This window comes from Cryptomeria japonica, chromosome 3 (assembly GCF_030272615.1).
Source record: "Cryptomeria japonica chromosome 3, Sugi_1.0, whole genome shotgun sequence".
NCBI classification, from domain to species: domain Eukaryota; kingdom Viridiplantae; phylum Streptophyta; class Pinopsida; order Cupressales; family Cupressaceae; genus Cryptomeria; species Cryptomeria japonica.
Genome location: NC_081407.1, coordinates 915,734,790 through 915,878,968, shown reverse-complemented (window position 1 = coordinate 915,878,968; position 144,179 = coordinate 915,734,790). Strand labels below are relative to the sequence as shown.

The 144,179-nt window shown below is 37.8% G+C and overlaps 1 protein-coding gene across 1 annotated transcript; it reads right to left on the bottom strand.

Moving 5' to 3' along the window:
- Window positions 1-25,582: 25,582 nt before the first annotated feature.
- Window positions 25,583-124,005, bottom strand: LOC131074208 (uncharacterized). Its single transcript, XM_059217011.1, has 5 exons — window positions 123,588-124,005; window positions 122,939-123,070; window positions 122,799-122,836; window positions 122,648-122,714; window positions 25,583-26,367 (listed from the first exon to the last, which is right to left on the bottom strand). Exons 1-5 carry the CDS (start codon window positions 123,780-123,782, stop codon window positions 25,855-25,857), a joined length of 945 nt encoding a protein of 314 aa, XP_059072994.1. The 5' UTR covers window positions 123,783-124,005; the 3' UTR covers window positions 25,583-25,854.
- Window positions 124,006-144,179: the final 20,174 nt, after the last annotated feature.

Genomic DNA, 144,179 nt, shown 5'->3' with positions numbered 1-144,179 from the left:
TGATTTTCCTTGTGAAAAAGTTGGAATTCGACGGTGTCCTGGGTTTGACATGCATGATTTCCCTAGTTCACAGCTGGCATGGTGAATAGATAGAAGCGAGCATTTAGGAAGATTGTTTTTAAATGAACAGACATCACCAAGTGAAGTGATTTTGATTATAAATACAATAAGGTGGTAGTTCAGTTGGTAGAAGAGAAAATAAGCCTCTTTTCTTTCTAAAGAGCGGTTTTTCATCACTAAAGAAGATAATGTTTGAGCAGTAACGTGCATGGAGTTGATGTGTGTTTGTTGATACCGGCGGATGGATGTTCTTTCTCTTGTGTGAGTTTGCTTATTGTTAGAGGGGTTGTGAAAGTTCGAAGGATTGTCAGAGGGGGCGTGAAAGCCATTTCTTATCAGAAAAATCCACTCATGATACATTCTCTGCTTCTACTCTGCCACTAGTTGGCAAGGGGTTTGAGGAAGGATCCCATAGGGGAATGAAAGAAGGACTTGTTTGAGTGGGGAGCGGCAGCCAGTCATCTCTGCGACAACATAGAAGTTGCAACCCCTCAACATATTATGTTTCCCTATAAGCTTCTCCTTCCACTTTCTCTGATCCTAGGCATAAAGGTTGGAGATCTTCCTCTAGTTTGGGGGTGATTTTACTTCTTTCCAGGATCTAGATTCCCTTCCAAGAAGGGAAATGTTGTGTAGGATAGAATGAAGCATCTCACAATCTGATTGAAGACATCGGGATGATAATGACACAGCTCAAGAACTTTTGTTTCTATCAATGTTCAATTACAAATTGTGATTTTATTTTATCATAGGTGTCAGCGTATGGGTAGTTTTAAGGAATATTTTGTAACAGAATTGTGTATGGCTTTCTTGGCTTGTTCATTCTAGATGACATGTGTCTCTTGGCCTCAAGCTTTTTGCTCCCTTATTTTCTTAAAAGAGAAATCAAGGCCAATAGAAAGGGTTCCAAAATCTCTGAATATGGTCTCTTGTGTAGGTCCAGTTTGCAGGATTAGGTTCCATTTTTGAGAAGTCATGAGTAAATAGAAGAGAATTGTAATGTCATTTTGCAAAGCAAAATAGAAGATAGTCATCAATTTCAAATTTCAAATGGGTTCTTTTGTAAATGAAATGTATTCAGTTATTTGATAGAAAATAACTTTTGAAGTTAATACAGATATAATTTCAAAATCCTTACTCTCTTGTGTATGATTTTATCTTCTTTTGAGTTAATGGAATCAAGGGTTTCATTTGCTTGTTGCATTGATATGATGTATGTAATTTTTCATTCCATACTTTAATCCAAGGGGTTAATTAAAATGCTTGAATGAGATTACAGAGGGATAAAGCTTGTACTAGGATTTGATAAGTAGTTCGAGTAAGAAATTGCAAATGAAATGCTACTGTAAGGCGGTATTGTTTAAGATTTAATCAGCTATTAGATAAATTTATGTCAAGTTTCAGTGATATTTCAAAAACTCGAAGCCCAATGGAGTAAGGCACTGGTATATGCTAGAAGATGTCATTAGGTTATCGATTTCTTATCTGTTTCACTTGTGGTTTGTCATAAATCATTAAAATCAAGACATATTTCCAAGTTTTTATGTATGTTCGAGGTGTCCTACTATCTCATGCTCCAGATAAGGTCAAGGATCACTGAAGAATTCACCATTCTTGAGCATTCTCCCTATTGTTGAGCCCTTATATGAGATTATCTGGAATGAGCTATACCATGTGGATGTCAAGGTGGTTTAGGTGAGAAAAAAAATCAAAGTTTTGACAAAATATAGTTGCTAAAACCTGGCTTATTATTAAACCACTCCAAGATGGGTGTAAAGAGAAAGCAAGAAAATAATAAATGATTTCTATAGGGTGTATTGACTTATACCTGTCAATCCATGAGAAGAATCGTCCCCTTGCCTTTATGTAGACTGTGCAGGATTCTAGTCAAAGGGGTTCAGGTTCCTGCATATGTAATTCATTTATCTTGTGTTAGCTTACATCTTATATGAAGGTCAATCAAATAGTTCACTACCTTGCATAAACAAGGCAGAGAACTGTTTGAAAAAATGTCTCAAAGAAATGTGTTCTCATGGTGATGGAATGCCATGACAATCCATAGTAATTTGACTGTCATGGCATTCCATCACCATCATTGCATTCCATCACCATCATAGCAACTAATTGAGTCTATATTGGGTTTGTTTGTTTCAACACCTGACCCTTGCTTCGTAGCAATCTTATAGGCCCGTATATACCTTTACCTAGCACCATCTATAGCTACTATATTACTAGAGGACTCAGACAATGTGTAGAGAAGGGTTCAAACTCTATACTGCTAGAAGGTGATGCATATATACTTATCGACGCAATTAAGAATGGTGCCACACCAAATTGGAAAATACAGAGGATTCTGAGGGACATTATGGATGCTCTAAATAAAGTTCTCGACTACGAGGTCAGACATGTTTTCAGGGAGGCGAACATGGTTGCAGATTACATGGCAAACATGGAAAAAAAATTTAAGGACAAAGGATGATCAGGTTTTCGAGGAAATCCCGAGTGAGGATTTGGAACAGATTCTAGTGGATGACTATGAAGCCTCGTGGAGGCAGAAAAAAGAAGGCATTGGATAGGTACGACTAAGGGAGGGTATAGATCTGGATTCCAAGCCAGAAATTTGGATCCAGAGTGACTGAGGTGATCATGATAGACGAAAATAAGGCTCTGATTACTGTGAATGAAGGGACTTTGGGAGAAGGTGGCAAGAGATTAGGACACTTCAAATCCAAAGATGGATTTTGTTTTCACGGGATATCAAATTTCTTTCTCTTTTAGACAAAGCCTGATGTTCGATAAGGATAAGAAATCATAAGGCTGAGGTTAAATAGGAAGGCAGATCGAGCAATGAATGTAGGTGGATAAGTGAGGGAAAATGGTCCATCACTTTAAGTTGATCTACCTATGTGCAAAGGAGACATTTCAGCAGCAATGCAGGAGACGTTTTTACTATGATGAGCTCACTTGGGATGCGATGTGGCGTTTGGCCAGGGCTATTTTGGGCGGGGACAGGCATTGGTGTGATGGTTTCATCTATGAGGCAATTTTGTGCCCAATAGTTGACAAATCATTGATTCCAAGGAAGCATGCATACAAATGATCCCAACATTCAAAGAACATCCTTCAAAGCCTTCATAAAGCATACAAACCCTTGCAATACCGAGAACAAGTCCCTAAAAAACCTTAGAAGATCATTAAAAAGGGAAACAAATAATTATGATTATGTGTGAAATGCACATAAGATGAAGTTAAGTGATTGCTCACCTGTAAACTAATTTCCTCCGCCTGCGAATCTCCTCTCCTGTGCGCGAATGAACTCTTCATTCACCACCGTCTGCGAATCTGATCCTCTCCTGTTTGGTGGGAATGAAGTTTTTCGAAGTCTTTTGATTTGTAGAGTAATTTGAAATTCAAATTGACCTATGGGATATTATAATTATATGTAAAAATTAAAATTGATCACCTAAGTGCCGACCCCAAGTGACTTGGTCGTGCAGGATAATATTTACAAAGAAAGTGCCTCTTGTCCCTTATCCCATTGGGTGTTTCAATATGATTTTCAACCTTGCGGGATAAGGAAATGATAGTTTCCAAAGAGTGCATCTTATTTCGCGATACATTTGCATCAATGCTCTGGTAGCGCGGGATAAGAAGAATGAAAGAATTGCAAAGGATTCCTTATCCTGTGATAACTGCAAGGTGAGAAAAGTAGCAACACGGGATAAGGAGTGGCTAAAAGAAACAACCAGTAGAGGCCTATCCCGTAATGATCCAAGAGCACTATGAGAGGCTCACGGGATAAGGGTTGTCTTAGGCACAAAGGGGAAATCTTATCCCGCAAGGTCTCCAAGTTACCATAATAGCATTACAGGGAAATGCGGGACAAGTCAACAAAGAAGGATGCTATACTTTTCTTATCCCGCGTGTTCCCACGCGGATAAGGAAAAAGTCGCGGGATAAGAAAATAACTAAGAAAAGGGCAAAAGGGCTTATCCCATGAGGAGCAAAGATCCACAACAAAGGTGAATGAAAGATCAATGGGTAAGACTCAAAGGTGCACCACGGGATAAGAGTGTTAAAGGAAAGAAGAGGAAGTCTTATCTCGCATGTTCTCGTGGGGATAAAAGGAGTACTGCGGGATAAGACAAAGCTAGTTCAAAGGCTTATCCCGTAGATGGTAGGAACATAAAGGAAAAGGGCTTGCAGGTGAAAAGCTAGGAGCAACGCAGGATAAGGCTTCCAAGGTAAAACACATAAAAGCTTATCCCACAAGGATAGAAGAAGGGGTAAATGACATCGTAGGATAAATAAAACAAAGGAAATCTACAATAGAGGATTATCCCGTGGAGGTAGCTAAGATGGCCGAAGGAGCTTCAAAGAATATGAATTTCTAAAGTGACAAAGGGGACTTAAGTATTGCTAAAAAACCTCGGGCCTTAAGTCCTTTATTTCCTAGGAAGGCCCCGCACATGACCACTTAACCTATGAAGTTTTCCACGTGTTCTAAATGATCACTTAAGTGCTGACCCCAAGTAACTCAATCGCGTGGGATAAGATTTCAAAAGGAAGTGCCCCCTGTTCCTTATCCCGCAAGTGGTTTCAATGTGAATTTCAACCCCTCGAGATAAGAAGAAAGAAAGAATTATAAAAGAGTCCTTATCTCGCGACAACTACAAAGCGAGCAAGGAGCAATGCGGGATAAGGAGAGGTTGAAAATAACAAGCGGTAAAAGCTTATCCCGCAATGAACCAGGAACATTGTGAAATGGTCGTGGGATAAGGGCTGAGTTAAATATAAAGGGAGTCTTATCCCGCATGATTTTCATGCCACTAGAATAGCATTACAAGGCAATGTGGGATAAGTCATCAATGAAGGATGCAATTCTTTTATTATCCCAAGTGTCCCTGTGGGGATAAGAAAAGAGTTTTGGGATAACAAAATACTTAAGAAAAAAGGTAAAAGGGCTTATCTTGTGAGGCAAAAAAGATCCAGAACAACGGTGAAACTCAAAGGTGCGTTGTGGGATAAGAATTGTGAAGGGGAAATAAGAGAAAGCCTTATCTCGTGTGTCCCTGCGGGGATAAGAAAGATGCTCTGGGATAAGAAAAGGCTAGTTCAAAAGCTTATCCCACTGATGATAAAAACACAAAGAAAGGGGATTGCAGGCGAAAGGCGAAAGGAAGGGTTAATATCAATGTGGGATAATATCTCCAAAGAAAGAAAATAGATTCTTATCTCGCGAAGATAGAAGGAATGGCTAGTGACACCATGGGATAAGTAAAACAAAGGAAAATTACAACAGAAGCTTATCCCATAGAGGAAGTTAAGATGGCCGAGGAGGCTCCATGGAGTATGAAATTCTAATTTGGCATGAGCAACTTTTAGAGAATGCCATGTCATTATTCAAGGAAGGCCAACGAGCAATCTTGATCGTCAACTGCTAGATCGACGAATGAAATTCAAAATTGGCACCAAAGATTGCTTCTGTCCAACACGAATGAATTAATGGCGTCGCAATAAATTAAAAATTTAGTGGCATTCTTTCTTACCTTGCATCTAGAGAGATTTCAGAGCAGCATAGAGCGAGAAAAAAGGCGAATTTCAGCATTCTTCCCATCATTTTCAGTTGAAGAGCAAACCAATAAGTGTTTTTTCCTCGCTTGTGCGCATTATCAAACTGTTACAATCATATCTTGAGTTGCATGTGTGTGTGCCCTAGAAGTCAGTAGATTTTACTCTTGCATTTTCTTTCCAAGTTTTTATTCAGTCCAAATTATTATGATGGCATCCCTTGTTGAGCAATCTACTACCATTGCTACCAAGAAAGCCCGCATAACTAAGGCAAGTTCCTCAATTCACATCACTGAGGCTACACCTCTAGATATGGTTCCCCCCGTGCAAGAAATTGAAGTTGCCCCTTATGTGCAACCAAGCCCTAGAACCACCCTGCAAGTATCAGAGGAGGTCGAAGCTAGGTCCCCTTTGAAAGAGAAGGCCATGAAGAGAAAAATAAAAACCGTCTGAAAGACCATCACTATCTTTTCTGATAGTGAATCTTCAAATGAGCCCTCTCCCACTCCTAAAACAAGGAAGCCCACTCCAAAGAAGAGGAGGAGCACCTATAAGGCTTTAGCCGAAGCCACCTATGCTGAAATCCCATCCCCTGCACATGATGCTCCTGCTCCATTTAATCCATCTGCTGAGGAAGCCCCAATTCCTCAAAAGCCAATCCAACAAGGAGAAAACCCTCGAGAGACAGCCAAAGAGGCTACTCAAACAAAAGAAAAGACCCCCAAACCTGCAAAGCACTCTAGGAAGCCATCCAAAGGGGAGTCATCAGCTCAGGTGGAGTAGCCACCAGTGCAACCTACTGCTCCTCTTGCTCCTGCGATGACCCCTAAAGAGTTGCAACAAAAGGTTGAACAGAGATTGGAAGAAATCGCACAGAGGGCAACCAGACAGATTAGGAGCCTATCCCAAGACCTGCTGGAATTATATGAGGGATCCACAATGTAGGATCATTTGAGGACTATCTTCAATGACAAAGAGATGGGGTGTAGGGATGCCTTCACCAAGGAAAGGGGCCAAGACATTTTCATTCATTCTATGGCAACAGAGACAAGGCCATCCCACTGTGCAACCCCTGGACACTGAACCTTGGCAAATTGGTGGTGCCCAATGTTTTTGTAGAGCCTATGCTCATAAGGGAGCTAGCAAAGGCATATGATGTTCCAAGACTAGCGGTTAGGACTACTGAAGGATATGTCCTACTAGACATCTCTCCTAGGGCTATCATTCAATGTTTTGATTTAGATAAGTCTGCCCTCACAATTATAAACAAGGATAATTTGAAGAGGGACTATGAGAACAAAAAGGATAGGTATAGGAAGGATCTTGCTCCTCATTTCATGAGGAAACTTTACAAAGATTCATGGAATTATATCCTGCCATCTAAAAGGGAGCCCTTCAAGCTTGACTGTTTTGAGCCCTATTTTGTTAAAACCAATTATGCACTAGGGCAGGTCCTTAGAGTTGATTGTGGGCTCACCAAATAGCCCATTGATTTTATGATGATGGCCATCAACATTCAACACCCCTCAATAAATGAATTATTGGTATTCTTGCACTATTCTCTCGTGTGCCACTTAATTCTTTATCAAAACAGAGCATATTGGGGTCCAGAGTTGAGAATAAAGACAAATGATCCCTACACTAGTCTCCCTTGGCCGGTGCAAAGATGGACCCAGGTTTGGGACAAATGATCTAAGTTTGGTGATTATTGTGTATTCTTTGACCATTTTGTGATGAACATTTTAACAAGACTTGGGGTAGTAGTGTCAAGGCTTCCTAAAGAGATAATCAAAATATTGAGAATAAGGAGTTGCAGGGCTGATGGACATGTCTACCCTAAGGGTGCATACACCCACAATTTTGGGGATTTCTTCTTTTATGGCAATTGTCCAATAATAAGAATTTATTGATGTGATCGGGGACCCCATGTATTGCCTATTGTTGTCTCTCCAAGGTTAGAATTCCTTGAATTCATCTGGCAAATTATGTGGATGGAGAGGGAGCAAATTAAATCTGATAGAAAGGGAAAATTTCTCCCTAGGAAAATAGTTTTCAATGAATTCAGTGTAGGTTGTAAGACCTTGGAGAAGGTACATGATTTTTTGGTGAAGAATTACATGCTGAGGGTTTCCCTAGCCAGGCATTTGACCCCGAAGGCTATATAAATGAGATTAGAGTAAACAAATTGAAAGAAAAGGGGTATTTTCATTCTTTTGTAGAAAGAGAAGATCTAATTAGGAATGCTCTTCCACGTAAGGCAAAGCAAAGGAGGAAGAAGTGGGACCTCATGAATAAATTTGAAAGGGAAAGGAAACAAGAGGATCCCAATTTTGTAGGTTCCTTCCAGCACTTCAGGGATGATTTTGCTAGAATGTCTTTCATAAGAAAGGCAAATGATATAATAAAGGAGGAGTTGCAGAGAAGAGAAGCCAAGGAAAAGGGAGTGGAATACAAAGGAAAACCAATTGATCCAGCTCCCAAGCCTCAGACTGAGGAAGCACCTACAGAGTCCTCCAAAGGGGGTGTACAAAAGGATGAGGGGGTAACAACACAGAAGGTTAGGAAGATTGAAAGAGGAAAGGCTAAAATATCTGACTTTGCAGATATCCAGGAGGATTTTGATACTTCGGTGTCACCACCTTCTCCTCCAAGGGAAACATTCCAAGATGATGCAAATGTCAAAGTTTTCAATGATCTAGACAGGGCTCTCATCCCAAGCACAATCCCTATATAAGAAGCAGATGATGAGAGGATTATTGCTTCAAAGAACTTTATGGTGGATGATAATTTTGCTAATACCCCTGAGTTTAGATCGTTTTGGCTAAGGGGGAAATTGAAGAACATGTCTGATGAAGAAATCAGCAATTTTGACAGGAACAATTTTGATTGCACTCCTCAAGAGGCCAGAGATATGGTATTGAAAAGCGGAGTGCTCCTTGTCCTAGGGTGGAATTTTGAAAGAATTTTCTTGTTAGATTAGATCATGTGGCAGAAGGACCCCAATTTTGCTAGAGAGTTTGGAGATCGTGGCTCCGATGTAAATATAAGTTCAAAAGCTTTTGCTTTATGGTCAAAGGCCCCTAGCACTAAAAAGCCAATGGTTTTGCAAGGGGTGAAACACAAAATAGGGGATGTTATTGTAAGGACCTTACAGGACACTACTGCTTCAAAGGTTGTAACAATTTCCAAGCATGCAGTCCAATTTGCTCGGCTAGCAATAGAGGATTTAGAGAAAAAGCATATAAAGCTAAAGGATATGCATGTTGTTTTGAATACCAAGTACAATGAATTATTTGTTGAGAACATTGCATTGAAAGAGCAAATAAAGAAGATGGCAGATGACTCTTCTAGAGGAATTAGACCTGAGGAGCTTGAGAAGATAAAGAAAGAAATGCAAATGGTCAAAGATGAAGTTGTAAGCAATTATTTTAAAATTAGGAAAGATTCAATTTTGAGAATTTCAAATAAAATCATTGATAAATTGGATGAAGTCCACACTTCATATTCTTTGACATCCAATCTCTTGAGTTAGCTTGATGAATTCATTGCATTATTTCAACCAATCAGAGCTACGTGGCTGCCAAAGGGTCAAACCTTGAAGGAGGTTATGTTAGCAGTGAAAAATGTGGCTTAGCCAACTCAGATTGTAGGGGTAACTTGGAAAAATTAAAATTTATTGAATAAAGAGTTACCCAACATAGAGGAGGAAAGGAAAGCATTGATGGGAATGATTGATTCTTTCCAGAGACTCAAAAAGTGGCATGTCCCTACAATTTTGACACATGACGGGCAGTTTAAGAGCTTAAAAGAATGGAAACAGGGTTTCCAGGAAGTGATAAATGTTGTCTTGACATCCTTGGAAGGTGATCCAAACCAAGGAGATACATTTCTTAATATTGTTGATAAAATTATGGAAGTAGAGTAAATGTATCATAGCTTTGCCCTGGGAGTAGCAGTTGTGTCTGCCCACAAAACAAAGGAAGCTATGAATAAATTGCATAGCCTGAAGGGTTTTTCTTGGCCAGTTGATGAGATTGAGGCGCTACATAAAAAAGTATTGCTCCTTGGAAGAAGAGCATCTTGAAGAGGAGGACTAGTCATAGTCTTTCCATTTTTGCTACTCCTAAAAGTTTTGTGCAGGATGTTCATTTTGGGAAAATGATTAGAACACTCAGCTGACAAGGAGCAGGCTCCAAGACACCCGCCATTGCATGCCAGATTGCATTTTTTGATCCTGACAAAAGCATATATGAAGTACAGATGTGAGAACATCTTTTGCAAACCCACAGCTCGAGCTTCCAGGATGATGCCTTTTCAGCTGCCATCATTCAATGCAAGTTGCACACAGAGGTCAAGGTCTTAGGCTTTAGGTCTTTTTTGTAATGCAGTTAGATTTTGACATGTGTCTTCTTCGGCCTAAGGCTTGTTTTTCTCCCTTGTGTAATAAAAGAGAATTCACGACCAAGAAGAAGGATTCCAGACTCTTGATTTGTATGCATTAGAGAAACCTTAACATAGCAACAAAGAGTCTTCTAGCAGTTTTGGTGACTCACTGTAATATTTTCATGAATGTATCAATTTTATATTGAAAATTAATAAAGAGAACATTCATTTCTGGCCTGAGAACATCTTTTGCAGACCCATAGCTCGAGCTTCCAGGATGATGCCTTTTCAAACACCATCATTCAATGCAGGTTGCACACAGAGGTCAAGGTCTTAGGCTTTAGGTCTTTTTTGTAATGCAATTAGATTTTGACATGTGTCTTCTTCGGCCTGAGGTTTGTTTTGCTCCCTTGTGTTATAAAAGGGAATTCAAGGCCAAGAAGAAGCATTCCAGACTCTTGATTTGTATGCATTAGAGAAACCTTAATATAACAGCAAAGAGTCTTCTTGCAGTTTTGGTGACTCACTGTAATATTTTCATGATTGTATCAATTTTATATTGAAAAACAATAAAAATAACATTCATTTCTAGCTCATATCTTTTGTGCTATATTGTATGAATCGTTGTGTTAATGACATGCAATTTGTCTTCTCCAAGGGAGAATGTGTATTTTTGGATGGGTTTCATTTCAAGCTAAATGAACTAAATAGTATCAGGTGCATCATACATCATAATAGGAATCATTATGTTATTGCATAACAAACCATTAAAATCATTCATCCATTAAATTTTCCATAAATATCTCAGCAGGGAACTGTTGATGTGTCTTTTGTACACGACCAAACACATAATAAAATACCTAAAGGTACCTTATCCTCTCTTGAACAAAGTTTCCTGACTGCTGAAGATCTCACTGAAGGATCAGTCGGAGTAACTCCAAGGTTTTGATATGTAGGTTCTCTATGTGTGGATAAGTTCTTGTGGTATGATGTGATTTTGCTGGAATCACAAGGGGACTTACATTTGACTGCTTAAGCATCTGATCTACTGGAACTCAAGTCCTATCTACTGGTTGGAAGATAAAGAAATGGAAAAAGGTACAGAGTTTAGAGAGTCTACTCTAAGACCTAGAATGCAATAATATGGATGAATGACTAGGTGGAGTCCTATTGGGCTGGGTCTCACCATCAAGCTGAACAATTCCACACCAACTTAGTGTGATCTTCTAAGGGATGCTTCAAATATATTCAAATCAGATACCATCAGATACTAATCATCATTCAAGTTAATGCATGAACAATAGACATGTAACGACTTGAGATTTAAGCTCATTCTATGCCAGTTGACCACGCAAGGTGCACTTACAGTCAGCAAGAGGCTAGTGGTTTGGACTAGGGGGATTCCATGCGAGTGCATTCAATAACTTATTTCATTTAATATAATCATTTATCATCTACAATGAAGATTCAACAAGAGACCATGCATATTGCAAAGAAACGACACATTTCACCATATCTTCAATGAAAAGGGGGTTCGTTTACAATCAAGGCAACAATTTCTTGCCTTCTCTTCCTAATCTACTCTAATTGCTATTCTATTTTCTATTCTACTATTTATTCTCTATTAATCAATCTCTGACTATTATCTATTAACCAACTATTAACCTTTACAAATGAGGAGCTAGGGCTTTATATAGAGAACCCTTTGCAAATTGACGGCTCTGATTGACATAGAATCAATGGCTAGGATTACAAGATAGAAACCCTAATTAGGGTTTGTTACAACAAACTTCCTTAGCCAATTAGAAAATTACATTTCAGGAGTGAGGACCAATAAGAAGAAGGGGTAGGTACATCAAAGTTTGTGTCGCCTTCGGTAAATTAGGAACATTGAATTTGGTCATGCTAAGGTGGACCAATCCGACCAGAGGAATGATGACTGGGATGCCACCTTGTCTAACACTTGTGACTTGGTTGATCCTCTTCTATCTTTTGACATGATGAATGATGTACTTCCTTTGTTTGACCAAGCTTCCTTATTGTCAAGTCTTTCTTCTCCAGTAGCACACCTCCGCCTGGAAGTGCTGGCAAAGCCCTTTCTTTGTCATCTTGTGAAAGAATGAAGTGTTGAGGCTAACTTGAACTCCTTGAACACTCCTAGTCTTCCAATGCTTCAAAGCACCTTGAGTCTTCCCTTTTGCCTATGGAACATCCTTGATGACGATGGACTGGAAGAGGTCGTCCTTGCCCTGGTCTGGTCTTCTTCTATCTGCAAAATAAACCAAAAGATGATTAAGGATACATAATAAATTCATTTAACATAGCATTTTCTACCTTAAATCATCAATAAGAGTTATCAAAATGAAGTTCTCTTGAAATCCTTCCCAGGGACAGGCCCCATAAAATTTCGCCCTAGACCCTGGCCAAGGACAGGACCTATTTGGGATTTTCGCCCTGGACCCTCTGGAAGGGCCAGGAACGAAATTCTTGTTTAAGCTCAAATTTCATCATTTTATTGGTTCAAAGTGCCTCCAAGACAAGCATATGCTATCTTTCTCTTGTCCAAAGCCTATGAATCCATGCCTTGACCTTCATCATGAGAAAGTTAGGTAAATTTGAGAATTTCGCCCTGGACCCTTAGGAAGGGTCAGGAGCGAATTTCTTCCCTTAGCTCAAAATACTCACTTCTTTCACTCACAATCCCCTCTAAGGAATTCTTGTGGCAATCTTTAAGCCCAATCTACCTTGATCACGGTCTTGGCCTAGCACAAATTTGGAAGAAAAAGGAGATTTTTGTGAATTTCGCCCTGGACCCTCTGGAAGGGTCAGGAGCGAATTTCTAGTTTTAGGCTTGATCTTACACTTCCTTTACCTCAATTCATCTTGCAAGGTAAGAATACCTCACTCCAACTTCAACCATGCCACAAGAACCAATGTTTTGGCTTCACCCAAGGAGAATGGATTTGAAGAATTTCGCTCTGGACCCTTTGGAAGGGTCAAGAGCGAAATTCATGTTTTGCTTGTTCTCCCTCACTCAACTCCACTCCTCTCACTTTGTTCTAACTTTCTTCTCACCTTTGGACCTGTCTCTCAACTTGCTTGACAACATTTACTTGGCCTCAAAAATGGCTAAAAGGATAATTTCACTAAAAATAATGGCCAGGGACAGGACCTATAAGGGATTTCGCCCTGGACCCTCTGGAAGGGTCAGGGGCAAAATCCTTGTCCAAGCTTAGAATCTTCATTTTTGGAGGCAACAATCCATTCAAGGGAAATCCCAGGGGCATCCCCCAACTTCTCCCACCTTGGTCTAGGCTTAGCTTGGCATAAAAATGAAAGGAAAAGGGTGTTTTAAGGAATTTCGCTCTTGACCCTTTGGAAGGGTCAGGAGCGAATTTCTTATTTTGAGCTTATTCCTTCATTCCTCTCACTTCAATTAATCTTCGAAGGAGCGAATTTCTTATTTTGAGCTTATTCCTTCATTCCTCTCACTTCAATTAATCTTCAAAGGCAAGTTCGCACCACCTCACACCCATCTAAGCCATAACAACCAAAGACTTGACTTGCTTTGAAGGGAAAATAGGTGATTTTAAGAATTTCGCTTTGGACCCTTCGGAAGGGTCAGGAGCGAAATTCATGTTTTTACTCAATTCCTTAAAGTTTTAAGATCACCAACAAGTCAAATTCATGCCTAAAGACATCTCCCATCTTAATTTACCCTAGCCCATACTTGACTTAGCATAAAATTGAGAGAAAAGAGTGGTTTTGTGAAATTTCGGCCTGGACCCTCTCGAAGGGTCAGTAGCGAAATTTGAACTCGAGGCTTGACTCTTCATCTTTTCAACTCCAATCTTCTTTTCAAGGTAAAAATACACCACTCTTTTCCCAAGGAACAAGGTTTGGGGCCTAAACATGGAAGCAAAAGAGGTTTATCAAGAATTTCGCTCTGGACCCTTTGGAAGGGTCGGGAGCGAAATTCTTGTTCTAGGCAAAATCTTCATCTTTCAATGCGTCCAACTACCTCTCAAGGCAAGAACATACCAATCTACCCTCCAACATGCATTGGACACTAAGAACTTGGCCAAACAAGGAAGAAAATGAGGTCCATGGAGATTTTCGCTCTGGACCCTTAGGAAGGGTCAGGAGCGAAAATCATGTTCTAGGCTTGATTCTTCATTTCTCCAACTCCAAACCACCTCAAAAGGCAAAAACATGTTATCTTACTTACATCCACGCCATAAAGACCAAGGACTTGACCTCCTCTAAGGGGAAAAAAGGTGTTCGCAATAATTTCGCTCTGGGCCCTCTAGAAGGGTCAGGAGCGAAATTCTTGATCTTGGACAAAGTCTTCACATTTTGATGCTTCCATTCACTTCCTAAGGCAAGAAAATGTCAAAACCTTCTCAATATTCCTTAGAAACTAAAATCTTGGTCTAGTCAAGGAATAAGTGGGTGTCTTCTAAGAATTTCACTCTAGACCCTTTGGAAGGGTCAGGAGCGAAATTCAAGTTTTGGGTTGATTTCACACCTCTTTCCTCTTCAACTCACTCAAACTTGATTTAACCAATTTCTTCTCACCACAATCAAGTCCACTTACCACCAAAATAGCTTGAAAACTTCTCCCTTCAATGCCTTAGGCAAAATAGGGGATCAAATGAGGATTTTGCTCTGGACCAAGGCCAAGGACAGGACCTATAGGGAATTTCACTCTGGACCCTTTGGAAGGGTCAGGAGCGAAATTCTCATTCTAGGTTGACTTTCACCATTTCATCACATCAAACCTCCTTTCAAAGGCTAGAACACCCCAAGGTCACTCCAGCCATGCCTTAGAAGTCCAAAACTTGGCCATATCAAGGAAGATAATGAAGGCTATGTGAATTTCACTCTAGACCCTTTGGAAGGGTCAAGAGAAAAATTCCTACTTGGGCTCATTTCTCACCTTTTTCCTCCCTTTCTTGGCTTGAATATGACTTCTTAGGCCTCCTCCTACCATCATCAAGTAAAATTGCTCTCAAAGTGGCATTTATTTCAAGGTCTAAGTGAGAAAATAAGGTCATTCAAGAATTTCGCTCTAGACCCTTTGAAAGGGTCAGGAGCGAAATTCATATTTAGGCTCAAATATTGATTTATCTCTCACATTTCTTCATCCAAACAAGTGTTTTGCCCTCAATAATGCTTGGGAATGAGTTAGTTCTAAGTTTGGGTCAAAGTAGAATGTCTTATGGAGAATTTCGCTCTGGACCCTTTGGAAGGGTTAGGAGCAAAATTGAAATTCGCTTTGGACCCTTTGGGAGGGTCAAGAGCAAAATTTGACATTTTGATCTCTCCATCAGGATTCATATATGGACTATAACATTTAAGTATAAGTGATATACTTTAAGTTATATTTCATAGATACTGTCAGGATGTTTGAGAGTGGTTTCGGACCTCCAGGAGTTATAATGCAAAATCTAGTTTTTGGAGGATTCTTCAATTTTCCAGACTTAGATGACATTCCAGACAGCCAAATTTCAGGGCATTTTAAGATCGGGATGACATTCCAGACTTCATCACTCACCAACTTGACCTAACTCAGACCTTCAAAGAGGATATTCACTCACCAAGCAAGACACAATTATCAACAAGAGAAAAACAAGACCCTAAGGAAGACTTTCAAAGAAACCCTAACCCGGAGCATCCACTAACTCACCTTTAGCTAAAAGAGAGCCTGCTATCTTAGTGATCCCTTTGGCAACACTCAGCATGCAAAGGCTAATAGACAAAACCCTAAAAGACCTAGAAAAACAAACCCCATAAAGCAAAAATTAGGGGTCCCCTTTTGCAATGGGGTGATGTGTGAATACGTCACAACAAGAACACAACATGATGCAAATATTTGTAATGTAAAAGTATAAATGACTTGACATCTAAAGATAATCACAAAGAAAAAGTCCTCCCACATAATTACAAATAAGTCCTCTCATATAATCACAACATTTAGATTTCACCAAAAAATATCAAGAAATCAATATCAAATAGATAATATACTAATCGCAACATCATACATTTAAATCATGTCATTGATCTTCTTCTTCATCCAACTCTTTGTCTATATCTTTCGATCCAGAATCGACATTGTAAGGATTATTGGTCATCATCATCATCATCTTCTTCTTCTTCTTCATGAACATTAATTCCTACATCATCGTGATCTCGTTCCTCTTCTTTGACATCTTCGTTGGGCACATCATCAACTAACTGTTGGTCCTGATCATCATGTACATCATCTTCTAGTTCTTATGTATCTTCTTCTTCCATGACATTATACTTTACTGGCCTTATTCTAGGATCATGTCTAACAACAAATGACCAACCCGGTTTATGTGGAACCTCTGAGTAAAATACCTACTCACATTGGCTTGGAAGAACATAGGGCTCATTTCCAGCTCGCTTAAACGACCTTGTATTGACCATTGTAAATCCATTATCATGTTCAATAACAGTTTTGTTAGGATCATTTTCATTCAATCATAACCTGTACCATTGGACGATGAAAAGAACTAATTTGAAGGACCCAAAGTCACACTCAAGTATATCATCCAAAATCCCATAGTATCGATTTTCTGAGACTTAAGGACGTATGTCGCTTCTAGATGAAACATTAGTCACCTGAAATACTGCAGTTATCCCAGAATCACAAGTTTTCTTCGTATCATCCAACTTTTTGATGCGAAATTTATGACCATTGCACCGCATAGCCTTGTGGTGTTTCACGTACAATATGTCAAACATGTAAAAATTATTGCATCGCTAGTTGATAAAGATATTTATTCTTGGTCTAATGTATGCAAAAACAACATATATATATATATATACATCATTACAATTGAAAACAAATTAAATAATATGTGTGATTAATATATTTATACGTACATGTTTATCTCTTAGACCATATGCCAAATCAATTTCCCTTGGTGTAACATTGGAATCTCGATTACGATGAGCTTCTTTAACCAATGAAGCCACACATTCCCATGATAATGCGTGACCAGATTGTTGACATCGTTCAATCCATACCGTCGTTCAATCAAGATTGTTTGCAACATACAAATGTAGTACATCCCAATCTCGAGCAACTGTAGAAAAAATAACTAGAAATTTACAACTGATGTATATTGAAGATTAAGAATTAATTAAATACAATATATATAAAAACCAAATGTAAAATGTAATGTCCATGAACATACAATAATTATCTCTCACTTTCCTCAATCTACCTTTCCCCATCAGGTACTCCCCTTCGAATTTCTTAATGGAGTTGGGATCCCAAATGCGATGTACATGGATCTTTGTAGCAAACTTAGGAAGATATTCAATAATGTACACCATAGTCTGGTATGCCATATATCCCTCCACCATAGAACCCTCAAGATGTGCTCTTTGTCGAACCAAAGCCTTCAAAAATTTCTAGTGTCTCTTAACCATCCACATTGACCTTGTGTGTACAGGTCCACACAATTCAATCTCCTCAACTTGGTGTATGAGGTAGTGTTCTTGTGCATTAAAAAATATTGAAGGTAGACACTTTTGCATTTCACACATTAGACGAGGAATTTTCATCTTCCAATATTTTATATCTTTTTTATGGATTTCTTTAGATGACAACCATCTACAAGTGATTCGAGATGCAAATATATTAACGAGAATTAACAAAATAATATACAATATATTACATAACAAGTAAAACAAATGGCAAATATAATACATATACAACAAATTGAACAAATAACACTACTTACCTCATGTATTTTCCAAAATCATATATAACTTGCTTGGCATTACTGTCGAAGTGGTCTGGGAGAGATAGAGGTAGAACATACTGCAACAATTATAAAATGATCCTTTCATTGTTTTTCCAAAACTAGTACTAAACATAATACAATGAAAAGTACATGCAGTATACAAATATATAGAAAATATACAAAAAAATGAATTGCCTTAATGAACGTATGTCAATCATGTGTTTTCATCCCTGGCCCAAATTCACTTTTCTTTGTTATGAAATTGTTTATGTTCGCAACAAATCCTGTGGGAAAACGAATTTTTCGTATGACCTCTTTTATAGCATTGTTTTGTTGCTCCATTAATAACCAAGGAAGGGCACTTATATTAGTTCGGTCTCCATCACTATTTAATTGAATGACATTTTTCATTGCATGATTGGATTCTTGAATGTCACTACAAATTTTGACAATTTTTTCTCTGTCGCATATTTTCCATAACGTCTATGTTATATTCTTTCGAATATGCATAGTATCAAACAAATGCACAATTTGTAGCTGCTCGTAGTAGGGTAGCCTACTAAATTGTCTGGGATAACTTTTTAGTCCCTTTGGAAGGTGGTAATTAATGCCTTGACGACCTTCATGAAGCATATAAGTTTAAAAAGTTAACAACGACAATCATCGTCAATTACAACATGCGTAAACAAAACACAATATAAAAATATAAATTCCAAACATATCGTATATGATAGATAAACAATTAGATTGAATGACATTACGTTGATGATTAATTCTATTATATTCCAACTTCCACAGGCGAGGTGTCATTCTTCGTGGTTTTGATGTGGTCTCTGCTTTCCCATTGAAAAGATGTTTTTCAGTAGTTCGATACTTATGATTTTTGTGGAGGAAGTGCCTATACTCATGAAACACCTGCTTTCCTAAACTTGTTGAGTGACGAGAATTCATTTTTGAACCACAAACTGGACATGCAAATTTTCCCTTTGTTTGAAGACCTGCAAGATCGTATATAATTGGATTAAATATGTTAATTTTTATAATTATATATATTGAATTGATTTTTTTTTTAAATCTATGATTTATACTTTAAAAAATTAAACATTATTAAAGTGCGCAAGTTGAACATTATAACATACCACAAAAATGTGTTAGCCCTGGGGCATCATGAATTGTCCATACAAGCATTGCATGGAATTGAAATTGTCTTTGTCCTATTGGTCAAGAGACGTCATACATAGTGACACCATTCCATAACTCCAACAACTCGTCGATAAGAGGCTCAATATATATATTCATATCTTTAACTTGGTACTTACCTAGTTGAATGAACAAAAACATTACATGATTATTATAACCATTTTACTACAATATATATAATTTAATGTACATGACTATAAAATGAAAAAAATACCTGGAACAATCATTGCCAACATTATGTGCTCCCTCTTTATTGGCATCCATGGAGGAATGTTATTGTTGATAACAAAAACAGGCCACACTAAGTAAATAGATCTCAGCTCTCCAAATGGATTGACATCATCCACTACCAATGAAAGCCTAAGATTACGAGGTTCTTTAAAGTGTGGCCATTTTCCCTTTATGTTTGTAAATGCAAAACCATTCGCAGGCATTAGAAAAATGTCATCTCGACTTCTATTGTGTGCATGGTAATCCATAAATTGAGCCAAGCTTTCGCACCTAAATAATCATTGCAAACGTGGAATAATGAGAATAAAACAAAGAACCTTGCGAGGCACCTTTTTTGTTAGTTGATCTATTCGATATCTACTGATATGACATTCAGGGCATTCTGTTGCAAATTCATGTTGTTTATGATATATAATATGATCATTGGGACATGCATCTATTGCTTGATACTCCATTCCAATATCTTTCATAATGGTAGATAATTCTCGATATGAGCGAGGTAGAATATTTGATGGTGGTAACAAAAAATCACCTATCAATCTAGAACAAAAACTAGTAATTTGTTAATATAAATAATATTAATGGTACATATTTCACCTTTTATTTACTAGTGATGAAATAACAACAAAAATAGATGAAAAAATATGACATATATGACATACCTTAACATACATGAGATTGTTATGTTGGATAAACCATTCATAACCTTCAAGTTCACCAACAACAATACAGCAGAGAGAAGAGTTGTTTGGGAGCCTTCGTAAAGGGGCTTGTATGCCTTCTCAAGTACAGGTAAATCATGAACAACATCAAAGTCATCTTGATCATCATGATCAGTTGTGCCTATACTAAATATGTCATGGATCAATGTATTTGTACCATCATCTTCAACTGTTTTTTCTAGCGCATGATCATCTTCTTCCATAGGATCATTATCTTCAACTTCGATATCTACACCTCCATGTTCCTCCACTTGGAAAACCACATTCTTCGGGCCGTGGTAGTCCATATCATGTGCCCTAGGGCGCCCCACCTATATAAAAATGATCAACATAAATAAAATATGATCATGATCTCATTAACAAATGATTTTTTATGTATATAAATTGTTAAAACAATATAAAAATTTACAAATGCAATCAATATAAACACATATAATGAACAACTTACCAATGGACGACAATCATGCCCCCCTTCAATGTGATCATGTTGCCTACAATGTTTCTCAGTTGTTGTGATTAAAAGTCTTCTAGTCTTTAAGCCCTTACAATTTTTGTCGGGACAATAACATTTCCCATCACCTTTTCTTTTCAAGCTAGACCACAACCTAGCAATTGTCTCCTTATTTTGTTCTTCGCTGATATAATCTAACATGATTTTTCTTCACAAGCTATGGAAAATTTGGTCTATAACCTTCACAAACCAAGCAAAACGATGTCGCAAGTACGGAAAACATTGTTCGCGCACTTTTTTTTCACTTTTTCACTTTTCTATTAGTCATCGGAATTCCGAGGAAAGTCGGGCAAGATTCCGATGACAACTGGGTTCGTCAAAATTCCGACGAACGTCGAGCAATATTTATAAAATAAAAAATAAAAAATTGACACAAATTGCTTTGTAAGATCCGACAAAACGAAAGAAATCTCATAGTTCATCGAAAAATGCAACCAAATGAGTTAGTGTATCAGAGCTTCCTTATATATCTATAATAGATCAGCACTAATCCAATATTTAGCTTCTTTGTAAAATTCATTGGGCAGACCATCCGAACCAGGGGGCTTATCATTGTTAAGGGTAGTGATAGCTTTATGTATTTCCTCGACTGAAATAGTTTTTTGAGCAAATCAACCTCTTCTATTGAAATCTTCTTAGGAATGAGGGATCTGTATTTGTCTCTGGCAGAGAGACTAGAGGGGGAGAAATCCTCTGAGGAGAATAACTTTTGATAATATTGCAAGAAGGCAACCTTGATATCCTCATTGTCTGCCAAATCCTTTCCTTCATCCCAGACTTTGTCAATTATTTCCTTGAACTCCTTATGTCTCAACAACAACCAGTTGAGCCTAGCCCTTACTTTGGCCCCCTGTATTTTCTTGTGTTGTATGCTTCTCAATGACATGTCTCTGGTTTGAGATAAGGAGAGACAATTCCATATTATCAAAGATTATTTTGGACCTATGTCTCTTGAACTAACAAGTTATCAACAAGTTCTCTGTCAATCCTTCTACCATCTTTAGTTATCCTTTTTCCAATAGTTTGACACAAAATTTTCCAACCATTAACATTCTGGTTTCATTTATCAATGGCTGAGGGGGTATGAGAATCTCATTTATTGATTTGCCAAATCATATGAATGGCATTCTTAACATCTTGATCATTTAGAAGATTGTTGTTAAGCATAAAGTTCTCATCCCTCTTAGGCAAAGGGGCAGTATTGAAGTTCATAGAAATTTGGACTAAGATCGAATGATGATTTCAAAGAGTGAAAGGGCACACTTTAACAGTGGTACCATTCTCATCTTGTTTGAAAGAAAAAAGGTCCTTATTAGCATAAAACCTATCTAGTCTACAGTAAATTATCCTCATCCGTTGCTGAAAGTTACACCAAGTATACCATATAGCCTTATACTCCTTCATACCCTCAAGGGAGTCAAATAGTTTGAGTCTATCTTTCATTCTATCCCAATGGAGCTTCTCCCCACTTTTCCATTCCAGGTTCAACCCTACAAGTTTGTCTTTTGGATGCTCAATCATGTTAAAGTCTCCCCCTATAAGCCAGGGAATATTTGAGAGGTTAGCCAGCCATTTCCATAACTCAATTTTTTCTCTGTAGTCATTGGAGGCGTAAAGGGAACATACTCCAATCCTAGTGTTACAAATATTCAAAATTATCCACACCACTATGTTATGTGGGGAAGATCCACAATCTACAATCTTGGATCCCCATTTTCCTCCAATCAAAATGACAACACCCCCTTTACGTCTATCGTGATTGGTAGAGAAATGAATTGCATCTTTCCATATGTATCGGAGATTGACTTCCAAAGTGAATTTAGTAGCTTTTACTTCTTGTAGAAGCAAAATATCAATATTTTTATGTTGGTTAAGAAACCGCTTGCCCACATGTTTCTTGTGTGAAGATGCAAGTCCCCTAATGTTCCAAGATATGCAGTTCAGATTCATGAGAAACATTAATTGATGATATCTTTGGCAGCTTTAAAGTTGTCGAAGCACTTAGGGAGTTCCTTCTTAGTGTCTTTCTTCTTAGGCAGGGGGGATTGTTTTCCCTTAGGCCTTCCCCTCTTTCTTTTAACCTTGGTAAAAAGACCATTCCCAACAAGAATCAAGATTTCGTATTCTTCATTTTTGGAATCCTTAATCTAATCTTGGTGTGTATAATGCTCCTCTTTAGTGATCAAATCACTGGATAGGGACCTAGAATCCAAGTCTGACTCAAAAGATTGGGCTCCAGTGTTTTCCTCATAGAGGGTCATCCTGGATTTGTCATAGGGAATAATGGCTAAGTCATGGGCTTTGTTAGAAACTGTGTTCCTAATAAGGGAATCCGCAGTAATAACATCAAAAAAATATGCATCACTGTCAATATTATTGTTTTGATTATCACTTAAAGGAGAAGTGCTACCATCAATCTGGGGGGAAGCGGTAGCCTGAATACCACCATGGAGGGGGGGAGTCCCATTGCCCTCGCCATCTTGAAGCATCTCAGATTGAGGTTTGACAAGAATGTCGAATTTATTTGTTAATTCTAGGGGGGCTGAGCCCCCCATGGGAGCATCCAAGCTAGCAACTTTGCCCAAATTCATATTGGATCGTCTTCTATCCTCGATACCCCTAGCAATAGACTTGATAAAGGAGTTACTATTTTCTTTAACTGAACTAGTCACAGATGGCAAGACATGAGAATTGTCATCCATTGGAACAAAGGAATGAACAAACTGAGGGTGCACCTCAGAATAATGGGATATCTCCATCATGGGATCCTTAGAACCCTTGGGTTTCTATATGGTGAGCTATTGGGTGTTCTTTCTCCCGACCTTGTGACTTTTCGGGTGCACAAACTGGTTAGAATTGTCCTCTTTGGGATCTCTAATTTGAGAGAGTGACCCTGCAATGGTTGAGTGAGGGAGAGGGTCCACATTAAACTTTCCAAACTTAGTGGCTTCATCAAGAACGGGAGACTGACATGTGGAGCGTTAACTACTTTCTTCACTGCATCTTTAAGGACATTAAGCATGTCCATCATAGGGCCTTGATTACCCTCTGTGAGATTAGGGAGGGACTGAAGGGGGGTGGGAGATACACCAAAAAGTTGAACCGGATTTCCAGCATTTCCCTTGGAGTCGGTTGGGGGTTTATGCTTAGCGAGAATAGGGCAATTCCTTCAAATGTGCCCCTCTCTTCTACAAAGAAATCAAGCATTAATTCCGCCAAGAACTTCAATAAGGCAGACTATGGGGTCTTCATCAACATTAATTTCAACAAATATTGGAAGGTCTTTGCTAGGGTCGATCAAAATTAGGACCCTAGCATCCATGTGAGGGACCAAGGAATGAGTGTTATCCCCTTTGAGCACTCTCCCAATAGAGGCTAAGATTTGAGGAATAAAACTCCACAACAAAGGTGGAAGGTTTTTAATTACAATCCACCTAGGGAAAGAGGGGGCCAAAATTTTATCATTCACAACCTTGGGTGACCATTTGAGGGCCCTAAACGTACATTTCCCAATGGACCAAAAATGCTTCTCGACAGCAGTTGTTTGTGACTTAGCATCATTAAAGAAAATGATAAACAGACCTCTCTAAATCATTCTACAAATTGAAAAATGCAACCCTAAATTTTTTACCCAAATATTTATAAGCCATTCATCCATATATTTACAAGTCGAGCAGTTAGCAATGTCCACGACCACAAGAAAAATAGCAACATCTTTTAATCTATATTTTTCATTATTCAGGGCATCAAACATTTCCAATTGGGGCGATAGAAAGACTAAACAAAGCAAGGTTGTTCTTCTTACCTCCTCCCTCGTTGCCATTACCTTCAAATAGTGAAGAAACCCTAGCTTCAAATTTTGCAGAGTCAAAAACAAAGAACGAAGAATTAACAAGGGCAACCTTAAACGTTTTAACACCAGCCAAGGAGTCGGCGTCTAAAAACACCGACACGATCGACCAAACTAATTGCACCACCGTCCGGATCCCCATCCATCTCAACACATTAAACACTCAAGGAATGCCAATGCACAAACACAAAAAAGCATTAAACGCAAAGAAGAGACCGAGAAAGCAGAGGCGGCTTACTTGTGTGGAGCAAGTCGTACACCCTCCTCCACGTTTTGGTTCGAGCAACCCCTCCACGAAGACCCAAACCCTAAGGATGCACCTGTGGTTGCAGAGCACTCCCCCTTTCAACTAATTATTGGAAACCCTTGATGGTGGAAGATATTGAGAATATAATTTGGTGATGTTATGATTGAACTATGGGGTTATGTTATTTGATGTACTATTTTGATTATTTACTTTCAATTCTTACTAAATCATTACATTTTATAGTTTACATTAATTATTTACATCTATTTTAATAACATTACATCTTAGAAATGATCTCAACTCAAGTATCTCCTCTATTAATTAAGCTCCAAATAATTAGTTAACTCTAGAAGAAAAGTAACATTACACTCCAATTCTAAAAAGGTTGATGTTTTGAAAGACCTAAGAATGCTCCTCCAAAATTTAAGTCTCTTCATTCAAAACAAAGATGAAGTGGACCAAGAAAACTCCTCCCTCTTTCTCTAGCATCAATTTTGCTCTTCAGAATCTCAATAGTGAGTCTATGGAAGATACTTTGAGGCTAGGGGATATCTTGGATATCCTAAAGGACATCAAAGTGAATACTAATGAGATTGAAATCATCTAAGAGTGCCTGCATTTCCTGCTCATCAACACTCGTACCATCTGATGTCACCTTCACCATTGGTTCTGCCTCCCAGGCAAAATATTGGTCCTTACAGTCTATGTGGACTTCGAGGAAAATGATAGATCCTTGCCCTCTGCTCTTTCCAGTCATGCCATTATCTTGTTGGTGGGTCTTTTGGTCATAATAATCAGGACCTATCTATCATGTAATCTTGTTCTTATGTTTTAAATATATTTTTTAATTTATCAGAAAAAACACTGCACAACATAAACTGATAGCTCAATGCATTGCTCGTCTTACTTGTAAAACTTGAAACCCAGCATGGCTGCCACTGCCTCATTTCCAAGATTGCTCAAAGCATTCTAATAATATATCTTTAAGAAGAGTTGTAAGATGCTAAAATGTCTGATATAATTACAGGTGGCCACAATAAAGGTAATTTTAGTGAAATTTGTTAACAGTAATTATTCTGGGTTGATAATTCATCCAGATCCCAAAAATACATGAAGACCAGAAGCAAAACCAAATTTGGGAGTAGCCTAAACAAAATTGCTCTTGAAGCAATGACTATTGCAGACATTTATAACTTCCATGAAGCAGTTTAGTACTGCAACTTTATGCCAGTAGATGAAACCACACCGTACACAATAAAGTATATTCTGTAATTTGCATGACTTTGAGGCAATAAGAATTACAATTGTTGCATTATTGAATGGAGTCCCAAAGTTACAATCACCCCAAATAGTGCTCCTCCCAAAACTTCAGCTTTAGTGTGGCCAATAGATTCCTTCAATGGAGTGTTCCTCCAAGGTGCTACTTGCTCCCATTCTCTAGGATCAGATTCATTATGTTCCACATTGTCAACTTGCTCAAAGGAAGAGACTGTGCGTTCTGTCTCACAAACTTGAAAACCTTCAGTGCTAGAACTAAATTTAGGAGAGCCTGCACTTGGTATACTTTTTTCTCTCATAATGTCTTGGACCAATCTGATGCTTTCGGCCCTCGCTACGCTATTAAGAGATGCAGATACAGAAGGTTCCAGTGCTTGTACTGAGTTAAGCTCCCTTTTCACTGAATCTAATACTTGGTCCCCATCATTTACTGAAGAAATTTGATTGTTGCGGTTGCAAGCATAATTGGCTGTGTCAGATATTATCATCATATTGATCACTTCAGCATGCTTTCCAACTGCCCTTCTAACCCCCTACGCATTGCAGAGAAAAACAGTTTTCAGAAACTTTAGATGCATAAACACCATTTAAGATGACAATAAAACAATTGCATATCATCCACTTATGTATCTTTCTACAACATTATTCAGATAATTTATCATCAGAACTGTGCTGTAGAAAGATAGATGTCTTCAAAATATACCACAATGATCAACTTTTATTCTTGTAAAAAGGATTAAAATATAACAATTGAACAGGATAAAAATATAATAATTAAACTATCTTCTAATTGTAAATTTCATCCTAATTTTGAAAGAGTTGCATTCTCATTTCAAATCATCCATCATTCATCACACAAGTAAATTCTTACTAACTTTTGCTTCGATGGAGACATTTCCTCAATTTTTGACAATAAACATAACGGGTGCAAAGCAAAATATTTCAAACAACGATAAAGTTCTATAACTATTTCTATTATTCTTGCACTACCACCTTTGTAAAAAGCGGACTTGAGATTATATGATCTGGATGCCAGATTCTAGTAATAAGGGAGAGAAATGAGAGAGTAGATGATTCAATAACAATGCTTCATCCATGTCAGCTCTTCAAATGGATGCGGGTTCTGCTGTCACTCTCTGGAGCTAAAATCCCAATGTGTTTTTTATTAATAATATTTTGTTGTTAATTGCTTCTTGTATTAATATTGTTCTGCAGTTCAATTGTGACACTGGACTGTCAAAAATAGAGAACACTTGAGCAACATTTAAGCTGGGTAAACTTGTCAAGATTGCATCTAGCAATTGCACATTTAAGTAGAAAGCTTAAAAGAGGTCATACTTGGCCCAATTCATTTTCCTGAAACAATCTTTGCAATTGCAGACAATAGTTCACATTACTAAAATAGAGAGCAAACATAAAGGTTCTTTTAGCATCTTATAACTGTCAAATAAAAATTAAAAAACTGTTCCTGCCCACAAATCCTGAATCATATCCCAACAATTCAAACCTATCTGTATTTCTAGAAACATATTTTCAAGTAAATGAACCTTCTTCTAGTATCATTTAAGCTATATTAACTATTACCCTATGGCAAAAAAATGTGTGGCTTTGAAGTAGGTTCTTTACCAGGTTTAAAGATACTTTTGTTCTGGATCCTGTCTTGTAGTTTTTTGTCTATAACATGTTATTTGCAAGGTATAATCCTTTTACAGTGAAGAAATACCTCAAACCACAGACAAAAGCATTGAACATTGGCTATAAAAGTCTGCAATGTGCATATAGGCTCTTAATAGCTGGAATATTCACAAATTTATGCATTCATGTAGCTTTGGTTAAAGAGAATTCAATCCTCCATAGTCACTATCTGTGAAGACTCTTTTGTAATCGGTGAGTAGCAAAAGAACTTATAATTTTTTAAAGCTTCATAAAGTTCCATCTCAATTTATTAAAGGAGATTTGTGTAGGGAACTATCAGGTGCTCATATGAAGGGGAAACACAACTTACAATAAAATGCATAAATAAACTATTAATGCCTTACTTTTCCTTGAATACTTTTTTTCTGATATGAAGGGGAAATGCACCTTGCAATAAAATGCACAAATAAACAATTAATGCCCTACTTTTTTCCTTAAATATTTTTTCCTGATATAAAAGGGAAATGCACCTTCCACTATAATGCACAAATAAACAACCAATACCTTCCCCTTTTCCTTGAATATTTTTTTCAGACATAAGCCTATTCTTCATTGTACAATGCTCATGCATTCAATTTGAAATTCATCTCCACCATTTCAATTCGGCCTCAGCATTATCCATACCATAATTTGTTTCCACCAATGTATTGCATAACTTGTTTTATCATCATAGGGTCACCTCCTTAATGTTAAGCATTCTATGGCAAGTTTTTATCAGCATTTCTCTGAGTTTCAGGGACTCGGATGCAGTTTTGGGGATGACAAATTTTTCCCGGGTTTTTCAGATTCGTGGAGGGATGGTTGGGGATGTGTTGTGACGTATTCACACATCGCCCCATTGCAAATGGGGACCCCTACCTTTCGCTTTCTGGGGTTAGTTTTCTTGGTCTTGTAGGTTCTTGTCTATTAGCCTTTGCATTTTGAGAGTTGTCAGAGAGATCATTAAGATAACAGGCTCTGCTTGAGTTAAGGTGGGTCAGTAGGTGGTCCAGGTTAGGGTGTTTTGAAAGCCTTCCCCAGATCAAGTTTTGTTTTTGTTGCTAGGTTATGTCATGTTAGAGTTTGAGGAGGTCAGTGAAGCCTTGTGAGTGAATATCATCTTTGAGGGTCTGAGATTGGTCAAATTGACGAATGATGGAGTCCTAGACATTGATTGATGAGAAGCTAACCTATTTATCCTTTGGGAACGCCTTGGACAAGTCTGGACTTGGAGATTTGATGAAATGGTCAAACTTTGAGCCTCAAGGATGAATTTTGCTCCTGACCCTTCCAAAGGGTCCAGAGCGAAATTCTAGGATAGGTCTTGTCCTTCCAAGGGTACTTGAGCGAAATGGCTAGGATGTCTTTGTAATTCAATTCTTTTGAGCCAGAAACCCCTCAACGTGCTTTGTTAGAGGTATGACCAATGTGATTGAGGGAAAACTTTGAATGTTTGAGTAATGTCCAAGGCAAATTCACCAAATTCGCTCCTAACCCTTCCAAAGGGTCCAGAGCGAATTTCTCTTTCTTGGTCCTAATTGGCATAAGAAACCTTGTCCTTATGGCGTAGTGAAGAGAAAATTGTTGTGTTAGACAAAGTCAAGTGATAGAAGGTAAGGAATTTGAGCATAAATATGAATTTTGCTCTTGACCCTTCCAAAGGGTCCAGAGCGAAATTTCCCAACAACCTGAGATTTCACCTAAAGTCATTGAATGGTTGGGTTGATTTGCATGGCTATGGAAAGAAATGCATCAAGGGTTGATTCTAGGGCGAAGTCAAGTTAAATTCAAGATGAATTGAGCCTAGAGATGAAATTTCGCTCCTAACCCTTCCAAAGGGTCTAGAGCGAATTTCTCAATAGGGCATTCTACCTTGCCCAAAACTAAGAACTAATTCATTCCTAGGCATTATTGAAGGCAAAGCACTTGTTTCGATAAGGAAATGTTGGAGATAAAGTCAAGATGTGAGCCTAAGCTTGAATTTCGCTCCTGACCCTTCCAAAGGGTCCAGAGCGAAATTTTTGAGAGACCTTATTTCCTCACTAAAATCTTGAAGTAAGCACCACCTTGAGAGCAAGTCAACTTGATGATGATAGGAGAAGGTTTGAGAAGTTAGATCCAAGGCAAAGAAAGGAGAAAGGGGGAGTGAAATGAGCTCAAAGACAAATTTCGCTCCTGACCCTTCCAAAGGGTCCAGAGCGAAATTCCCATAACCTCTATTTTGCTCCTTGTTATGACCAAGTTTTTTGACTTCTAAGGCATGGTTGGGAAGATTTTGATGTGTACTTGCCTTTGAAAGGTAGTTTGAGGCAATGAAGTGGTGAGAATCAACCCAAAACTTGAATTTCGCTCCTGACCCTTCCAAAGGGTCCAGAGCGAAATCCTCAAATTGACTCTCCTTTTTGCCTAATGCATTAAAAAGACCTTGTTTTGAGTTAGATGGATGGCAAATTGACTTGATGGAGGTGAGAAGAGATTGGATAGATCAAGTTTAAAGGTGAGTTGAGGAGAGAAGAAGTGTGGAATCAACCCAAATCATGAATTTCGCTCCTGACCCTTCCAAAGGGTCTAGAGCGAAATTTCCCATAAGCACTATTTTCTTCCTTGTTTAGACCAAAATCTTTGTTCCTTGGACATAGTTGGGGGTGGAGTGATATGTTCTTGCCTTGTGAAGTAATTGAAAGTGAAGGAGATGAAGGATTTTGGACCAAAAGTATGAATTTCACTCCTGACCCTTCCAAAGGGTCCAGAGCGAAATTCCTCAAAACACCTATTTTCTCTTGGTTTGAGGTCAAAACCTTAGTTCCTTTGGCGTGGTTGAGGGTAGAATAGTGCATTTTTGCCTTGCAAGGTGGGTTGGAGTAAAAGAAATGATGGGATCAAGCCTAAAACTTGAATTTCGCTCCAGACCCTTCCAAAGGGTCCAGAGCGAAATTCCCAAAAACCACCTTTTTCTCCCATTTTTGTGTCAGACCTAACATTGATCAGGGTTGATTGATCTTAAAAGTACCCCTAGGCATCCATTTGACTAAGTTGTGATCTCAAAATATGAGTTTGTCCAAGAATGTGAATTTCGCTCCTGACCCTTCCAAAGGGTCCAGAGCGAATTTCTCCATGAGACACTATACCTTGCTCCAACCTACAAACTAGCTCATTCCCAAGCAATTTCGAAGGCCAAAGACTTGTTTTAAATGACTTAAAGGATGAAAAATAGAGCTAAGTGAGGGAAAACAAGCAAATCATGAATTTCGCTCTGGACCCTTTATGAATTTCGCTCCTGACCCTTCCAAAGGGTCCAGAGCGAAATTCTCAAAACCATCTAATTTTCTCATGTTTGAGATTGAGATATGGATTCCTAAGGTATTGGTGGAGAGAAGACTAATATATTTTTTCCTTAAGATGCAATTTGGAGCAAGGAAGTGGTGGATTGAGTCTTAATCATGAAAATCACTCCTGACCCTTCCAAAGGGTCCAAAGCGAAATCCTTTGAAATCCCTATTTTTCACCTTGTTTGAGTTGGGTAAGGGGCTAGTTGTGAGATCATGATGGGAGGAGGTTTGAAGGTTAAGTCCAAGATTGTGAAATGTTGAAAATGAGATCTAATTGAGCAAAATAGCAAAAAATCGCTCCTAACCCTTCCAAAGGATCCTGAGCGAAATTCCTATAGGGCTTGTCCCTAGAGAGGATCTTGAGCGAATTCCATTTTGATGCCTTCTTGTTAATGATTTAAGGTAAGAAATGCTATGTTGGGATAAATATATTATGTATGCTTAATCATCTTTTGGTTTGTTTTGCAGATGGAGGAGGATCAAGCCAAGACAAGGATGACCTATTCCAATCCCATCATCATCAAGGACACTCCGAAAGCATTGGGAGATTTCAAGTGTTCAAGGAGTTCCAAGCCATCCTTGAGGACCTCGTTCTACCACATTAAGAGATCACATAATGTCAGAGGAAAGATCTTACAAACACTTCAAGACAAAGAGAGCTACTAAAGAAGGTGACTTGACCATGACTTCCTATCACCATAATGCAAAATCAAGAAGGCGGCTTCATCAAACACATGGAAGTCAAGGGGGTGCATCATCCATCAAGTCCACCAAGGACAGAAGAAGAACAACCAAGCATAAACGCAGGCAAGGTGGCATCCCAGTCACTATTCCTCCAGTCAGATAGGTCCACCTCAACATGTCCAGATTCAATGCACCTGACTCAGCAGTGATGGCACAAACTTCGAGGCACCTACCCCCGTTTCCTATTGGTTCTCGTGCATTGAATGTAATTTTCTCATTGGCTAAAAGGTTTTGTTGTAACAAACCCTAATTAGGGTTTTCATCTTGAAATCCTAGCCATTGATTGTAAATAAATCAGAGTCGTTGAATTGTAAAGAGCTCTCTATATAAAGCTCTAGCTCTTCATTTGTAAAGGTTAATAGTGAGTTGATAGTTAATAGTCGGTAGAACAGCTAAGAATTAGTAGCTAGAATAGCGAATAGAATAGCTATTAGAATAGATTAGGAAGAGAAGGCAAGGAATTGTTGCCTTGATTGTAAATGAACTCCATTTTTTATTGAAGTTATGGTGAAGTGTGTTGTTTCTTTGCAATATGCATGGTCTCTTGTTGAATCTTCATTCTTAGATGGTAAATAATTAGATTGAATGAAAGAAGTTACTAAATGCACTCATATGGAATCCGCCTAGTCCAAACCACTAGCCTCTTGCTGATTGTAAGTGCACCCTGCGTGGTCAATAGGCATAGAATGAGCTTAACTTCAAGTCGTTACGCATCTATTGTTCATGCATTAACTTGAATGATGATCAGTGTTTGACAGTGATGATTTGAACATCTTCAGAACTACCCTAGAAGATCGCACCGAGCTGGTGTCAAATTGTTTAGTTTGATGGTAAGACCTAGCCTAGTAGGACTCAACCTAGTCGTTCATCCATCTTCTCGCATTCTAGGTCTTCGAGTAGACTTTCTGAGCCCTGTATCTTTTGATATTTCTTTATCTTCCAGCCAGTAGATAGGATTCACGTTCCAGCAAATCAGACGCTGAGGTAGTCGAATGTAAGTCCCCTTGTGATTCCAGCATAATCACATCATACCACAAGAGCTTATCCACACGTCAAGACCTGACATTTCGTAACCTTGGAGTTGTCTCATTTGATCGCGAAGCATAGGATATGAGAAAGTTTATTCAAGAGAGGATAAGATACCTTGGTATTTTATTCTGTGTTCGCATGTGCATGAAAAACACATCAACAAGGTGGCTGTTAAAAATTTAAATAGAAAATAATATTTGAACTAAAAGAAGCTAATAATTAGATTCCATTGTCAAACATTGAATGATATTGTCATTTGTCGCACTAGATCAAATGATCAATGATTAATATGCATAAAATCAGAATTGTAAATGCAAAGTGCTTAAGTAAATACACATTGAGAATCAACTGACACAATGATCAATCCGATGTACCAATATGATTCATGAAGCTCCAAACACAAAGTAAACCTAAAAATTGAAACTAAATGATAAATAAAAGTTTATATATGTATTGAGTAGCAAGCTCAATAATCAGAATTAATGCTAGATGGTAATGTCATATACGAATACTCATTACTAAAATCTCTCGACTCATCTAGTTGTTGCAACAAGACTCCAACCAATCTTAGCTACACATTGTTGTGATGTTTTCACACATCGCTCCATTGCAAATGGGGACCCCCTTCTTTTTAGGCCCTCCTGGTTTTTTGGCTTGCGTTTTTGTGGTCTTTTCGCAGCAGTCTTGTCAATCTCTCTGCTTTGTAAGTGTTTGGGGGTCATATTGATTAAATCTGCTTTTTGTTTGAGCGAATTCGGTTAAGTCTAGGACTCGTTTTGTGAATTTTGGGGTTTTTGCCTTCTGTCCTAGATTTTAGGGGTTTCTATTAGGGTTTTGGAAAAACTGAACATACAACTGGAATCAAGACCTTTCAAGGAACCTCCCAGTAAAATTTGAGCCAAAACGGAGCAACTTTCTATTTTTAGAAAGTTCCTATTTTTTAGGGATTTTCTAAGTCCCGGATTGGTCTAATTTTGCCAGAAATCAAACTTACTATTTTTAGTAAGTTCTATTTTTAGTAAGTGCTTTTCTGACCTATTTTGCCCAAACCTTGACATTTTGAAACACTTACTATTTGGGAAAATCTATTTTTAGCAAGATCTTCATAGGAAAACATTGAAAGCTAAATATCTCCGAAGACGCTGAAGACTGAACGTTCCTGAAGACCATTTCTAAATCCGAAAAAGTCAGAAGGCAGACAAGTTGGATAAAAAATGGTTAAGTTTGGAACTCCTATTCCAGAAGAGGAAAGCATGCAAAATCATCCAAGTCCAGAAATTCACATCAATCCACCAATGTCATCCTGATCTGAAAATGGCCTGAAATTTGACTAAGTCTGGAAATTTGGAAGATCTTCCAAAATCCAGAATTTGCATTATGATTCCTATGGACCTAAAACCACTCTCAAACATCCTGACAATATATATGAAATATAACTTGAAGTATAAGAAAGGAAAAAGACATATTGAAGATGCCACTTAGACTTAAATGTTATATTTCATATATATATATATCCTGACGAAGAGCCTGAAATGATGGAAAAATCCATGAATCCATGAACATGGTGAAAATGCGCCCAAGGCTAGGCTGGGGCGCTAATTTCAAAAATGCATTCACAAGTGGAAAATTCCACCTCTCCATGGACACCTCCAAAATGTGCCCAGGTCAGGGCTAGGGCGCTGAATTGAGGAATGAACTCACAAGTGGAAAAATCCGCCTCTCCATGGACATGTTGAAAATGCGCCCAAGTCAGGGCTAGGGCGCTGAATTGAGAAATGCATTCACAAGTGGAAAATTCCACCTCTCCATGGACACCTCCAAAATGCGCCCAAGTCAGGGCTGGGGTGCTGAATTGAGAAATGCATTCACAAGTGGAAAATTCCACCTCTCCATGGACATGTTGAAAATGCACCCAAGCCTGGGTTGGGGCGCTGAATTGAGAAAGCCATTCACAGAAGGAAAATTCATGAATCCTTGGCGTGGTAAAAAATTTCACTCAAGCAAAAAATTTGAAATTTTGCCTAAGGCACAGAATCCAAGAAGTCAAGGAGGAATAAAAAGCATAATTCCCCTCGGGCAAATTTTCGATTATCCTATTTTTAGACACCAAATCCTGACCAAATGTGGAAAATTTTATAGATTCAGAATCAGGGTGAAATTCTTCATCCAATGAACCTGGCTCCTAAATTTTAGGAGGAGGATGTTGAAAAGGAGACATGGACAATTCACCAAACAATGAATTCCTTCCTCAGGAGGAATTTCCGCCCCGACCTTGTGGAGGGTGCCAGAATGAACAATGCACAAAGAGATGAATTCCTTTATCCAGGAAGAATTGCACCCAAGAAGAAGAAATTCCTGGAAAAGGTGAAAATTTGGCTAAGTGTTGGAAATTCCTTCCTTCGAGACAAAATTCCAAGCAAGGAAGAAATCACACCCAAGGATGAATTGAACATAAAATTTCTAAGGCAAGGAAGGAATCAGGGATGAACTGACAAGAAATTTCCCCCCCAAGGAAAAAAATTTGAAAAAATCCTTTCTCGGGCATCAAATCACATCCAAATTTCAAAAGTTTTACAGATTTGGATTCGTAGGAGAATTTTCTCTCTCCTGGACTGTGGAACCCTAATTTGGAAATTTTCCTAAAAAATAGGAAATGTGCAGAATTGATGAAAAACCTTCTTCAAGCAAGGAAAGTTGAGGAGACTTCAAAAAAATGCTTCCTGAATCGAATTTTCCCCCTCCAACAATTCCAGATGTGCAAGAGCGGATATACGACGGCAGAGTCCATTTGCATGGCGAGGATCTATTGAACGCATGGCAGTATGGTGGCACATTCATTGCCGGAATATTTGACCAAATGGCAACCTGGTCATTGCATGTTGAATTTATGGTAGATTCCTTTTGCATGCAGCCGCCGCATGTGGAAATGATGGGGCATTTATGACATAATGGGGTGATTTTTGCATGGATGAATATTCAACGCATGTTGGGCGAATTTGAAGGAGGTGGTGCATTTAATGCGCAGTGGATGCTATTTTGGGTACTTTTGAATTAATTGTATATGGGCATGATGGGTTATTAATTGGAGATTCCCACCTTGTTGCATCATGTGTGGAGAATCTTTTGGGCAAACCCTAATTAGGGTTTTGCATGTAGCCAGGGCTTGAAGCCTATATAAGGGGTGAACCCCCTCATTTGTAAGGGGGGGGAGCTTTGTATGAAATTGTTGCGATAAGCTTTGAGATAATAACAATGAAACATTGTTCTTTGATGGTGTGCACTTAAGTTATTTTTTTAAAGCTTGCATGGTTTCACCTTCCTCACTTAGATTAGAATTAGTTTAGTGCTTTGATTCCAATGGAGAATGTAATGGTGTTTGATGAATTTCCATGGTTCATACTTTTTGCATCTTGCTGATTGTAAGTTGCAGTGTAAAGTTAGCCTAAACCCCCCAAATTTGTGCTAAGTTCAATTGTGAATAGTCGTTTGGATTGCGCCGTGTTGGGTATTTAGATGCACTTTTCTCAATATGAAAATCCTCCAACATCCTCAGAAGATTGCACTGGTTCCTGCGGAGTTGTAGTTTATCTTGGCGAAGCAGAGCTTGGTTTATTTGAAATTTGTCCACCAGAACACTATTCATTGTTATCACTGCCCTTAGGAGTAGATTTAGATCCTTCTGAACCCTTTCCCTTTTCTTTCAGTTCATTTTAGTCCGTTCGAAGCAATAGCATCACAGAATTGCCATATCTGATGATTGAGTTCCAGCCACAACAAAGAGGTGAAGGAATGATGCAAACGTAAGGCCCCTTGGATTACCCGCAATCACATCAGCCAACTGAGTCACGTCCACGCATTGAAGGAACCTTGGAGTCGATTGTTTGAACTTCTTGCAATCTTAGCATGCAATCGTACTTTGATCAAGAGAGAGTGAAGTGACCGTTAGGCAACTTTATTCTGTGTTAGATGCGGTCATAAAAAACACGTCAACACACATCCTAGTCGCCATCAACTTGTGCTGATTCTTCATGCTCAACATTCCACTAGACTACTAAACTCAACTTGTACTCAATTGTTATGTGATCAATAAGATGCTAGACACTGCATACAACAACAAACTTATTCACTCTCCTGGAGATACACCTGTTTCTCTTAACAAAACAGATAAAGCTATACGTACGACAACTTCTCTCAGCAACAAAGGAAGTAGAGACTTCTGAAAGAAAGTAAATGGAAAGTGTACGTAGCCATGATGGAGGCCATATGCTTGCTCATAGTTTATGAGTTTGGCTTGTGCCAAAGTCAGCCTGTCTATCTTTGTTAGAGTTGCGTAGCCATCATGTTTAACAAATTTAATCATTTGATATCTAATTGATGCAGCATCTTCTATGCTGTACATTTTTTGAGAGACTTTATGAAGCCCTTTTCAATGTGTCATCAATGAGAAGAACTCAAATAGGCCTTTCCACAAACCACTTGGTATTCATGCATATATGGCCATATGTAACTAAGTATCGAGTTTCTACCACCCTTGTTGAATATTGGACCAAATGTGCTCATGGTAAAACTGCAAGGTGGATCTCTCTAATGAATTACAGCCTTCATCTAGCCAAGCATGTTATACATGCACTAATATATCTCTTCAAATTTCTCCCATACTTGATGACTATGAAAATTGCAGATATGATGGATGTCATAAATCTCACATCTGACCAAATGGAATCACTCACTACCACATTCTTCACTACCCCACTTTATCTACTCCTCAGCCATGATCATTAATTGCGGGGTTCCTACAGATCAAGAATACTCTCTGATCAAATTAAGAAAAACACAAATTTGGTATCTATCAGTTAATGGATTCCTTCCAAGAAAATAACCAAAATAGTGCCAAGTTTTTGATGAACACTTGCATCTCACTTACATCCACCATAACCTTTTCAACCCACTCATTTTTTCCAATATCCTTGATTGCATTTTCATGGCATGCACATAGCATGGGGCCCAACAGATGTTCCTATAGGTGGCCTCAATTATTATTTTTATTACACCGCTGTCATGAGCTCCATTGGACACCTGATCGCCCTATGGACAGTAGGACCCCCACCATCTGTTACGATCAATGTCTTACCTCTCTCACTTCCATTGCCAATTTCCTCCAATCTATAATACTCATCATCAAATTGTCACTTAGGTAACTCATCTTGGCACTGAAAAGCAAAAATCAATATAAACAAAAAAGATGGCACACATTTTAGCCCATTGAAAGTGCAAACAAAGGAGCAGTAGTTTGTAAGCTCACTCCAAGTGAAAAACAAAACAACAAAATTAACTATAGAAAAAAAAATTATAGTGCTTAACAAATTAAACCAATGCAGTCATCGACAATGAGTAAAACAAAAACAATTATATAGGCATTCAACATATTGAACCAAGTGACAATTTCCGATGTCTTTAATAAATCAGATTAGTTCAATCATGAATTGCAATGTGAATGTGTCGACGTGTGAACAATCTTGAGTCAACAAACAAATATTTAAATTACAAAAGAAAATTAAGAAAATTAAAAACCAAATAGCTTTGAGCCCCCCTTTTAATTTCCTTTTCTCTTTTCTGTTATCATTTCAAAATGAAATGGGTTTAAGGTTTAGGGTTCTATTGGGGTCAAGGCTTTGAGCCCCCCTTTTAGTATAAGAATATAATTATTTTGATTCTTTTGCTATTTTCAAACTTATTTTTGTTTTGTTTAGTTTATGATGTACAAGGATCCCCTTGCCGTCCTGTTGTCACCATTTCACACATCGCCCCATTGCAAATGGGTACCCTTGCTTTTTTGCTTTTTAGGGTTTGTTTTTTTGGTCTTTTAGGGTTTTGTTAGCTAGCCTTTGCTTTTTGAGTGTCGTCAGGGAGATCAATAGGATAGCAAGTCCTGCTGGAGTGAAGTCCTGATCCTGAAAATTTGGCTAAGTCTGGAATGTCCTGATCCTGAATTTGGCTAAGTCTGAAAGTCCTGATCCTGAAATTTGGCTAAGTCTGGAATGTCCTGATCCTGAATTTGACTAAGTCTGGAAACTGAAAAACCTCAAAAAACTAGATTTTGCAATATAACTCCTGGAGGTCTGAAACCACTCTCAAACATCCTGAAAGTATATATGGAATATAACTTAAAGTATAAGAAAGAAGAAAGATAGAAGGAAATGTCACTTAAATGTTATATTCGATGAAAATTATCCTGATAGAGAGTTCGAAAAGTCAAATTTCGCTCCTGTCCTTCACTGAGGGTCCAGAGCGAATTTCGCTCCTGTCCCTCTCCAAGGGTCCAAGGCGAATCGCTCATGTCCCTCACCAAGGGTCCAGAGCGAAAAAGCTTAATGGAGTCATTCCTGACCTCGTTTGGACAAATTGAGACATCAAAGGCATGATGGAGGACAAAATGAACGTGATAGAGCATCCAGACTTGATTAAGGACGATGAAATGATGGAGTATTTGTCTAGATAGGTAAATTCGCTCCTATCCCTCACCAAGGGACCAGAGCGATTTTATTCATATACACATTTTTAGACCTTGTTTGGACTCGAACTTTTATTCATGGCGTGTAAAGAGGTGATATTTTCCTCAGCGAAGGAAATTTGAAGTGAAAAGTAAAAAGATTTGGCCCTGAGAGCAAAAATCGCTCCTATCCCTCACTGAAGGACCGGAGCTTGAATTCCAATTTCGCATTATCCTTGCAAGATTTAAGTGGTTTCGCGATTTGAGGAGGTCAAGGGAAGTATGTTTTGCCCGTTGAATATAACTTAAGTACGCCACAATGAAGAAAATCGGCCTAAGTAACAAGTTCGCCCCTGTCCCTCTCCAAGGGACCAAGGTGACTGGCTAGGGCGCTCCTGTCCCTCTCCAAGGGACCAGAGCGATTTTCCCTCAAGACAAGATTCGAGCAAAGTTAAAGCGAGTTTCATGTCAAAGATGAGTGAAGGGGAGCATAATGAATCCATTGAAGACAAATTTGAAAGTTGGCAAAGCGCAAATGAGCTTATAAGTGCAAATTCGCTCCTGTCCTTCAGTCAAGGACCAGGGCGAAATATAGAATATCAAGTCTTTTCCTTCAAGATTGGTTGGATCCAAGCCAAGATGCATGATGGAGATGATGTTGGAACGCTTCGAAGAAGAGCAAAGATGTAAGGACCGCTAGAACTTGATGAAATTGCCCAAGGCGCTCCTGTCCCTCTCCCAGGGACCAGAGCGAAATATGCAAGTGTGTCCAATTTTGAGGTGTCACTTCCATTTCAAACATTCAAGAAGGAGTAAGAGGCACTATTTTACATTTTGAAAGCAATTGAAAGTTGATATGATCAAGGATTAGCACAAGGAACAAAGGTTCGCTCCTGTCCTTCACTGGAGGACCAGGGCGATATTCATCAAAACAGTCATTTCCTTCAAAAACCATATCAAGGCGAAGTCATGCAAGGTCCGAAATGTCATTAGAAAGGTGATGAGCAAGGAGTTAATGTTAAAAGTTGACAATTTTGAGCTAAAATACAAAGTTCGCTCCTATCCCTCACCAAGGGACCAGGGCGAAAATCACTCAAGTATCAAATTCGCCTTGCAAAGGACAAGTTAAGTATGCGTAGAATGAATGGATGAAGTTATTTCTTGCCTTGTGACGTAAGTTGGCAATTAAAATGATCAAGGATCAAGGAGAAAAGCAAAGTTCGCTCCTGTCCCTCACCAAGGGACTAGGGCGAAAATGGTCTAAGAGACATTCATTCAAAAGATTGAATAAGATCAAGATCAAGGTTCCCAATTAAAATGCCAGTTTGGACGTAAGGGAAGTAATTTTGAACGTAAAAAGCGAGAAATTCAAGAACAAAATGCTAAAGCGCTCCTGTCCCTCTGCCAGGGACCAGAGCGATGAGGTTAATATTCATTATTCTTCCCATGTCTAGGCGCCAACATCATTTTCAAATTGCATTAAATGCTAAATTTCGATGAGCCTTGATATTTTTAATTAAAATTGGCATTTAATGGGTGCGCACAAGGCATTTAATTAATTAATTTAGCCTTTTAAAAAATCGAAATTATTAATTACAAAGGCATTTAAATTAATTAATTATTAAATTAAATAAAAAGAAAGAGCGCTTGGGGTATTATTTAATGTTTTTATAAAGTCGGCCTCTTCTTTTATTAATTTTTATTTATCTTTTGGCCTATTTTTCCAAGTCGGCCCATGGAAATAAAATGGTGAGCGCTCTATATATTTGAGGCATGTTTTTCATTATTCAAATCATTCACTCATCATTTCAAGTGCGATTTGGAAGAGCAATTTGAGGAGCGAATTTCTACCAGGAGTGGAGACTAAGAAGGGCGAAATTCATCTTGAAGGCTATTGGAGAGGCGTATTTCTTGCTAGATTGGAGGATAAATTCCAGATGTTTTGAAGGTATTTGAAGGCGAATTTCCAGATCTTGAAGAAGCTAGTGGAAGATGGAGTTCTTTTCCAAGCTAAAGGGGGCGCATTTTGCTAAAGGGAGTCTTGATGTACATTTTGCCTAGCGAATTCTCCTATTTTTGCATCATTTTTTAGAATTAATTCCCAAGTGGAGGTATGGCGTAATCACCTTGGCACCATTTTTGAAGATTTAAATTTTGCTTTGAAAATCCTAAATTAGGAAATGATAACTCAAGATTTATCATGAAGTTTCCTAATTAAAATCTTGAATCTTCCTTTTAAAGTTTAATTTTTTCAAAGATATATTATTAATTGTGAAATGTTGTGTAGGTACCAAGATGGCGACTCCCAAACTCGAAGGATCTACAAGTCGGAAGGCTCTCATCAAGGAAAATCAAGCCAGAACAAGGACGATCAAGCAAGGACAAGGACGACCTTCTTCGATCCAGCCTAGCATCGACAAGGACAGCCTTCTTTGGACTAAGGTCATCAAGGGCGACCTCTTCCAATCCAGCATTCCAAGGCGAGGTACAACAATCGTCCTGCACATCAAGGACACAAGAAGTTAGAACAAGGGTTCGTTGAGGAAGCAAATAGTTCCAGATGAATTAATTAAAGCTAGCTTCTCAACAACATTAAGTTGAATATCTACCAAGTTACAAGTATCAGACAAGGAGGCATCCCAGTCATCACTCCTCCAGTCAGTGTGGTCCACCTCAACATGTCCAGATTCAATGTACCTAACTCATGGAAGGAGGCACAAACTCCGATGTACCTACCCCAGCTATCCATTGGTGGAATTTTCTAGAGAGGACATGTGTCCAAGCAATACAATTTTATCATTGGTCAAGCATTAAATGTTATGTAATGGTTGTAACAAACCCTAATTAGGGTTTTCATTGTAAAATCTTGACCATTGATCTCGAATTGATCTAAGCCATCGAATTGTATTGAGGGCACTATATAAGCCCTGGCTTTTCATTTTGTAAAATAGTTAGAATATAGTTGGAAGCAATTAGAAGACAGATAGAGAGTAGTTAGAAGGTGATTAGAATAGCAATTAGAGTAGAGTAGAGAGAGAAGGCAAAGATTGTTGCCAAGATGTTGTTGTAAAAGACTTGTAACTTCATTGAAGAAATGGTGAAATTTATGGGTCGATTCGACAATTTGCATGGTCTTTATACTTCTCATATTTGATTTCATGTTATTAGATGAGTGGAAGAAATATGCTTGATTGATGGTAAAATTCGTACATCCATGCTACTAGCAGTTTGTTGATTGCAGACTTGCCTTGCGTAGTCAACTGGAATCATTCAGCTTAAGCTTAACTTCAATTGTCGCTTCTTCATTGATATGCATCAACCGGATGGTGTCTATGCCTGCAGTGATGATTTGAACATCATAAAGCTTTCCTTCGAAGATCGCACTAACCTTGTGGAGATGGTCCTGCGATGTCAAAACAAGAGTTAGTTAGAATTCCATCAAAGATCATTCATTGCTCTTACATTCTTAGTATTAGGATTAGATCCTTTCCTCGCCCTCGTCTTTTTTCCTTTTTTTTCAAATCTAAGCTAGTGAAGAGCCTGTGTTCCAGCAATATTCAAAGCAAATCAGAAGTCCAGGCATCAAATGTAAGTCCCCTTGTGATTCCAGCAAATCACATCATACCACAAAGAGCTTATCCACACGTAGAGACATACAAGAACCTTGGAGTCATCCTGATTGATCCTTTTTCGCGATATCTTCAGCAATCAGAGGCTTTACTCAAGAGAGGATAGGGTACCTTTAGGTATTTTATTCTGTGTTTGATAGTGTACAAAATACAATTCAACACATCCCCATATGTTTCACTAAAGAGAGAGCGTTCCTATGAAGTCCCTTTTTTGGGTAAGGGGATGGAGGGGTGTTTTGTCCTTATCCCTCCTATCCCTAGAATATCACCTAGAAGATTGGGAACACATCTCTAGGGAACAATAGATTTTGTTCTAGTGAATGTATTATGATGCTACTTGTATTCATGCTTATTTGTATTTATTGCAAGTGGTATCCAAGCATGTTCTTGGCATTCAAAAGGAAAGAAACAAGAATCATTTTGCAATTTAGGAGGTTTTATTGTGAAGCACAAGTCTTGCAATTTGGCAATTTCTTCCTAAAATTTGGAGGTTTGGTTGTTAGCGTAGGCTTTTTATTTTCTTTCGTTGGATATTTATGTATTTTCCTACACATTTAATTTAGCTTGATTAGTTGTAGTGAGTGGGTAATTATAAAAGTAAATAGCATATTCTATAAGTGTAAATCCCACCTATTTTTCAGTAGGAGTTACTTTTCCCATTGGTCAGTGTTAACTCCTCTTTTTCCTATATATATATATATATATATATATATATATCCACTCCTCTAAGTTGCTATTCATTCATGTTATCAAGAGCTTTCTCAATGTTACCTTGTTGCTTGAGCATTTGTATATCTCTTTGTGGAAATTAACTTTATTTTACTATTTTGATTTCAATATCATTTGTTAGAATAGTTTCATTTTTTCTATTTCATGCACTAGGCTCTGAGCAGCTTTAATTTATTTCTTAATACAGCATGGTATTATAGCTATTGTGCTTTGAAAAAAAGGTAGTTTCTTGCTTTTGAAGAATTGGGTGGCCTACTTTAATGCAGATTTTCTTAAGACCTGATATGTTTTTTTTCTTGCATCTTTGAATGGTTTGATAGGAAATTCTAACATCTTTGGGTTTCTATTATTGATTTTCTATATTCTAAGTATTTGCATCTTTTTGATATTCCAAGTAGTGTTTTTGGCTGTTATATTGTGTTCGGTAGGCTCAAGAAAATCAAGTTTAGCTGTTATTTCTGTAATATTCCCTGCAGTAGCTAGACTGGAAATGCAAGGAATATTTGCTAACAATGACTGTCCAACTGCGTGTTATGCGGTTTATAAGATTGCCTCACAAAAGAGATCATAACCAATCCATTGAACTGGTAAGAGAGAACCTTCCACCATCCATCACCTCTTCTTTGAAATTATATAAAAGGTTATAGTAGTGAAAGAACACATTCATTACCAACAAGAGGTACTCTCTATTCTTAAGGACAACAAGGCAATGACACAAAACAAAATGAAGCAACAAGCTGTTAGTGTAGAACTTCAATGTAGACAGAGTTACCAAAGTCTGATGAGGAGAGAAAAATCATTTCAGAACTTGAGAAAATTCTTCAAAATACACTAAGAGGCTTTCAATGAGGGCAATTACAGAGTCTTTGATCAAGTGGAAAATTCTAACCAATGAAGATGCATCATGGGAAGATGAAGCATTCTTGCATAAGCATCCAAGGGTTGTTAACATTTAGGACAATATTAGTTTCAAGAGGGGTGTGTTATCCCATTAACCACGTGAATGGGGATATGTGTAGCTGACTTGTGACTAGCATAACCCTAAATTAAGTTATATGATCATTTATAGTCTCATAAAAATGGGTAGTTTGGAATAGGTGTCATCCATGGCATGAATATGGTATATATAGGAGATGGTGGCTAGTTTTGTCATCATCATATTGTGTATTATGTTATTACTGAAGACTATTGAAGGTAGCCCCTTGAAGTGACTTAATTTCGGATGTTGCCTCGTCAAAGTGACTTATTTTTATAGGTTATTTGCAGCATATTTCCTATTATATTCTTCTCTTATGCAAGTTATTTCATTATATGTATGTGTTATGTGTTTACTTTCATGCATGTGTCATAGCCATCAATAATAATGATTGTGATCTTTTTCTATACCCTTTCTCCTTGTCCTGTTTATTATTTTCTAGCCATCATCGAGTTTTATTCCTTTCATTTGAATGTTGCAAGGAACTTCCTAATCTAAAGACAAAATCATTTCTATTGTCAATAATTGGTTATCTCTTATGCTGATAAGTTAAATCAGTTAGATTAAGGTTAACAAAGCTATTCAAAACTTCACACCAAAATCATGTGTATCATTTACAAACTGCATACTTTTGTATGAAGTACAATTATGTTTAGAAAAAACCCATTATTAGAGACATGTAATTTCTGGAACCTACATGCAATAGAAGATTGTCTTAGTTACAATATGGATTCGAAGTTAGGATCAAGAGAAACTTCAAATCTAATGTGGTCTTGAACAGATGAAAAAGAAAACCAGCTAGAAGGTCTGCAGTATATGCAGTCTAAATTAACAGGAGAAACAAGTGGTTTCAAGTCTGAAATGAAAGAAGAAATGGTTAGTGTTGACGTGTTTTTTATGGCAACGTCGAACACAAAATAAAGTTGCCTAACAGTCACTTCACTCTCTCTTGATCAAAGTGCGATTGTGTACTAAGATTGCAGGAAGATCAGACAATCGACTCCAAGGTTCCTATATGTGACGGACGTGACTCAGTTGGCTGATGTGATATACTGGTAATCCAAGGGGCCTTACGTACACTCAAAGAAGATTAGACAATTTTGCAACTTCAAGGAATTTAATTCGCGAATGATTTAGCAATGAAAGAGCTCGTTTTTAGGATTTTTGGGTCTAAGATGTGCAGAAAGTAAATAGGAAAGGGTTTAGAAAGCTAGGCTAACTTAATCTAAAGCTACGAACAAAGAGACAAAGATCACTTGAGCAAAATCAAACCACACTTTGCTTTGCCAACAAAGTACAACTACACAAAGGTGGTGCAATCTTCAGAGGTTGTGCAATAGTTTTTCATATCACCAATGAATGCCATCAAATCGAACAACATTCACCCAATGATCGAAGTTAAGTCTACACAGGTAAAAGGCTCAAACTAACCTTGCAAAGCTAACAACAATCAGCTGCTAACAAAAAGTATGAGCACGGATTTCACTACAAGCAATCTCATCAATCCCGTTCATCTAATTACTTGAAAACAAATCTATTCTAAGTGAAGAGAGTGAGACCATGCAAGTTATAAAACAACACAAGAATACACCAACAAATAGAACAATTTATTAAGTACACTGCTTCAAAACTTACAGCAACAATCTCGAAAGCAATCTCTCCTCCCTTACAAATGAGGGGGGTCGCCCCTTTATATAGGCTTCATGCCTTGGCTACACGCAAACTCTAATTAGGGTTTTCCCAAAAAGATTCCCCACACATGATGCAACAAGGTGGGAATCTACAATAAATACCCATGATGCCCATATACAATAAATTCCACCCTATTACAATTTGCATCAAAATGCATTAAATGCATCATTATTTACTAAATGTGCCTAACATGCAATGAATATTCCCTAATGCAAAATCGCCCATAATGCCTTAAATGCTCCACCATCTTCACATGTGACGACTACATGCAAAAGGAATTTGTCATAATGTCATAAATGCGGTCGCTGCATGCAAAAGATGCTCCATTAATTCTCCATGCGTTGACCCAACTGCCGCTTGGTCAAAATATTCCAACAATAAGTATGCCACTCTGTCACTCGGTCAAAAGATCTTCATCCAAAAATGGATGACCATTATCTCGTTCATTTATGGCATATGCTATGAATTTGGTGATGACGGCCTCTAATTCTCCTACGAAGACACTTGGCACATTTTCTATCTTGAATTCCATCAAGGTACTTTCTTCCTTAATCTTGGATAGAAAACTTTCCCATTCTGCTACCATTTCCCGTGTCCTCAGCATAGTGCTAGAAAACAAAAAAACATTCTCAAAGTGGGCCTTGGAAAATGATCCCACAAAGAAGAACTCATGCAACTGAGCCCTTAGAAAATTCACTGTGACTCCGCCTCCATTCAGCCTTTTTGCAAACAAGGTTTCAACTGCGTTGATGATGTCCTCCTATACCCTCCCGATTGAGTCTTTCAAAGCTAAAGACTCCATGTTGAATCTCTCAAAGGCCTCCCTTCCAGTGCAAATGGCACAAAACCATCAAGGGAAGTCATAAACCTCGTTCTCCTGGATCACCTTCCTATCAATCAATGTTTGCTTTGGGACTTTCATCATGGCCCTAAGTCATGGAATGGTCAAGTCCTGATAAATATGAACATCTTCCCATGCACCATCTGCAACTTCCAGCCGGTACAAGAGGGCAGCAAGTCTAGAATGAAGGCCAGCTAGGTCTTCAATGAATTTTCCTGCCACTGTGAAAAAATCCTCCACACATTCCCTAGAGTACTGGGCAATTTTCCTAACCTCATCAGCTTCATTAATGGACTCCTTAGGAACAGAAGAGGGAGGAACAAAAGACGGATCCTCTTCCCTGAGTGGGTGTTTGAAACTCTTAATATACTCACATAAGGCCCAGTTTTCACTTTTCATCCTTTTGCACTTTGCCTTCATCTTTTGCATCTTTTCTATCATGGCCAAGGATGACCCTTCAAAATCTTCTATCACCTGAGCCATGGAAGCACGCCCTAGATCAACTTCTCTGATTACATAGTCATCTGACGTGATCTCATTTTTGTCCTTATCTTCTACAGGCTCAACTATATGCAAAGTTCGGGAGCCAGATTCATCTCTTGTTATCTTGAAGAATTTTCGAGCAGCCTTCTTATCTATTGGTTTATCCATCCTCTTCAAAAGTTCTTCCAACTCTTGTGTTGGATCTACTTCGCTTTCTAGTTCTTTCCTCAATCTATCTCTCAGCCAATCGGGAGCAGCTGTCGGTTGATCCCGAATCTCCATATGTGCATTCTCCTGTGAAATTTCTTCCATTTCTCCAAGGATTGTTTCTACGAAACTATCCTGGCATGGTTCTTCTTGATGGGAGGAAGTTCTTGCCTCTGATCTCCTGGTTGAGTTGGCTTGTGTGAAGCACTAATGTTGAAGACATCCTGTGCAAGTGTGGTATCCGTAAAATCTCCCTGTGGTGGATTCAATGGATTTTCTTGAGTGAACATTTCCACCTCTTGCACGCTGGAAGAACTAGCCAGGGATTAAGCTTCTTCCACTCTTGCTCTCTTCTGCTGCGATTCTTCTTGGTGGTTGGACATTTGGCTGGGCCTCCTTCCTTTTCCTTGTCCTAGGCTTCTTTGGAGCGCTTTTTCCTTCACTAGGTCCAACCTTTCCTTGCTGAATTTCCCCTTCTTTAGCATTGGGCCTATGAAGATTCTTCTGTGGCCTCACTGTGGGAATCCAAACTTCCCATTAACTGGTAGCTCAAGTGGACACTTTTCTCCTTCAACACCTTCATATGTCAATCAACCCACTACCTAGTGAACTTCAAAACCGGCCTAGCTAAAATGTCTAAGTCATCTACCTCGGGTTCTGACCAATCTATCAACTAGATGGGTTGGTCCTTGATCTTTCCAAACTCCGGCTGCACCACATTTGTATCTTCTTTCACCTGATCTGGAACTCAGACTATTTCACCGATCTTGATCATGTTGAGGGGCAATCAGCAAAACATTTAACTCCTAACCTCAAGGTTGTCCCCAGCACTAGCCCAAAAATCTTTCAGGTGAAACTTGTGCAAAAACTTCACTCCAGCAACTTTCTTGATTTTACGAAATGGATCATAGCAAGATCTGGATGTGTAGAATGGTAAACGATAGAATGCCAATTCCTCTACTGCCTTTTCAGTTGCTGCCAGGTTGGGACACAATTCTACATAGTCACCAAGGACGACAGGGAATTCGATGGACAACTTTCTTTTCTTTTTCTGCATTTGATCATAGGCTGTCAACTGTCTCATAAGTTCCAACAGCACCAGCTTCTCTGATGGATATCTTGGCAGCTTATATGGCTGGTAGGAAAATCCCTGTGTCCTAATATAAGTAAACTTTGGAAACTACAAGAACACGGCTCCAAACTTCTGCACCAATGCCTTGGCTTCAAGTGACACTCTTGTATGAAGCCGATTTTGCATCAATCTGGTTAAGTACATGGTAAAGGTGTCATTTACCAATTTGAATGAACTAGTATTGTGTAGGTGCAGTTGGGGATAGCACTCATGGACTTTCAGCTATGTCGATCCGCATCCCATGGGCCCATTTCATGGCAACCCATCGAAGCCACCCATCCTTGCAAGTGAATAAATCACGGAGGGGGTCATATAGAAGGATTGGGTCTTCTTTTCCTTTAGGTCTTTACGCTGCTCACGCACATAGTGGCCCAATCCACTAGTCCATTGGCATTCATGACTTCGCTAATGAAGAAAAACATCCACGTCTCAAAATTGAGGGTATGTGAACACCCCATAATTCTGCTCAACATCATCATCAAGTCCACATACTCTTGCTTGAGCTCAAAAATGGTGAGTTGCTTAGGCATCTTGGAGATGTGAGGCCTCGGCTTCTACAACCAGCTCTTGTTGATGATTTTTGCACACCTGTCAAGACCTGCATCATATACTGCCTTAGCTCTCTCCATAGTCCTGTAAGTTATGGAATGATGTGACGGAATCCCAAATGTTTCACCAATAGCTTCTGGAGTTAGGTTGGCCAAAAGCTTGCCATTCTCTGCTGAAATAGTTCTTCTCTCTGGGTTGTAGTGTTTCGCGCATTCCAGGATCAACTCTGGACATTGAATAGAAGGAGGGAAACCTGCTGCTGCAACTATTCCGCTTTTGACAATCCTGGCAGCGGTAGGTGATGGATTATGTCTGGCTGTTCCAAACATCCTGATCCAAAAAGCAGCCAAGTTGAAAGTCACCAAATTTGTGTCGCTGATTTATTTCCACCTGGACACCATTTTGGATTCCGAAAGGAATCCTTTCATCTCAACCTTGATCTGTGCATGCCTGGAAATAGCCACTGCTTTGCTTGACTCTGCCATTCTTCCGTGATCAACTTCTGAAAAAGGAGTAAGAAATTCTTCAAGTTTGACTTCGCTACATCTTTAGCTCTCTCCAAATTCGCATGTGAGAAATGAATTGCTCTTGTACGTTTATATAGAATTTCTCCAACATGCTACAAAGTTGGCAAAGACCAGTTTTGGCAATTGTTTTAATAATGCGTCATACTTTCCTCTCCAAGATGCCATGCAAACGGGTCCCGCCTTCATAGTTGAGTTCCAACATGGAAATTTCCTTTAATACCTCGAGTTGTGCGTCATAATTTGGAATATTCTTTCTTCTTGTGTAACCAACTCGCCAACTTTCCGTTTTCTGAATTTTGGAGGGATTTTTGAAAGATTGACTTAAGATTCTTATTATCCATCCACTTGGTGAAAAACCCTAGGAGAGAGAAAAATTCAGGAGAGAGAAAACTTCAGGAGAGAGAAACTTTTGATTCATGAAGAATTTTCTTAAAGTTTTGACTTTTCCATGCTCCAAAGGAAAGTTTTCATCAATTTTGCACGTCCTATTTTTTTGGAACTTTCCAAAATTAGGGTTCCAAGGTCTAGGAGAGAGAAAGTTCTCTCACGAATCCAAATCTGAAAAAAATTTGTAATTCGGATGTATTTTGATGCCTAAAAATGGATTTTTCAAAAAATTTCCCAAGGGGAATTTTCCTATTTAGTTCATCCTTAACCCTCAATTTTCTTCTTTGCCTTGGAAAATTTCTTCAATCTTTGACTTGGGTGTGGAATCCATATCTTGGAGGAATTTCATCCTTTTTTCATGTTTTTCCTTGACATCTTGATTTTGGCACCATCCTTGGGCACTAAATCACCTTTGCGGAGGAATTTTCCCTTTCTTTGATTCTCCATGCTACCCCTTGTTTGGCCCCTGAGACCTAAATTGGGTACTATTTTGCCTTGGAGGAGGAATTTTGCTTTTGACTTGTTTTCCTTAGCACCCTCATTTTGGCACCCTTCTCCTTCTCTAGGCGCTAAATCACCATGGAGGGGGAATTTTCAATTTCTTAAAATTTCCTTGGCATTGAGGTTTTAGCACCCCCCTCTCTACTTGGGTACTAATTTGGCTTCATGAAGGAATCTTGAGATCTTTACACTTTCCATGGCACTCCCATTTTGGCGCCCTACCTAGGACATGGGCGCCATTTCACCTTAAGCAAGGAATTCTCAATATTTTTCATTCTCCATGGCCCTTTGAGTTTGGCACTCCTCTCCTGGTGTAGGCGTGGAATTGCTCTGAAGAGGGAATTTAAACTTGGCACATTTTTCCTTGGTGCACTCAATTTGGCGCCCTCAATCTAACTAGGGCACTATTTTGCCTTAGTGATGTAATTCTTCAAATTTCACTTTTTTTCCTTGGCCTTGCTAGTTTGGCGCCCCAACTCCAAATTGAGCACTATTTTCACTTGAGGAAGGAATTTGATCTTTTTCTAACTTTCCCTAGCTATCTCATTTCAACGCCCATCACCCTCCTTGAGTGCTATTTTCACTTGGTCAAGGAATTTTCAACTTTGAGCAATTTCCTTGTCCATCTCATTTTGGCACCTCTCTCTTGACTAGGGCGCCATTTGTGCTTGAGGAAGGAATTTCAACATCTCTTAATTTTCCATGACAAACCCATTTTAGCACCCTTCTTTGTACTTGGGGGTCAAAACACTAAGGTGGTGGAATTTGCACATTTCCGTCCTGGGACACCATGATAGGAATTGAAGTGGTTTGTTGCTAGACTTAGACGATTTTTCTTGTTTTCCACTTCTGGAAGGGGCACCCATACTTGGCCATTTTTCTGATCCAATTGCCTGCCTTTTGAAGCTTCCGGATTTAGAAATGTTCAAGAATGCTTAGTCTTCAGTGTTTGCCTACAAAGAACCTACCACAAATAGGCTTTCCCAAAATAGAAAGTGTTTCGAAATGTCAGAGTAAGGGCAAAACAGGACACAAAGACACTAAAAATAGTAAGTTTGATTTTTGGAAAAATTAGACCAATCCGAAAGGCAATGAAATCCCTAAAACATAGGAACTTTCTAAAAATAGAAAGTTGCTCAAAATTTGCTCAATTTCACGTGCAGGTTCCTCAAAGGGTCCCGATTCCAATGTGACGTTGAGTTTTTCAAAAACTCTAAAGGACAACCCTAAAATCTAGGTCTAAAGGATGAAAGCCTAAAGGCTAAAACGGATAAAACCGGCTCCAGACTTGGCCAAAATTGCTCAAACGAGCTAAAGACTTGATCAAATTGACCCCCCAAACACTTGCAAACTGAGAGAACTGACGAGACCGCCGCGAAAAGACCCAAAAACCAAAACGAAAAGACCAAAAGGGCCTAAAAAGTAGGGGGTCCCCATTTAAGATGGGGTGATGTGTGATTTGGTCACAACAGTTAGCATCAAGGAAACAATATTACAACTCCAAAACCCTATCTAGAAGATATTGTCTCACAATCAAAGGCACAACCCCATGTTTCAATTAATCAAGGTAGATCATTCGGATAAGCCAGTCATGATCCAAATGCTCAAACTCATTCTAGATCTCAAAAGCAGCTACCAAAGGTGGATAAGCATAAATTCAATGGCAAGGATCCACTTACTTGGATAAATCAAATAGAGATGCTTTTTATGTACATCAGATTTCCAGTGGGTAGAAGGTGACAATAGCTTCCTTGTATCTGGAACCTAAGCAGTTCATTACATATTGATGGCTATGTGTTCAAAGAAAGAGAAAAAAAAACTCTCAAAATCAACTAGTCATTTTTTCAGGAGGGGCTGCAGTTGCACTATAACAATCATGTATCAAAGAATTACTTCAACCAATTAGCCAAACTAAGAAAACAAGATTGGTCAAGGATTATATTCAACAATTCCAGAACTTATCCTTGTGAATAGAAACAGTAACAAAGGAGAAATTGAATGACTTATTTCTTGGTGGGCTCAAGAATCATATGCAACATGAAGTATGCATGTTTAATACTTTTACTGTAATCTAATTCTTTTATCATGGCATATAGGGCAAGGGACGAAAATTTAGCTCCTAGAAGGGAGGAATTCACTAACAATAAAGATCAGAGGAACTCTACACTATCATTCTTTCAATACTCAACAAGTTGAAGAAAATAGGGCAAAAGGCTTATGTTTTAACTATGATCGAAAATACAGTTGAGGACATAAATGTGATGATAAGAAATTCTTTTACATTGAGAACACCAACAATGAAAAAAGGGATAGAAAAGAGACAATAGTGGTGTTGGAAGACTAAGAAGATATCTAACCAACTATATCTCTTGCTATGCATTGTTAGATACTACACCCCACAAACCCTCAAGGTACGAGAATCCTTATAGCTAACAGTATTGATTGACTCAAGGAGTACTTGTAACTTCATCAACAATAAGTTGGAACAAAATTAAACCATGTTGTATACCCAGCCCTAGAATTTCAAGTTATGATTGTGGATGGAGGTATAGTCAATTGTTCTATGAAATATCATAGTATTAAACTCACCATGGGAGATTACATGCTAGATTGTCCTATTTTTTCTATTCCCATGGCCGAAGCAGACATTGTTTCAGGAGTCCAATGGCTCACTACCATGGGAACAACTAAGTTGAACTTCTAGGAATTGTTCATATATTTTCACTTAAAGGTGGGACACTTAAACCAAGATGGTTGCATGCAAAATATCCACAAATGGTAAGCTAACTTCTAGGAGTTGTTCAAGTATTTTCACTTAAAGGTGGGATACTTAAACCAAGATGGTTGCATGCAAGATATCCACAAATGGTAAGCTCACACCAAACACAAAAGATGATTAAAAGGGGGCAGATAGTGGTGTGGCTCAATTACTGTCATTAGAAGTGCAACAATCAAAGGCTCATGCATCGCCAAATATGCAAATAATTATAGTTTTGGGTGATATGCCCAAAAATTGCCTCACAAAAGAGATCATGATCAAGCCATTGAACAAGTACCAGGAAATATTCCACCATCCATCACCTCTTCCTTGAAAGTACACCAAAAGGTTAGAGCATTGGAAGAACACATTCATCACTACCAAGAGGTACTATCTAATCTTAACAAGAACACAGCAACAACATAGAATAAAATGAAGCAACAAGCTAATCAATGCAAAATTTCAACTCAAACATAGTTATCGATACTTGATGAGGAGAGAAGAATTATTTTGGAGTTAAGGGAATTCTTCATAAATGCACTACAAGGCTCTAGATGAACATGATTACAAAGTATCTAATCAAGTGGAAGACCAATGAAGATGCAACATGAGAAGACAAAGCATTATTGCAAAAGAATCCAAGGATTGTTACCTGTTGTGACGTTTCCACACATCGCCCCATTGCAAATGGGGACCCCCGCTTTTATTCTACTTTCTAGGTTAGTTGTTGAGTCTTTTAGCTATTAGCCTTTCATTTGAAAGAGGTGTAGTATCTTAAGTGGCTGAGAGGTAATCAAGTCAGGGCTCTCTCTTTGGGATGAAGTAAGGTCAAAGAGTTTTCAAGGCTTAGGAAATGAATGATTCACGATTATCATCATCTTTGGCTTGCAAAATCAAGGATGAAATGCTAAATTTGGCTAAGGCATGAAAATTTCCTTTGATTGTCTAGATCAGCAACCAAGGCATTACTACCATTTCCTTTGCCCAACTAAGCCATTGACAGCACTTCCTTTAACCTCCTAAGCCTCCGACCAGCCTCTCCCAACACTGCCAATGGGTCCCCAAACTTTCCAGCTTTCCATCTTTCCTTTCCACTTCACCTTTCACTTCCATCTCCTTTCACTACCTTTTCTTCACTTCCCCCATTCTCCATCCATCCTACATTTCTACTTCCCGATCACTCCATTTCCATCTCACTCCTTCATCCCACAGCCCTTCCATCTTCTCTACCCTCCACTTCCTTCCTTACAACCTTACCTCCTTCCATTCTCCTTCACCTTCTTTATTTCCATCCTTATTGCCTACCTTTCCACTATACCCATCCACTACCCACACTCCTTTACCACCCTACCTCACCTACATCTTCTATCTCTTCCTTCCTTCCACCCATCCTCCTTCCATCCTCTATCTTCCATCCCTTATCCATCCATCTCTTACCATTTTCATCCTTCCACTTCCCAACTCCCTTTTCTTTCACCATCCTTCCTTCACCCCCACTTCCTACCTTTCTTCCATCCCTTATACCTCCCAACTACCATTTCCTACATCCTCTAACCTACATCTCATATCCCTTACCCCTTGCATCCCTTAGCATGCCCCCCGATCCCATCCTAGCGTACCCTTCTACTACCCACCGTCAACTCCTTGCTACCCATCATAACCCGATATTATCCTAACCTACACCCCCTTTCCCTCTGCCACGACTTCCCCTTCATCCCTTATGCCTCCCTATTACCCCACACCTTCTTCATCACTTCCCCCAAACTTCATTTTCCTAACTCCTACCCCCCGCAGCTCTTATCCTACCCTCGCATCCCTTCCATCCTACCCCCGTAGCTTCTCCTTACCACTCCCTTCTTCCTGTGGCACCCTTCCACCTCATTGCCTTTGACTCCCCTTTTACTACCGTATCATTGCTTGGGCCCCACCAACTAAACAATGGAGAGTGAAAATGTTTCTAAGGCATTTACAACGCCACTTCACAAGCCTTGCGATTTCCTATAAAGAGTGAACCAACACTTCCTTTGACCATTCAACTGCACCGACATCAGCACTTCCAATGCCCAGCCAAATCAGCAAATTAAGGATATGCGCGATCTCCCTTGACCATTTAAAAACGCAAACTAAGCTTTGTGTCACTCCTTGGCAAAGACCGATTGCATCTCATCAACCCTTCCTTAGGCAATGTCACTCAGCAACATAAGGAATGAAAGCATCCCTTGACCAAGCAATTCAGCGACATAAGGAATGAAGTCGTCCCTTGACTAAGGAAATTGGCGACTTAAGAAATGACATATGTCCCTAGTCAATGCCCAAACGCGACTTAAGGATATTAATCCGTCCTTAGGCAAAGGACAAGAGCGACTTAAGGAAATAAATCCGTCCTTAGGCAATGGCAATCAGCGATTTAAGAATTTAGGACTTCCTAGGCAATGACACCCCAAAGATGTGACTTAGGGAAATGCGATATCATCTAAGGAAAGGGAGGGACATTTGATATCAGCGCCAGCTAAGATGATAAAGCCAATTCAAGTAAAGACATCTCATTTGAAACACAACCACTAGCATTTATAACATTTTCAAGACAAGTCGGCTTAGTAAAAATAAAACAAGAAACACATCCTTTAGATCGATACATATAAAGGATGGTTAATCATTCCATTTGATCAACCATCAATATCAAACAATTTGTTTCGATAAACAACAGCGCTGAGCCTTGAACCATCAACCATACCCAAAGAGCAAGGATAAAGAGGTCAAGAATTTGGTTAAATTATTGCTCTTGAGTGCACTGTGTACCCTTACGTGCATTATTCGTTCCAAATTTGTGCAAGATCACATGCACAATGTGCTCCATATGATGCTCGGATCTGCAAGCAATAGGAATCAGGTCAGAGGCTCAGAACTCAGAAATCAGAATTTAGAAGTTAAAATCAGGGGTAACATATAAAATCAGACCACTTAGAGTGAAGTATCAAATAAAAGAGAGTTGTAAAATCAGCATTTATCAAGTGTGTTTGATAGTCTTTTGTTTGTTTTGCAGGTGACTAAAGAGGAGGATGAAAGAGTAGGCTGTGGATAGCACCAAGGAAATCATCACAAATTAAAGGCCAGCAACTTAGAAAGAGAACTACACAAGATTATCATACAACGTAAAGAAGAGGACTTCATAATCAACACAAGGAATGCATCAATGCCGGCAACATGGGGAGTTCAACATGTCTGAAGTAAAGAGTCAAGTTCTAGAAGACTTCATCAAGGCAAAGAGTAGCAATCAACAGAATTGGCACTCAAAGAGCGAATTTTTCACAATCTTGAATTTCCTCCGGAAATCCAAGAATCATTGCCAATATAGCTAGATGAAAGCTCCAAAATGCAAATGATCAAGACAAGAGCTAGTTTGAAAAGAACTAATCAAAGTTAGAAGATCAGTTTGAGCAAAGTCATCATCACATCAAGCGCTTGGAAATCTTGAGTATCAAGAGATATGCCTCATTAATCTACAAGTTATGATGAGTTACAAAGATCAATCAAACTGACGAGGTGCCTAGTCATTACTTATCCAATCACATCATTTCAAGATAAGGCATCCAAATTCAATGTACCTGACTCATCCATCAAAGAGAATGGGCACAAAGTTCGATGCAGCTACTGTCATCATCTATTGGTCAATTATTCAAGAAAGGACATATGTCCATCTTAATGTAATCTTATCATTGGTCAAGCATTAAATGCTTTGCAATGGGTGTAACAAACCTTAATTTGGGTTTCTATCTTTTGATCTTGGCCATTGATTGTGAATCAATCTGAGCCATTCAATTGTAATGAGAGCACTATATAAGGCTCCACTCTTTCATTTGTAAAGGTTAGTAGGTAATAGTTAGTAGTTCAAGGATAGATAGAAAGCAAGCAGTTAGAATAGAGTAGGAAGAGAAGGCAAAGATTGTTGCCAAGACTTTGTTGTATGAAGCATGTAAACTTCATTGAAGATATGGTGAAATTCATATGTTGATTTGACAATTTGCATGGTCTCTACTTCTCCTTTGTTTAATGTTGGTTAATTGAATGAAAGACTTTGTGTGTGATCAGTGGTGAAATTAGCACATACCTTGCTGATTGTAAAGTGTCTTGTGTAGTCAACAGGATTCATCTTAGCCAAGCTTAACTTCAATTATCGATCCTTCATTGATATGCATCAACTTGATGGTATCTATGCTTGTGGTGGTGATTTGAAAATCATAAAGCTATCCTTAGAAGATTGCACTAGCCTTGTGGAGATGTTCGTTGCATGTCAAAGAAAATCTTAGATGGGCTTCACTAAAGATTGTACACTGCTCTTACATTCATAGGATTAGATTAGCTTCCTAAACCCTATCCTTTTTCCCTTTTTTTCAAATCAAGTTAACTTCATGTTCCAACAACATTCAAGCATTCAAGCATTCGACGTAAGTTCACCTTGTGATTCCAGCAATATCACATCAAATACAACTGAATCTATTCAAGAGCCCGTCAACACCTTCTTGAGTCGTCCCATTTGATCACGCAGTTTAGCAATTGGGAGTCTTTGTTCAAGAGAGGATAGAATACTTAGTATTTTATTCTGTGTTGCATAGTGCATAAAAACACCATCAACATTAACATTGAGGACAATGTTGGTTTCAAGAGGATGAGCATGCTACACCCTTAACCTATAGTGTGCATGGGGATGTGTCGCTGACTTGTGGCTAGCATAACCCTTAATTAAGTTATATGATCATTTATATAATCTTATATAGGTAGTTAGGTTGGCCTAGGTGGCATCCATGGCATGAGTATGGTACATGTTGTCCTCATTTTTGTTTTCAAAAATGAAGGACCATTACATGAAATTTTTGTGAAAAAATGAAAAATTTTACTCTGTGGCATGCTTCCCGAGGCAAAATTTTGACTAATCCTTGGACTAGTTTAATCCTCAATCCATCCTCGAACTACGTTTCGAATTTCGTCAAATTCTGGGTTCGTTTGCTATGTCTTTCCTTCAATTTCGAGTTTTAAAATCCCGACTGCAGGTGGAGAATTTTCTTCAAACTGCACGTTTTAATGATATTCATTGTTTTGGTCTTTGTAGGGGAATTTTTGGCTTATTACATGTGCACTTTTATTTAAAAGATGTTACTTCTAATTTGTTTTAAATTTCCCCTTTGTTGTTTTTATTATTTTTATTGTTTTTGGTCTTGTTTAGTTAAAATAGGGATTTTTTGGCTAAATTACAAGTAAACTTGTAGTTCTCTCCAAAAACCCCTACTTTAATGGTTTTCACATGAAATAGGGATTTTAAATCCCCATTACATATGTGCAAGTATTTCTAACTTGTTGTAGGGGTTTTATTTCCCTTTTACAAGTGCATAAAACTTGCATCTCTCTCCAAAAATCCCGATTTTGCCTTGTTAGTGAAAAAGTGACAATTTAAAACTTGCACTTTGGTCTAAAAAACCCGATTTTGCTCATAAAGTGCATTTTTGACATTTTAAACTTGCTATTTGGCCAAAAAATCCCGATTTTGCCTAACATGTTGAAAAAGTGAAATTTTAAACTTGTTATATCCTCTAAAAAACCCGATTTTCATTGTTTCATGCATTTTAAACTTGCTATTTGTTCCAAAAAACCCGAATTGCAAGGAAAAACGTTTTTTTTGAGGATTTTTAGCAAATTTTTGTGGAGATTTTTTGGGAGATAGAAGGTGTTTTGGATTCCTCCCTATTTTTATGCATTTCCAAACACCTTTCACGCCACATGGAGGTTAAGATTGCTGGTTTTTAGCTTTATAACAGCAGCCACATTTTTTCAAAAAACCACGTTTTTTTGCCATTTGGAATGCCACGAATCAACAATGTTATGAATCGTTTTGGCTTGGTATGCTAAGGCGTTGAGGTTAGAAAGAGTCTTGGCCATTTTCCATGCCTTTTCTCATGCATTTGCTGCCACGTTTTTCAGTTTTGGGCATTTTTTCAAAAATGTGGCTAGGGTTTTGGAATACGGTTAATTTCTTTTTAAGAGATATTCTTCTTTATTTCAAAGATTAATCATCTTTTTGAAGAAGGCATTTTCAGTTTGAAGCAAGGTAAGATTTCTTTTCTTCTTGTTTCATTTTTCTTGTCTTTTTTGTTTTCTTATTTTCTTCTTGTTTCATTTTTCTTGTTTTCAAATATGTTGGTTCTTCCCCAAAAATCAGATTTTGTGAGAGAAATTTTCCCCTTTGTAAAGCAATTTTAGAATTGCATTGTTCTTCCACATTTTCCCTCTTTACTTGTATTCGGGATTTTAAATCCCGATTACAAGTTGGATGAAAATAATTGTTCTTCCCTTACGGATAAAAGATTTAACCATCTTTTGTTGAAATTCCAAGTTGCAAAGATGAAAAAATACCCATCCTTTCAAAATTGGGTTTCTAGAACCGGATTACATGTTGAAAGTTCTTCTCATTTTCTTGAAGATGATCTTCCCAAAATCTTTTCATATTCATTTCCATCATCTGTACATACCATTTCATCCACTCATTTCACACCTTCATTCATTTTCCCCATTTAAAGTCTACTTGCAGTCAGCCATCCAGAACCCGAAATTGGTCCAAAATGCACTCAAGAAACACTTGAAAATGAGTTCTAAAAGTCCGATTACAAGTGCAAACTTGTAGTTACCCATTACGCATATGAAGTTGCATGTTTGTTCCCACACTTGCAAATTAATGCTCTTGTTTTCCCCACACATGTAATGCAACTTCCAAAACCCGAAATTCACTTGTGAGCCCATTTTTGCATCAATTTATCCCTTCCCTTGTCAATCCAGTTTGCACACATGATCTACCAAATCAATGGATTAAGGCATGGGCCTTATTTTGCAAGCAAATTTAAAGAATGAAGGATGATACAAAGAAGAAATACAACAACAATTCAAGGTTGAGAGCATAAAATGCTTTCAAGACAAAGATGGTCATGACATAAAAAGAGGAAGGTCGCCCTTTCCCTCTTGAAAAGCCAGTACTACCCCAAGCAAGAAGACAAGGATGCAAGTTCCCGTTCCGGTTCAAGATGTCTTTACCAATCCAGAATACTTCAACTCCTAGCATCCTGAAGCGACATGAAGATCATCACAAACAAAGGATGATGTAGTTAGAGTCGTGTCTTTAGACACATGGTATAATTTTAGTTATGCATTTGTAATTTTGTTTTGACAAGTTACATGTAAAAGTATTTTTTGTAAAATGCAAGTTACACATTACTTGCACTTTTGTAATTACATGTAAGACAACTACAAGTTGTGTCCGATTAGGACTGTAGTTGGAATAAGTCTTAGTTAGTTGGAGTAACTCTTAGTTAGTTAATGAAGTCTCTGTTAGTTATTGAATGAGTCTTGGTGGTTGAGAGAATCTCTGAAGCTAGTTAGGATCCTCCCACCTTTTTCTCAAGGCTCCTCTTCTATAAATACTTGAGGGCTCTATTGTAATATATATCTTTTGGGAAAGCAAGCAAAAACTCTGCCAAATTTACAGCAAGAAGTCTTTGAGCTTATGTATGTGGATTGAAGGTTTTGAAGAATAATAAAGAAGGATTACTCAAGTTTTAAGTCTTTGAGCTACATGTTTGAGTTTGAATCTTTTTATTTCTTCTATGCAAAGTGTTTCTAAAGGAGCTTAGTCCAATCTGATTTGAAGTCTTTGAGCTGCAAGTAGAGAAGATTAATTAAAATAGGAAAATCTCTAGAAGGAGCAGCAAGTCTTTGAGCTTGCGTCTATTCTTGAGGAAAAATTATTGTTTGATAAGAAATAGCAGCAAGTCTTTGAGCTTGCATTAGTTCTTGTCTTTGTGTTGAAAGAATAGATTATTCCAGTCTTTGAACTGTTATCTTTTATTCGTTGTAAAATTTAGTATAACAAAGGGTAGATAGGACTTCCAATAGTCAAGTCTTTGAGCTTGATATTGCTGTCCCGTCCCGAAAGAAGTGACGGAAGTCTTTGCACTTTCAGGAAACTTCATTTCCTTTCTCTTATTTCACTTAAAAGTGGTTACTGTTGTTATTCAATCGCTATCCTTTTCTGTGAAAAGAAAAGGATATTGTCTTTCTTGAAAAAAGAAGAAAGATTGTTGTCCCATCCCATTTTATTTTCCAAGTTGTAGTTAGATAAGGGGAGCCTTCCCTTAATTAGGAGAGTTTTTACTCATGTGTTGTGGTTGAAACCACAATTCTGTATATTTCCCCAAGTGTACAAAATTTTCAACCAACAGTACATATAGAAGGTAGTAGTTAAATTATTATCATCATACTGTATATTCTAATCTTATTGAAGATTATTGGAGATAGCCCCCTCAAAGTGGTTTATTATTATTAGTTATTTGCAGCATTTTTCCTATTCTATTCTTCTCTTGTGAAAAGTTATTTCATTACATATATGCATTATGTCTTTACTTTCATGTATGTGTCATAGCCATCAATAATAATGATTGCAATCTTCTATTCCCTTTCTCCTTGTCTTGCTCGATATTTTCTAGTTATCGTCTTTGAGTTCCATTCCTTTGAATTGAATGTTGCAAGGAACCTCCTAATCTGAAGACAAAATCAATTCTATTGTCAATACCTAGTTAGCTCTAGGACTAACAAGTTAAATTTGTTAGAATAAGGTTAACAAAGCTATTCAAAATTTCACACCAAAATAATGTTTATCCTTTACAAACTGCATACTTCTGTATGAAGTACAATTATGCTTATAAAAGATCCACATTGGTGATAAGTAAATGTAAATTCTAGAATCTAAACACAATATAAGATTGTATGGATTTCACTGGGAATAATTAGTTTTTGACCATATTAAACGCATAAAGTCTGTCCTGTTTCGACTTCAGCTGATTAGTGAAGGTAAGTCCCAACTTTTAAAACCATATTAAAAACCTATAGTATCAAAGGTAGTTGCAGAAGCCAATGAAAGTTTATTCTATATTATTTCACGTTTTGGTTTAAAATTTGTTAGCCTACAGCTTCAATTCATCAGAAGTTACCGAGCATTTTCTACAACAACTCAGTTCTTTCAAAGGTTTATTAGAAGTGGTATTCTACCTATGCTCCATATTTTTCTGCGTAGCTGAGTTTATGGCATATGCATAGTGAGGAGAAAAATATAACCATCAAAGGAATCCCTTGAGGAAAGTAGAGTTCTGCATTCAACCGCTGTTTCCAGATATCTATCTAGCAACTTTAGCTTTGACTTCTACACCGTAGGAAGACTTGCAGAATGGTAGAAGAGGTGCTTAGAGCCATTTGTTAGCTTGTTGCCTAATTTTATCAGTTGTAGTGAAATCCTAGAATAGAATGTTCGGTAAAAATGCACTTGGATTTGTGTATAAGAAAATGACCAAAGCTCTCCTAAAGGATATTAGCATTTTTCTTTGGGTGAAACTAGATTGGACTATGAGAACGTGGATGAGATATAGATAACAGTAGTATGGCTATTTAGCACTATCCTTGCAGAGGAAATAGACAGGTAAAGAAAGATAAGAATTTCAAGCAAATGAGATGGAGTCCAAGCATTAACAAACTGTATGTAATAGAGTTCAAGAAGAAGAATCACTAAAAGAAGTAATGACCTTACGTGGTAGGACCTACAAAAAGTTACTCAGAATGTATATATCTCAACTCTAGAAGAGAAAGAACAGGAGTAAAGAATAGATTACCATGAAGTAGACAGAGGCAGTAAAGAAAAGTGAACCATAGGAAAGGGAAAATTTGATAAATTTAGGGGACTTTATTAGCAAAAAAATTTCACAATCCTATATTTTAGATGGAACAAAGGAAGTAAATGGCGAGGTGTAGATCAAGACAGCGTAGACAAAGAGCCTGTAACTACAAAGAGGACAGAAAAATTTAACAGGAAAAGATGGAGACCCTTCTATCTTTTTCAAAGATGAGAAAAGAGAAAGAAGAGAACAGGAGAAACAAAAGAGAATGTGCAAAAAGAACTTGGATATGTCACAATCTCAAAGTTGTAATACTTCATAGAATAGAAAATTTCTCAAGTTGAACATGAAATGCTGGGATTTTGCTAATTATATTAGGTGGGAAATCAACTTTGGAACCCTAAAAGATTGGAGAAATTATATGACCATGCACTTGTCTTGGTGGCGACCTTGATGGTAATTTTTTACTATTCCATAAATGATAACATAATACATTAATAAGAATTTAACTTTAATTTGAAAATACAAATTATGTGTTCTGTTACTACACCACTAAATAGTTCTAACTGGATATTGGTGTAAATTATTTCTATCAAGTTCAAGATGTCTCCCTTTTTAAATGAGAATGTGAGGGAGAAAAGTCTTCCAACAGGAGCAGGGCGAAGCACTATGAACAGGATAGTTTGATGGCCTCAAGACAGCATAGAGTAACAAGTCAATGCCCTATGACTAATAGGAAGAGCTCATGACAGCACAGAAGGCGGCATGGAACAGGAAGCTATGATATGAGATCTCTACCCACTAGTAATGGCCATGAACTGCATCCCTTTGGGTATCAAGAATACTCAATCCAAAGATTCCTCTACTCTAAACAAATGGTAGAATAGGCAATCCTTGCCCCTGATAAAAGGAGATGAAATTGATATGGAGATTGAAATAATTGGTGATACACTTGAGGAGATCAAGGGTCGGCATGATAATGCCCTAACAGGTAAGGTCAAAAATGGTTGGCCAGCAACAAAGTACTTGAAAAATTGGATCAAAACCAACTGGCAAGACCAAGATCAATTTAGATTTGAGTTTCTCATTAAAGAATTTTTCATGGATCACTTCCCTTCCAAGGTACAACAAGTGCTAAAGATGGACCCTTCAACAACAACCTATAGATTTACAACTTATGCAAGACGACACAACTCATTGAGTACTCTAGACCCCTTCCGAAATTCGTAGTCATCAAATCCCAGACTATTATCATCTGTCAGATTATTGATTACGAATTTCAATTGCAATGTTATGTTTGTCATCACACAGAGCATATTGCTAGAGTTTTGTCATTAGAAACCTCTTGGTACCAGGCCCAAAAGGCTTGGAAAAATGACAGACAAAATTTAGCAAGTTAAAAAGATGTTGAAAGAGAGGGAAACTTTTCTCAATGAAAGACACCACAACAAAATTTTCACTAAGGATCCTAGACCTCCAATCAGATAAGACATTCTTAGCCAAACTATCCACTCCCTTGGACCAAGGGTTCCCAATTGGAGCCTTATTGGGCCCTTAGAAGAAGTTACCTCATTTGGGCCTAAAAATGTCTAATGGCCTATCCTTGGTGATCCCCCGAAGGAGCAAGATGAGGGTATGGAACTCTTTCTTTCTAAAGGAGAGAAAACTCAGCCAGAAAATAGCCCCCTCTGGAGTCTTAGAATCAAAGGTCACCCTTAGTTAGGTAAATGAAGCAAAAGAGAAAAGGTGAAGGAGAAACTTGGACCTAGAAAGGCTCCAAGAAGAAGCCAAATAGGTAATTGATCCAAATACACAACAAACAGTGGAATCAGTTTTGTCAAGGCAAAGGGGAAGTCCCCTCCATCTAAACAATGAAGGTTCTATACTAGAATGTTGGGCCTCAATGCTACGAACAAAAGACATCTAATTAGACATGAATTACAAGTCAAGAAACCTAATATCGCTCTACTAAAAGAAACTAAAATCTCAAATGAGGAAAGGTCAAACCTAGCAACTAATCATTGAAAAACTTAGCTTAAACAAAATAAGCCCAAGGTGTGTCCAAAGGCTTGTCCATTCTGTGGAATCCTAGATTGGTTTGCTACAACTTGATTCATAAAAATGACAATGGAGAGGCCTTAGAATTGAAATGTTTATAGGAAGGGTTTGAAGTTATCATTATCAACACTTATGGCCCTAATAACCCTATCCAAGAAAAGTAGAATTGGGAGCAAATTTTCTTAGCCTTGAATCAATATAAGAACAACAATTTTCTTATCAATAAGGACTTCAATGGTACTGTCAAAGCTTGCAAAAAGAGGATAAGAAGATCAATGGAAACTCAAACGAAAAAATATTTCAAAAAATTTATCTCTAGGAACTTCTTGTTGGACCTTCAACTAAAATTGGCACCTCTCTTGGACCAACAAAGGAAAGGAATTTGCAAGATTGTAGAGTGACTACATAGATTCTTGGTCTCCTAGGCTTGGAATCAACACAATTGGATTTCTTAAACCTCTCTATTGTTTGGTTTAGAATTAGATCATTTACCTATCAAGATTGAGTTGAAGATGGACTCTCCCATGGTCATGCTTTGGCTTCCTCAATCCTAAGTCAACCAAAGAATTTGTCTTCTAGATGAAAAAGTTTTCATCCCATGGGGAAACTTCTTCTACCTCATCAAGTGGTCTTCCAAGAGGATAACCAGCCAAAATCATATCATGCTTGATCACAAGACTAGGAACATCATTAAGATTAAACCTTTGGTTTTAATTTGTAGCTTCATGTGAAACTCCTAGAAAAAAACAATCTTCATTTGCATGACATCAACATTTTTTGGTGGTCCCTAAAGCAAATTATGTGGTACCACCTCATGTTTGAACACCACACCTGGATTCCATATCTTATTATTGTCATCATTGTGTTATCAAAATCAGGATGTGTTTCATCCTCCATCAAAAAGAGTGGATTATCAAAAGATGATTCTACATCCATCTCAAATTGGATTACCAACAACCTGAAGATTATTTCCATCCTCAAGCTCAAACCAATCTTCTTGTTGATCCCAACACATATAAGCAACATTTGATTTATTTAGATAATGTAATAAATCAAAATCTTCCTCAAGACTATCAAGGTCTTCACTTGATTGATTTCTTTTGCCCTTTCTTCATTCTCTTGCTTTCTGAATTGCTCTGCAACATCAAGTTGATTCCTTGCTTTTAGAAGTGTCAATTGGACACTTTCTAGTGAAAGCTTAGTAGATTAAAACCCAATAGTGAGCTCACCAACTTCCTTCTCTTTTCTTTCCCATGCATCAAGGGTCTCTTTCACAAACTTAAGGCTATGATCCCTATCTAAAAGCAAATGTATTATATCCGATTTCAATGTTTCGTAAGCATTTTTTATTGTTTGCAAATCTGCAAAAGTAGAGCCTCCCTCCACACCATTTTGTCTCTTCTCAACTTGGGCCTTCCAAATGAGGTCTTCAATAAATTTATGTGTGCCATCAACTCTAGTCAAAACTTGTACCACTTTCTCTTCTATGACCAAGAATTATTTTTCAACACAGTTATTTTTGAATTTTGAGAAAGCAAAAACCCTCCTACATTTTGGAATCTCAATGGGTGATTTGAGAAGAAAATCGTAGGAGAATTTTTGTGGGCATTGGTGCATTGGATTTGGATTGGAAAATTGTTCTTGCTGCTCCAACTATTTGTGCTTGCATTTGGTGTGTCAAAAAAGATTTGTGTTTGAAGTTTTTGAGCCAATTTTTGGTAGGAGCTCTATTTTTCCATGGTTTTCCAATCTTTTGGATTTTAAATGCTTGCAACTGATTTGAATTAGGCACTGAAACATTTCATTAGTTGAAAGAAATCCATTTTATTAACTAAATCTTTTGTTTTGAGCACATTTCATAAACCATGCTTCAAGAAATGTTATATTGCAAAATTTAGGATTGAATGGCTAAAATGTGAAATTGAGTGTGAAAACGTAATGTTGGATGATTAGGAGCCAAAAGGGTATCCTTAGAATTTTGAGATTTGCATTTTGAATTTTTAGTGTTTTTCAAGCCATTTTAATGGTGAAAACACTATTCCTTGGGTTTTGGGAAAAGTTTGGATATGAGGAAAAAGTGGAATTTTGTATAATCGATGTTAAATTGGGATGTGGAACAATGGAAAATACATATGGAATTTCAAATTTGGATAGATTCAGATCCGTCTTCATGATGTTATGGATAATTGATCTTTTGTGCATAAAATGTGAATAGTAGTGAGTTGTGACATTGCATTGAGTTTCATTTTGATTTCCTTTTTTGTGTAGAATGGGATGATCTTAGGGTGTGGGTATTAGAGTCGGTTAAGGGAGTGGCTCTCAATGGGGGCCGGAGAACAAAGCGGCTGCCATGATAACCTATTGGAGAGTGAGAGTAATGTAAGTCAAAACTAAACTAAAACATTGGGGCAAAACACTAAACAAGATAATTGGATGCCTGTTGACGTGTATTTTGTACACAATCATACACAGAACAAAATACCCAAGGGTACCTTATCCTCTCTTGAATAAAGTCTCTGATTGCTAAAGATATCGCAAAAAAGGATCAATCAGGGTGACTCCAATGTTCTTTTATGTAGGGTCTCTACATGTGGATAAGCTCTTTGTGGTATGATGTGATTTGCTGGAATCACAAGGGGACTTACATTTGATGCTTGAACTTCTGATTTGCTTTGAATATTGCTGGAACACAGGCTCTTGCTAGCTTAGATTTGAAAAAAGGAAAAAAGACAAGGGCGAGGAAAGGATCTAATCCTAACACTAAGAATGTAAGAGCAATGAATGATCTTTGATGGAATTCTAACTAAGTCTTGTTTTGACATCCCAGGACCATCTCCACAAGGTTAGTGCGATCTTCGAAGGAAAGCTTTATGATGTTCAAATCATCACTGCAGGCATAGACACCATCAGGTTGATGCATATCGATGAAGAAGCGACAATTGAAGTTAAGCTTAAGCTGAATGATTCCAGTTGACTACGCAAGGCAAGTCTGCAATCAACAAACTGCTAGTAGTATGGATATACGAATTTCACCATCAATCAAGCACATTTCTTCCACTCATCTAATCATAAAATCAAACATGAAAGACCATGCAAATTGTCGAATCGACCCATAAATTTCACCATTTCTTCAATGAAGTTACAAGTCTTTTACAACAACATCTTGGCAACAATCTTTGCCTTCTCTCTCTACTCTACTCTAATTGCTATTCTAATACTTCCAACTGCTTCTAACTATATTCTAACTCTAACTATCCCTAAATTAGCCTTTACAAAATGAAATGTCAGGGCTTATATAGTGCCCTCAATACAATTCGATGGCTTAGATCCATTCGAGATCAATGGCCAAGATTTTACAATGAAAACCCTAATTAGGGTTTGTTACAACCATTACATAACATTTAATGCTTGACCAATGATAAAATTGCATTGCTTGGACACATGTCCTCTCTGGAAAAATCGACCAATGGATAGTCGGGGTAGGTACATCGGAGTTTGTGCCACCTTCCATGAGTTAGGTACATTGAATCTGGAAATGCTGAGGTGGACCACACTGACTGGATGAGCAATGACTGGGATGCCACCTTGTCTGACACTTGTAATTTGGCAGATATTCAACTTAATGTTGTTGAGAAGCTAGCTTTAATTAATTCATCTGGAACTATTTGCTTCCTCAACGAACCCTTGTTCTAACTTCTTGTGTCCTTGATTTGCAGGATGATGATGTACCTCGCCTTGGAATGCTGGATTGGAAGAGGTCGCCCTTGATGACGTTAGTCCAAAGAAGGTCGTCCTTGTCGATGCTAGGCTGGATCGAAGAAGGTCGTCCTTGTCCTCGCTTGATCGTCCTTGTCCTTGCTTGATCGTCCTTGTCCTTGCTTGATCGTCCTTGATGAGAGCCTTCCGACTTGTAGATCCTTCGAGTTTGGGAGTCGCCATCTTGATACCTACACAACATTTCAAAATTAGTAACATATCTTGAAATCTAAAAATTAAACTTTAAAAGGAAGATTCAAGATTTTAATTAGGAAACTTCATGATAAATCTTGAGTTATCATTTCCTAATTTAGGATTTTCAAAGCAAAATTTAAATCTTCAAAAATGGTGCCAAAGTGATTACGCCATACCTCCACTTGGGAATTAATTCTAAAAAAAGATGCAAAAATAGGAGAATTCGCTAGGCAAAATGTAGATCAAGACCTCCCTTGGATAAAATGCACCTCCTTTAGCTTGGAAAAGAACTCCACCTTCCTCTTCAAAAATCTGGAAATTCGCCTTCAAATGTCTTCAAAAATCTGGAAATTATCCTCCAAACTAGCAAGAAATACGCCTCTCCAATAGCCTTCAAGATGAATTTCGCCCTCCTTAGCTTCTGGATTTCGCACCTTGTTGTTCTTCTCCAAATCGCACTTGGAATAATGGATGAATGAATGATTTGAATAAAAAAAAACACCTCCAATATATAGAGCGCTCACCTTCCACTTACCCATGAGGCCGACCTTGCAAATAAGGCAAATAATAAACAAAATTTTAAATAAAAAGGAGGCCGACTTTATAAAAACATTAAATAATACCCCAAGCGCTCTTTCTTTTTATTTAATTTAATAATTAATTAATTTAAATGCCTTTGTAATTAATAATTTCGATTTTTTAAAAGGCTAAATTAATTAATTAAATGCCTTGTGCGCACCCATTAAATGCCAATTTTAATTAAAAATATCAAGGCTCATCGAAATTTAGCATTTAATGCAATTTGAAAATGATGTTGGCGCCTAGACATGGGAAGAATAATGAATATTAACCTCATCGCTCTGGTCCCTGGCAGAGGGACAAGAGCGCTTTAGCATTTTGCTCTTGAATTTCTCGCTTTTTACGTTCAAAGTCACTTCCTCTACATTGAAACTGGCATTTTAAATAGGAACCTTGAGCTTGATTGATTCAATGTTTTGAGATGAATGCCTCCTAGACCATTTTCGCTCTGGTCCCTGACTGAGGGACAGGAGCGATTTTGCTTTTCTTCCTTGGTCTTTGTCTCCTTAATCACCAATTTGCATCACAAGGCAAGTAACAATTTTATCCATTCATTCCACGCGTACTTTACTTGTCCTTTACAAGGCAAATTTGATATCCAAGTGAATATCGCCCTGGCCCCTTGGTGAGGGACAGGAGCGAACTTTACATTTTAGCTTAAGATTGCCATCCTTTGACGTTAACCCCTTGCTTATCATCTTCCCAAAGACATTTTCGACCTTGTGCGACCTCGCCTTGACGTAGTTTTTGAAGGAAATGACTAGTTTAATGAATATCGCCCTGGTCCTCGACTGAAGGACAGGAGCGAACTTTTGTTTTTGGTATAAACATTTGATCGTATGAACTTCCAATTGCCTTCAAAGTGTAAAATAATGTCCTTTATTCCTTCTTGAACGTTTGAAACGGAAGAGGCATTCAAAATTTAAGCATACTTGCATATTTCGCTCTGGTCCCTGGGAGAGGGACAGGAGCGCTTTGGCTATTTCCATCACTTTTTGCGGTCTTTGCAACTTCACTTTCTTCGAAACATTTCCAATATCATTGCCGCCTTGTACCTTGGCTTGGAGTCATTAAAATTCGAAGGGACAGGCAAAATAACCAAGATTTCGCCCTGGTCCTTGACTGAAGGACAGGAGCGAACTTTCATTTGTAGGCTCAATCATTCTTTGCCAACGTTTAAAACTACCTTCAATGGATCCGCTATGCTCCCCTTCACTCATCTTTGACATGGAATTTGCTTCAAATTGGTGAGAAATTTGTCTTAGGAAGAAATCGCTCTGGTCCCTTGGAGAGGGACAGGAGCGCCTAGGACAAAATAGGCTTCACTAGCGTCTTGCACTCTTCAAAATTATATTCAATAGACTCGTTATGCCTCCTTTTACTTGCCTCAAACTTAAAAAACTCATTTCACTTCGCCAAAACTTGTCTTATAAGAAAATCGCTCTGGTCCCTGAGAGAGGGACGAGAGCTATCATTGAAATTCGCCCTGGTCCCTGGCAGAGGGACAGGAGCGATTTTGCTTCTAGGGCCAATTTTCTCCTTCGAGGTGCAACCAAATTATATTCAATTAGTAAAATGTACCTCCCTCGTTCTTCTCAAATCGCAAAATCGTTCAAATCTTTCAAGGACAAGGCAATTTTGGATTTCAAGCTCCGGTCCTTCAGTGAGGGACAGGAGCGATTTTTGCTCTCAGGGCCAAATCTTTTTACTTTTCACTTCAAATTTCCTTCGCTGAGGAAAATATCACCTCTTTACACGCCATGAATAAAAGTTCGAGTCCAAACAAGGTCTAAAAATGTGTATATGAATAAAATCGCTCTGGTCCCTTGGTGAGGGATAGGAGTGAATTTACCTATCTAGACAAATACTCCATCATTTCATCGTCCTTAATCAAGTCTGGATGCTCTATCACGTTCATTTTGTCCTCCATCATGCCTTTGATGTCTCAATTTGTCCAAACGAGGTCAGGAATGACTCCATTAAGCTTTTTCGCTCTGGACCCTTGGTGAGGGACATGAGTGATTCGCCTTGGACCCTTGGAGAGGGACAGGAGCGAAATTCGCTCTGGACCCTCAGTGAAGGACAGGAGCGAAATTTGAATTTTCGAACTCCCAATCAAGATAATTTTCATGGAATATAACATTTAAGTATAAGAAAATTCCATATATACTTTCAGGATGTTTGAGAGTGGTTTCAAACCTCCAGGAGTTATATTGCAAAATCTAGTTTTTGGAGGTTTTTTTCAGTTTCCAGACTTAGCCAAATTTCAGGATCAGGACGTTCAGACTTAGCCAAATTTTCAGGACATTCCAGACTTAGCCAAATTTCAGGATCAAGACATCACTCAAGCCGGACTTGCTTATCCATGTGATCACCTGGGCAACACTCAAAATGCAAAGGCTAACTAACAAAACCCTAAAAGACCAAAAAACAAACCCTAAAAAACAAAAAAAAAGCAAGGGTCCCCATTTGCAATGGGGCGATGTGTGAAAACGTCACAACAATGCCCCTTGCATGCTTTGAGCGCTCGCATCGGCTAAGGATGTATTAGGAAGATCTGGCCATCCGTGGGGTATTGATCTGGCATGATTGAGTCTCCTCGTCTCGATGAGAGGACCACTTGGTTTTGCGTGAGCCATCACTTCAGGTTATGCGATGACACTCCGATGTCACGATCTCTAATAATCAATCCCTTGAGTAGTTTGAATAGATCCCTGATATGAATATATATATTGCACTCTCTCTCTATTGTTGATGTTGTTTATATGATCTTGCATGATCTGTCTACTCCATGTATGGCATGTGTGTAAACCATGTGTATTCTTTGTATGAGTGTTTGGCCATGTGATTATCTCCATGAGCATAGTGGGGTGGAGCTAAGGGTTGCACATGATCGGGTGATGTTGCAAACCACCGTTGGGGACAAGAGGTCTTGGCTTCAAGGATCAGCATTGAGTGCACAATATCTTTCTCTCTCTTTTATACTTTCAAGTACTTTCAATTCATGCAAAATGTAAACTATGTATATTGAAATCCAAGCAATGTAATGATGTAATTGTATATTGAACACTCCTCATGGAGGATGATGTAAACAAATGATAATGGAAATGGAGTAGAGTAGTTTTGTGTGTGCCAATGTTGGTATCAAGCACAAGTTTCATGCATGTTTCCTTACATTTTCAATGTTGTATCTTAGTTGTGAGTATAGGAACCTTTCAATTGGGCTTAAAATGAACTTAATGGTGTATTGTATTGTCTTGGAGGGTGTTGTAGTCCCCTCATGACGTTGTCGAGTGATCGTGTAAATATTCGAGTGGTTGAGTCAATTCAGGCCTGATTGGGGGTCTCTAGATGCATCTTGTATAGTCTTGTAAGAGTGTTTAAGTGTTGTTTCTCTTGGCACTTGTATGTTTTAGCTTAGGGAAAGAGTTTAGGGTGTTGTGGAGGTTTTTGTCTCCCTCCCCATCCTCTCCTTGCACGCATTGGTGGTACCTAGTTTTGGGGGGAGTAGTTTGCCTACTTTGTCCCCTAGTCCTTTTTGGCATTTTTGTGTTCCTTGGGCATTCCTATGGTATTTTGCCTACTCCAACACGTCCATGGTATCCATGGGATCAATCCTTGACTTTGATTTGCTCACTAGTCAAGACACCAAAGGGAAACGGAGGACAATTGCGCAAGACTGGGTTGCCAAGGACACTAGTGCCCAAAATGGACACTAGCGCACCTAGAGGACACCAACGTGCCCAAAGGACTAAGGGATGTTGCGTTAGTGTCCTTGTAGCACGCTTATGTCTTGTTAGGATGCCATAGTCCCTTGCGGACACCCTAGTCCTTAGTACTCATCTGGCAAGGTTTTTGAGGGCCCGGAGGGGCAATTTGAGGGTGCCAACGTTGCTAATTGGGCTTGGTAAGTCAAGGGAACCTTTGAGGTGATCCATTTGTGTCTGAGTTTGTGTGGTGTCAATTGCATCGGTTTGCATGTTGGTATCCACAAGAGGTTGATTGTCACACCTAGGGCCTAGGAGAAGGCCTAGTTTGCCGAGTGGAATCTTGTAACTTCTTGAGGGGTCTTGTGTCAATCAAAATGCTTAATAGACCTTGCCTTAGGTGCATTAAGTCTCCCCAATGCTCGGTAGATGTTTTGTGGTTTAAGTCTTCCGCTTGTCCATTGTCGCATGTCGACAAGTTATAGTAAGTTTGAGGTTTGGGCTATTAAACTTCTATGTGTTGCATCTATTTGACTTAAATGTTTCAAAAAAAAATATTCCATGTCTAATTATGTCTTCTTAGATCATATCCTCAAGGGTTCCTTGGAGGGAAATTACAATATCACTTCCAAATTGTTCTAAATCAAACAAACTTGAGCTAAAACCAAAATGAGCTCTCTCTTTAGGAACAATCCTTTCCATTGATTCTATTTGGAAGTCATTTTGGTGCATATCTAGCATAGGTAATCTCCATAAATTGTTTGAACTTTCATCATTAAGGAGATGTATGTGCCTATTATGAATTATTGAATTGAAGGCATGTTGATGTGTTTTTTATGCACATAACAATACAGAATAAATTACCAAAGTAATTTACCCTCTCTTGAACAAAATCACCTCAGATGCTAAGAATGAGATCAACTAAAATGATTCCAAGGTTTCTACATGTCAGGTCTTGACGAGTGGGTAAGTTCAGTGGTTGATGTGAATTGTTCTGTTTCACTTGGGGACTTACGCAAATGTTTGGATTATCATGAATGATGCGAAATAGGTGTGCTGACAACTTAAGATTTATCAATATGGTTCTGGATTTACTTCTTACTAAAAAAGGGGGAAAAAGAATAGGGTTCAGGAAATCTATTCTAAAACTAGGAATGTAGGAAATGATGAATGGATCTAGTGGAACCAAACTAGGCAAGGTCTCACAATCAGGTATTGACACAAGCTTAGTGCAATCATCTAAGGTATACTTAAAGATTTTCAAGCTATCACCATCAAACGTAGACACCATCCAAGTTGATGCTTGTCAACTTGGATGGTGTAATAGCTGAAGTTATGCTTGCTTAAATTCCAGTTGACCACACAAGGCGCACTTACCAGCGGAAAGAGGCTAGTGGTATGGACTAAGGATTCCACACAAATGAATTCAACAAATCTTCCACTCAATCTAACATACATGAAAATAAATTCTAATCTAAATTCTAATCTAACTTGGAGGAATTGAGAACCATGAATGCAAATACAACATTTGAAGAGCAAAATCACCAAAAATTGAACAATGATTAGGATTCAAATAGCTGTAGCATATACCAACAATTCTACAAAAAAATCTCTCTTACAAATGAGAGACAAAGGGGCATATATACAGTCTCTTACAAAATGGATGGCCCAAATTGATCTAAGATCAACGGCCGAGATCATGCCAACAAAACCCTAGAATTGCCCTAATTAGGGTTACATCAAAAATGGCGCCACCAACATATGGCCCAATGAAAAGATACCTAGTCATCATATAGGGAATCTTCTAGAAGATTCCTCCCTGCATCTCTCTCTCCTAGCATACTCCAAGAATCTAGCCAATACTGAATCTAACTCCTCCATGGAAATGCTAGGCAAGGTATCCTACTGTAAATCAATCACATCCAGTGAATCCGAGCAAGCATTCAAAGTGTTCTACCATTCTAGCATGAGCTTCCGCCAACTATGAACATGAATCAACAAAGAGACCAAGTCATCTATCTGACTCTTCTTCAAAGAATCCAACTGGCAAAAATACATAAATTTCATCTTGTCTCTTAATTCGGCTAAGTGTAAACCACTAGCATCACTAACATCAACACCTAATAAATCCTCAATCGAGGCAAGGATCTTCATCTGAATGTCCTGAATTAATCCTTCCATCTCCATGCAACTCGACTAGGCATTCTCATAAGTTGATTTTTTCACGGCTAGTGATCAATACCAACCATGGAAATCGTATATGTCTCCACTGTGCACAATGTTCTCGTTGACCAAGGTGGAATTAGGAATCTTCTTCAATGCTTGGAGGCGTGGAATAGTCTTGTCTTGAATAGGCCAAAATTCTTCCCAAACTCCCTCAAAATACTGGATTTTGAATATAAGCCCTATTGTCCTATCATATGCATGAACAAACTGAGTAAAGAAATCATCTGCCTGCTTTTTTGTGCTTTCAATCCACTTTTCCACCTCTGAGTGTGTACCTCTTGCTACCTCGCAGTGTGAATGTATTCCATGGTCAACTGCAATAGGGGAAATAAGGGTGGGATCTCCACGCCTTGTCCCTGCAATATACTCTTTGAATCTAATATTTTCTTCTCTATATCTTTCATTTTCCGCAACCGTTCTGTCTAACCTTGCATTGATTGCCTGGAGGTTGTCACCAATCTCCTGGAATTCCTGCTTTGTGGATGTATGACCAAGGGCGACTGAAGTGATCTAGAAATCCATAGGAGTAGCAATGTCCGCTGTCATGCCTGCAATAGGAACAGCAATCTGCGCAATCCGCATTCCTGTCTCATCTCTAGCTATGTGCGATAAAATCTCCACTCTCTTGGGCTCCTTCTCCTTAGCACTCCTAGCTAGGTAGTCATCAATATCATCAATAGGCTGTACCTCTATCATTTGTTTACTTTTCTCCATACTTCTCCTTAGCCATTCAGGAGTAGCGGCCATCTCCATACCATCATCAAGACATACTTCTTGATCAAGTCCTTTCAATGCTGAGATAACATCCTCATTGTCATTAGGATTATCCCTGGTCCAATCATATACCTTATTTCTCAAACTAACTTCCAAATGGACAGTAGGGGATTCTGGCTGATCATTATTCTCATTAGGAGGTGCAGATGTCGCTGTGGCATGGAACTCCTGAATATTCTCTAGTAGTATCACTGTGTTGGAAGACTATTGAGTCTCCTTATTTTGTTCTGTTACTTCAATCACTTTGATTGATGAGACACTGGGAGGGGGTGAAGGAATGATAAGTGGAATGATAAGTCTTTTGTTTCTTCTTCACATCCTCAATCTTCTTCCCTCTGGCCTTGACTTCTCCTGGCGTGTTCTTCCTTCTCTTGGGAGCTTGACTCTCTTCGTCTGCATGAATCCTGACATCACTGACAGTCCTTGTAATATCCCCACTTTGAAATAGAATTTAATAATAAATGATAATAATATTCCCACTTTGAAATAGAATTTAATAATAAATGATAATAATATCCCCACTTTGAAATAGAATTTAATAATAAATTATAATAATATCCCCACTTTGAAATAGAATTTAATAATAAATGATAATAATAAAATTAAAATATTAAATGATATAATTAAATATGATTAATTAAAAATTAATTAAGTTAATGAGAAGTCAAAAGACATGAAAGGAAAAGTTGTGACTCCCTCAACAATGATATATAAAAGGGAGAAGAAAACCTCATTTGAGGGGGGGATAATTTGGTAAGGAGAAGTGCAGATCTGATTTAAATAATAAGTGCAGATTTGATTATGAAAGGTTGTGTCCCTTTCAAATGGTAGAAATAATGAAGAGTTGCACTTTTTCAAAGGGTGATAATGGTGAAGGGTGTGTCTCTTGCCAAAGGGCATACATGATGAAGAGGTGTGACCTCTCCCTCAAATTGAGAGATATAAAGGAAAGGAAATAAGGGAAAATCAGGGGAGGATAAGGGGTCTGCTGTGTGGAAAGAGGAAGAGGTCAGGTAAGTAATGAATGAACACTTCATGTTATATATTAACAAATATAAATAATGAACATTTAATTATATATGTTAATAAATATAATTAATACTTATTTAATGTATATGTTAACAAATACAAGTAATTAATATTTTTATATATATATTAATGAATGGATAATTTAATATATATGTTAATAAATATAATTAATGTATATTTAATATATGTTAATGGATATTTTTATATTAAGGAATGGTTTTTAGGAATGTGTAAACATATGTTAAATGGATATGTGAAAATATATGTTAATGAATACATATTAATGAACAATTAGGAATATACGTAATAAATAAATGTGAATATTGGTTAATGAACATTTTTATGAAAATATGTTAGGGAATACATGTTAAATCAAGAAAATGTAAATGTGAATTATAGAATGGAAAATAGTAATCAAATGCAAAAATGTATTATAAATGTGATTATATGATGGAGGCTATAGGGAGGAAACTCACTTAGTCTAAGGAAGGGATTATGATAATCCCTAGGGCAGTATATATACTGAAAACTAATATGCATATGTATGGCTTGGTTGATTAAACTCAACCAAGAAGAGACGGATCTGGCTGGTCCCCTCTGAGGACTTGGATGATGAAGGCATCACCCAAGGCAAGGAATAGACAAGGGTCTTCCTTGGATGGCTTGGGTGTAAGAGGTTACACCCAAGACAAGATTCGAACTCATCTTCGATTTCCTGGAGGGCTTGGAACCAAGGGGTTCCAAGAAGGCGAGCTTCACGGCCGCCTAATGACATCTTGGAACCAAGGGGGCGAGCTTCACGACCGCCTAAGGACATACTTTCGTATGGCATTCGTATCCTTTTTATTAGATGAAAATTATGATTATGTTAATTTAGTATTAAAGATAGATTGCAAATTAAAAAATGGCTTTTATATATATATATATATATATATATATATATATATATATATATATATATATATATATATATATATATATATATATGTTGTATTCTAACAATTTATTTTGCAGGACAATGATCTCTAACTAGTAGGGACATTACAGTCCTCTGATCATCCTCGGAAGTAGACTCTTTCGGCTTCATCCTTTCATAAGTGAAGGGAACACCCATGTCAACTAACTTATTCATCTATATATCTACCCATAGGCGGGAGAAATTCAAGACCTCTCTCATCAATACATTCAGGTCAATCTCTTCTGACTCTGACCAATTAGGCAATAGGATTGTCTTCTTCATTTAACTCTCATACTGTGGATGTGTATGATCTCTCTCGTCTAGTACTTGATCAGGAATGAGGAAAAGTCCACACTTCCTCATGAAATCCACTGACATTCTGGACCACATTCTTCTCTTTACTGCTTGCTCATCCATTAGGTTAGCCCAATAATCTTCTATGTCAATCTTATGAGTGAACTTCTCTCCTCTGATCCTTCCGACCTTCTTGTCTGGATCGAATCTTTCTCTCTTCTTATATGTAGCAAATTGATAGAATGCAAGCTCCTCATTCGCAGTGCTGGCGGCTATGACAGATTGGCAAACCTCTGACATCTTCCCAATTGAAATAGGGAACGTCATTCCTGTCCTGTGCTTCTCTCTCTGAATAACATCGAACTCTAGAAGTTGTCTCACCACTTCCAACAATATCATTCTGTCGGTTGGATACCTAGGAAGTTTGTAGGGTTCAGATTGAAACCCATGAATCCTGAAGTATGTGAAAGTGGGAAACTGTATATACCACGATCCATATTTTTCTATTAACTCTGTTGCCTCCTTGGACAATCTTCTGTGGATTCCGCCTTGCAGCATCCGTGTGATGTACATAGTGAATGCATCATTCACTCTCTTATAGTCTTCAATTCTATGCATGCTCAGTTGGGGGTAGCATTCATAACTCTTGAATTGTCCTTGCCCATTCCCGACTTCACCTTTGCATATTAATCCTCTGTATGAAACAAATTGTGGAAGCAGGTACACCAGGTAAGAAGTCATGGCGAATGACTTGGACCACTCTACATTCCTCAGCTGAAACTCCAGATTGTCACTTATAATCTTGGACCAATTCACTAGTGTTCCTCTAAGACAATCCTGGATGAGGTAGAGCATCCATCCATCAAATATTGCTCCCTGCGGCATCCCCATCACTCTGTTTAGTAGGAATATCAAATCACTATATTCCTCCTTAAAATCTATGCACATAAGTGTCTTGGGAGCCTTGGAATGATGAGACCTAGGCTCAATCATCCACTCTTTGTTAAATAATTCTTACATACACCCATCTTCTTCGTGTATCTTTCTGCATAATCCTCCTTGGTCACATCCTTCATGTCCGTTCCGCGTGGAATTCTGAACACCTCTGCAATAGCATCCTCAGCAAAGTAGGCGATGACAACGCCCTTAGGACTCTTAATCATTCTCGTGAGCGGATCGTAACATTGTGCACACTCCAGGATAAGCTCACTGCTCTGTATGGACTATGGAAATCTGGTGGCATGGAAAATGCCACTCTTCATAATGAGATCTCTGACTCTGAACATCCGACGCTGCATCTGGTCGAAGTCCAGGAAATGCATGTTTGTATCAACGATCCCCTTCCATCTGGATGAAATCTTAAACTCTGGATAAAATCCAGTCTCCAGCGTCTTCAATAGTTCTTTTCTTTCCTTGTATCCAGACTTTGACATCGCACCTGTACGAAGCTCGAAGTTAGACTTTAGGAAAATATTCATAATAAAATTCCTGACTTTCTAAAGATTTAGTTAATTCAAAGCATGGAGTCAGGAAAATAGTCCATACACTTGGTAAATTTTAGCAATTAAGTTCAAAGTGTGACAACACTAAGGCATGGAAGCCTTCCATAAAATTCATTTATACCTCCTTATGTTTAGAAAATATGCAAGCTAGAATGCAAAGGAGTATACTGGATAGATGATGACTAAGGAAAGGTGTGAAAGGTTGTGTTTTCACACAATGAATGTCTTAAGACACCTTCCGCAGTCAACAATGGAGATCAACAATTCTGAAGACAACCTGAAAATCAGACTTTTAAAACATGTTGCAATCTTCAGAAATGTGCATAAAATCAATAAAAATCAGTTTTATTGATGAAAACAATCATTTTCTGGAATGTAAGTATGGCTAGGAAAATTTAGTTTTCTAAGGACAAGTCTGAAAATTAATGGCAGCCATTAATGGAGGTCAAAATCTAAAGCAAATCTCAGATCTGAAGCGAATCAGCAGGCTGGAAATGATGGCAGCCAACAAGCATGCACGAAAATCATCAAAATGTGGCACCAAATCACCTCCCTAGCAAAATCGAAATTTTCCCAACTATGGCGCCAAACTAAAATCTGAAGATTGATGTCGATGGCAGCTTTGATCTGCAGTAGCAAGGATGGCAACAATCTGGAAAAATCGCCCAAGTTGGGATTGGATACCCCAAACACAAAAATTCGCCTTCCTTAGCAAAAATCGAAATTTTCAGAATTCTGAAAAATGTTATTAATGGCAGCAATCTGTAACAATGAAGGTCTGAACAGCAAGCAAAAATGGTGGAGGAAAAAATCGTCCAAGTCTCCAAACATGAAATTGCCAATTTTTACCAAAAAATGCTAAAGTTTGAAAAAAATCGCCAAACTTAGCAAAATCGAAATTTTGAAACTGGTCTTTAATGGTAGCCAAGAGGAATAGATCAGCAAGCTGGAAAAAATGGAGGAAAATAAATCCTCAATCCCACACTTCACAAAACGCCTTGCTAAAAATTCGCCCAACTTGGAGAAAAAATCGCTTTGATGGAGACACTGGCAGAAATAATAATAAAATAATGCTAAGTCTCCTCTCATATACTTACTTTCACCTCTCTCTTTCACCACACAAGCAATGTGGGATAAAACACTTGTATAAATACTTGCTTAGTGAAAACCTAACTTGCTTCTAGAAGGTTTGAATATTAAATAATTATTGCAAGTTATTAAATTTGCTTTTAAATTTTAAATAATCATTAATAATTATTTAAAAGCAATTAAAAATGGGGCGGGCTTATTAAAATATTACAAATTAAATCCAAAATAAGCCTCCAATGGAAAATCGATATAGGTTGGGATTGAAAAATCCCTTTAAAAATCATTAAAATGTCAAAATTTACCCCATAAGGGAAATTCGACCCATGCTTGGATAAAAATCCATGCATAACTTCATCAAAATGCACACAAAAAACCTCCCAGGGGAAAATTGATATGAGTTTGGACAAAAATCCGGACAAAAATCCAGACAAAAATCCACTCTATTTGCAAAAAATCACCCCCCAGGGGAAATTCGATATAAGTCTGGATAAAAATCCACACTCAAAAACTCACTTAACTTGGAAAAAACCTCCCTGGTGGAATTTAGACCTCAGTCTGGATGAAAATCCGGACTCAAAACTCTTCAAAAATATTCCCAGTGGAAAATCGATCCTTGTCTGGATGAAAATCCGAACAAAAATCCTCACTTAGTTGTCACAAAAATCCTAGCGGAAAATCAACCCAGGCATGGAATTATCCTCGCACTCCAGTCCGCACTCCTGGTGGAAAATCGATGGCAATCTGGATAAATCCTGACACTTAGCCAAATTTTAACACTTCTAGGGGAAATTCGACCCAGGTATGGATAAACAGTGGGGGAAAATAGTAGCCAATATGGATTTCAGGGGAAACCCATGTGTAGTATGGATTTTGAGTGGGGGAATGGGTTGGGTAGTCTGGAATGTGAGGGGAAAAGCACCTCTAGCATGGAATTTTCCCCCTCTAGCATGGAATTTGACCCTTTAACCCTTGGAATAAGGATTTCCCTTAGGAGTTTATCATTTTGACCACTCAAAATCACTTATAAACATTAAATTTACACTGGACTTAGGCTAATTTTCCAAAATATGAGCGAAACACTAGGAAAATATTGGAATAAAATGTGAAACCAACTTAAATAATACCTTAGGAGCGAGAAAACAACTACAAAAGGTCTATGAATATCTTGGCACTTTAAAATCACTGATGCGCGTGTTTAAAAATACGTTAATGCTCAATAGGTCTACACTTAGACAAAACTTAGGATCATTAAAATATCAACTTTTTGCAACTTGATCCTATAACTTCAAAAACCCTAGACGGCACTAGGCATGATCAAAACTCCGAGACTCGGGCACGGGAAACGCAAAATTGCCCACTAAGCAACCAAAACCCTAACCTAACAACGCAGAAAGCCGACAAAGAGGGGGTCCCCGTTAGCAATGGGGCGATGTGTGAAAAGGTCACAACAAGGCAACAACATCCTCACAATCAGCATTCTCATTTTGAATCATCTTTATTTCAGCCTCCCCTTTTGTAATAGGTGCTTCATAAGATTCTCCTTAAATTACTCTTCCAATGGTATCATAATGGGAGTCATAAGTCACATGGGAATCAAATCCTCCAAAAAGATCATTTTGGAGATCAATAATACAAGCCTCTTGAAAAACTCCTTTTCTTCTTCAAATGAAAATTCTAGAAGTTCTTCATTCTCAAATTCAGACACTTATTTAAAAGGATATTCTAAATCATTTGCTTCAGGAAGGCTCATGTAATCTTTTCTTTTACATATGCTCTTGAAAATTCAGCTTCATCATCATTTGTTTTTGGTTTTCGTCATCTTTTCTGACTCTTCTTTTGTGATTTCACATTTTTCCTCAAACTTCACTTCTTTATCATTGGTGGTTGGGCTCCTATTGTGACCATTTCACACATCGCCCCATTAAAATGGGGACCCCCTCTTTTCGCTTCATTTTTGCTTTCTCTCTGCTTGTTCTTCTCTTTGTTTTAGGGTTTTGAGTGAGTGAATTGTCTGCCTGGGCTAGGGCTAAACCTTAGGGGTTCTTTTGGATGTTATTCAGGCCGAGTCCAGTCAAATTTTGGAAAATTGTTAAGTGTCCTCCCGAAGAGTTGAGATGATTGAAATAAGGTAAGCCGTTTAGGGGAGTCAAATAGGTCTTAGGTTAGGTCTAATCAGGGTTTTTAGGGTGAAATCCAATTTTGACTAAGTGTTAGCATTTTTGAAGGAGAAATTGTGTGTTCTTGCCTGGGTAAGTTTTGATCCATTTTTTGAAGCGAGATGACGCCTGAAACTGAGAAATCGCTCCTGACCCTCAGAGAGGGCCCAAGGCGAATTTTATCCTGAGTGCAATTTCTTGTTTTTGATGGACTTGCTAACTGGTTCCTGGCCTTGAAAATGACCTGACTTTGCCTTGCGAAGTGATTTGAGACTTAAATTTGAAGCATTTTGGCCTAAAGGGAGAAAATCACTCCTGACCCTTGCTGAGGGTCCAGGGCGAAAATATTGTTTAAGTCATATTTGTCACTGACTTTTCTGATTTGTTTTGTGCAGGGTCTCCTGAAAGGATGATTGAACGTCACTAAAGGTGATTGAAGTTTTGAAGGCAGGAAAAGTGATGATTTTTGGCCTAAGAGGAAAAAATTGCTCCTGACCCTCAGAGAGGGCCCAGGGCGAGATTTTGATTTCCTTCGTTTTGCAATGGAAAAAGACCAAGTTTCGAGTATGAAAGGGAAATGAATGACTTTCTCCACCCACTTGAAGAAGTTTTGACTTGAAATGATGAAGGACCTTGTTGAAACAGGAAAATCGCTCCTAACCCTCAGAGGGCCCAGAGCGAAAAATCTTATAGAGGTCATTTTTAGCCTTATTTGATCGATTCGAGATGTCAAAGGCATGGTGGAGGATGAAGTGAGCATGATAAAGTATCCAGACTTGATTGAAGATGATGAATTGAAGGAGTTTTGCCCAAGAAAGGTAAAGTGGCTCCTGACCCTCAGAGACGGTCCAGAGCGATTTTCTTTGTGTGCACATTTTTTGACCTTTCTTGGACATGAGAACTTATTCATAGCATGAAGCAGGGCGACATCTTCCTTAGCAAAGAAATTTCGAGATGAAAAGTGAAGCATTTTGGTCCAGGTAGCAAAAATCGCTCCTGACCCTCAGAGAGGGTCCAGAGCGAGATTTTCAAAAGTGCACTATCCTTGCAAGATCAAAATGATTTTTATGAATGGAAGGGATGAGGGAAAGCATGTTCTACCTGTTGAATATAATTTGGATGATCAACAAAAGAGGAAATCAACCTAAAATCAAAAAATCGCTCCTGACCCTCAGAGAGGGCCCAGGGCGAAAAACCTAATATAGGATCTTTTCATCCAAGTTTGAGGAAAGCCAAGGCTAGGCATGGGTTTGAAATAATATTTAAAAGGCCTTGAAGTGAAAAAAGATTGTTGAGAATCAGTATTTTGAAGGCAATTACAAAAATCGCTCCTGACCCTCAGAGAGGGCCCATAGCGATTTTTCAGGATTCTCTCCTTTGTTTGAGGAATTGAGACAAGATCTTGTGTGGATAGGAAGAGGAGATGATGTTTTATGCCTTAGAAGCAATTTGGAGTCCAAAGGATGGAGAAATATGCCTAAAACCAAAAAGTCGCTCCTGACCCTTGCTGAGGGTCCAGGGCGAAAATCACAAAAACTTCATGTTTTCTTCAAAATTGTGCTAAGGCAAGGTTAGGCTAAGGTGAAGAGACCTCCGAAAGCATGACGAATATTGTTTTGTCTTTGAAACTTGATGATTTTGGTCACAAAATGAAAAATCGCTCCTGACCCTTAGAGAGGGCCCAGAGCGAAAATGTTGGAAATCCTCATTTTTCCTTACAACAACGAAGCAAATTTGGATGGAGTGGATAAAGGAAGGATGTTGCTTAATGACGAATGAAGTTTCAATGAAAAATGATGGAGAATCAAGCCCAATTTGCAAAAATCGCTCCTGACCCTCAGATAGGGACCAGGGCGAGAAATTTGAAAGGATGATTTTATTGCTTATTTTGAAGGCATTAACACGATCTAGCTTGATGGAGAGGTGTTTTGATGAGGAAATGAAGATCTTTTAGTCAAAAAATGAAAAATCGCTCCTGACCCTTGCTGAGGGTCCAGGGCGAAAAACCTCAAAATCACACCTTTTCTCCAAAATTTGATAAAGCTAAGTTTGCAAGTCAGTGAGAAGCCCTAGTTGAAATGTCTTGAAAAGGTTTTGGACGTTGAAAAATGCTAATCTTGAGCAAAAAATAGAAAATCGCTCCTGACCCTTGCTAAGGGTCCAGGGCGAGATTGCCTTTAAGGACATTTTCTCCTCCAAAATTGTTAATGAATTAACTCTATAGTGCGAGGAAGTGGATTTTGGGAGTGACATTGAAGGGTCAACAATCAAGTTGAGGTGGATTTTAGCTAGAAAATGAAAAATCGCTCCTCACCCTTGCTGAGGGTCCAGAGCGAAATTGACATTTCCACCTATTTTTCCTCACACAAAATGCCAAATTTGAAGTGCAACACGTTAACTGGATATCAATTTACCCTCCAAGAGATTTTCAAGTCAAGATGCGAAGTATTCAAGGCTAAAATTGAAAAATCGCTCCTGACCCTCAGAGAGGGTCCAAGGCGAAATCATCATGGAGTTTAATCAAGCCTTGTTTTAAAATTAACATTCTCCAATTTGCATTAGATCGCCAAAATTGCTAATTTTGAGGCATTTGGAAAATTAAAATTAAAATTAGCATTAAATTAAAGGCATTTTGGCATTTAATAAATTGATTTTAAGCCTTAGAAAATCGAACTTTTATTTTGAAGGCATTTAAAATTAATTTTTATTAAATTAAAATTAAATATAAAGAGCTCAAGGCACTATTTTGATTTATTTTGCCAAGTCGGCCCCCTTTTTTGGAATTTTATTTACTTTTAACCTCCATTTTGCCAAGTCGGCCTAGAGGGAGCAAAGGGGTGAGCGCTCTATATATTGGAGGATTTTTTTTTTCACATTTCAAATCATTCAATCATTGTCTTAAGTGCGAAATTGGAGAGCTAATTCGAGGTGCGAAATCTGGTTTGCTTGGAGCGAATTTCTTTCAAGTGTTGAAGACTAGAGGGAGGTGGAGTTTATTCTTTTCCAAGCTAGAGGAGGCGCAATTCATTCAAGAGAGGGCTTTGATCTACACTTTGCCTAGCGAAATTCGTCTATTTTTGCATCATTTCTTAGAGTTTAATACTCAAGAGGAGGTATGGCGAAATCATCTTAACACCATTGTTGAAGATTTGAATTTTGAACATTTGTTTTGAAAAATCTTGAATCTTCCTTTTAAGTCTATATTTCTACGCTTCAAGATATATTACTAATTGTGAAATGTTGTGTAGGTATCAAGATGGCGACTCCAAAGGCAGGAGCATCTACTAGTCGTCCAGCTCTCATCAAAGAAGATCAGAAGAACGACGAATTGGAGACCAGGATCGTGTCCAAATGGAGTAATATCGGAGATACCAACTTGGGAAACTTCAGTGTCAAGAAGTTTCGAGAAGTCCCCTACATTGGCAAACCATCACCTGTTTCGAAGAAGATAATTGAAAGTGGCATCATCAAGGCAGCAGGTTTCCCTCCAGCAGTCAAGTGTCATGAGCTGATGATCGAGTGTGCCCGCCATTATGACTCACAATCAAGATCGATCGTATCCAAGGAAGGGAACACCTTAGCTTACCTTGCAGAGGAGGCTATAAGTGAGGCTCTTCATCTTCCAGAGCATAAAGATATGATTTACAAATGTTTAGGAGCCAAGTCAATGTATGAAGATGATCCTGACACCTGTCTGAACCTCATCAACAAGAATTGGTTGCTCAAAAGTCGTCCTCGCCTGAACAAGATTCCCAACACACCACATAGGATCGACTTCCAGGAGGAGTATAGAGATTTGCTAACTTTGCTCAATCGAGTTACAGGGGCTCCTCAAGCCTTCTACTTCGAAAAGTGGATGTTCTTCTTCATTCAAGTGATAGTCCAAGGAAAAGGAACGCTTCATTGGGCCAGAATTATTAGCAATAGTCTGGATGTGCAGTTGAGAAGACTAAGACCTACCAAGTCGTTCCACATGAGCTCATATGTTATATACGCCTTGATCAGGAGTATCGAGTATGCAGGGCTACCTCACAGAGGAGTGATCGGAAGAGGACCCGGAGAAGTGAGAGTTTGTGACTCTTATGTTCATCTACATCATCCACCTAGAAGTGACTACAAGTTAGTCAACGATACCTTCACAATGAACATCACTAGGATTTTGCAAGGCAGGATTCATAATCGACTATCTCTGGATGCACAAGAACTTGTGAAGAGGTATGGTGCATGGTTCATCCAATTTCAAAATTTTACATACATTAGAGTTCATGGGTGTCCTTCACCTCCCTACATGTTGCCGAGATATCCGGCAGACAGAATAGTGCTACTTGAGGTAACCAGACAGTTGGCAGCTTGTGCAAAGGTATCCAGACACAAGCATGGAAATGGAGTTCCCGTACCTATCATATTGGGGAATTCAGTTGAGGTATGTCCTAATACTCAAGCTTCGGAGGATGCAGAGAAGGAATTAGCCTTGTATTCATTCACCTTCTTTGCCCCGCAGGAGAATTTTGATCCGTATGGCTATATGGAGGAGACAGTTGCTAGGAAGTACGGACATGAGTTTCAGGTAGAAGACTTTTGGATGAATCTCTCAAGTGATTTAGAAGTTAAAAGAAAGATGCATTCCAGATTGCTTTTAGATTTCATTAGGAAATGCAAGGTTTACAGAGTAGCTGATCAAGCCCAGGACAATGGCAAATACCTCTAGTCGTCCTATGACAAAGAAGATAAAAGAGTGAAGATAGATTGGAGCGAGCCTGAGATTTTTGACTTGAGAGCTTTGATGGCTCCGGTTTTGTCATGTACTCATAGATGGGTGGATGTACAACATCAGAAGTTGAGAGAGCAGAACATACCAATGACTTTTACTTTGGAGGCAAGACCAAAAGAAGGAGAAGCAAGCGTAAGTGAGGACACTTCTCATCCTAGAGGCGCAAAGAGGAAAGAAAGACCTGAGAAAAGAGAATCTTCCAAGAAGAAGCAAGAGGCCAATCAAGATCGCCCATCAAGCACATCTTCTCGACATGGAAAGAAGGCAAGTCGGGCTGAAGGTCAAGAAAAGATAGTACCTGAGGTTGATGAATCTATGGAATCCATGGTACAGAATGATAAACCAGAGAAGGGACAGACACCTCAGCATTCATCAAGTCAATCTCCCCGAATTAATGAGTTACAAGAAGATTAGGGAAATGATGATGAAGTGACATCTCCTCTCCGAGAAGATGAACCACTGCCGAAGGAAATACAAGTTAGAGAAACAAGATCCGCCATCCCGGATTGGTTGAAAGAGAGACTGACAAAGGTGATTGTGATTGAAGAAGAAGAGAATGTAATTGATTTAGAGAGCCTTATAGGAAATTCTCAAGAGATAACGGAAAAGAAGAAGGCCACCAAGATGTCTAAGGTGATAAGAGATGAAGCAGGATCCAAGAAATTGCAAATAGCTACACTAGTGGTGGACAAGTATGAAGGTGAAATTCTTGCAGATGAGTATGACGTAGAAACATTTGAGCTTGGTCCACTCACTACTGAACAGGCAATGGACGAGGCAACCAATTCATTTGAAGCACTTAAGGACAAACTCAAGGAAGAAGTGGAAAAGAATAGGAAGCTTGAGAGAGAGAGAGGTGCTTGGAGAGGCTACTTTAGTCATCTCAATCAGCCCTTGAGACGTCAGGATCCAGCAGTATCTCCTTTACAAGCACTTCCTCTTGAATCAGTTGGCGAAGCAGAAAGGGTCAAAAGCTTGGTTCAGCTTATGAGTTCTTGGATTGATAAATCCCACACGGTAGCCATCAAGTTTGCAACGAGAATGATGAAGACAATTCATCGAGCTATCCAGGTCCTTGAGATTATCCATAATCTATTGATAACTGTAGCCGCTTTCGCTCATACTAGAGATGTTATCATTCCTGTCCTGCAAGTAATAAGGCAAACACCAAGACGGATCCTGGCACAAGAAAAGATAATGGATGGAGGAACTCATAACCTACTACAGTGGTCAGCTCTGCTCCAGATGAAAGAGGTCCTTTTTGAAGACATCAACACCAAATGCAATCAAGTTGAAGGTGTTATCCATCCAATTCAGGATAAAGTGTTTGAAGTATTGTGTACCATCCTTGGCCGACGGATCGAGATTGAGACAGATGTGGACATCCAAGAGTTGGAAGAGAGAATCAAGGTCATCTTTTGCAAAGAGGAAAATGTCATCACGAATGAGCAACGAGACCTAATGTTCACTACCATGCTCCTGATTGAGAAGATCAAAGAACTCGAACCTGGATGGGAAGCAGCTCTTCTCACTGCTTTTGATCAGGTCATTCACTTGGAGGAACGAATGAAGAATCTTCGTGAGATTCCCATTGCTGAGATTGAAGGAATTGTGTCCAGATTCGTTGGATATGCTAAGAAAGAGCATAGGAAAGGGAACAAGGTTCTAGAAGAAAGGTTGTTATAGGATGATGTGGCATCTTAATTATCATTGGTCTATGTTTCCTCGACTTTTGTGCCAATTAAATATTTGGCTATGCATTTAATAATGTTCATCTAAAAGGGGAACTTTTTGTAATAAACCCTAATTAGGGTTTAGGTGTCAAAATCTCGACCATTGATCTTCTTTCGATCTAGGCCGTTCATTGTAATTGAGGATGCTATATATACCCTCACTCATTTTCATTTTGTCATTAGATCAGATGAGAAATTAGAAGAAGATATTAGAGATTAGAGAGCTTAGAGAGAAAGTTATTTTGTAGCAAGATAGAGTAGTGAAGAAAGAATTTTGAGCAATTGTTGTCCATTTGGCTTTGAGATCAATAAAATATTGAAGTTATGGTGTTTTATTGCAATACTTGTGGCTATCTTCATGGTTGTTTATCTTCTTGAATCATTCTCAGTCGAAGTAGTATTTAAGTTTGAAGGACTAAGTGTTGTGCTTCATCTTTGGTGAGATTCGTATCCAAACCACTAGCTTCTTACTGATTGTAAGGACGCCTTGTGTGGTCAACTGGAGATATTGAGATTGCTTGAACATTCAGTTATCATTGAAATATTGATATGGATCTTTATGATAGTATCTATAATCTTTGATGATTTGAAAATCACTAATCACCTTAGAAGATCGCATCAATTCCAGTAAAGTTGTAGTTCATTGGCAATACTGAAATTGGTTGAATCTTACCAAAGTCTAGCTTACATTGAGTCATTCTTAGGATTAGATTAGAATTCATCTCTTGAAAACCCCTATCTTTTGATCTTTTTTGAGACTTTGTTAGTATTAGAAAAAATCCTGTTCCTGCAATCGAGTGAGATCCACACGGACCAGCTTTCAAAGTGTGTAAGACCCCTTGAAGAAACAGCATTTACAACGACCATTGGTGCTTATCCACACATAGAGATCCTACAGCGAAGAACCTTGAAGTCACCCTGATTGATCCTTGTCGCGATATCTTCAGCATTCAGAGGCTTTACTCAAGAGAGGATAAGGTACCCTTGGGTATTTTATTCTGTGTTTGATAGTGTACAAAATACACGTCAACAGCTCCCAAGTTCCCTTGCATAAAAAAGAAAGATTTGTTTTTTTTGAGTTCATTCTTGTTGTCATCATGTAATATCCCTTGCCAAATCTGTCATTAAAATGTTGATTATAGGCTCAATGAATATTATCAAACACTTAGCATACAATGTATGAAACCGCTGTTATGAATTTTCTAATTGTCTTCTTGAATTCGTAGGCTGCAAATGAAGTTATTGAAGGCTTCTAACAATGCAAGGTTGTTATAGAAATGATATACTAGCTGTTTCAAACCTTTACACACACATGTACATGACTGAAATTAACTAGTACAGCTAGTTGATATTAAGACAAACGCATGCCATGCATCCCAATGTACACCTACAGCCACTAGGCATTTAAGCAAACAGTTGGCATACAAGCCATATGCTGATAATAAACCAAATACAAATAACCACAAAGCTTTAATTGTAATGCAAATAAAGATACGTGGCATTACAATAAACAATAATCTGAAGAGTCTTTATTGGAATGTAGCAAACAGCAATGGTAATAACAAGTATGGAACCTGTTAACTACAGTAGCAACCATAAACTTTATTGTTTCTTTTTGATAGACTTTATCTTGGCCTTCAAAATGCTGTGTTAATTCTTCTCTTATACCAAGGCTGCCAAAGATGATTTCCTTTGACTTTATTGTGCCTTCTAAATAGAAATCGCACCATACAGGTGTGCCCAGCAATGAGGGTATAATACGGCAAGCTTTTTGCAGCAACTATATAGCTTAAAGAAGCAAGCTAATGACTAAAGAAAATCACCAACACAATAATCTTGATCTGCCAGTCAAAAACCCCTTTGGATCTGCTCTGAATGTCCACGAAACTTCACCAATAAAGCCCAATTAGAACTCCTGAATGAAGCTCTCTTGAATGCCAAATTCACTGGATATTTCACCAACTCAAATGGCTGCAACACTGAAGATTTTCCGTTCTCCAATGGCTGTTGAAAGCATGAAACCCTCGATCTCTTCTCCCAAACCAAGTTCAAAGAAAATAGATGCATAACATAATAATCGACTTCTCTTTTTTTTCATGCTTATATATTCTCCATAAGAAGTTCGAACTTCTCCCAAAAAGGCACATTTAATCATTTAAATGAAATATTATCTCATTTGCTCATAAATGAATAAACTTTGGGTTATGTGCCAAATAATTAATTAATAATTTGGCCCCCTCTTTAATGATGAAAATGACCCTTTCTTTATGAAATAATAATAATAATAACTTATAACATAACATTTAATGGCCTCATAACAAAATTTATTAATAAAAGTTATCACTTTATCAATAATCAAATAAGCATAACTCCATGATTAATCAATATTTCTGAATTCTGTGTGCACCGGGGAGTTGACCATTTTATCCTCTGTCCAATCCACTGACTTACCAAAAATAGAAATAGTCCCTCTCAATCGCCTCCTAACTTACTATAAATAGTAAGTATATGAAACTGAGTCCAAACGAAGTCCAATCTGAGCCAAACGAAGACCAAACTAGAACATATTGAATTCTGGAGAAGACAAGAACCTCCATTGACCAAGCCTCTACCTCAGAAGACCTTATATCCACAATTATTAGCCTACGAGGGTCAGAATGATAGGCTAATCACTCAAGAATAGGGACGAGCTAAAAAGAGGGCATTACAGTCTACCCCTCCTGAAATTGCTTGTCCCCAAGCAATCTCGACTGCAAATAAACTCCTCCACCCAGATCCCAAGTGAAGACTTGTGCAATGCCCCTGCTGTCACCAAACAACTCCTGTGACACTAGCACATCAAACTGAACCTACTGAATCAACTCATCCTTTTCATCAAGTGTCATTGGAGTAAGAGTCTCGAGGGGAAGCAACTCAAAACATTGATCTTGTTTGCTTCCAAACTTGGCACAAGATATGTTGTCATACAAACTGTCCATCACATGTGCCAATAAACTGTGCATTTGAAATAAATCATGTACATATAAACCTGAAATGAGACTACCAACGATCCACACCATGTACATGCAATAATACTCCCCAGTGAACGCAAATCGGAACCCCGATGCACACAAAGGATCCCTCAACATACTAGCAAGTGTCCAACATAATATACTGGGATCCCAAATCCAAGGAAGAAGTTTGCCATGTAAACCTCCCTCAGACTTTCGTTGCTCAACACTGATCCCTACTTCACCATGCCAGATGTGGTGAAGCCAACCCATGGGACCTATCCAAACTACAAGACTAACTTTGTCGCCACCTGGATCCCAGTGCAATCTATACACACATCCATTTGTACTGTGGAGATAGGAATACCTAGAAACATCTGCTACGCAACATCTCTCCACAACCTCTGCTAAACTCTCATGGATGTGATATCCAATTAAACCATCATGCCCACTGTCACCATTATCTCCCTGAAGCCATGTATCCAAAGATAGTCTTTGTGTCATAGGAGTAACAATCTCCACCAAATACACATCAGCACGATGAGAAACTGAACACTGATCCAGAAAATAGCTCCCAGCAATCAACTGAGTCGGTTACTTGCAACTACTAGTTCCATCTAGTGAAGATGGTAACTCTACATCCCACAATGGATGGTATAACCCCGAAGCCAATCCACACCGATGCATCATCAAGTCCTCCACATGTGGATCAAAAGAAAAGTGATGAGCACTCCTCACTATGTAGTTGCGATAAAACACTTCAACCTCGGTCAAGGGCTCATCTCTAACAATTCTGGAATCAAGAGAAGACTCCAATCTTTGATCCCGAATAGCTAATTGGGTAGGGGCTCTAGTAACCTTCTCTGCAAACCCAATCACAAAATCCCTATCAGGAAGCATTGTAGTCAGAGTATCTACAATTACTCCCAGACCACGCCTGATGGCGAGAGAACCTCAGATGAGGGTATCCTTGGTGGCTCCAAACGGACCCCTCCTGAAACTCGAGACTCTCAAGAAGGTACTCAACAAATGAATTTGTGCACTAAAAACAATATAAGGCTGAGTCAACCTTATCCTCTGAGACTGAAATATCCCCTGTAGTGGTATGACTGAAAATACAAGGAATATTTACAAACAATTGACTATCCAACCTGCTGTTATAAAGTTTGTGTCTTGCTGGTATGTTGTCTCAGAAATTCAGATTGGTATGGAGGTCATCAAACACATATTTCTCATGAAGATCAACTATAAATGGCTTCTAATTGATAAGACAATTATATGCTGCTAAAATATATAATTCAATGCCAATTTAGACACACAGATATACACCTACAGCAGACTGACATTTGGACAAACAGTTGGCAAGTAACCTCAGATATAACATGTATATAGATGCAACCAAAATTCCTTCCTTCCTTATTTCAAGAGATGATCAAATAGGATTCTACAATGCAATGCTAATGTTCAACTCCTATTCACTTAGTGCTCAGAATTTCTGAGGACAGAGGACAGCAATACATTATTATAACTGTTGAAAAGAATTTCTGAGGACAGAAGACAGAGGACAAAATGTTGCCAAATGGAACCTGAAATAAATCACCCAAGTTGATGTGTGAAAGAGCAAGCAATATTGAGTAATTTGATGCCTCCAAGTTGGCAAATCAACCCAATTCCAAAATCGCCCCTGCAGCAATAAAGGTGGTCTTATATTAATGATGATTAGTAGTTAACCATGAATCTTCCCTCCTAAAAAGTTTGCCTTCAACCCTCAATTGTGTCGCTATCTCCTTTGATGAAATTCGATGCTAAGATGTAAAGTTATGAACCAATTCGCTGGGTATGGAGGTCTGATACAAATTTATCTTCAGACCTTGTTTGTCACTGATTCCTCCTCAAACAGCCCTTGTAATTTGCCTCCAAAGAATCACCCTTGACCCCTGATGCTAGCGCTATCCTTCTTGCTATGATTCGTAGCTCCAATGATGAATTGTGAACCAAATCGTGGATATGGAAGAGAGCACGATTTTGTTGCAGACCTGCAAATCGACCAGCAAACTCACAAATTTATCTTCAAGTTGTCCTTCAATAAATCGCCCTTCCCTTTACAAAATTTTGTTGCACTAGGGGTATCCCATATGGTGATCTGAAAATATACCATGAAACACAACCACATGAAAATGCTGCAAAAACTCAATAGGCACAATATGGAAGACTGAGTATCTTCCACTCTCAACTGCAACCCCTCGGAAGGTCTTCCACTCCCTCAGTTATGCAATCTATGGGAGTTTTCGTTCCCAAAGACCGAAGTCTGCAGACACCTCTCGGTTCTACAAAACCAATCAAGATCAATAACCAAATCCAAGCTCATTTGAAGCTTCATCTTGATCTCCTTAAATACTTTTTCACCCCAACATCCAGAAGCTTCTAGAAATGACTTTATGAAATAATATTTAATTAGACACTTTATTAAATGAATTAAATATAAGTCATCTTTTAATTTTTAATTTATTTGATAACTTTATAGATAATTAACTTAATTTTTATAATTAAAATAATTAATTAAGCTATCCATGAAAAATAATTATTATTTGGACAACTTAACTAATTAAATTAATTAACCAATTTTCACCAAAAATGGGGACATTACAGAGACCTGCAGCTGATCACTCTAACTCTGAGACACAAGGAGGTGGCGTCCAAAATCACCTACATGGGATGAAGTAATAGATTTGCTTCCAGGAGAGGGAAACAAATCTACATGAGAACTATACTCCCAACCAGATGACACTTTGCGAGTCCCATGTGAAGTGGATGGAGTAACGTCGTGTACTAACACAACTCTTTGGAGAGTCCACCACTACCACACAAGATCTATCAACAATCTGACCTGCATCATCGGTCATAGTACTAACCTCGGGAGATCCTCATGCAATAAGTGGTTCTCTGTTGCTCTCAACCAAAATACTCATCCCATCTGAGACTACTAAACCTGTATCTGTGATGGATGTAGCCACATCCTCAACACATCCATCACTACAACCCGTGGGTGTAAACTCATCACCAAGTGTCGCTATAGGAAACTCACTTATATTCATAGATGGTGAAGACTGTGCTAAACTCAACACCACGGTAAGCTCCTCAACTTGTGACTGCAACTCACGAAGGGCTGACTGAGCGCTCTCCAACAAGTCCATAGTCACCTCAAGCTCATGGGTGATCTCATCAACCTCCTCCTTTTCCTTCAGTGCATCGTAGCAAGTGAAATCCCACTCGAGAAGATAATCCCTATCAGCAAGTAACTGCAAATAATTATGTTTCATTAATCCAATAGCTTCTCGGAGTGCCTGAAACTCTACTAGGGAAAGGCTACTATCACCATGCTCATCTGTCTCAGGAGTACTCCAACCATAGGTCACCAACATCTGTTGAGCAACATCAAAATGCTCCAAAGCTATAGCAATCATATCATCACTAACCTTCAACTGCGCAGCCAGATGATGATACCCATGTGACTCATTCTTTCCACCCAAATCTGCACTATGGTATGAAGCTGAATCAACATCACTCACCTCATGATCAACAGCATCATGTATGCAATCAACTGTGCACACATCAATATCTAAGGTACTGCTGCTATGTACCTCGTAGGATGGCTCAATTGGCAAGGTAGAAGTTGTTGTTATGATAGAATCTTCACACACTTCCACTCCCAATGTAACTGTATCACCATCCAAAGCATGATCCTGAGATTCAATGCCAACAAATGAATTTTTTAACTTGTTTTCTAAGGTCTGATTTGAGAAATCAGACTCATCATGACATGAATCCACAACATACAATGCATCACTAGTACCCAACTCCTGACTACTTTCATGTGACAACTCAATAGTAGCATCTTGCACATGTGTAGCCACTGTTGTCTCATGCTAATGCAGAATTTCATCACTGTTGTCATGTAGATCAGAACTGTTATGATCCAAAATTCCCATGCAACCCTCATTCTTGACACTTGTATCATGAGTGCCAATACTCAAGGTCACTCCCACAACAATTTCTGAACTTACCATGACTTTCAAATCATCATTACACTCAAGTGGGAAGCTGCTGTCATGAAAATCAGACTTGTTATCATGACTGATAACAACTTTTTGAGTGCCAATAATGTCCACTTTCTCCTCAAGTTTCACCTTCTTATCCTTTTTCTCTGCATTGATAGGATTATTCGCATTAGTGTTTGCTTTCTTTTTCTTTGCAAACAAGGGATCCAAAATTTCCAGATGTTATAAAAACCTTGTTAGCTTCCTATCATAGTCTTGAAAGGCCTGCATGAATTCTACCATAATTTCCTCAATGGACTTCGGCTTTCCCATGACCGAAACAAAAACAAAGAGTGTTGGTTACTCTAATATGAACTGTGGGAGCTCAATGATTTCCAACCCCAGTAGGACGGCAGGAAACCGCTCTGATACCACTGTAATATCCCTTGCCAAATATGTCCTCAAAATGTTGATTATAGGCTCAAGGAATATTATCAAACACTTAGCATACAATGTATGAAACCGCTGTTATGAATTTTCTGATTGTCTTCTTGAGTTCGTAGGCTGCAAATGAAGTTATTGAAGGCTTCTAACAATGCAAGGTTGTTATAGAGATGATATGCTAGCTGTTTCAGACCTTTACACACACATGTAAATGACTGAAATTAACTAGTACGGCTAGTTGACATTAAGACAAACACTTGCCATGCATCCCAATGTACACCTACAGCCACTAGCCATTTAAGCAAACAGTTGGCACACAAGCCATATGCTGGTAATAAACCATACAGATTACCATAAAGCTTTGATTGTAATGTAACTAAAGATACATGGCATTGCAATAAACAATAATCTGAAGAGTCTTTATTGGAATGTAGCAAACAGAAATGGTAATAACAAGTATGGAACCTGTTAACTACAGCAGCAACCACAAACTTTATTGTTTCTTTTTGATAGACTTTATCTTGGCCTTCCAAATGTTGTGTTTATTCTTCTCTTATATCAGTGCTGCCAAAGATGATTTCCTTTGATTTTATTGTGCCTTCTAAATAGAAATCGCACCATATAGGTGTGCCCAACAATGAGGGTATACGGCAAGCTTTTTGCAGCAACTGTATTGCTTAAAGAAGCAAGCTAATGACTAAAGGAAATCACCAACACAATAATCTCGATTTGCCAGTTGAAAACCCCTTTGGATCTGCTTTGAATGTCCACGAAACTTCACCAATAAAGCCCAATTCGAACTCCTGAATGAAGCTCTCTTGAATGCCAAATTCACTGGATATTTCACAAACTCAAATGGCTGCAACACTGAAGATTTTCCGTTCTCCAATGGCTGTTGAAAGCATGAAACCCTCGGTCTCTTCTCCCAAACCAAGTTCCAAGAAAATAGATGCATGACATAATAATCGAACTTCTCTTTTTTTTCATGCTTATATATTCTCCATAAGAAGTTCAAACTTCTCCCAAAGAGGCACATTTAATCATTTAAGAATAAACTTTGCATTATGTGCCAGATAATTAATTAATAATTTGGCCCCCTCTTTAATGATGAAAATGACCCTTTCTTTATGAAATAATAATAATAACTTATAACATAACATTAAATGGCCTCATAACAAAATTTATTAATAAAGTTATCATTTTATCAATAATCAAATAAGCATAACTCCATGATTAATCAATATTTCTTCATTTTGTCTGCATTGAGGAGTTGACCATTTTATCCTCTATCCAATCCACTAACTTACCAAAAATAGAAATAGTCCCTCTCAATCGCCTCCTAACTTACTATAAATAGTAAGTATATGAAATTGCGCCCAAACAAAGTCCAATCTGAGCCAAACGAAGACCAAACTGGAACATATTGAATTCCGGAGAAGACAAGAACCTCCATTAACCAAGCCTCTACCTCAGAAGACCTATCCGCAATTATTAGCCTACGAGGGTCAGAATGATAGGCTAATCACTCAAGAATAGGGACAAGCTAAAAAGGCGACATTACACATCATTCTTCGTTGCAATAGAAAAGTTATTTTGTTGGCTAAAATGAGATGTCTTGGAATGGAGTTTAGTAATTGGCATTGAAAACTTATGTGTAATGTCCCTTTTCTGGATAACCTTGTAATTTTCCCCAAATTCACAAATCCAAATGAAACAAGGAACATAATATAGTTAGATATATTATCCTTTCTCATGAATAAGATGAAAGAAGTCTGCCTTGGAAACCTGCAACCAAGTTAGATAATGATGTAGATATAATTCATAGGATACTTGCATTTCTAGGGCTAAGGAATATATATACTCATAACACATAACAAATCTAAATAATTACATGGGGGTTCAACCATAATGAGGGTAGAGTTGGGATACATGATAAGGTGCCCCAAATATCCCCTACCCTAGGCCCAAGAGCAAGAACTTTGTCCCCCTTGGCTTCATGGGGTCCTTAACCATGCTCATGAGGTGGTGTACCTAGTGGAGCTTATACATCGTTCCCCTCTATCATGCAATCCTTCTCTCCTCTTATGATTGAGGATCCCTTCTAGTTAACCTCAACAATTGACCAATATAGGGTTCATAGGGAGACTGCAATAGGACACTCTTAACTCGACCCTAGGCCCTATTGATGTATTTTTTAAGCACCTCAAACACAAAATAAAATACCAAAGTATTTTACCCCCTCTTGAACAAAACCACCTCAAATGCTAAATATCTAATCAACTAAGACGATTCCAAGGTTTCTAATATCAGTTCTTGACATGTGGGTAACTCAATGGCAAATGTGATTTTGTTGTTTACACAAAGGGACTTACGTAATTGTTCTTGAAGACTCAAGTTTATCATGAATGGAATAGAATTGCCAATGATTTTAAATGACTTAAGATTGTGCAAATGAGCTCTCATTCTACTTTTAACAAAGATTTTAAATAACATGCAAAAGAGGAAGGGTTTAGAAACTCTATTATAATCCTATCTTAAACCTAGAATGCAAGAGATAGTGAGTGATTCAATGAAACTCAACTAGGCTAGGTATTGTCATCAAAGAACAACTCTACAAAAGCTTAGTGCAATCATCTAAGGTAATTAATAGATGTTCAGATTCATACTAACAACACTAACACCATCAATTGGATGCATATCAATGAGCAAGCACAAATTGAAGTTAAGTTCAAATTTTGATTCCAGTTGACCACAGATGACAAACTTACAATCAGCAAGAAGCTAGTGGTATGGATAAATGAATTTCATATGAATGCACTCGACAATTTCTTTCATTCAACTAAAAATACTTGAAACAAATTTCTAATCTAAATTTGGAGGCATGAGAAACACACAATGCTTCAAAATCTCAATAAAATCACCAAACTTCAATGATTAAATTCAATCTAGCAACATATAGGCGACAATTCTCAAAAATCTCTCTCTTACAAATAAGAGGAATGGGGTTCATATAGAGTCTCCAACTGAAATGAATGGCCAAGATTCATTTAGAATCAAGGGCAGAGATCATGCCAACATTGCCCTAATTAGGGTTTACATTAAAAAGTGGAATCAAAAATGGTGTCCAATGGGATGATGCCTAGTCATCAAGTAGGGAATCTTCTAGAAGATTTCGGCCTACATCCCTCTCTCTAGCTGCATACTCAACGAATCTAGCCAAGACTGAGTTGAGTTCCCCCATCGTAACATTTGGTAGACCTTCCTGCTGCAAATCAATCACATCCAAAGCATCTAAGTAAGCATCGAAAATGCTTTCCCAATCCAGCATCAGCTTCTGCAAGTTGTTGATGTGAATCATGAGAGAAACCAAATCATCTAGCCAATTCTTCCTTATGGTTTCCAACTGTTTAAAGTAAATAAACTTCATCTTCTCCTTCAACTCTTTTGAATTCTAAGTACTAGAAGTGTGGACATCCTATCCCAATAACTCTTCAATAGATGTGAGGATCTTAGATTGCATCTCTTGAATTGATCCTTCCATCTCCATGCACTCTTACTTTGTGTGATCAAACACTGACTTCTTCATGGCCAAAGAACAATACCATCAATGGAAATCATACGCATTACCTTCCTGAACAACTCCCTCTTGGATCAATGTAGAAGTAGGAATTTGTTTCAACAGCTTGAGACGAGGAATAGTCTTTTCTTGCACTAGTTGAAAATCTTCCCAAACTCCCTCGAAGTACTCCATCCTGAATATGAGCATTGTTTTCTTATCATATGCTTGGACGAACTGAGCTAGGAAATCATCCGCTTGCCTCGAAACATCTTCTATCCATTTTCCAACCTCTTGATATGTATTCCTCATTGCCTCATGATCAAAGGGGGACCCATGAGCAATAGCAATGGGTGAGACAAAGGTAGGATCCTCACGCCTTAGGGAATTCATCCCTTCAATATACTCCTTGAGTCTCCTATTCTCAATCTCTAGCATCTCTTTCTTTTCTATAGCTTTGTCTAACTGTGCCCTAATTGCCTTGACGGTATCATCGAGCTCCTGGAACTCTTGTTTCTTCGTAGTAGGCTCAAGGTCAATTGTGGTAACCTGACAATCCATAGGAGTGATTACATCTCTAGTTTTATCACCTGTCGCCACTTGTGCAATGTGTGCTCCTATATCATCTCTAGTAATTCTAGAGAACATCTTTGCCTTCTTCTCTTTTTCCTTACCATACCTAGCTAGGAAATCATCAATATCTTCAGCGGGTTGTACCTCTATCACTTTCTTCTTCTCCATGCTACTCAACAACCAATCAGGAATTGTAGAGAATTCCATCCCATCTTCGAGTTGTTGATCTTCGTCAAGTCCTCTCAAGGCTGAAATAACCCCATCGTCCGCCTTATCCTTAGTCAAATCCACCACGTCATTGCCCAAATGGACCTCAAGATGAATTGGGGGAGATCCTAGTTGCTCTTCGTCATCTTCATGTGGTGCCAATTGCACTGATGCATGTACATCTTGATCATTCACCGACAGGATTTCCGTGTTGGAACCTTGTTCAGACTCATTATCCTTCTCTCATATCAATCTCCTTCATGGATGAGGAACTCATGGTAGATTGAGGAGTGTTAGACTTATGTTTCTTGTGCCCTGACTCCTAGTTAACAATCTCCTTGCCTTTCGTTTGTGATCCTCCATCATTATGCGTTCTAACATTGCTTATTGTCCTTTCATCATCATTGAGAGAGGACTCCTCATTTCTCATCTTCTCATAAGTTAGGGTGACCTTTTGTTTTCCCAACTCATTAATCTGCTTGTCCCCACTCTCTAGAGCAATCACTCACATCTCTCATCAAAATACTCAATCTACCAACTTAGGTTGCGACCAACTAGGCAACATGATATGCTTGTCTTTCTCCTTTGCATACTGCAAATGGATATGATCCCCATTATCTTTCACCTAGTCTAGAATAGAGAAGAAGTTACACTTCCTCAAGAAGTCCACTAACATTCGAGACCACATCTTCCTTCTAACTCCGAGTTCATCCATGAGATTAGCCCAATAATCCTTGATGTCAATTTTGTGTGTAAACTTTCCTCCCTTTGTTGTCAAAATTCTCTGAAATGGATAAAATCAATCCCTGGCTCTATAAACTCCAAGATGAAAGAACTCCAGTTCTTCATTTATTGTTTTTGTTGCTGCTGCAGTGGGGCATACCTCCATCATCTTCCCAAGTGTGATAGGAAATGTAATCCCCTGCTTGTGCTTTGCCTTCTGGATGCAATCAAACTCTGAGAGCTGCCTCACTACCTCAAGTAACACCATCTAGTCTATCGAATACCTAGGAACCTTGTATGGTTCGAAAGTGAATCCTTGAATCCTTAGGTATGTGAAGGTAGGAAACTAAATATACCATGATTTGTACTTCTCAATGAATGACATTGCCTCCTTAGACAATAGTTTATGTATTTCGCCTTGTGGTAACCTTGTGAGGCACATGGTGAAAGCATCGTTCACCCTTCTATATTGATCTATCTCATGCAGGTGGAGTTGTGGATAGCACTCATACACCTTGTATTGTCCAGGCCTATTTCCAACTTCGCCCTTGCATGTCAATCCTTTGTAAACTATCTGCCTTGCTAGCATGTAGACTAGGTAGGAAGTCATGTAGAACATCTTAGCCCTTTCCAAACTCCTCAACTGGACATCTAAGTTGTCACTTATAATCTTCGCCCAGATGATCATCACTGTGCCTTCTACTATCTCTTCAATAAAGTAATACAACCATGACTCAAATAGCGCCCCTTGAGATATCAAATCATTGTACTCCTCTTTGAAGTCTGAACATAGGAGTCTCTTGGGTAACTTAGAGTGGTGACGCCTTGTCTCAAGGACCCACTCGATATTGATAACTGTTAAACATGACTCCAATCTCCTCTCAAATTTAGCTTGGGCTTCCTCCTTGGTTCTCTCTTCCATGTCCTGATATCTAGGGATTCCAAATGCCTCCTCAATCGACTCTTCAACTAGGTATACAAGCACCAACCCCTTAGGTATCTTGATCATTCTTGTTTGTGGATCGTAATGCTTTGCACACTCAACCATGAGCTCATTGCACTATATAGATGGTGGAAAACCAGCTGTGTGGTAAATTCCACTCTTCATGATATTAGCCACCCGTTGTGACCTTTTCACACATCGCCCCATTGCTAACGAGGACCCCCTCTTTTTCGGCTTTCTGCGTTGTTAGGTTAGGGTTTTGGCTGCTTAGTGGGCAATTTTGCGTTTCCTGTGCCCAAGTCCCGGAGTTTTGATCATGCCTAGTGTCGTCTAGGGTTTTTGAAGTTATAGGATCACGTTGCAAACGTTGATATTTTAATGATCCTAAGTTTTGTCTAAGTGTAGACCTTTTGAGCGTTAACGTGTTTTTAAACACGCGCATCAGTGATTTTAAAGTGCCAAGGTATTGACAGACCTTTTCGAGTTGTTTATTTTAATGATCCTAAGTTTTGTCTAAGTGTAGACCTTTTGAGCGTTAACGTGTTTTTAAACACGCGCATCAGTGATTTTAAAGTGCCAAGGTATTGACAGACCTTTTGGAGTTGTTTTCTCGCTCCTAAGGTATTATTTAAATTGATTTCGCACTTTATTCCAATAGTTTTCCTAGCGTTTTGCTCATATTTTGGGAAAATTTGCCTAAGTCCAATCTAAATTTAAAGTTTCTAAGTGATTTTGAGTGGTTAAAATGATAAAATCCTAAGGGAAATCCTTATTCCAAGGGTTAAAGGGTCAAATTCCATGCTAGAGGCGTTTTTCCCCTCACATTCCAGACTACCCAACCCATTCCCCCACTCAAAATCCATACTACACATGGGTTTCCCCTGAAATCCATACTGGCTACTATTTTCCCCCACTGTATATCCATACCCAAATCGATTTTCCCCTGGGAGTGCTAAAATTTGGCTAAGTGTCAGGATTTATCTAGATTGCCATCAATTTTCCACAAGGAGTGCGGACTAGAATGCGGACTGAAGTGCGGACAACGTTGAGGATGATTCCATGTCTGGGTCGATTTTCCACCAGGATTTTTGTGACAACTAAGTGCGGATTTTTGTCCGGATTTTCATCCAAACAGAGGTCGATTTTCCCCTGAGAGCATTTTTGTCCGGATTTTCATCCAAACAAAGATCAATTTTCCACTGGGAGTATTTTGAAGAGTTTTGAGTCCGGATTTTCATCCAAACTGAGGTCGAAATTCCATCAGGGAGGATTTTTCCAAGTTAAGTGAGTTTGGAGTGTGGATTTTTCAATCCAGACTACCATCGATTTTCCCCTGGGGAGTTTTGTGTGCATTTTTGATGAATTTATGCATGGATTTTTATCCAAGCTAGGATCGATTTTCCCTTATGGGGAATTTTTGGCAATTCTAATAATTTTTAAAGGGATTTTTCAATCCCAACCCAAGTAGATTTTCCCCTAGAGGCTTAATTTTGATTTAAATTGCAATATTTTAATAAATAAGCCCCATTTAATTGCTTTTAAATAATGATTAATGATTACTTAAAATTTTAAAAGCAAAATTTAATAACTTGCAATAATCATTTAATATTTTAACCTTCTAGAAGCAAGTTAGGTTTTCACCAAGCAAGTATTTAAGCAAGTGTTTTATCCCACATTGCTTGTGTGGTGAAAGTAAGAGGTAAAAGCAAGTATAAGGGTGGAGCCTTAGCATTATTTTATTATTAAATCTGCCAGGTGTCTCCATGAAAGGTGATTTTTCTCCAAGTTGGGTGAATTTTAGCAAGTGATTGAAGTAAAGTGTTGGGTTGAGGATTATTTCCTCCTCTATTTTTTCCAGCTTGCTGATCTATTCCCCTTGTTGCCATTAAAAGACCAGTTCCAGAATTTCGATTTTCCAAGTTTGGCGATTTTTTCCAAATTTGGCAATTTTTGGTGAAAAGTGGCAATTTTGTGTTTGGAGACTTGGGCAATATTTTCCTCCATTTTTTGCTTGTTGTTCCAGACCTCCATTGTTGCAGGTCAAGGCTGCCATTAATAACATTTTCAGAATTTGACATTGGCGCCATAGTTGGGAAAATTTCGATTTTAATTTGGGAGTGATTTGGTGCCACATTTTGGTGATTTTCATGCATTCTTGGTGGCTGCCATCATCTCCAGCCTGCTGATTTGCTTCAGATCTGAGGTTTGCTTCAGATTTTGACCTCCATTAATGGCTGCCATTAATTTTCAAACTTAAGTTTTTATTGCCCAGCCAATTCCAACTTAGACGATTTGCATTTGGAGGTATTTTGTGGAGTTTTCTGTGCATTTTCAAAACCATCTTATCGCTGTTGCAGGTCTGAAAACTCCATTGTTAGGCGGTTGTCTTTTGAAATTTTCATTTCCAGCCACCTAACCACTTTGGCGATTTTGCTTAGAGCTAATTCTTTAGCCATTTTTCATCATTTTCAGGGATTTTTAACTACTTTGCAAAGTGCTGGTAAGTCTGAAGTAATCAATTTTCAGACTTCTCCTTAGAAATTAATTTTTACCAGCCACACTTACATTCCTGAATATGATTGATTTCATCTTTAAAACTGATTTTTATCGAGTTTATGCATATTTTTGAACATTGCAACATGTTTTAAAAGTCTAATTTTCAGGTTGTCTTCAGAATTGTTGACCTCTATTGTTGACTGCGGAAGGTGTCTTCAGACATACATTGTGTGAAAACACAACCTTTCACACCTCTCCTTAGTCATCGTTAATCCGGTATACCCCTTTGCATTTTAGCTTGCATATTTTCTAAGCATAAGGAGGTATCAATGAATTTTATGAAAGGTTTCCATGCCTTAGTGTAGTCACGCTTTGAACTTAATTGTTAAAATTTACCAAGTGTATGGATTATTTTCTTGACTCCATGCTCTAATTAGCAAAAATATTTAGAAAGTCGGGAATTTTATTAAGAGCATTATTTATTTTCCTAAGTCTAACTTCGAGCTTCGTACAGGTGCAATGTCAAAGTCTGGATATAAGGAAAGGAAAGAACTATTGAAGATGCTGGAGACTGGATTTTATCCAGAACTTAAGATTTCATCGAGATGGAAGGAGATCATTGATACAAACATGCATTTCCTAGACTTCGACCAGATGCAACGTCGGGTGTTCGGAGTTGGAGATCAAGTTCCTTCCCCAGCATATGCGAATATTATGAAGAGTGGCATTTTCCATGCCGCTGGATTTCCACAGTCCATACAGTGCAGCGAGCTTATCCTGGACTGTGCACGATGTTATGATCCGCTCAAAAGAATGACCAAGACTCCTAAGGATGTTGTCATTGCCTACCTTGCTGAGGATGCTATTGCAGAGGTGTTCGGAATTCCACGCGGAACAGACATGAAGGATGTGACCAAGGAGGATTATGCAAAAAGATACACGAAGAAGATGGGTGTATGCAAGAATTTAATTAACAAAGAGTGGATGGTTGAGCCTAGATCTCATCATTCCAAGGCTGCCAAGACACTCATGTGCATAGATTTTAAGGAGGAATATAGTGATTTGATATTCCTACTCAACAAAGTGATGGGGATGCCGCAGGGAGCAATATTTGATGGATGGATGTTCTACTTCATCCAGGATTGTCTTAGAGGAACACTAGTAAATTGGTCGAAGATTATAAGTAACAACCTGGATTTTCAGCTGAGGAATGTAGAGCGGTCCAAGTCATTCGCCATGACTTCTTACCTGGTATACCTGCTTGCACGGTTTGTTTCATACAGAGGATTAATATGCAAAGGTGAAGTCAGGAATGGGCAAGGACAATTCAAGAGTCATGAATGCTACCCCCAGCTGAGCATGTATAGAATTGAAGACTATGAGAGAGTGAATGATGCATTCACTATGTACATCACATGGATGTTGCAAGGCGGAATCCATAGAAGATTGTCCAAGGAGGCAACAGAGTTAATTGAAAAATATGGATCGTGGTATATACAGTTCCCCACTTTCACATACCTCAGGATTCATGGGTTTCAATCTGAACCCTACAGACTTCCTAGGTATCCAACCGATAGAATGATCTTGTTGGAAGTGGTGAGACAGCTTCTAGAGTTCGATGTTATTCAGAGAGAGAAGCATAGAACAGGCATGACATTCCCTATTTCAGTTGGGAAAACGTCAGAGGTTTGCCAATCCGCCATAGCCGCCAACACTGCGAGTGAGGAGCTTGCATTCTATCAATTTTCTACATACAAGAAAAGAGAAAGATTCGATTCAGAGAAGAAGGTCGGAAGGATCAAGGGAGAGAAGTTCACTCACAAAATTGATATAGAAGATTATTGGGCTAACCTGATGGACGAGCAAGCAGTGAAGAGAAGAATGTGGTCCAGAATGTCAGTGGATTTCATGAGGAAGTGTGGACTTTTCCTCATTCCTGATCAGGTATTAGATGATAGAGATCATACACATCCACAGTATGAGAGTGAAATGAAGAAGGCAATCTTATTGCCTAATTGGTCAGAGTCAAAAGAGATTGACCTGAATATATTGATGAGAGAGGTCTTGAATTTCTCCCGCATATGGGTAGATATATAGATGAACATGTTAGTTGACATGGGTGTTCCTTTCACTTATGAAAGGATGAAGCAGGAAGAGTCTACTTCCGAGGATGATCAGAGGACTGTCAGTGATATCAAGATTCATGCAAACGAAGAGAGTCAAGCTCCCAAGAGAAGGAAGAACACGCCAGGAGAATTCAAGGCCAGAGGGAAGAAGATTGATGACATGAAGAAGAAACAAAAGACTATCATTCCTTCACCCCCTCCCAGTGTCTCATCAATCGAAGTGATTGAAGTAACAGAACAGAACAAGGAGACTCAGCAATGTTCCAACATAGTGATACTACCAGAGAATATTCAGGAGTTCCATGCCACGACAACATCTGCACCTCCGAATGATAATAATGATCAGCCGGAATCCCCTACTGTCCTTTTGGAAGTTAGTTTGGGAAATGAGGTATATGATTGGACCAAGAACAACCTTGATGATAATGAGGATGTTCTCTCGGCATTGAGAGGACTTGATCGAGAAATGTCTCGATGATGGTATGGAGATGGCCGCTATTCCTGAATGGCTGATGAGAAGTATGGAGAAAAGTAAACAAATGATAGAGGTACAACCTATTGATGATATTGATGACTACCTAGCTAGGAGTGCTAAGGAGAAGGAGCCCAAGAGAGTGGAGATTTTGTCGCACATAACTAGAGATGAGACAGGAATGCGGATTGCGCAGATTGTTGTTCCTATTGCAGGCGTGACAGCGAACATTGCTACTCCTATGGATTTCCAGATCACTTCAGTTGCCCTTGGTCGTACATCCAGAAAGCAAGAATTTCATGAGGTTGGTGAAAACCTCAAGGCAATCGATGCAAGGATAGACAAAGAGATTGCGGAGAAAGAAAGGTACAAAGAAGAGAATATTAGACTCAGAGAGTATATTGCAGGGACAAGGCGTGGAAATCCCACCCTTATTTCCCCTATTGCTATTGACCATGGAGTACATTCACACTGTGAGGTAGCGAGAGGTACACACTCGGAGGTGGAAAAGTGGATTGAGAGCACAAGAAAGCAGGCAGATGATTTCCTCACTCAGTTTGTCAATGCATATGATAGGACAACAGGGCTCGTATTCAGAATCCAGTATTTGGAGGGAGTTTGGAAAGAATTTCGGCCTATCCAAGAGACGACTATTCCACGCCTCCAGGCTTTGAAGAAGATTCCCTAATTCCACATTGGTCAACAAGAACATTGTGCACAGTGGAGACAGATACGATTTCCATGGCTGGTATTGTTCATTAGCCGTGAAGACATCAACTTATGAGAACGCCCAGTCGAGTTGTATGGAGATGGAAGGATTAATTCAGGACATTCAGATGAAGATCCTTGCCTCGATTGAGGAATTATTGGGTGTTGATGTTAGTGATGCTAGTGGTTTACACTTAGCCGAATTAAGAGACAAGATGAAATTTATGTATTTTTGCCAGTTGGACTCTTTGAAGAAGAGTCAGATAGATGACTTGGTCTCTTGGATGATTCATGTTCATAGTTGGCAGAAGCTCATGCCAGAATGGGAGAACACTTTGAATGCTTGCTCGGATTCACTGGACGTGATTGATTTACAACAGGATACCTTGCCTAGCATTTCCATGGAGGAGTTAGACTCAGTATTGGCTAGATTCTTGGAGTATGCTAGGAGAGAGAGATGCAAGGAGGAATCTTCTAGAAGATTCCCTATTTGATGACTAGGTATCTTTTCATTGGGCCATATGTTGGTGGCACCATTTTTTATGTAACCCTAATTAGGGCAATTCTAGGGTTTTGTTGGCATGATCGCGGTAGTTGATCTTAGATCGATCTTGGCCATCCATTTTGTAAGAGACTGTATATATGCCTCCTTGTCTCTCATTTGTAAGAGAGAGTTTTTGTAGAATTGTTGGTATATGCTATAGCTATTTGAATCCAAATCATTGTTCAATTGTTGGTGATTTTGCTCTTCAAGTGTTGTATTTGCATTCATGGTTCTCAATTCCTACAAGTTAGATTAGAATTTAGATTAGAATTTATTTTCATGTATGTTAGATTGAGTGGAAGATTTGTTCAATTTATTTGTGTGGAATCCTTAGTCCATACCACTAGCCTCTTGCCGCTGGTAAGTGCACCTTGTGTGGTCAACTGGAATTTAAGTAAGCTTAACTTCAACTATTACACGTCCCTTGACAAGCATCAACCTGGATGGTGTCAACGTTTGATGGTGATAGCCTGAAAATCTTTAGTATACCTTAGACAATTGCACTAAGCTTGTGTCAATACCTGATTGTGAGACCTCGCCTAGTTTGATTCCACTAAATCCATTCATCATTTCCTACATTCCTAGTTTTAGAATAGACTTCCTGAACCCTATTCCTTTTGCCCATTTTTAGTAAGTAAATCCAGAGCCATATTGATAAATCTTAAGTTGTCAGCACACCTATTCCGCATCATTCATGATAATCCAAACATTTGCGCAAGTCCCCAAGTGAAACACAGCAATTCACATCGACCATTGAGTTAGCCACTCGTCAAGACCTGACATGTAGAAACCTTGGAATCATTTTAGTTGATCTCATTCTTAGCATCTGAGGTGATTTTGTTCAAGAGAGGGTAAATTATCTTGGTAATGTATTCTGTAATGTTATGTGCCTAAAACACACATCAACACCGCCAAGGAAGATGGTAGATGATTCTTTGTTCCATACATCCTCCACTTCATCTTCTTTCGATCCAGGTACTCTATGTTGGTGTCTCCAATTTTCTTCCATCAGGAAGATATTTGCGACTCCGGGTAGTATCCTTCTTGTACATTTTTCAGTTGTCTTCCTCGCAGATATCCCCACTTTAGACATAGCACCTGTACAAAGCTGGAAGTCAATAACATGATAAAATAACTCTAATAATTGATTTTCAGAATTACCCTAAGTTCTGATTTTCTAATAATTTTCATATTTATGAGCTCATTAAAATCAGAATTTGAACAATATATAATACGAATTCTGAAAATGTAAGAATTTTGAGCAAACTAAGGCATTTTGCCTCTCAAAACCTGAATTTCAGACCTAGAACAAGTCTGATTTGATCACGTAAGTCTGAATACACCACTCTATACTCAAAAAATGAGGGAATTTGATATCAAAATGTTGTCTCAGGTCAAATTTTCTGAGTATAATGTCTGAAAACACCTCTGCAAATTAACCTTCGATGGCTGGAAATCCTCACAAACATGGCGCCACACCTACACATGAAGCGATTTGCCAAAAATCAACTGAAAATCACCACGTATTTGGCTAAATGGGTGGCTGGGAACAATTTTTCAGTCTACAATTGAGAGCTGGAAACAATATCATGCAAGTGAAAGGTGACTAGAAGTGTGTTTCAGATCTTCAACCAGCCATGGCGCCCCTTTTCTCAGCCCAAGCGACCTCCAATGAAGAGGCAATGGATGCCTCAAACAAAATCGCACCCTTCACTTGACAATCGTGCACTTTAAATCATCTCTTCAAACATCACATCAGTCATAAAATAATAATATATTAGTCACTGGACTGTTTCTTACATTCACTCTTTTACCTTGAAAAGTCACCACACAGCCAATGTGGGATAAAAATTTGCACTTACCAGCACATAGAAAAATCGATATGCATTGGGATGTGAACACTTAGCATTAATTTCACCTTGTTTGTCCACCATATGCCAATGGTGGAAAATCGATTTCCATTGGGACACACTTGCATTCAAAATCGTGTTCATTAACTTCAAAATTTCACTTAAATCTGGTTCCCAGCCCATTGGGGAAAATCATGGGTCATTGGGACACATTATTTTCAATTGAATTTACCCCAATTTGATAATAATAGCCTTGAGTGGAAAATCGACCCCCATCTAAACATTAAAATCTCATCATTTAACTCACTTTCCTCACAAATCCCCTCCAAGTGGAAAATCGACTTTCATCTGGACATGTAAATTTGATCAATTCCATGTAAAATACCCCCAAGCAAAGATTCGCCCTTCATCGGGACTCAACTTCTCATCAAAATCTTATCAAATTCCATCATAATACTCTCCAAGGGAAAATCGAACCCCATCAGGACACATAAACCTTGTCATTTCTTCATATTTTGTCCCCAATCGAGAATCGACCTCCATTAGGACACTCAATTCATCTTCATTTTACTTCAGTTCAATCATTTCCCCCTTGAGTGGAAAATCAAACCTCATCAGGACACTCAGTTTGCACTAAAACTTGGTCATTTACCTCTGAGTGGAAAAACGTGGATTGTCGAGACACACATTCTTCATGCATTTTGCTCTTGTAGGCCTGGTGGAAAAACGACCTCCATTGGGGCACCTTCATTCTTTTGAGTGGAAATTCCTGATTCATCGGGACTTTCAACAAAATCTCTTGTAAATTAAGTCAAGGAGTGGAAAAACACACCCCATCAAGGCAAAGTCCATTTTCTTGGTCAGGATGGAGTGGAAATTCATGCTCCATCGGGACTTTCATTGTTTTCAACTTTAAAACTGAGTGGAAAAATGCCTCCCATCGAGACTTTCACTTTTATGCCTTAATTTCATGGGGGAAAAACGTTTTCCATCGGGACTTTGATGATTTTCACACTTTAAAAGCCCAGACTTATCAAATTTTATCATTTTGCACAGTGGAAATTCTATTTCCATCAAGACTTTTAACATTTTGACCTGATTTGAGGGGTGGAAAACAAGAGTCCATCGGGACTTTGTGCATTTTCGACATATTCTACCTCCTAGGAGTGGAAAAATGACTCCTATAGGGACTTTTGATGCTCTAGCACAAAAATCATACCAATTTCCAACATTTTAAACACATTACGCTCACATTGTAAAGCAAGTTGCAACCTCGACACTTGGAAAATAAGGATCACATTGACATTTTAAAATTTCTAACCAATTTGATCCTATTGACTTCAAAACTCGAAAAAATTCAACATTACTTGCACATTGAAGACCTCTGAACATGATCACATCAAAAATGAGACTCGGGTGCTGAAAACTCAAAATTGCCACCTAACTGCCAAAAACCCTAAACTAACAAAAGCGGAAAGCAGGAAAGAGGGGGGGTCTCTATTTACAATGGGGCAATGTGCGAAAAGGTCACAATAGGCCCAAGAGCGAAATCTTTGTCCCCCTTGGCCTCATGTGGTCCTTAACCATTCTCATGAGGTGGTGTACCTAGTTAGGCTTGTACGTCGTTCCCTCTCCTTGGACTCCCTTTCCTACCCTAGCATGATTAATTGTTGCAAAATTGGAAATCATATTATTACTATTGTTCAATATTCATGGTGCTAAATACATAGATGCGGGTAGTGTATTAGTGCATAGAGTTTCATGTAGCAAATTGGAGTTAGCGATATCTTTTACCAATTGTGGAACAAGACAGATCGTATATATTTATCTGCTCTCTTGTTCTTCCCTATGCTCTAAGTTAAATGATCTTTCCTTTATACTTTATTGGTGAAAGAGTCACCACCTTTCATAAGAATCAAATCACCACTTTTCATTTTTGCCTTTGAGATTAATATTTATTCTCCAAACTAATCTCCCTTGGATCCCTTCCTCGAATGGACCTTCTTCCCTTCATATCTCCCAATGTGAGGGAGAGGTCACACCTCTTGATCTTGTAAGCCTTTTGGCAAGAGACACAACCTTTCACAATTAGCGCCCTCTTGATAGAGTTCAGCCACTTCCTTATCTACTTCATGTTAGAAGGTGTGCACCCTTCATCCCCTTGGTTGTTCAGCACCGCCCTTAGGGATTTGCGGCATGGCTTTATCGCCTCTCGTGGTTTGTTTATCTTTGGCGTTTGTATCGAGTATTAAAAGGTCAATCTTTTGGCACAATGGCAAACCTTGGCTAACAAATGGTATCAAAGCTCAAGTCACAAGTTTGAACCCCTTGGTCGCACTGGGGGGGGAATCGTTGGAAGGTGTGCGCCCTTAGTACCTTTGGTTGTTCAGTGCTGCCCTCAAGGATGCGACGTGGCTTAATCGCCTCTCATGGTTTGTTTATCTCTAGTGTTTGCATTGGGCATTAAAAGGTCGATCTTTTGGCACAATGGAAAACCTTGAATAACACTTCCCAATCCTTTTCTTCTTCCATTAATCTTTCCTTGATTTAAATGCTCCCTTCCTTCTTCCTTTTTCTCTCCTCCCCCTCTCAAATGAGGTTCTCTTCTCCCTTTTATATCTCATGTTTGAGGGAGTCATAACTTTTCATTTCATGTCTTTTGACTATTCATTAACTTAATTATATTTTTTTATATTTTAATTAAATTTTAGTTTTACTCTTTTGTATTTTAATTTTATTATTCTTATTTATTACTAAATTGTATTTCAAAGTGGGGACATTACATTATGGCTTCCATAAAAACATTTTCTTCTTCTCCTCCTCCTTCCTAGACCTTCTTATGTAGTTTATAAGGCCCCTTTTGTTAGGATCCACAAATTCAAGTAACTTCAAGAATTTCTCAAAGGGGACTTGATCTTTGAATTCATCAAGTAATTCCTATACTAATTGGCAATTTCAATGGCCTCTGATTAATAGTTCACCCTTTCCTTTTGTATACTTTATCTATAGCTCTTGGATAGGATCTACATCTTCTTCCTCAAATAACAATTTAGGTCACCAATCCATTTTTCTCTCTCCAACAATCTGGCAAGATAACCCTTTTTTGATAATCTTCTATAAGTTAGACCACTGCTGAAACTTAAAACATGAAGCTACAAACTAAAAAATAGTCACTAAACACTAATATGCAATCTGTTGAAACTGATGAATACCGCTGGCATTCAACGGATGCAAGTTGTTTCACTTGGATGCATATGAAATGTTTTTCTACACCAACTGTTAGCTTCCAAAATGACATGCAAGTGTTGATCTCAAACATGCAACTAAATCTGCAACAAGAGTTAGCTTCCCAACAGGATAGCAAGATCACCAACTCTAATACCACTGTAATAATCGCCCTCAATTTTTTTTGAAAATATAGGTTAGCTTTCAACAAAAATTAGATGCATATAAACTTCCCACTTTCCAATCACCCAGATCCTGGAAAAGGCAAGGTGAGCACATACGGTGTTCTGGATTACAAAGTACTAAAAGAAAACTACTGAAAGAAAAGTATCAAGCTGCTAGTTGGAAAAACCACTTATTCAATCGGATACATACGATACTAAAAAGTAAACATCTTCTTTTTCAATGGGAATTACAATGGCACATCCACATTTATGGGAAAGCTTAGGGGAACGTGCAGTTTTCAGTGGGAAAGCTTATTCAGATTGAAAGTAAATAACAAGCTCCTCCTACTTGTCCAGTGGCGGGTGATTTAAAACCACTTGTTCAGTAGGGTAAGTACAGACAATAATCAAAACCAACTTACCAGTGGTACAACCGTCTAGTGTTAGAAAGTAAATGCTTAGGAAATGGAAAGCACTTCAGCAAATGACCGTTCGAAGCTTACAATGTTAGTCCATAAGCAAATAAACGCTGAACAACTGTTGTCATTATACAAGTGCTGATATGAAAAAAACATGCTCTCTAAAAATAGACATGCTGTCCAAGAAGTTTGGAGAACAGCCCAAAAGCCCAAAAACACTTTTGAAAGTATTATAACACTCCATACTGTCAACTAAGCTCATTACCAATAACAAAAAAGTGAAAAACCCACAAAACTGAACCTGCACACTCCAAAAAATTTGGAGTTTTCCCCAACACACCAAGAAGCCTTTGGAAGAAAGCAGAAACTAGCTAAAAGTGCAAAATCCAATATTATTATAGTTTGGGACATTACAAATTTGAATCAATGTGAATGCATCTACCACTCTAAATTTGAGCGGAATGTTACAGCAAATAATTTTTGTAATGCTACCGTTGCTACTACCATGATAGTTTAACATGTGATTGTAGCTTTTTCCTGACGATACAGCAATACTTGGTACCTCAACTCCTGGCAAAATATGTGTTTAAAACCAGTCATTCTTCAAAATTCCACACTGTCCAAAGCCAATAGTCTATGAAAAAGTCTTCATAGGAAGAAGAAATATGGGTCATGACAGGCACATGATCAAGCTATCAAAATGAAGTAGCATTTCCTTCAGCCCAAGGGAATAAACCCCATAAGCAACAATCCAGTATTTTGGCTATTTGATCCTTCATAAATTATCAACCTAGAGATAGATTATTAAATAATATTAGATTTCCAAAATCCATAATGTCAATTGTTGCTATTTCCACAATCAATGATAATAGATTTCCACAATCCAGAAACAGCAACAATAAACCTGGAGATCATTCAAACTTCAACCAAGGCATGTGTTGTAAACACCCTTCTAGAAGATAGATCTGCAACTCGTCTATCTAGAAAGCAAGGAAAGGAAATAAACTGAAATAAAACATCTACACCATCTACTCTAAAGGCTATAAATCTCTCCTCCTTATGCAAACAAGGGGGCCCTTCCTTTTTGCATCTAAAGGAAATCTCAACACCCCTCCTAAATCCAAAGTCAAAGTAAGCTAAGACAAAAAGTAGGAGAATTATTGTTATTCCAAAATTACGAAGCCAAAGAATCTGTCCACCCCCCTTTATTGTTTTGAGGTTCAAGACCTTGTATAGAGGAGATGAAATTTATCAAACAACTACAAGATTAAATAGAAAACGGAGTCTGATTTTTTGGCAAATTCAATGGAACAACAATCTCTTAACAAAGATATTTGTTATTGAAATAGCAAACCAATTGCCTGGTTTTCTCCCCTGAAATAGTGTGAAATTATGGCATAAGGATAGGCTGGTATGTGCTGATGTGTAATTTCCAGAGTTACCCGGGGACGCGTCCCCGACCTGAAAACCCCCGTCCCCGTCCCGGGGACGTTTCGGGGACTTGGGGATGGCCAGGGGACGTTTCCCCCCATCCCCAAATTGCCCTGTATTTTGAGGGGACGTCCCCGAAACGGGGGGACGCCTGCCCTAGCTCTGGGGGACGTCCGTACGTCCCGGGGACGGCTGGGGACGGCTGGGACGTCCCCAATCCGTCCCAGGGACGGCCTGACGTCCCCCATATCTAAGGCCCTTAAAAAATATTTAAAAAATTAAAAAAGTTGTATTTTCAATTTTTTATTTAAATTTTCTAAATAGGCCCCTTATTAATTCAAATTGTTATTTAAAATTAAAAAAATTTAAAGATAACATTAATTAAATTTTTCATTTATTAATTTAATTCATAATTTTGACACTGAAACTATATGGCAGCAGTGTAGCCTTTGGGCATTTTGACACAGAGATTAGAAAATCGCCAAACTCGACGAGTCAATAGAAAAATAACACTCAACGCCTTTATTAAAGAATAAGTTTTTTGGCCTCGCGGGGCACTACCCCTCGACCCCGCCCTATATCGCGACAGGGAGCGCGCAAGGGGCGCTGCCCCTTGACCCCACCTTGGGGGCGCTGCCCCCAAACCCCCGTTGAAAAATATGGGGGGAAACTGCGTCGATAGAAGTAGGGAAAATTTAACCTCCGAATCTATTGATATGCATATTGACAATGTGAATGAATTGAAATTCTGATTTATGAATGCATAATTGCATATTGTCTATTGAGTATTAACAATGTTGTATGTTCAGAATTTACATTCTAAAATGTTTTCAACTTTTCATAGTATCATACACATGCTATATCCATGTTTTATTGTTTTCATATGAACATTTAGAATTTTGAAATTTTCCTATATATTTTAAATTTTTCCTATATTTTATACCGCCGTCCCCTTTGTCGTCCCCCGCCGTCCCCAAATTTGGCAAAAAAATTTGCCGTCCCGGAAACGCGTCCCGCCATCCGCTGCCGTCCCCGTCCCGGAAACTCGGGGTAACAAAGGTAATTTCCCCATTTTTGGTGGCAGAATAATTTAATTAATTAAGTTATCTCAATTAATGATATTTCTTATGGATAGCTTAATTAATTATTTTAATTAAAAGTATTAAGTTAATTATTTATAAAGTTATCAAATAAATAAAAATTAAAAGGTGACTTTATATTTAATTAATTAATAAAGTGACTTAAATAACTATTATATTATAAAGTCACTTAAGTGAAATAATATTTCTAGAAGCTTCTGGAGATGGACTGAAAAAAGTATAAAAGGAGATCTTGATTGAGTTTGTGGAGGCCACGGGTTTCTGCAGATCTATTTGTCTTTGGGAACGAAAACTCCCATTGATAGCATAACTGAGGGAGTGAAAGATCTCTTGAAGGGTTGCATTTGTGGAGGTGATACTTCTGTCATCTCATTTGTGCTTAAATTGTGGCCAAGGGCCAACCTTGCTTAAGTTCGATTTTGAGAAGTAGATGGAGACATTGTGAATGCTTGAGGATTTCATTGATTCTTTCAAGGGGCTGTTAGCATCTGCTCATTCCTGAGTTTTAATCTCAAACATCTTCAGACTACCACCAGCATGGGAAACACCACGATTTTGCATCACAAGGGCCAAGTTCACTAGAGTTGGCTTGGAGGGTTTTGAAGACAGCTTGGTGTTGAACGGTTTATGACTCAGCTGATTACATTCACCTATTCGCTGAATTGTATTCCTGCCATTTCAGACATTGCCGTGGCTTGAGAAGACCACAAATTTGATCATGGGGTTCACTTAATGCATCGATTTTATTCCCTAACTGGAGCACTTTTATCCTAAGGAGGAATCGAAGGTTTTTTGGTGTAGAAGGGAGGTTGTGGCAGCTGCTATTATTTTTCTGAGATCTGGGATACATCATAACAGGGGCGGCTGAGGAAGGAATTCGATTTATGCTGGTTATTGCTTGCTTCTTCAAACATCACTTGGGGTGATATTAAATCAGGTTTCTAAACTAGTTTGTATGAGATTACAATGTCAATTTTGTTTCTCAGTGATGCTGCTATAACTGGTCATTTATAGGCTGACATACATATTTAGTTGTAAGCCAAAGATAGTTTGCATTCAAATTAAGCGCTCAGATTTGGTAGCATATGTCTGATGTAAAGATCCTTCATTTTCAGCTTATGTGATGTATGACAATTGTTTGTTAAAATGTCAATCAACTATAGATGTTGAATTGAACTGGTTCTTACATTGTCAATTCATTTTTTAGTCCATTGCCTTGCATTCGTATGTTCAAACAAACCAAACTCAAGAAACTGCATAACACACAGGGTTATACAAAAGCTGTCTAGTGTCAATAACACGCAGGTTATTCAGTCTGAAAGATCAGAACAGCAGATTGAAGATTATTAGACAGTTGTTTGTCAATATTCCTTGAGCCTATCTTCAGCATTTAAGGCCATAATCAGCAAGGGATATTACATGATGAGATAGTAACCATCGTTGACACATTCAGACAGTTTATCATCATTTTCTGTTTTAAGCCCTTCTATCCAGCAATCCTTAGCAAATTGTGGAAAATGTCCTGCAACATGCTGCATGACATTCTACAAGAGCTTAAAAAATAAAACCAAATCTGATTATGTGGAAGATTTGGTGGAATAGTAATCAATTGATAATACATATGTTATTGAAATATCAGCCCAGTTGCATGATTTTCTCCACAGAAATAGTTGGAGAATTATGAAATGAGGATAGGCTGGTGTCTACTGATGAGGAGGTAATTGCAAATAATATTTGGTTTTTTAATTGTTCTGGTTGTTCATTGTCATTTTATGTTATGCCCTTCTATCCATCAATCCTGTAGTAAACTGTGGTAACTATCCTGCAACATACAGAGCGGGACACTACTGTAGTGGCTGGTGAAGCTCAAAATGAGTTTCCTCTCCATTCTGGATGCTTGAATCCATCTTATTGGTTCTCATGCTGATATGTAATATCCCCTGCTCATTAATGACTGAATATGCAAGGAATATCGTCAAACACTTAGCTGGCAACCTGCTGATCTAGGACTCAGACTGTATAACTTGCGTGTTATGCGGCTTCTGGACTGCAGGATAACTTTCGTGTTATGCTGTTCATGGCTCAAGAAATATTGTCAAACACTTCATTTGCGAACTTCTAGCTTACGGTTGTTTAACAGACTGATAATATTGTGTTGAAGGGTGTTTGAGTGCTGCAATTGATGTTAGATCTGCTTCTAGAGATTGCGAGATTGATAGTAGCAATGATATACCGACTGATTTCAACCCTTACATGCATATAAGTGACTGAGAATTAATAGCTACAGCTACTAGACGTAATATCAAACACTTTGCATAATCTACAAGTGACTGAAAACACTTCAAAGAATGACTATAGGCTATTGGCATTCAAACAAACAGTTCAAATGCAATCTTCTTTTGCCTATAATCACCTACAGCTGCAAGGTGTTTCAACAAACAATTGACACGCAACAATTGTTTAATAACCTTTCATTGCTAATGTAAAATGGACTTGTTACAACTTCTGATTAATATGCTCAACCAGCATAATACAATGACTGATTACAATGCAATGAGATATCAAACTCCTGGGTATGCAACCACTGAATTTCTGAGTACAATGGCAGACATGAATGATTTGTTCAACAATCTGAAATGGATGCAAAACAACATGCCAAACCTGGTGGGAGTAATCGCCTATGCTGGAAGATTGGAAAGTAACCAAGTGTCACCTCAAAGTCACCCTCAGCAAGCCAAATCGAACTCTTTCTTCTACCGCCCCTGTCTGAAGTATTTTTTTGATGATAAATAATCTGCAGCCTCTAAGTCTCTTTTCAATCATCTAAAACCAAAGATGCCACCTCAGAAGTAGAGCGCTCCAGTAAAAGTTAAAGTTGATGCAATAATGGGCCTCCATGAACAAAAATTGTGGTCTCCTTGGGCTGTTATACTGAGATACGACTGCAGTATATTTAATTTGCAAATCGGTTTCCCAGGAAGCCAAAAAGATGAGGATTCCAAGCACAAAATGAACCCCAATGATCTTATCAAAATCTGAAGTATCTCCAATGTAGATCAGAATAAATTGCAGTCTTGATTTTGCTTCAAAACCCTCAATTTCACCTTGGAAATGAAGTGCCCTAGTCAGGTAATGAAATCGATCCAAGTGATGGCTAATAGAGCCAAATTGTGACTGTCCCAAAACTGATATAAATCTGAAAAGTTACTGAGTTAAGAGCTCAATGAGTGTAATGCAATCAGCTCCACAATGGCAACACTGTTGAAGACACTTGATGCCACAAATATCTCCAATAAGATCCCAAGAAGAAATTGGCCCTTGGCCACCAATATAGCACAAATGAGATGATTGAAGTATCACCTCCTCAATGCAATCTATGGGAGTTTTCATTCCCAAAGATGAAGATCTGCAGAAACCCCTCGGTTCTACAAAACCCAATCAATATTCAATTCAACAACCAAGCTGCCTTGAAGCTTCATCTTGATCTCCTTAAATACCTTTTAACCCCAACATCCAAAGCTTCTAGAAGTGACTTTATGAAATAATATTTAATTAGTCACTTTATTAAATTAATTAAATATAAAGTCATCTCTTTTTTTTCTTTTTTTTGTTAAATTTATTTGACAACTTTATAAATTAAAATAATTAATCAAGCTATCCATAAAAAATATCAACAATTTGGTCAACTTAATTAATTAATCCTTTTTCAAAATTAGGGACATTACATGATAGTGGTAGCATTAGTGATTCCTTACTGTGTGATAGTGGTAGCATTAGTGATTCCTTACTGTGTGATAGTGGCTGTAAAGATGCTTCTGGCAGCAAAGTGTGAGACGATGTGTGGAAAAGTGCTATTGAACACTGTTGCTGAAGCAATGCTACACACACACAATATAAAAACCCTCTATTTTCTCCATTATTCGAGTTTATTCCTACAAAATAGATATTTCCTAATTTATACAACATCCAATAAAATTGGATCATAGTCATATAATACCATCCGTGATATAAATGAAGCATCCTTTTAATGCTTAAAATGGTGCCCAAAAAAAATATTTCATGGACTCATCAGGTCATTCACTGGTTAATAAATTGGAGTGGACCAAAGTCCTGTAGATTTTGCAGCATAATATACTTATACTCATTTGACTCTTCCCTAAACAGAAATTTATTTAGACTATCGTGCAAGGCATCTCTGGATCATTCGTGATCTTCCAAGTTACCTTTACATTTGTACTAGAAATAACCCTGAAAATCAATCCAGTGGACTTGGCTTAGTGGTAAGGTGTTGTTATTCTCCAGATGATGATCAAGGTTCAAGCCCCATGGTCCTGTGTTAATATGAGGATCATCTTGGACAAAACTATGTACAAAATCTAAGGTGAATTTTGACGTAATAGCAGCATTCCACAATGACAATGTAATACACGTGGTGTAAGTGTTTACCGACTTACTGAGGGAAGAAAAAAACCTGAAAAGTAATACTTTTCAATTCTATTAATCCATTTTGAAAGTTAAATAGTATTCAATTCTATTTAATCCATTTTGCGTTCTTCTAAAAATTTCAACCTTAATGAGCAAGTAAGATAAAAGGTACCTGAGAGTCATACATGATAATTCCTGCAATCACAACCGAGAATCCAAACAAAGAATCTGAGAACCCCCTGGATTGGAAACAACACATATTAGTGCCGCACAACTTACTCCTTTTATTCTGATACAGTAAAATATTTAGATATATAACTTACCTCTCTAAACCAATGGCAGTTGCAGCGGCCACAACACTCTGCAACTCACAAACCCATAACTCAAATCAAAACCTTTTGAAGCAATTAAAAATCAGAACTCAAAGCAACTCAAAGCATTCTTAGTTGAATAATTGTGTTACAGAAGAATGACTGGAAGGCATGCCGCCAGAAGTTAAAACCAACTCCCAATTGAAACCTCTTCCCAGCGCAGCAGGCACAAGTGGTTTCAATAGCTGACTGCCGAAACCGGCCACACTTGCAGATATTAATACCTTCAATTACAACATATATTTGCAGTCATTGACCTAATACATGAAAATCTTAAATGACCTAATACATGAAAATCTTAAATGAAGTAACTCAACAAAACTTAAGAAAATAATATTTGAACAAAAACAATGGTAGAAAATCGTCTAAACAAGAAAGCACAATTTGCTAGGTACTGCATGAATTTGGCCTACAGGGGACATTAAAAGCCGTCTTATCTTATTTGATATCCACGTTCACAAATCTGCAACTCAAATCATTTATTCTATACCCATATTTATAGTTTTACTGTCCACAAGCAAATTTTCGTACCCACATTCACAATTTCAATAGCCACGTGAAAAAAATTTACACTAGCATTCCCAATTTGACAGTTCATAATTATGACACGCAAAATACAAATTTTTGACACCCACATTCACAACTTCGATACGCAGATTCAAAATATTGATACATTTCACACCCGTATCATTGTTATTATAAATTTCATACAATTTGTGTAATCAGATTTGTGACAGTCACCTGGTTATGAATAATTTCTTCTAGTCCAGCTCTGATTCTTATTCTTCTTCTTAAAAAGGAATAGTTCGGTACATCCTTATGTTTTGAGTGGCTGAAATGAATAGTTTTTCCAAAACATGGACGTGGCCTCTGAATAACGTGAGAAGAACGAGATTTGGGTATTCTCGTAAGGGGATTGTGAGCAAAAGAATCCATGAACAACAGTGAATTTACTGGCAAAAGCAATACAGGTATTTAGATAAAACTACAGTCTGTTATGACAAATCCAGAGAAATGTTAGTCCACAATTTGGAATAGGGAGAATAGAATTGACTAAGAGGCTAAAATAACTCTTGAAAGGGACAGTGTACATGCAATCCAAGCTCTCGGGAATGAATCTACACCTTACACTATTTAGCTATCTGAGCTCCTTTTGTGAAAGCTAGAATAGAATTGTCTATTACTATATTGCGATTTTTGTTTGGGAAAGCACGGGCAATAATGTGAAGGGCCTGTCTCAAGTTTTATTTTTTCTGAGGTGTAAGTTGGAGGCGGGAAGTTTTATGGAGGTATTAACTAGCAATTGCACCTTGGTGTGCAATGGGTACGCCGAATAGATGTGGAAAGTCAATTAGGAAAAAAATGGTCTATTTTTTGCATACATATGTGCAATATATGAGGTCAATTAGTAGGCCATTTAAAAAATGTTGTTGCTTGTGAGATAAAGGTATCACTGAAGAAGTGATAGGTTCATTTGAATCCACTTACAGGGATTGAAACATGCCTGAAAAGAAAACCTTTGAATCAAAAAGATAATCAAAATCCATTACAGACAAGCTCATGTTATGTTTTCTATAAGGAGAGAGGGGGAGTGTAAGAGAAAATATAGGTAAGCGGGTAGATATTTGGGGTAGAGAAGGGGGGAAGATAAAAAGATGTAGAGAGAGAGAGAGAGAGTAAATATGGAGAGATAGAAATAGAGGTTCAAATAAATATATGTATATACATTTAAGAAGAGAGAGAGAGACAAAGATGTCTATAAATAGAGGGAGAGAGATAGATAGAGAGATATTGAGGGATATGGAAAGATAGGGAGATAAAGAGGCAAAGATAGACGGGTATAGAGTGAGAGAGGGAGATGGAGATATACATGGTGAGATAGTGATAGAGAGACAAAGATATATTGAGATATAGAGAGAGGGGGAGAGTTAGACAAAGAAAGATAAATAGATAAATAAAGAGGAATATAGATAGGAAAATAGATATGGAGAGAGGGAGACAAAGACAAAATGGGGGAGGTAGAGGGAGAGATTGAGAAATAGATGTGATGTGGGAATAGGGAGGGAGTGAGTGAGGGAGCGATGTTGAGAGATAGAGAGATAGGAGAGAGGTAGAACGATTGGTAGGTGAAAGAGAGGGGGAAGAGAGAGATTTAGATATACATATAAATTGGGAAAGCTAGAGGGTGTGAGAGAGATACATATATAGAGAGGGAGGTATAGAAGGAGAGAGGATGAGGGAGAGGGAGAAATAGAGATAGAAAGAGTGAGAAAATAAGAGAGAGGAGATGGAGAGATAGAAAGATAAATATATAGGAAGTGATATGTAGAGAAAGATAGTGAGGGATATGTATATAAAGAGAGAAAATGAGACATGAAGGGAGAGATGGAGTGAATAAGAGAGAGATATAGAGATAATGAGATATAGATAGAGAGAGAGGTAGAGATGAGAAAATAGAGATAAAGGAGCAAGAGTGAGAGATAAAGGAATTGATAGAGATAAGTAATAAAGAGGAAAGGATACATGAGAGAGACATATAGATATAGAGATAGGGAAGAAGGAATATGGTGTTGTGTATGAGAGAGCTAGAGAAATATAAAGATAAAGATGTGAGGGAGAAAGTGTGTGTGTGTGTGTCAGAGAGATATTGAGATTGAGATAGAGGGAGAGAAATATATAAATAGATCAAGAGAAAGGGGCAAAAATAGCAAATAGAGAAATAGAGGGATATAAAAAGAGGGAGTGATAGGAAGAGAGATGGAAACACAGAAAGAACTGGAGGGAGATATCTTGTAGGACAGATAGAGGTAGAAGAGAGAGAGTGAGGTGCAAGGAGGGATACAATGATATAGATAAGAGATAGAGAAGAAGATGGAGATGGAGATAGAGATGAACTTAAATAAATATAAAAATTGAATCATTATTCAAAAAATTATATAAAATATTAAAACTAATTATTTATCAGATATATTATAATATAATAATTATTAAAATAAATTAAAAATAATTTTTTTTTAAAAACTATATATTTTTTCAAAGACAATTATATTTATCAAAAAATTATTTAATATTTATATAATTTAAACAATAATAGTGAAAAAAACTATATAATATATTAAAACTTATTATTTATTTGATACATTATATAATAATTATTAAAACAAATTAAAATTGAATAAAAAATAAAATATGTAACTTATTATTTATATATTTCATACATTATATATTAAAAATCTCTAATAAAAAAATTTCAAACTTACAAAAAAAAAATAGATAATATAAAGGGAGAAGAAAAAATTAATATTTAAACTCTTATTCCACGTAGCATTGGAAAAGTCTTAAAAAAGTTTAAAATAGAAGAAGCACCCGTATTTGAATCCCATTGTTCGAGTAAAGTTTCATGTTTCCCTAGGATCGTATACTGGCTCTTCGAAATATATTTAGTATAATAAAAGCAACTGCCAATGCGAACGGAGATACGATAGAGGATTTTCTTTAATAATGTTTCTTTCGATTTCCGTCTTTCACGCGTGAGAAAGGAAAAACTGACACGTGAATAACTTTTAACATCTTGTCATTCACTTTTTTTCTCACGGTTCTTTGCGTTTCTTATCTGTCAGAGTTATTACGCCAACTGTTGTCATTGTCATGTCAAAATAAAAGATGCAAACGTCTTCAAAGTCTTCTGAACGGTGATGATCATCCCGATCGTCTTGCAGGCCTTCACTTAGCATGTCCACCGTTGATAGACAAAATAAGCTCGGTGCATTCCATAGTAGGAGACGCCTTCGGCGTAATAATAATAAAGTTAGTTATGGATGAAAAAACAAAATGCTTTTTTAAGGGAATTTAGAGTAAAAAAATATAAATAAGTTTTTAACAACTATATTATTTAGAAATTTAGAGTTGGGTACAAATAGTTTTTTATATTAAAATTGGTAAAAAATACATATATATATTAATTTTCAATGTGAGAAGATGTTTTTTAAATTCATTTTTAGTTATTAAAAATAAATTTGAGATATTCAAGTTTTAATAAATTAAGAGATGACTTGCTTTCTATCTATAGTATTTCTAAATTTGGTATTTATTATAGTTGTTATTGCTAACTAGATGACTATTATAATAATGATTTGAACATATATTTTAGTTTTCTAGTATAAAGAATCTATTTATACATATGTTCAATTAACAATTATAATGAATAAAATCCAAATGTTATTCATTTGATTCTATTTCACAATATTGGTATTGTTGATAGGAATTCGTAGTTACAAGCCCTTGGAGGGGAAAAAATAAATACATGGGTATTGTGCAAGGCATGGAGGCAACAATAGAGCAAATTCCTAGAAGTGCTTAGGACCATCACAAGTTGTGTGTGTTTATGTTCCTAAATGTCATGGTATGAAGTTATCATTTTGTTTTTGTTTGGTTCTTCTATGGACATGGGCTCTTATATTTGAATTTGATTGTGGACCCTTATTTTGCAACTCAATCTAATCATAGACTTACGCAAGTTCTTAAGGAGCTATATTGTCTTTATGTTTCTTCACCCATTTAAATGGGGACCTTGAAATTATCTTTAATATACTTATATTCCTTAATATAATGTGTTGTAAACCAAAATTTGGCCTGAACATGAGGTTTTAAGAAGCCACTAATCCACCTTTTGAAGGCCAATATTTTACTTTAGTTTTAATTAGAATTAATAAAACTTCTCCAAGAAGATATTGAGACATGCTTTGAACCACAATTATTGTTGAATTTAGGTAAAGTTAGCAAGGTCTAATTACTTTTAGTTCTTGGTTGTGATTTATGTATTATTTTAAAGAGATTGGATTGACCACCAAAAATGGTAAATCAATACTCAATTAGTAGTTATGTGCCTCCTTTTTCAAGCTCAAGGTTTTAAGAGAAGAAAAAGGAATAAATTTTGGGGGGCAAGGGAGGGAAAGGAGGGTGGGGAGGTGCATTTTTTTAAGTAGGATACACGTGAAATTGAGAAATACTATAATGTATTCATCTCTTGTGACCATCTCTAAAATATCCTTGAAGTTAACACTAGATTGGTGATTTAGTTGTATTAGTGTATGCATTGTTTGCATAATAAGTTCAAAATGGTTTGTTGAGAAGGTAATAGGAACTTTCAAGAAAATGTATTTGACAGGTGTAAAGATGAATGTCGCAACCTTTGTGAAATGTAGTGGAAATAGGGTTCACTCTAGTATAAACATGCAAACTAGGAATCAAACCTAATCCCATCAATTTCAATGGGGAACAACCAATTAGGCCTAGATGTAATCCCTTAGGAGGACTGACCACTTGTGGTTGATTTTTCTCTTTTGATTTGTTGATAATGGTATATTATTAGAATTATAAATGATGCAAAAACTAGGGATTTTGACAAGAATCAACATAAATAGGAAGATAAAGAGTTGAAAATCAAGAGATAAGATAAGATCTAGAAATGTGGTACAAAGAGGAACCTATGTTTGCAATTTGGGCCTAAAAGTATAGATCACTATGGTTAGGTGCCACTATCCAAGGGTGATTTCATTAGCTTTGATGTACAAAATCCAGATTGGGATGCTCTATAGATCATCCTCCTAAAATTTATGTAGAAAAGTGTTCGACACTTCCGACTTATAAACAATGACCAGGTTTTTTTGCTTGTTATGAATTTGAAATTATGTATCTTTGTCTGCACTTTCTAGGAATGTAACTCTATGACATCAGATCTATTACCTACACACAAAAAAGAGAGGAAAAATGTTGGGTTTTATAGGGTTTTTCCTAAGTCAAACCCCAAGTAGGTGTTAACCTCCACTACAACAATGATGACTAGAAAAGAGAGCTTACCCTTGGTAGGGTAGAAAGGAAATGTTGAATTGAAGTGCTAAAATGAAATGATTATACCTTTGATTGGTGATGCAATGTTCTTTAGTTATGTCATCCAAGTGTTGATGCAATAACATGGAAATCATAACAAAATCCATCATGAAAACATAGTTGAAGACAACTTGTTGTTGCTTGATGCTCCTTGTACTCAAATTTTCTCTTGAATGAAGAATTGAGTGTTTGAATGAAACTTCTGGATATGAAAGATTGATTAACCTGATCTAGAGATGATGTCTTATATAGGTTTCTTGAAGTATTTTATACTTTTGCCAACTTCCAAGGTTCATATCCAAATTTTGAGACCCAATTTTGCATTGTTAAGGCAAACATGTTAATCTCTCAAAAATATAACAAAAAATTATTAGTCATTGTTCACTTTTAAACATTGACCTGACAGAATAGGCCCTACTTTTGTTGGTAGCGAGATAATTGGACCCTAATATTGGACCTAGAATTTAAATTTGGATCGACAACATGTAAGTGTGGAATAAAGTGCCTTGAAAATTAAAATAGGATAGGACCCAAATAAGCTTTAAATGACATAGGAAAGATTACACTAAAGCAAGGGCCCGAAGGGACTGCAAACTTGTAAGGGGTTACAATTTGCAACACTACATTTAGCCCCCACTTTAGTTGGAGTATGAACTTACATTCATACTCATGGTAAAGTAGAAATGAAGAGACATGGCATCTAAGAGCAAGATAAGCTAGGGTTAGGATGACACTAAGTTTGAGGGATGATCAAGCCCCCAAGCATCTAGGATCATATAAATCCATGCAAAAACCTTCAAATATACACAAAGAAAATAACATTAGTACTAAAGCAAAAAAAAGGTTCAAGTTCAATTAGTTGAAGAGACCTCAATGTCAAAAGAATTTAATTGCTACTATCATTCTTGACATGTTATTGCAAGAGAAAAAGTGGACATATAGAAAGAACAAGGACATATGCCAATTAATGAGAGAAGAAGGCATGAATTCTATTGGCTAACAAGGTGTGTATGTTGGGTGATTCATACTAAAGGCATGGATTATACTGGCTAACAAGTTGTTTTATGCTACGTGATCCATGAGAAAGAGAGAGATACATGGATTCTACTGGACAACAAGGTGTGTTATGTTGTGTGATTCATGTTAGAGAAAGAAGAATCAAATAGGTCTAGCAAGGTGTGTTATGCTAGTTGACTCACACTAAGGAATATTACTCTCTATTTGCTAAATAATTTGAAAACACAGCTACAAATTCGGTGTTGTAGCATGCATCATACACAAAAATTACAAAACAAAGCCTTTGTTATCTAGATAATTTGAAAAAACGTGTTGCAATGTGCACCAAAATAAGATACTCCAAATGGATTTTTTAGTGTGCACCAAGCAAAAGTTTGATATAAGATTTCAAAATGGGTGTTGCATTGTGCACCAAACACAAACAATAAAGATGTCTTATATGCCCCCCCTTAAGATGTCAACATGCTTCCATGTTGATACCTTAAGGAAGATAGAGATCCTTATCAAGAATAAACACCTTCAACACCAAGGAGATATCCTTAACAAAAAAGGAAGAGACACGAATCTTTAAAAAGGGAAGAGATAGTTGTAAAATAGATATATTGCAACAAGTGTAAAAATATCCTTATGAAGGATGCATGACTATCAATGGGGGAGAAAAAGATATTTGCCTAAATATATCTACCTCCAAAAAGAGAGATCTTAAATAAACATGGCATCTTCAACTAAAAGAGGAAGAAGATCAAGAATACACACCTTCCCTATTGCTAGGAAAGGGATTCTTGATGAAGGATTACACACTTTCAACACTAAGAAGAGATCGTTAATAAAATATATATGCTTTCAAGAAAGGAAGAGGTCCTAATCAAGGACACACACCTCCAAGCAAGGATAAAATCCTAATGAAGGACAAATAATTCTATGCAAAAAAGGATATTCTTATAAAAGATGCAACTTAAAAACGGGAAAGTGGAACCTTACGAAGGAGGAATGATTGAAAACTATTCTTTCCCCCTAGTGTAGGGACAAGAATAAGCCAAGTATGATTTATCCAAAATATCCTAAGTCAAATATGTAGGCCCCCCATCCTAGGCACCATGGTCCCACATGGGTGCCATGAACCCATCTAGGTGCCATGGTTCCACATGAACACCATCAACCAAATGGGCACTATGAACCCATTTGGGTGCCATGGTCCCATATGGACAACATGGACCCATCTGGACACCATAGAACCCACGAGGGATCTTGCACAAGTCTTGATTTTACTCTTTAAAGATTCACATTCATTTGTGGAATGGCCATACATTTGATGTAAAATTAGAATTGTAATATTTTGTTTATGTTTTCTTCTTCATTTAGGAAAAGTGAGTACTAAAATTGGCTTGAAGAAGGTTAAACAAAACACTCTCTTGTTTAGAGGAAAAATTAGGGGAAGAATACTAAGATGTATTAGACCATGGGGGAGAGGATGTCGAAAAGAAAAGGTTGGAAATCTAAACCTTCTTTATAAAACTGTGATGTAGATTTCTCACGAGCCACAATAATATTTTGTGCACATCATGAACCATGTATATTTCATCCATGTTTATAATCAAATATAGGTGTTGAGATGTCAAGAGGAGAGGGTTCATTCTTAGCTTTAAAGTTTAAAGAGCCTGAATCATCATCAAGACATGTGTCGGAAGACAATATTGGAATGGGTTTAGAAGAAGCTTGGATAAATGAAACACAAGGCTCCTTTGAGGATTCATACTTGGATTGGAGGATCTTATATTCTCCATTAAAGGAAGGTGTACAGTCGAAAGGACCCCGATTTTTTTCTAATGAATAATCAACGATAAGAGATTGTATCGTAGAAGGAATCATAGTGTTAAAGAAATAGCATCCTAATTCATCTTGAATGCAATTATAAGTATTAGGATCAACCTTAATTGTGCAGGTAATGTATGACTTTGATTGTACGATGAAGGGTAGAAGGGGCTACTTGCATAGCATGAATCCAAAGTCTACGTAGAAGAAGATTATAATTGAGAGTACCATCCATGACATGGATAGGCATGGGTAAAGTCACATATCCCACTATAATAGGTAATATGATTATACCAAGTGACTCTCTACCAACATTATCAAAGCCATGAACATAGAGAGAATCAAGTTGGATGAGGGATGTATCCCAATTGATATTTTATAATAAGTAAATAATACAAACATTAACGCTCAATCCATTGTCAGTTAAGGTATGTCTTATCTCATATCAATAAATAAAAGGTATGATCATGAGGGGATCATGTTGATTTATATCCTCTAAAAAAGGCAATTCATCTTGTGAGAACATAATATCATGTGTTCTAGTGAAGGAGAGGCAACTACCTTCTATAAGGCTTCTTGGATCAACCCATGGTATGCAGGTGAAGTTTGAATCAAATCCCAAAGGGAGATCTTGGATAAAAGTAGCATGAATTTGTTCAACAAGATTAGGTTCCCTATCAACATGTTGAGGAAGAACATTGCTTGGATAGTTATATGTGTGAGTCACTACATGATAACTATATTATTTTGGTATTTTTTTGTTTCATCCTATCCATTTGAGTGATTTGTTTTGTATAGTTCAAGATGTATTTGGGAGGTCTACTATGGCTTCTTCACAACAATCATAGGTTTGGTTTAAGATTGATGGGCATCTTGACAAATATGAACAAAAATTTTAGGCTTCACATGTTCATTTGTATGATTGGAAACATAAATTGTGTTGACATGGCTTCGATTAGGCTCTTTGTTCTCCAAGGATTCATCTCTGGAAGGGAGAGCATCAAGAAAAGTGTTAATGATGCCATCCTCTTGCTCCAAGTTATCTTCATGAGTAAGACAAACTTTGGGAGAGGGACAAACTAAATTCATCATTGTTTCATATCTAGAAGGGAGGTCATTGGAGTGAATAGAAGGTGAGGTATCACTAGGAAAAGTAGCAATTTTATCATCTTTTTGCACCAAATTATCCTCATGGGGGAGGTATGTTTTAGGAGAAGGATCAACATCATTCCACAAAGCTTCATCATTATTAGGGATATTTTGAAAGAAGTGTTAATAATCTCTTCTTGCACCAAAATATCCTCATGGGTGGGACCAATTTTTGGAGAGGGAAAAGCATAGCTATGGATAAAAGAAAGAGTTGGCTTATCTTCATATGCATAAAATGGAATATCATGAATGTCTTGGATAAAACTTGAAATTGAACTAGAAAAATAAGATAACAACTTCATTCATAAAATGCAATATGATTAAACAATATACTCGTATTCCATATTAATCAACAGTAATGTAAGCAAAGTAATGTTCAACTAATGTATGTGCAAAAATCAGATCTAACATTTAAAATAAAAAAAATATGCAAGTGTAGGATATATCAAGTTCACTAACATAAAATTTAGTGAAAATGGGGTTCACTAGTCTAAACATGCAAACTAGGAATCAAACCCAATCCCATCAATTTCATTGTGGAACAGCCAATTAGGCACAAGTTCAGTCCCTTAAGAGAGCTAGGCACTTGTGATTGATTGTTCTCTTTTGATTTGTTGGTGATTGGATATGTTATAATGACAAATGATGCAAGAACTAGGGATTTTGATAAGAAACAACATAAACAAAAATATATAGAATTGCAAATCGGGAAATAAGCTCGGATCTAGAAAATTGATACAAAGAGGAACTTGTGTCTACAATTTGGGGCTAAAATTATTGGTCACTATGGCTATGCACCTCGTCCAAGGGTTTTTTCTCAACTAGGATGTGTAGAATCCAAATTGGGATGCTTTGTAGATAATCCTACCAAAATTTCAACAAAAATATGACCAAGGTCTTTTGCTTGTTTTAAATCTGAAACTATGTATCTTCATCGACACTTTTTGGATATGTAACTGTTTATTGTCAAATATGTCACCTACACACAAAATAGAGAGGAAAAGTGCTAGGTTATATAGTGGTTTACCTAAGTCAAACCCCAGCTAGGTGTTAACCTCCACTATAGAAATGATGATTAGAAAAAAAATCTTACCTTGGTAGGGAAGAGGCTAAATCTTAAAAACAAAATTGAATTGAAGTATTGAAATGAAATCATTATATCTTTGATTGTTGATGCAATGTTCTTTAGCTAAGTCCTCTCAGTGTTGATGTAATAACATAATAAATTATAACAAAAATCATCATGAAAACATACTTGAAGACAACTTCTTGTAGCTTGATACTCCAATCTACTCTTAAATGAAGAATTAAGTGCTTGAATGAAACTGGTGGATATGAAAAATTGATTAAAATAATTTAGAGATGGTGTTTTATATATGGTTCCAAAGGTATTTTTATATTTTGACCAACTTCCAATGGTCATATCAAAATTTTGAGACCATATTCCAATGTTAAGGCCAATACATTAATCTCCAAAAATTTTGGCAAAAAAGTATCAGTCACCATTCACTTTCGAACAGTGACCCAATAAAATAGGCCTTGATTTTGTGAGAAGTGAGATAATAGGGCCCTAATATTGAATGTGGAATATAAATATGGATTGATAACATTTAAGTGTGGAATAAAGTGCTTTCATATTTAAAATAGGATAAAACCCAAATAAGCTTGAAATGACATAGGAAAATACACACTAAAGGAAGGGCCCAAAATGAGTGTGAAATTGTAAGGGGTTACAACTTATGACACTACAACTTGCTAGCAGAAACCGCTTCTTTTGTAAAATAGAGTATTTTAGAAACAAGTATGAGCATATATCAAAGCATAAAGAAGTGGATTTTTTTTATAAGTGTTAATCACAATCACCATGGTAGACATGTTTGCATGTGCAAGAGGATATGCATGGCACAAGAAGTTGTTTGATAAAACTTCAAGTAGATGTAGCCTCATGGACACCATAATATAGAAATGGACACAAATATGGAATCAATATGGCTATGTTGCTATTATGACTAATGTCAACCTCAATGAGGTCTCTTTGGGACAAATAAATGAAAATAAAAATTGAAAGTTGTTTTCCTAATGTCGTCATTATTTTTTATTCATCAATTTGTTATTTGCAAAGAGGATGGATTGGATGAAGAAAAGAGATGGTTTGTTGAGATTGTGAAGAAAGACACAAAATCTAATACAATTGTTTATAGTACCCTAATAGATGGATTTTGTAAGCATGGACAATTGTCAATAGCTTTCAAAATCTCAAATGAGATTCAAACAAGGGGATGTGCTCCCACAAGAGAAACCTACAATATATTGATGTAGGGTCTTTCTAGTAAAGGAGAGATAGAAAAGACCTATAAATTGTTAGAACAATGCAATGCCATGTCCCCTTTCCAAAAGTCAAAGGAAATTCTTCTTGCTCAAGGAGATGTCAAAGATTAGGGATTTAGACTGTTCATGTGTTACTAAAATTAGAGGATGGAAACACATCGGTTCTCAAGAGTAATATCAATCAAGGTGTGCATTGGAGCTTCAAGAATTTACAAGAAAGTTCAATGAGTTAGTGTCTACACATTATTGGTTAATGTTTTATGTTGTTGTGTAATTACTATCATAGCAATTCATTGTCATAGACATATCATAATCAATACAAGTTACTATTGGAGTTGGAATAAATTGTTCAAGTTTATTATTCTTGCTTGAGTATAAATAATTATATCACTTTGAATATAACTTGGTGAAGACTATGTTTATATATTTAGTGTTTGTATTTTAATTCTATTTTTAAAAGAAAGTCTAAGTATAATTTGAGTATTTTTTGATAAATAAAATATAATAATTAGATTTACCAATTAAATCAACACCCTCAAGACCAAAACATCACTATGAATAACCTCTTGTAATCTCTTTTCTCCAGTGCAACCAAAAAAACTTAACTCTATTAAGTTTTCCAAACACCTAATGTTCATGAAAAGTAAAATATATAAAATGACTAGATAAAATATTTAACATAATTGTATTGATTGTGGTGTTAAGATATTTTTCATTATTATGGCCTAACCTATGGTGCCGCAATATACATAAATTAGAGTTCCTATTTACATAGTAAGAGCTACGTTTGTAGAGGCATCTAACTTAAAAAAGGTGCCACATTGAATACTCCTAGCTAACACCAAATTCTCTCTAGCCAACATATAGCCACTCTTGTCTAATGTGACATACACTCCAACATCTTTCTATAGACACCTAAATTTGAGCATTACTATTTGATCGAATTTATCCTTTTATTCCTCTATCATTTTAGGTGAATTAATTTATTTAATTTACCTATTCCATCTATATCCTTACTTATCCATTTATTTAATTAAATAAAAGTCCATGTTGGTTTAATTAAATCCCCATCATCTCTTTCCTCCAATTTTGAATTATAATTAATTAAAAAAATTTATTGCCCCTCATCCGCTTACATCCTCATCATAATCCTAATCTACACCTAACCAACTCCACTAAGCATGTGCATACACTTAATCTTTGATTAAGCAAGATCAACTCCTCCCATCACATTGAGAACGTGAGCTTCTTACATAAGCACATTGGCTTGTCCCTTCAAGTACCAAAAAAGGAATTTTTAATTCCTTATTCCTCTCCTTCATCCTCAACCCTTGATCTTCATGAAACAATATTTACCATCCATTCAATCTCATCTAAAAATCTATATATACAACCCTTAACCATTTTATCTCCCTCTCACCCATTTTGCATTGGAGTGCCATTATGCTACCAAAATATTGAGTGAGCACACATCCAACCCAATATTGAAGGACAAATCATTGCATCAAGGAGGCTAACATATGCTACTTTAATTTGCATTTTTGTGCTTATTTTGGTGTCCTTTAGTCCCATCTCAATTGTTACTTTGATTTGTGTTTTTGAGTTATTTTTATTGATAAATCAATTCCTTTGAAAGCACCTTTCTTTGCACACATTTTGTCACACCCATTGGGACCCACGTCATGGGTTTAAACTAATTATTTTATTAATTTTTAGCTACTTGACATCTATATGTTGCAGTTTGGTAGGTTTATACCCGCTTGAGTGAGTTTGACTCCATTTTGGCAGTTTTGCATTTGATAGAACTCAAATCTGTCAATTTATATTTCAACGAGTTTGCTTTGTGAAACAATGAGACTCGCCTATGTATTGGCGGGTTCGCAACTAAACATTTCCTCACCTTTTAGCGAGTTTGTGAAATATTTAATATTCATAGAATGATGGGTTTGATTGCAAAATAGTGTTATTGATCATGAAATGACTGGATTGACTTGAGAAGCGATGTGATTGACCTGTATTTTTGTGGGAGTGCTCTACCTTTCAACAAGGTCAGCTTATATTCTAGCGAGATTGACTTAAGTTTTAGCAAGTGTGCTTTGCTTTCTAGCGGGAGCACATAATTTGGAAGGATTGACTAATAAACTAGTAGGGTTTTTCTATCTTTTACCAAGCTTATTCCCCATACATTTTTCAGAGAACAATTTCTCGTAGCATTAGGTATAAAGGCCTTGGGAAGGAATTCACTTCTGAGTTGGGAGGATAGTTCCATAGTGTGGGGTAGGTGCTTAGTTGTTCCATTCTAGGAAGGTAGTGGTAGGAGACCCGTCGCATCAGTAAGTGAGTTTTCCCTCCTAGGATACGTAGTGGAAGCATTTTATAGTGAAGTTAGAGGTTAGTGAGCGATCCTAACCTGGACTTGAACATTGAAGATCTAACTACCACTACCTTCTCCCCACTGTCTTATGATATTATTCTTTCAATCAATTATCTCACACTATTACCAATTTTAAGTCAAATTTCCTTCATATTTTTGGTATATCTAAAAAATATTTCTTTGAGGGTTGTTCCCTCGAACCCCCGCTAATAGGGGATCAGACCATCCCTTCGCACCCCCCTTATTGTTGTTCAGGTTCTCCGACCCCCCTTAGCTCAACACACCACTACCTTTAATTATTTTTAGCATCTAATATGTTTGTTGTTCAACTTATCATTAATTGCCAAAGATAAAAGCATAAACTACTAACATCTTCTGCAGGTTCACGATGAAGGTCATTCTTTTATCACCAATCTAGGAACACTTTAATTTTCTAAAGAGTCAATTTGTTGTGTTTGGGGTGTGTGTGTTGACGTATTCTCTCCCTTTCCATAAAAATGTGAGTTTGGGTATAAAAAATCACATGTATACCTAAGTCTTGTTGTGTTTATCCTAGGGTTGATAGCTTGCCTAGCATTTCCTTCCCATTAAAAGCCCTATTTGGGGATTTGATCACTCCAAAGGACAATCTCAATCACATGATCCAATGGGGTATATAAAGGGGTGAGAATGAGATTTTTAACCCAATCCATCTCACATATTGTTTTGCGAAATCCTAAAGCTTGGGTGATACCAAGATAGGGTCGCAGGTTTGGTTTGAAGGGCTTAACTAACCTTCCTAACCCACACTTGTGACTGAGTGTTGTTCTCAAATGTGTCTCACATACCCTTACGGTATTTAGAGGACTCACCTAGTCACTTGTATAGCCTATCTAGAAGACTTTTCCCATCGCTACCATGATGCAAGGGATGCATATCATACCCTGAAGTTACTCATGATATATTTATTTGAGTTGAGATAGGAATCTCTTGGTCAAGCTTATCTAGCCTCCTTAAGAGATAGTGAAGGGAAGTCTCTTTATAGGCCCGAAGCTCTAGCTATTTTCCCTTTGTGGAATTAGCATTTGCACTATGAGCCTACTGTAGTAGGCATTTCTACTTGGCTAGATTAGGCATGTGAGCATTTATGTTGTGTTCTTCTTGTGCTCATCTAGTATCTATCTCTAGTTAGTCTAATATAAGTCATCTTTTTTCTTCTTGTTTATTATCTTTAGTCGTTTCTCCATCTTAGCTCAATCAATCATCCCTTGGTTCAATGGGATCGCCCTATGTTTCAACGGGTTTCCTGTTATTTTAGTAAATTTTCTACTCCTTTGATGGAATCGCCTTGCCTTAATCATCTTTATCCATTAGAAAATTTGTTTCATCCTTTCTCAAGTTCGCCTAATCTATCCAGTTTCGTCTTTTTGGTGAGTCTATCATGTCTTTTGGTGTGTTTGTCTGATCTAGTTAATTTCAACCTTTTGACATGGTTGCCCTATCTTTTGTCGGGTTTGCCTAATCTAGTCAACTTCATCCTTTTGGTAGGTTCATCCCATCTTTTGGTAGGTTTTCCTAACCTAGTTAGTTTGATCCTTTAGTAGGTCTGCCCTATTATTTGGTAGGTTAGACTAATCCAGTTAGTTTCATCCTTTGGCAGGTCTACACCATCTTTTTGCAAGTTCACCTAATAATAGTCAATCCATCCTTTGGTGGATCTACCCTATCTTTTGTAGAGTTTGCCTAATCTTATCTAGTTCATCTTTCAACTTGCTTTGATAGGATCACTCTATCCTTTAGTGGGATTGCCTTGTCTTTTGGTGAACCTATCCCCATCCAAAATCTAAAGACCAAATCTTTCATCGCCTAGGTAGTCCTTATTCTTCCTAGTTTGAAACCCCCATCAGATCTTTTTTCTTCCATATTCTTAGCTAACCAAGTCATTTTTGTCACCATTATTAACTTTCTATCTTCTTTAGAGTCAGTCCTCATTCTAATATGAGATTAGCCCACAACCTAATCTGAGCTTAATCTAATTCCTAGTTTGAGCTTAAGCCAAAACCTAGTCTGAGCTTGTTATAAATCTTATTCTAAGCTTTAGTCTATCATCCATCTTCATCCTTCATCCCTATCTAACACTTCAACTAATCATCATGTCATAATATTATTATGATGAGTTTGTCCATCCTACTTTTCCTTCCACTTCATCCCATTATGATGATGATGATGATGAAAGTCTTGTTAATCAAGGTGAGTACAAAATTGAAAACCTTGATACCATCATTGCTAGCAAGTTTTCTCCAAATATCTTTGAAAATCCAATCATCCATCCTAGATACCCCACCATTCCTCCATGCATATCCACTTATAATCATCATCACACCTTTTAGTAGGGAAATCCATTATGTCGCCCATCCACATCTCCCTCTTATATCACACCCATATATCCCCCATATGCAACATTCGTATCTCCTTCTTCTCCAATAGTCATATCCCAACCTCCATCTTTTCACAACAACATTGTTTCCATTACCCCTAATCCAAATCCACAATCTTATTATACCCAAATACCATTTGTAATATCTAACCCTACTCCTCCAATCCATCACCATAATACCCCCCTATTTCTAATCTGCCATCCACTACATACAATAATCCACTATCATCTGCTCCATCCTATCCCAATCCACCATATTTCACTCCATACTATCTCAATATATCTTCCACTCCATCCTATCTTACTCTACCACCACCCACTCCATCCTATCTTAATCCACCACCTTTCACTCCATCATACATTAATCCATGATCTTCCACTCCGACCTATCTCACTTCACCACCATCCACTCTGTCCCATCTCACTCCACTGCTATCTGATCATCCTATCTCAATCCACTATCTTCCATTTCCTCCTGCATTCCCACAACTTCATTCCTCAATCCATCTACATTGTCCAATCCACTTCCTATGGTATGCCACTATGTAACCCTTCCTTCGCCTATCGATCAACCAGGTTCACAAGGTACTCCCACACCATCATATGTGGACTATTTTTTCCTCTCACCATCTATATATGATAACCATCCACCTCAACTTCAAATACACAAGTCTTTTTTTCCAAACACCCTCCAAGGACTAATCACAAAGAATCCATCACAAAATCCATCTCTCCCAAAGCTGATGAATCGTGTCACCCAACTCCACCTTGTTGAGATACTAGTGATGAATCCCTTCCACCTCCTAATATAATCATAAACCTCCCATCCATTGAAACCATCCAACCCCAATCGCCATCTCCTCCTCCTAGCATTATCCAAACCCAATCCATTGAACCTCATGAATCCACCCTTCTTCCTTACATTCATATTGAAGATCTTCTTATCCTTCCATCCACTCCATGTGAAGAGTCTATTCACTTCTCCCATGTCACACCATCCATACCAATTCCATCATGCCAAGATCCAGTTCCGAAGCATGTTATATCCATTTAACCAAATCAAGATCCTACCATCCCACCTACTCCATCTCAAGATCCATTATCATCCCCTCATCCATATAAAGATCCTACCATCCCATATACTCCACTTCATGACCCTTTATCACCTCGTACCAAAAATATCCCACCACCTTCACTCTATCCTCTTGGTTCTCTCATCCTTATCCATGGTGGTTCCCTTGTAAAAGAGAAACACTTCATGTTCAGCACCCATCCTCCTCCATCCCATAATGGACTTATGTCTTGTTTCTTAAATAACTACTATCCTATTTTAGATCAAATGCTCAAGAAAATGAGCTATCATGGTAAAGGCTTCGGCCTATATGAGCAAGGTATCTTGGAGCTCATCCATGTCAAAGCACATCCACAATATCATGGTCCTGGTTATATTTCCCAAGGTACTTCATCCAAAAATATTGGTACAACTATTGTGAAATCTAAGCATAATTCCAAACCCACCATCACATCTTCCCATCGTTCCTCCAAACCATTTATCACCACCCCCCTCCTCCATCATATCAAGCCAAAATAACTATCCATCTTCCTCCTTCATCCTCAACATCTATTTTGGGTCCCTATATCCCAAAATCAACCATCATGTATCCTCCACACAATAAATCTATTTTGGGCCCTTATATCCCAAAATCCCATCCTCCATCTTGTCCTACTCATCCCCTCATGCAGAAATCCCATATCCCTATCACCCATTATAAACACCCCACTTCTTTAATTCCCAATCATGATCAATAATGAGACATACCCACCTCCATCACTCCATTCATATTCCCTCCACATCCTCCATCTTCTCACACTCATACCATTACTAATGAAAGCAATTTGGATGCTTAATAAAAAATGCATAAATATAAACATCCACAACAAGATCACCATGTCCACTCAAAGAGATTTTCTCCCACAATCCAAATATGATAAAAAAAAAATGCAATAAATCCTAAAGGACACAAAGGCCCACCAAAGAAAAAACAAAAACTACGTGGATTCCAAAGAAAAAAGTAGCAATGCACAGAAAATAAAAATCTTAAATGACATCCAAAGTTGCTAATACAAAAACTAATAATTCCTCCCCCCCATCTCCTAAATCCATTTTTGGTCCCTATGTCATAAAATTCCCTATCCTCACTACTCAATCATCCCCATATCCTCCATCCAATTCTAGCCTACTCATCCCACACCCCCCAAAATATGTGTCAATGTTGGTCTGCCAACATGCCCCCTTCATGTTCCCTTTCCATCATTACATGCATATGCTTATCACCATCATATCCCTTATACCGCATATATTCCCCATAAAAAAAATCTAATCCATGCCTTTGTATAATCCACCCACCCTTATAAGATTGTACCAACATCCAATGATCACTACAAATGGGCTTCTATTACCTTGATATGGAACTTGATGCTCGAGTCCTTCATCCATTTTCCTTGTCACATATCTTCCAAATTCATTCATCCACATCCTTATCCATCCATAAGCTTCCTCCCAAAACAAAAAATTCAAAAAATGATAAAGAGAAAAATTCATCCAATGGTGAAAACTTGGCAAACAGGCACCTTGGACAAGTACCATGATGAAAACTTGGCAAACAGACACCTTGGACAAGTACCATGATGAAAACTTGGCAACTAGGCATCATGTGAAATCCATCCATCCATTTTCTCTCCAAAATTGAGAGTAATTTCTTCTATCCATTTATTGATCATTTTCTTCATCCATCCTTCCTACCACACCCATTCATATCCTACCTATTTCACTTACTTCATCCTCATTTGGATTTTGATAGTACAATTAAATGCCACAATGCATACATGCTTTGGACACCTCTTGGCATCCATATTCCTCATCACACTTTTTGTATATCTACTATCCTATCCACCCATCCATACAATCCATCCGCATACCTTAATATTCCTAATCCACCCATCACCCCATCTTCCATCTATCTACCTCATCCTCATGTCATCCTATCCCCCCTCCTATCATACTACTCCTAATGCTTCATCACACATGAAATATCTAGAGTGCGGGAATATTTTTACTTTGTGACACAGTCCTTAGAGACCCTATTACACCTACCATCCATCCACTAATCCCTTCATATAACAATCCTTATCTCCCAATTCCTCCATTCCTTCATCCATAATCTTTCCATCTCCCAAGTCTCAAAATCCTTCTAGTTGCCATCTTCATCTCATAACGCTTCCATCTCCCAGTCCTTTTCATTCTATTCTCCATCTCTTAATCCCTCCTACCATTTCATTTCATCACCTCATAATCTCTTGACAATGGTATTTATCTCTAGGCTACCCCCATGGAATCCAAAGTCATCAATGCTATCAATCCCAATTCTCCTCGTAATTCAACAAATCCTATCCATCTCCTCCAGTTTTCCAACATCAAACACCAATCAACCTACCCAATCACATCCTTGGTCTTGTTTTCAATCTTGCTACAAGCCTTGATTACAATTTAATCATCATCATCATTAGGATGCATCCTTCCCAATCCTTGTATTTTTTTGGAATGTATCATTCCCACATCAACAACGATCCATAAACATTAATCTAATTCTTGTGTTTTTTTGGCATATATCGTTCCCACATCAACACTCCATCCACCATCAATCCAATCCTTGTGTTCATTCAAGATATATTGTTCACATATCAACAAAACCCTATCCACCATCAATCCATTGTCATCCACAATCCAAATTCCTTGTATATCTTGTACATCTTGGCAATAGAGTCTTGTACATAGCGCAAGTCATGTGTCTCCATCTAAGATCATTTGTACATATTTGTATTTAGGTCTTATAGATGGTGGGAAAATTAGGGTTAGGGTTAAATTAAGATAATAAAACCACTAAATTACCTATGTCACCATTATATTAAGGAGGAGTGAAATCTAATTTATCTAGCCTTGATAGATCTAGATTATGATTAGATTCCTAGCTCCTTTGATAGGGCTCTATCCTCCTTGAGTTGAATTGATTTGATTTATTGAATATTAGGGCAAGATAGTGAATTATTGAAGCAATGCAACATAAATAGTGAGCTATAGATGTCGTACAGAGCCACCAACTTGCATCTAAGTAGAAGAAGATGTTTTAGATTTGTTCCCAGAAGCCCGACCTAATTTTTTGGGACTAGGTAGTATGAATTCGCCATGGTCCTCCAAATTTATCGCAGTCAAAAGTTGAACCTGTTTGTCTCTGTGAATCCTGTTAATCCTCTCAAATGAAACTCTATACCTATTTCCTGCACATGGAAA

What these genes read in the sequence shown, in the direction of transcription:
- LOC131074208 (XM_059217011.1), bottom strand. Translation starts at nt 123,782, where the DNA reads ATGGATTCTTTTGCTCACAATCCCCTTACGAGAATACCCAAATCTCGT. An exon ending in AAGAAATTATTCATAACCAG is followed by an intron (nt 123,071 to 123,587) that starts GTGACTGTCACA and finishes TTGTAATTGAAG; the next exon opens with GTATTAATATCTGCAAGTGT. An exon ending in ACTGCCATTGGTTTAGAGAG is followed by an intron (nt 122,715 to 122,798) that starts GTAAGTTATATA and finishes TTTCCAATCCAG; the next exon opens with GGGGTTCTCAGATTCTTTGT.